General features: G+C 41.5%; 1 protein-coding gene and 1 long non-coding RNA gene across 2 annotated transcripts; both read left to right on the forward strand.

Annotated features, from left to right (window-relative positions):
• Window positions 1-2198: 2198 nt before the first annotated feature.
• On the forward strand, window positions 2199-4649 carry LOC123454865. The gene is made up of 3 exons (XR_006633528.1): window positions 2199-2214; window positions 2315-2551; window positions 4274-4649. It is a non-coding gene; the product is annotated as an uncharacterized LOC123454865 (long non-coding RNA).
• Window positions 4650-20503: 15854 nt separating this feature from the next.
• On the forward strand, window positions 20504-81086 carry Hapln1 (hyaluronan and proteoglycan link protein 1). The gene is made up of 5 exons (XM_004651639.2): window positions 20504-20627; window positions 55402-55525; window positions 69244-69615; window positions 74902-75204; window positions 77496-81086. The coding sequence occupies exons 2-5, from the start codon at window positions 55426-55428 to the stop codon at window positions 77783-77785; spliced, it is 1065 nt and encodes a 354-aa protein (XP_004651696.1). The 5' UTR covers window positions 20504-20627; window positions 55402-55425; the 3' UTR covers window positions 77786-81086.
• The last annotated feature ends 52678 nt before the right edge of the window (window positions 81087-133764 follow it).

The raw sequence follows: 133764 nt of genomic DNA on the forward strand, positions 1-133764 counted from the left end.
GCTCTATGAATGTTCTATTAACAAATTAGCAGCTATGGTCCTTTTGATTTCAGTAATTGCTGGTGGGTGAGTGAGAACTGCTGGTAAGAAGTGTGGTAGGATTTTGGAAGCTTCAGAGTGGAAGGGATGTAGGCTGAGTTTTGACAAAGACTAGTATCAACTCCAAAACTTTGGAGTTAGCACAAGTATGTGGGGAGGGAATTTAGTGGACTGTTAAGTTCCTCTGACTTTAACGGTCCTTGAAGCAATGGAAGGTTGTAGTTATGGAGAATAGAGAAGGAGGGACAAGGAGGAGATATTGAGGGGGAAAGGTTGGAAAGAGAAGGAATGTAGACCAGTTATGCACAGATCCCAGTGGTAGACTGTGTGGGTAAAAATATGGGACAAACCTAAAACCCGAGTAGACAATACAAAAACACCACCAAAATCAGCCATCACTAATTCTTTGTGTAAATGTGAATGGATGTGTGTGGGTGACAGAGTGTGAATGAGCGTGTGAGTGTGAATGTGCATTTAAGAGTGTGAATGTGAGTGTGTGAGTGTACGCATGTGACTGTGTGCATGAGTATGTGTGTGAGTGTGTGTGTTGGTGCACATGGATCATCACAATGTGTGAAGGTCTAAGGATAACCTTGGGGGCTTTTTGTCCTCTCTTTCACCTTGATTGAGACAGGATTCCCCTCTCCCTGTCTCTATCACTCGCTCACTTACCCTGTATATATGTATGTAATGTACTACAAGTGATACACTGAACGGCAGGCAGAAGAATTAGAATTCAGGGCTAGGAAAGCCCTTGAACACTGTAAGCAGAGATAAATGGTCCATTCCGGGGGAAGACAGGAATGCTGAGTAACTGGGCTGTAGAGGCCTGGCTATGATGTACTGTAACTCAAATTGCAATCTAAATAAACTCTTCCTCTTTAAACTGCTTCCTGTCCGATATTCAGGCACAGCAATAAGAAAGTAGCCAGTATAATGGTTCTGATGCAAGTGATGCTCAGCCTAGGTTTTTAAAGCATCACTATGCAGTGGTGTACAGATGACAGAGTATGGTGGGACAGTTTAATCACATTGCCAAAAATTATTTTAACCTGCTTACATTAAGGAACGCTATTTGTTCAAGTTCCCGAGGCCATGTTTGTATCACAGGATTGACTTATTCCAAGAGCCCTAACCAAATTAACTTATCCACTAATTTGTCTCATATTCTATCCTTGCAGTTTTCCTCCAGACTCCCAAGGAGTAGAAAAAAAAAAAAAAAAACCCTGTAACTTCCATCCTTTATTATGAGTATGTTAGTACCTCTTTAACAACTTTCAAGAGAAAGGCCAATCAGGCTAATTCCTTGCTTATTTGAGTTCTGACATGTACCTGAGACATTTTCCACTACCAGTACTAGACCAATATTCTTCAGAGTTTAGTTGAATAAGAATAAGAATTCTTCATCCCTTTAAACTGAAGGGTACTGTGTACTAGCCACCCCTGGAAATCCTCAAACTTTCTTTTTGCAACTGGTTTCCAGCATAAGTTCATATGGGATGTAATATTTATAACCGTTAAGTACTGTTTTTCTCTCTACACACACACATTTTCTCTGAACTTAGTGAACCTCTGTGTTTGTACTGTTGAGATCTCTTCTCAGAAGTTTGCACAGGAATAGACAGGCATAAATTACCTACTGCAGAAACAGAAAACAAACATGAAAGGTCTGTTTGTGTGTATGCGTGTGTGCACATGTGTGTAAGAGAGAGAAAAGGAGAGAGAACTTAAAAAATAATTATGCGAGAGGTCCTTTTTCACTGGCAGTCTAAAAATGACCAGCTGGAAGGAGAAATATAGAGAGCTATCATGTGGAAACGGGGAGTGCAGGAGCCTTGGGGAGCAAATTTTTCTAGAACAGTCACCTGGAATGATCTGCGCATTGTCCCTGTTCTTTGGTTTGTGCCTTTCTATTTAGTTATTGTGACACTGAGAATCATCTCCCTATGCGAGGCAAGTGCTTACAATGGAGCCTCAGGTCCTCAGCCCAGTTTCTCTGGCTACAGTCTACGCTGCTGACAGGCAGCCCAGAGCGAAGCTTAGCTCTTTCCAGCTATCTACTTCTCAGCCTACTACCTGCTGCCAAGAGAAGAACGAGTGTAGTACTGGCAGCATCAGGACGAGAGACTAAGATGGAGAGATGTGGAGCCTTTTTTCTGTTTTTAGTGAAAACAAGTAAGTCAAATAAATGTCCTTTACCTTCTCATCATCACTATAGAGTCAAATATAGGAGTTTTGTATCAATTCTAAAAAGTACCCCATCAATTCTCACTAGGAAAGTTACGGAAAGGAGCAGCTTTGGGAAAAACTATAGGAAGTTATAAGCTGAGAAGTAAGAGCCGCTACGCTGGACTTCAGAGCGCAATCGGCAGTCGGCGGAGCTGCCACGGGAAGGCTAGACCCGGCTCAAAGTTGCCCGTGTCTTGGTGTCCCTGTTCTTTGTGCAGCTAACTTGCTTTTGAAGACTCGATGCAAGAATCACCTTGGCTTGCTGTATGGGACTGGCCCAGAGGTAAGTTTCTGAAATGCTAATATTAATGTAAAACTTTTGTCTTGAAATGTTCTTTTCCCATGCCCATTTCTGTCTCTGAACTGCAAGATCACCATAGAGGAAACATATCACATGGGCCCTCCTACTGCATAGGGCCTTTATAAATATTTGTTTAGCCGTCTGTCCCTTAATAGCAGTTGCTTCTCTATTAAACACTTCCAAAGAGAAAAGGAAAGCTAGTGGTGCAGAAACTTCAGCAGCATACAGAGTCAGCACCCCACTTGGGAGAGTCAGTGAAGAGCCATGTTTTAATCAGGCAAGTAAAAACCTGGCATTTGGAAGTAGTAGTGCACACTGCTCTCTGTTAGCCTAAGCACCTATCCAGGTAGGTTCTGAAAATTAAGCTCCGTCAGCCCTATTCTTTTTTTACCATGTAGTATGTTTTAGTATATCATTTGGAAATATGAGGACAGGTACTAGCTAACCAGACTAAGGCAACATGAATATCTACAATGTTCATACAGAGCCTGGCAGTCATTTTTTTTTCTTAAATACACAAAAAGTCATCATTACAATTGGTAAGCTGGTGCTGCAATTATAGTAGCAACAATCTGCATACACAATGTTTAGCTTTCTAATTCAGAGGATAATATTAGTACATTAAATATTTTTTTAAAAAAAATGGTTTTCATTCTGTTCCACAAATGCATATTAAGAATTCCTGATGAGGGCTGGAGGGATGGCAAGTGGTTAGGGTGTCTGCCTGCAAAGCCAAAGGATTCTGGTTTGATTCCCCAGGACCCACGTTAGCCAGATGCACAAGGGGGCGCACGCGTCTGGAGTTTGTTTGCAGTGGCTGGAGGCCCTGGCGCGCCCATTCTCTCACTCCCTCTCACTCCCCCTCTTTCTCATTCAAATAAATAAATAAGTAAAAATAAAATTATTTTTAATAAATAATTCCTAATGATAGTGTACTCTGAAACCTCAAATTGGCCAGTCTATAAAGGCAGGTATGTGTAGAACTGAGGACTATTCTGACATTTTTATAGTGTGTTCGGTTTTTGCAAGGAGTAATTGACGTCAGAAGGTCATAAAGCGTAGAAGAGGTGAGGCGGCGGCAGAGGCCTCAGCAGTGCAGCTAGTGATGTGCTGCACACTTGCCTGGCATGTCTCCTCCGAGGTTATCTAAACACCGCTTTCACAACCCTGAGGAAAAGGACATTACAGTTTCATTTTATGGGTGAACTACAATAGGTTCAGTTTACATTAATTGAAATTCCTGTGTTCTTGGTCAATAGGCTAGCGCAATCATTACCTGAACTTAAATTTTCAAGCCTACATTTCCTTCTTTCTTCAAAAAATGAGTGAAGAAATAATGAAAATTTAGTATATGCATAAAAATGCAACTAAAGGAATGATTATCATAATCTTTCTCATAAAGAAAAAATAGAAAATTATATATAGCTCCTATAATGACTACATAGCAAAATAATAAAATTTATTTGCCTTCTTAAAAGTATGTACAGTGTTTATTTCTCAGCTTAGAAAGTAACAAGTTAGTTCACATATACATGCACGTATATATATATGTGTATTATATTTTATTTAATCTTAAATTATTTTAAAGGTTGTGGGAAAATTACATATAAACTTATTTTATTAATCTCTTTGAAATACTGCTGATTTTTATACTAAAATCTTTTTAAATGGAGTTTTCCTCTGGTGTTTGTTGTTCAATCCTAGGTTTTTTTTGTACTGGAGACCTTATCTTCAAGACTTTCATAAAGTATTGCTCATTATACAATGAATTAAGAGTCCAAAAGATGAAAAATAAATAAATAAACTGTAATCATAAGTAGGCCTAAACAGCATCAAGTAGAAATGAATATGGGACTTAATAAGGACACAGGACTTGAAGTCCCAAAAGGTTATACAGTCTGGAAGACAGAAGACTCTGAAGGTTGTTTAATTAAGAGGTGGAGGAACCAGAAATAACTCTGCTATTTCAGGGGCCAAATGTTTCTGCCTTGCACTAACATATGAAATGCCACGATTCACTGACTCTGCTGTGTGGTTTGGGCTACAGGGAAGAGGGGATCTTCAGAACACCAATGAGAGAGAGAAGATAAAGGAAAAAGTAAAGCAGGAAATAAGCACACAAATATATGCAAATAAAACCCTAGGGCTGGAGGAATGGCTTAGAGGTTAAGGCATTTGCTTGCAAAGCCAAAGGACCTTGGTTCGATTTCCCAGGACCCATGTTAGCCAGATGTACAAGGGGGCACAAGCGTCTGGAGTTTGTTTGCAGTGGCTGGAGGCCCTGGCATTCTCTCTCTCTTTAATAAAAAATAATAATAAAGTTTGAAAAACAAACACTATATCATTTGCAATTCAAGTATAGGTGAGAACAGCAGCAGCGTGGCTGAAGCTAAGCGTTACCAGCAATCTGTAGGGAGAGCTGAAAATGGAAAGGTAAATCGAGGTTAGATTACAGACAGCCTAGAAAACTAAGAAAAGTAGCCAGCCCTGGCAAATACGACCGATCACTGCTGATTTGTAAGCTACACTTGGGAAAGATTTAAATGGTGTAAAATGACCTGAAAGGACCAAAAAATGAGTGGAAAATCAGCCTCTCTTAACAGCCTATCACATTCCAGGAAGAGTACTCAGTGATTTCTCACTTAATATTTACAACAACCCCATGAAGCATATATGAAAACTTTCATTTATATATAGATGAGAAAATGTGGCCTCAGGTATTTTAAGTAATGAATATGTCTGCTCAAGGTAGGGAAGACTGAAGAACATTGAGAGAATTGAGGAGACAAGTTTTGGGAATGGTGGAATAAGGACTTCCAAAAATCTACCCTTCATAAAACTGGTGGAAACACTGTCAAAACCTTCATATTCCGGATCTGTCGGTGATCTGTAAGGCTTGTAAGAACTCAAGACGGGTATTAACAAAAACTGTCTCAAGCTTTGGTGAGAACAGGGAGCTTTTGTGGTGTTCCGGCTCATGCCATCCCCACCCGTTTTCCCACAGCTGCACAGTAGCCTTGAAACCCTGCAGAATTGCAGCCCCAGCACATGTAAGCCCAGCCCTGGGTCAGTCACAGGAGGAAGGGAATGGGCTTGGAGCTCCATAAAAGCCCATCCCTAGAGAAAGAACTCTTACTATTTTTCATGTCTGCTAGTTTCCTGGAAAATCTCCGTGCACAAGGCATGTCATTGTTTAATCTGACTCAGAACTCTCTTCCGTAGGAAAATCTCTATCCACAGAGCTTTCCTCAATGTAACAAGCCACCTCTGCTAACGGTTCAACTGCCTGAAGTAAAAATACCCACTGGAGAAAACGGTAAACAGACTAAGAAATTTAAAATGAGTATCTGGGGAATTGAGTATCCGTCAGTGACGTTGAAGTCCTGGGGATCTAGAAAGTTATGTGTGCATGCTGTGAGGAGTGCGTGTCCAGGAAAGGGGCAAAACTGTTCTGATCTCTCACATCTTACCACCTCGGCCACTCGCAGACATGAAGCAAAGTCTCAAGCAGAGCTGTGAACTCCCAAGAACTGAAGGTTGAGCCCAACACACAGAGAGAGCCCCAGCCGAGAACAGAAAAAGGGAGCCATTAAAAATAACTAAGGGCCTCTCTGTATTGTAGCTACTAAGCTAATTTGCCAGTGACTCCTGTTGTCGTGAAGGCAAATAACATACAAAAGTTCAAGAAAATACTTAGAAAGAAAAAGCGCCAAAGAGCAATGATAACGATCCTTGGAAGGTGTTCAAGAATCCCATTTCGAATGTTGCCATGTTAGACTATTTACAATGTACTTTTTTTAAACAAAATATGAAAGCAGAAAATAAGTCTGCCTATACACAAGGAAAGATAATCATCAGATACTGTCCGCAAGGACACATAGGTGTGAAGCTTACTAGACAAATACTTTAAAATAGTTACTGCACATATGCGTGAGATGCAGAATAGACTGTGGAGCTGAGAGAAAGGTTGAAAACAGTCTGATGAAATGAAAAAATCAGTGAAGCAATAGTAATTATGTAAAAGAACAGAATAAAAATTCTGGAGCTGAAAAATACAGCTAGGAAAACAAAAACTTACTAGGAGGGGTCAAAACTAGATGTGAGCTGGTAACAGGAAAAGGGTGAACTTGAACATGAATCAGCTGAAATTACCTAGTCTCAGAAAAAAAACTATTAAATAAAAATGAACACAGCCTAAGAAATGTGTTCTCTAGCATGAGAATATAATCATGATATGAATTCTAATACAAAAAGCACAAAAAGGAAATAAAGAAAAGGAAAAAGGTAGAAAAATATTTGAAGATATAATAACCCAAAACTTTATGAGCATATGTTAACCTGTATAATAAATCTGAAAAGAAACAGTAATCAGAACGTTCAGTGTGCTAAACAAACTCCATCAGGATAATCTTAAAAATGGCTACACATAATGCCAGTCAAAATCAGAGAAAAGAAAATATTAAAAGAATCAAGAGAAAAATTACTGATGAGCTATGCAAAATGTGATAAAAAATTAACAACAGACTACTCAACAGACATACAGCAATCAGATAAAAATGGGGAGACATAGTCAACATGCTGAAGAAAAAAAAAAATGTCAGTCTGGAATTTCATACCCTTACCAGTGATGGAGACATTCAAGGTACTCCTCAGGAAGCAAAAGTGAGAAAAATTACCAATTAAAACATCATCTTTTGAAGAGCAAAACAAAAAAACCTCAGGTTACAATAAAAGAATGTCATATAGTCTTGTGCCTCCTCAGGAACAGATATAACTGGGGAAGCAACTGCACTGTTACCTGCAGGACAGATGAAATTTCAGGCCGCACATGTCAGCGCCCGCCTTTAATCCCAGCCCTCGGGAGGCAGAGGTGAGAGACCGCTGTGAGTTCGAGGCCCTCCTGAGGCTACACAGTGAATTCCAGGTCAGCTGCGCTAGAGAGAGACACTACCTTGAAAACAAACAAGCAAACAAACATAAAGGAGAGATGAAATTTCACTGGGAGATGCTGAATAAGCTGACTGGGAACATAACTGAGTGGAAGGGGTGGTGTTCAGATCTGAATACTGTCACCGTCTTGCATGCATTGTTTGCTCTGGTTCCTCCTCCATCTGTACGCCTTCATTCAGGAGATGAAATATGTGGCTATTAAAACAATTGTATGTTGGTGGTCAACCAATATAATGCTTGAGTTATACAAGGTAAATGAGTTCTAGAGATCCAGAGTCCATAGTACCTAAAACTGAAAAGTTACATTATATACCTAACATTTGCTAAGAAGGGAGCTACTGGTAAAAATGTAAGAAATTCATAATGATTTCGGTTTTTGAATACTTATTAGGGTAATAACTCACCTGTTAATGTCCTTCCTTACTGATATCCTTCCTTCCTTTCTTCCTGCCTTCCTCCTTTTCTTCCTTCTTTCCTAATTTTGTCTTTCAGTTGCTTTAAATCATATCACCTAACACCAGAGAGGAACACAAAATGATATAGAAAATGTGAGCCCAACTTAAGAAAGTCAGCCATAAACAATGACAGCCATGACATCAGTGAAATCTGGGGCTACCTCTAGCCAGTGCCACTCTCCTTATCATCCTGGTGGTTTTATAAGCCAAGTCATCTCTGCTGATGAGGTCTTATTGTATTGATGGCTTTTGGGGAGATAAGGTGCATTTTCTGTAAACTCATGTGAGCCGCACACAACACTCATCAACCATTGGCCTTGCAGCCTGCTCATTGCACACTCAAAATACATCAGCAGTTTTCTGTTAGCTCTTTAGAGGACAGAGGTGCTTCTTTATTTTTTTAATCTTTCTTAAACTTTGCTCATATATTCCAATAAATAATATTACTCACCATCTTATCCTGTTACTCTGCTCAGTGAAGGACCTTCTGCTCCTTGCCTTAAACCTAGCATATTATTATAAAGAGTTTACAATGATTTATTTCTCAAAACTCTTAATTCCAGTCAAAAATCTCTGCCTACTCAAACAAAAACGATTGTACATTTTATGCCATTTACTAACCAAAAGCTTATCTTTCGTACAATTAACTTCCAATTATTAGTTCTGTGCCATAAAATGAGGCAGTAGATCATTTTGTTTTTGTAACTACCTGAGTAAATGAAGTAAAGTGAGCTTCCCAAAGATACTTTAACAACAGCAGAACAGCCCCCAAAACTCTGGCCACCTGGGAGAAGATCTCTGACAGTCTCTCAAATTATACCACTGATATTGCTTTCTACTCTGTTAACAGTTGGGTCATCTCTGCTCAAGCAAATCCAATACAATTTCATGGAAATATATTTGAAAGCACATTTATGAGGAGGGCTACATACATGAGACAGGAACAGACCCTTCTGTCAAGATCAATACCATTCAGACATCCAATTACAGACACCTAACCATTAAACTCAATTTTAGTAGTGGGATTCTGCCTCCTTCGTATTTTTCATCTGTAACTTTTAAAATAAAACTGCATATGTTAAAGTTTCCAAATATTTTCCCATTTATCCCATTCAAGGTACTGACAGCAGTGGAATAGACTGAGGTAGCCCCAGTGTAGTTTAGCATGTACAAAGATAGACCCCTAGCAAATAAAGCTAGTCTTTAGGTTAGCATGTGTAGGGCTTGTTTGATGAGAGCCACAGCTATGCTTCTTGATATGGAAAAAAATCTAAATGCCATCTTCCCCAAATCTATTGCAAGTTCCACATTTTGCCCATCATCTCTGAAACCTATCACAACACAAACAGGAGTGGAAGATCCTAATGAAGGGCCCTTGCTGATTCTTGCTTGTCTGTAAGTAAAATGTTTACAACTTGGAAGGCAGTAATCTTATATATGACAATCATTTAATGTAGTTGCATGCAAATTCATAGGTTTTTAAATCACAGAAAAACATGCAAACGTTTTTAGTGTCTAGACAGAACAAGAGCATAGGTTTGTTTGTCAGAGCTGTTCCTTTTGTTGGAATAAAAACAGAAGACATTACAACCATGTGCTGACAAACACTTCTTACTAGGAGAAAGTTAAATAATATCATTGTGGAAAAAATAAATAAGTTTATCTATCAAGATAATAAGGAAAATAATGTCTGGATCATTGTAATGCTATTGAATATCAAAGATTCATAAGCACAGACATCTTTTTGAAAGGGTATGCACTCTGTTGAGAAGGATATACTGAGATGGTGATGGAGAATGACTTACACATATGTGATAGAAAGCCACCCCTACACACTTGCACATACAACTACACACATGCACATATACAGACACAAATGCACATACACATATATAATCATATAAACACACACAGACATACATACGCTCACCTCTTATTTTAGTCACATTGTCTTCAACGTATAACAAAGAATAAATGAAGTTAAACCCCATAGCATGCTGATGAATAGTTTTTGAATACAGAAACTCTGCCTGATATGTATTAATTTTATTAATTTTATTAAAGGAAGGAGGAAGGGACAGAGGGGAAGAAGGAAGCAGAGGAAGACATGGAAGAAAGGAAGGGAAGGGAAAATGCACCCATACCCTAATCTAATTTGTATTCTTTGATAGCATCACCACATTTAGAATAATTATAGTCCTTAAAATTAAGTATTTTATTATTTAAGAGACTTCTCTTTTCTCTAAACCCTAAGGAAAAAAAGATCATTTTACAGTAGGAGCTTTGAAGAATTAGTGTGACAAAATATGCTTCAAGCTCAATTATTTTTTTTAAAAAGGTGGTAGAAATCAGTCACACTTACAGTTAATTTTTTAAAAGGTGATCACAATGTAGCATACAGATATGTAGCATACATATGTTACATTTAAATGAAAATAATGCTATGAGCCTAAAAAGTCACATTAAATGGTTCATGGATTTAATAGCAAAATTACAAAATAGAAAACAATATCTCTATGAGCCAAGATTAAAAATTTAATTATTGAATATCAGTAACAGTGAGGCAGCCTGACAATTTAATTATTGAATATCAGTAGTACTGAGGCAACCTGATGATCATGGAAAGAAATCTAAGTGGAAAGAAAGCTTTGCTTCATCTAATAGCTACACTATCTCCCCAGTACAGCAGTTATTTTATCTGGACATCTACTGATCCCCCATCTTCTGAAATAGCTACACGAAAGGAAATTTATTAAAACATATTTTGGTCTGAAGAGCTTATTTACAGTTTCCAAGACTCGTGCTTATTTGTGTTTTCCAAGTGGTTTCGAGGACTATGCATGTTGATTTGGGAAAGGACCTCATACAAGTTCACCAATACTTCTTAAATTATGTGGCAGCATTAAAAAATAAAAAGAGTATACATTTTGAGGAGTTTTTTAAAGAGGTATTCTAATGGAAGGAGAAAGCTTCTGTACATCAATTTAAAAACATTACTTAATATGATCTATTCCAATTACACTAGGTTTAGTAGTCACAAGAAAATTCACAAATTGATCATACTATAACAAAGTAGGTGGAAGTATATTTTGTGCTCTGCAAAAATATTAGCCTATTACTTTGAGTCCAGCTATATATACAACCATACATAATGACCTTAACTTTGGGATATAAATTCCATTTAGCATAGTGCTGTTTATACTTTGTATTATAGTACCTATGTTTTCATTTAATAGTTTAAGGGTTTCAGGTCTCATATAAAGGCATTTGATCCATTTTGTATTTTTAATGGGCTGAGAGATAGGGATCTCGTTCCTTTATTTTAAATGTTGACATTCATTTTGCTTATCATCACACCATTTGTGGAAAAGGCTGTCCTTTCTCCAATAAATATTTTTGGCATGATTGTCGAAATCAAAAAAAAAAAAAAAGATTCCTACCTAGTAATGTAGGTCATCAAATATATATGCATATGTTTTTTTGTTTTGTTTTGTTTCAAGGCAGGGTCTCACTCTAGCCCAGGCTGACCTGGAATTCACTCTGCATTCTCAGGGTAGCCTCGAACTCATGGTGATCCTCCTACCACTGCTTCCCTAGTGCTGGGATTACAGGCCTGCACCATCACGCCCAGCTTAAAAAATATATTTTAAGAATTGTTCAGCTGAAGATATGGCTTAGTGATTAAGGCTTTTGTCTGCAAAGTCAAAGGACCCAGGTTTGATTCCCCAGGACCCACATAAGCCACATGCACAAGGTGGCACATGTGTCTGGAGTTCATTTGCATTGGCTGGATGCCCTGGTGCAGCAATTCTCTCTCTCTCTCCTGCCTCTTTCCCCATGAAATAAATAAATAAAAATGAAATATATAAAAAGGATTGTCACAGTCTAGAAACAACTATATTCTATCACCTGATCCAAAAGTAGTTTCTCCTGCTTGTAGACAACACAATTAATTCAAAGAGTGAAGAATGCCACTCTGAGACCAAGCACTGGAAGGCAGTGTCGATTTTAACATCTAGGTCACAAAATCAAATGCACACTTTGGAATGTTTGAGCCCAACTCTCTAGAAAGGCATGTCAAAAAAAAAAAAAAGTTTTTGATGAAAAGAATGCTAAGTTCAGAACTGTGATGAAATGGAGGCTCATGAAAGGCATGTGTAAGTCAACCCCTGGGAGAAGGAGAGGGTTGGGGGTGTAAGGAGGACGCTACTTCAGGAGAGTTGGTCTCAAGGAAGAACAACATATTAAAAATGAAAAGGTGATAGATGTGAAAAACTTTAAATGAATCAAGTTGAATCCCAAGTTCAAACGTGTTAGTTTTTATAGAGATAAACCTAAAGTATCTAATTCAAAATTATTTTGCAATTTCTTCAAGATTATATACATACTCTGGGGTTTTAGCACAGCTCAATTGAACGAACTTTTCTCTATTCTAACAAGGTTAAGACACTGTGCGTGAGGTGTACTGGGATCTGTACAGGGAAATTCAAAAATGAATTCAACATGAACAAGCATTATGCTCTCGGAGAATGTTAAGCACGTTTGTAATTGATTACTTGAACTGTGGTAGGTTCTGCAAAAGAGCCACAAGGTAAGGAGCAGAGCAGAACAGTTAATCCAAGCTATGGTGTAGCAGAAGGGCCATGCCTACACAGACTGGGCTCTTCAGCATTTCCAGATGCCAGCTTGGAAATCAAAACTGACTGCACGACAAACCTTTAAGACAAGCATTAAGTTTAGAACATTTTAATTTTTTAACACTGGGGGAAAAATAGACATCAATTTAAGGGTTGTTGGAAGGGAACAAAGGGGAGCTTAGGGTCGAGAGTATCAATAGGGAGAGACGGCAGGCACAGCGACGCAGATTCTAGAGTTACTTGACGGTTCCTTCCATGCAAGCGTGAGCTGAGGGATGGTCTGATTTTGCACCATCAGACTTTTCATGCTCCCAGATAAAATTTGATTTAAGCCTAAAACAAATGCAATGGCAGGCATTTGCACCAGTAAGCTTTCCCAAGTTGGCATTTAGGTCAGTACTACCATAGTCACGGCATCTTCTGCAGGGAGGCTAGCAGTAATTAGGCACAAGGTCTTCATGTCACTTGCTCATACAGTTTAGCCCTTGGTGTCATAATTTAGCCATAGGTTAGAACAAGGTGATTTGTGGCTAGAGAAGAATCACAGATTTCCTATTTCCAGTAAAATTAATAGGCTGGCTTAGTCTGTGTGAGGAAGTAGGCTAGATAAATGCAGTATAAAACTGATTCCATTTGCACCATTCAGATCCTCCTTCCTTAATTCTTTGACTTTTTCAGTTCTTAAAATAAATTAAATTAAGCATTCTGGTGACCCTAATGGAAAAAATAAGAAAATCATTTGCATATGATATATGTGTATCTGAATATATATATTTGGAGGGAGAGAATTACCTTAGTTGTTCTTAAAGAACTAGCAAGTCTACTTAAGAGTTGCATGTGGAAGGAGAAGTAATTCTAAACTTTGAGAACTATTAGGAAATAATAGATTGTGTCTAGAAAGGTAAGCATAGAAGTGTGTAATTTTCAAAAGTGATCCAAATATGATAAAAGATATATTATTCTAGGTATTTATTCTAATATGTTCCTCTAGTCTATTAGCATATTGTTCCTAAGCTTGGCAATTTACTACTCTCACTCTTTATGATCATCTACATGGACTTCTGATACAGTTATTATACAATTATGTCTTTCATCTCAATGACAACAGTAGAATATTTTCCTTCTTCCAAATAACTAAAGTCCTACATTTCAGACTTTCCTTAGTAGTCTTGCCCTATGCCAGTTTTGATACATTAGCTAATTCACTCATTTTACCCAGAGAAAGACTAGATATAAATCACTTTAACACAATTAGACTTGACAACCTTTCCTCTGAAGGTTATTCAAAAAAAAAAAAAAAATGAGCAGGAATGAAATACAGAGAGCTTACAGCAAGCACTACATTTACTTACAAGTGATTTAAATTTTAAAAGGACTATACAAATGCAAGTGAGAAAATCAATATTTAAGGAACTAATCAAGTAATTTTAAGATAATAACAGTATCTTCTCACTAAACTCCTAGTTTCATAAAAGAGAAAAACATTTTATCTTGATTAATTACCATTTATACAGCCACTCATCCGCCAAACATGGAAGAGAAATATGTGTTGTTTCTTTTAATTATGAGATCAATAACAATGATAAAATTATTAATCAACCTTTGATGATTTATGATTTATGCCATTTGTTATTAGATGCAAAACACTCTGAAGTAGCTTGTTCAATAACTAGCTTTCCTCGTTTCCTGTTATTTTCTCTTTCAGATACAAAGAATCTTCAATAATATCAATAAACATTTTTGATAAGCTTCTAATCACAAGGCTGTGTCCTAGAAAATGGAGAGGCAATGATACAATATCTGCCCTCAGAGACATTATTGAACAACTGATTGCAGAAAATGAAAATGTAGATAGTATAAAAGTAGTGAATGTACGCTTCCGGCCACAATTTAGAATTGTGCAGGGGAAGGTTTCTTATATGAGGAGAAACAAAGCATGTCGAACAGCAGGGTGCATCTGAGTTCTAGTACAGAATGAGTAGAACATAGTTCACAGTGAGCTTCATGATAATTCAGTGGGAAAAAATGCAAGAACCAGCTGGGCATTCGGGACAGAAGAAACATGCTGAGATTACAAGCGATTACTGAAAAGGTGACGGATGGTTGTATGAAACCAAACCCCACCCAACAAACAAACATGCCTGCAAGAAGCCCCTTCTCGGGAGCAGAAGCTGTCTATCACTGCCTGACACTCATCGAGCCTCGCCATCTTCTGGGGTAGCTCCCCTCGTAACATTTGAACAATGTATGGCCGAATTATGTGAGTTTGCCCTTTTGAGGAGTCTGTGGGCAGTACACTTGCTAGTGTGCGTGCAAAACACAGGCCCTTGGAAAAGTCATCTCGTCCACTGCACTGAATGTAATGTAACCTTTTATCAAATGCTTTGTGGCCATTTGGAATATTGAATTTGTATTTTAATCATTGAGTTCAACAGGAATGTAGCCAGTGGGAAGGACTTAATTACAAACGATGTCTTTCTCATGGTTATGCCCGCAATCCCAAGAGGTGCTTTAATGAAGTTCTGGGCCCTCAGACAGAAAAGGTCAAATGGGTTTTCTCCCTCTGGTCTCCCAGAGTGCACATAGCTGCACCTTTACCTTAACAGATGTTCCACCAGGTATAATATTAGCCTGGGGCGAAAATTCCAGGAAACAAGAGTTCACAGGAAAGCCATTCTCTGGAATTCAGTGGCTAATAAGCAGCCTCTTTGGGAGTTTGAAGAGGGGATGAATTTAGATGTTCTCCATTTGAATCTGCATGCATATTTCATTAGGAGTATAAGTGCCAAGAGGAATACCATTCTGTTTGGAAATTTATTGTGCATTAAAAATTCATGATATTTTTGGGTTATTTTTTAGATGTTAAAAATGGTGTTGCTATGTTTATACTCTGCACATATTCAAATTTTAAAAGCAGTTGAAATTGCCTTTGTGGATACCTTTTTTAAAAAGGTTGAATTTTTCACTTTATCTGGTATGATCTAATTAGTCAAATTGTGTTACAATAAGTAAAAAACAAAAAGTTTCATTTAATAGCATCATATTGATCTAATTTTATTGGTTTTTCAAAGCTTGTATTTGCATGGGTACTGGTGTGCTATTTTATTTATTTTTAAATTTCCTAAGTGTGTACCCATGTGGGTTCACATGGTATGCAAGTCAGAGTGTGGTGGTTGTGTGCCACAGTGTACACCTGCACATCAGACACATTTTGGATTGGTTCTTACCCACCATTTCCCCTGGTTTTTTTTTTTTTTTTTTTTTTTTTTTGTGAGAGAGAGAGTGGGTGAGAGAATCGGCCTCAGCCACTACAATAGAACTCCATGTGCTGTGCCACATCATGCGCATGTGTGACCTTGCGCTTGCCATCTCTTTGCATGGCTGGCTTAGGTGGGATCTAGAGAGTGACAGAACATGAGTCCTTCGGCTTTCTGAGCCATCTCTCCAGTCCTCCACCTGATTGTTGAGGCAGAGTTTCTCTTGATCTCTCTCTGTCTCACTTGCTCTCTGTCTCTCATCATCCTGGTCCACGCTACTTAGAGCTTTCAGGAATTCTCCCATCCATGCCTACCATCTGGTGAGCAGAATGCTAGGATTACAAAAGCCAGCCATGGTTTCAGACCTTTGTTACATGGAGAGTGAGGGTCAAAGTCAGGTACTCAGGCTTACTAAGCCATCTCCCCAGCCCCCAGTTGCATTCTTTGTACCAAACAAGATTTTTTCAAAAGGTGCTCATTACTCATTTTTATATAGCACATACGTGCGCGTGCACGCGCGTGCACGTGTGTGTGTGTGTGTGTGTGTGTGTCCCCAGGGGTGATGATTGGCTCTAAATTTGTGTCTTTCTGAGAACTGGCCTAGGTTCTCAACTTTGATTTTTCTATGTCATTGTTGTTTGTTTTAGTTTCTTGAGAAAAGATCTCACCATGTAGCCCAGACTATCCTCAAACTCATAGCAATCCTTCTACCTCAACCTCCTCATGCTGTGATTACAAGCATATGTCACCATGCCCAGTTCATTCAGATCTATGGCATTAAGCAGGTAATTTAAGGTAGAATCTGACATGCAGCACTTCATAATCATCTTAAAATAAAATCCTAGGCTGCTTTGGAAACTTTAAAAGGGTGACTTATTTACCTTTGCCTAACTAACTAAAGCTAAAGAAACAGGGTTCAGTGTGCAACAAAAGACATAAGTTTTACATGAATTACAAATCTTAATAATTAGAAGAGATCTTCAAAGACAGACTACTCTTGACTTATATCATTTTATTTTTGTAAGTTATATTATTGTAAAATATTTAAAGTCCTGAAAATAACTTTGTGCTTATTTACTGATTTCAGTTTTTACTACACTTAATCTTAGCCAAAAGGCAGAGAAATGATAATAATTTGAATGTTATAACCATGGTTTATTTTAATGTCTATGACCTAATGCAAAATTCTAATAGCTAATTAAAACCATGTACATTCTAAATCATTTTGCTACACATTAAGTTGATACAAAAAGTCTTTTAAGAAGACAAAATTAATTCCAAAGCCAATTTTAAATAGCAAATCATGTGAAGCTCACAAAACAAATCATATGACCCTCAAAATGGGCGTAAATAAATATGACGTCAATCAAACGAAGTCCAGATAGCACTGTGAGATACGCCCTCTTGACAGGATAAATATTTGTGATTAAAAAGACTGGGAATTTTTTTAAGAAAAGTCTAGTAACTAGGCAACCGGGAAGGAGAGGCTGGAAATAAGAATTGGAAAGGTTGACAGGATGGCTTGTCATGAGCAAAAGAGGTAAAAAAAGCTCTTATTATTTCTGGAAGCCAATCTCAATTATTGGGGTCACACCTGAAATTAAAAAATAATATTCTAGTATAATTCACTGCAATGTGACAAATTTGCGCAAGTCTTATCTGATTAAGACTTTCTGAGTCGCGGGCATTAAATCCCTAATACTTCCCCAGAAGTGCGCAGGGCCGGCCGCAGGAGGGAGGAGGCCCCGGCGGGATCCCGCAGAGTTAATTTACTCCCCGGGCCGTGCTAAGAACACAAGATCAGTATTTACACCCACCTTCTGTTATTATTTTTTAAATATTTAATTTATTTATTTACTTGAGAAAGAAAGAGGCAGAAAGAGGGAGGGAGAATGTGCACACCAGGTCCTGTAGCCGCTACAAAGGAACTCCAGACGCCTGCGCCCTCTTGTGCATCTGTCTTACCTGAGTACTGGGGAATCGAGTGTGGGTCCTTAGGCTTGTTAGGCAAGTGTGTTCATCACCAAGCCATTTCTGCATCTTTGATTTTTGCATTTGTATGTGTATTATGACGTGAATGTGTGCATGTGCGGATGCGCGTGAGCACGAGTGTACGCGCGTGCGCGTGTCTGCCTGTCCTGTGGAGCAGGGGTTGAAGAAGTCAGCTGTCTTCCTTAATCTCTCGCCTCCTTATTTTTGGAGACGGGGCTCTCTCAATGAACCTGGAGCTCACAGGTTGGCTAGATTATCTTTCTTCTAAGCCCCCTGGGGATCCCCTGCCTCCTGCTCCCCAGCACCGATTGACCAAGTCACCACATTTGGGGGGGGGGTTACTTGGCTGCCTGAGATCCAAACCAAGCATGGCCCTCTCCCTCCCCCTCCCCCGCCCCAGATTTCTTCTGTCTTTATACGCTGTTGTTTTGTTTGCTTTTTGAGATAGGGTCTCCCACTAGCCCAGGCTGACCTGGAATTCACTATAGAGTCCCAGGCCGACCTCAAACTCCAGGCGATCCGCCGACCTCTGCCTCCCAAGTGGAGGTGGAGCCCCGGGAGTAAAGATGTGCGCCACCGTGCCCGGCTTTCTTTGCAAAATGCGACAGTCGCGCCACCAGCCCTACCGCACCACTGAGGATGCTTTACTGTAAATACCGTATACTTAAATCTTGTTTCTCCATGCTTAAATTACCTACGACTCTGAGCATGTTTCATGAAATTTTGTTATTATACTTTTCACAGCTCAAAAGCAGAGGTGTACTTTATTATTATTAGCAGTTAGTGTGGAGCCATACGTGACAGCTGTCTCAAGAACCAAATGAACACATTATGGAACCTTTAGCCTGTCCTCTGGGAGAAAAAAAACAAAACGAAGAAAAGCACTTTGCCCAGATTTAAGATCTCCCTCCCGGAAAGGGTTGCCTGGGTTAAGATTCCTTTGCAATCATTCCATGTGTAGGCGCATTCCTTGGGTAGGCTGTGCATGCTCGGTCTTTTAAAAAAGTAAGTGAATAAAATAAACAGAAATAAATACTTGGCAGCAGACACCTTCTAATTTACCAAAGACCCAATGAAAAGGTGGCGCCTGGAGCCAAGAACCCGCTAGATCTTCAAGATAGCCAGAGAAGACGCTGGCTCCTCTTTCCCGCCTCTCTCTGGAGTCCCGGCGGCTCCGGCTTTATCTTTAAGTAAGACAATAGCGCCGCTCTCAGCACAGCCAGACGCTCCGCTCCCGCAGCCCCGGCCGCCCCTGGCTTTCATCTGCCCACAGTCACCTGTCCCACCGGGGTCCATGGTCACCCCACCTCCACCCCACTAACTCATCTGACCCCAGATCGGCCCCCACTGGTGTCCCGGATGCAGGCCCCTAGTGCCCTGGCGCCCAGGGCGGCCCGGACAGCGGGAGCGGAGCGCCCGGAGCCTCCCCGCGCCCGCCCGCCGCGCGCTGCGCCCCAGCTCCCCGGAGGCCCAGGCACGCCTCCGCTCGGCCGTGGGCCCCTAGGGCTTGTTTGCTTGTCCCTGTCGCAGGCCAGACCCACTCCCTCCTCCCGCTGCTACAGGAGCCTTTTGCTTCCTGCGGTGTGCTTCTCTTTTTTTTTTCCGCCTTTCCTAAGCTCCTTCAAAGGTGGCTCTGTTATTGAAATATGAAGCCATTTCCTGTCCAAAACCCTTGGTTAGTCAAGGCGAGAATCAATGGACCTATATACTCTCCCTCGTGTTATAAATACATGTCTATTTGTTCAGGAGGCGTTTCCTGAGTGTCCCAGAATCTTCCCCAGTGGTTATTTTAGGGGTGAATGTGTGCGCGCGCGTGAGCTCGCGCCTGTGTGTGCGTACGTGCGCGCGCGCGCGCCCCTTGTGCCATCTGGTTCTAATCCTCAGTGTGGATGCAGAAGCCAACTCCACCCATCCAGTCTCTCCTTGCATTCCTCACTCTATAAATAAATCTGGGTTCTTTAGTCACTGTCATCTAGGGGTACAATAGCAGAGTGTAGTCCAATATTGATAGTGAATTCGCTGAAGAAATGAGGCTGGCAATGTGGGTCGAAGTTTAGGAAGCTTCCAGCTTAAGAAGTTTTCTTTGCAGTGACCATAATGGTCTGTTAAGGAAGGACCTTTCCAAATCCCCACCTTGGATTTTCCTTTTAAGTAGAGACTGAACAAAAGTGGGGTGGGGGGAGAGAGAAACAAGACAAGGTGACAATTGTGCTAGGGAGTCTGCCACACAGTCGTCCCATAGCCCCCTGGTTGCATCCCAGATGGACAGACCAGGGAACAAGAGGTGTGGTGTTGGGTGGGGGCTTGTGGCTGGGGCTACAGCTTTTCCTGAACCCCAGAGAGGGATCGTCCTGGCCTGAGCAGAGGGGAAGCTCGTCTAAGAGGCCGCTGTTCTACAGGGTCCTGCGCGGAGCTGCCCTCCCTCCTCCCTAAAGTTTGCATGAAGTGCGCGTTAGGCTGTAATTAGGGGATCTGGAGGGAGAACTTTCCTGGTGACGCTTGGCTTTTCTGCTGCTCCTGGTGACAAAGTGGCTCCTTCTTGCCAGGATCAGGACCTCTGCCATCCAGCGCCACAAAGAGACATTCTGCATTGGCGCGTGCCCGCGCGCGCGCACGGCCACACACACACACACACACACACACACACACACACACACACACACACAGTCAAACTTAAGGTGAGCAGAAGAGGCAGGAGCCTCACTTGATCTCCAGCTCTCAACAGTGGGAGGTGAAAGCAACTAGGACTTCAGGATTTCAAGACAAGGTAAAACTTCTGTAATATTTGTGTTCGCCTCTTTCAGACATATCTTGTCTTTGAGATGTGAAATTACTGTACATAGAATGTATGCACACATTAAGCAAGTGTTATGCATTTCTTCAGTGCTCTTTAACACCTTGACTTTTTAATGGTTCATACTGTCAGATAAAATGTCATTACAATAGACGGGTTCAGCCTAGAAGTGGAAAAAGAATTAACTCCAGTTTTTCCAGCTTTTGCTAGTGCTTCTGTAAATCAGAGGCACACGGTTCTGATGGTGACTTTCCCATCCGTATTTCAACAAGAATTTTTACAGCATCTGAGATGAGAAAATGATAGTATAAACTGAAGGAAGAGCTGTGGAACGGGAATGACCACCCCAGACCCCTGAGTTGTCTTGAGGTATGCCTTAAGAGGGTTATGTGAAAAAAGAAATTTACTTCAGTCATGGGTAATACCTGTAAGATTAATACGTGTTTGAGATGTGGACATTTTCGTCTCAGTTTCTCCAGGTAATTGCATTAACTAACTAATTCATTATATAAATGAAACACTTAACACATAGAACAAGGGTGATGGAAAATTTCAATTTGCTAAAGATGTTAAAAATCATCCTTGTTGGCGTTACTTTTGGAAGTTACTGAGGTGAGTTCTTTGTGTCGAAAATTCATCGCTGAAAGGAATCCTGAACTTTTCTTGCTGTTAGATTAAAGTTGTTTTCCTCCATTGGCTGTGACTGTAATGTTCTAAATGAGATGCTATATTATTTTAAAAATAAGTTGTTTTATTTTCATTTATCCCTGGAAAAATACACAAAGCTGCCAGTCCATTTGAGAAATTGAGAATGGAAAGAGTTTTTGTACATGTTCCAGTGTGACGTAATCAAACCAAACACGCTGGCTGGCTTCAAGAAAGCTAACGGTTCTTAAGAAATAAGCCTCTGAATTAGAGCCTCCGTGAATATATTTATCCATGACTGATATAGTTTCTGGTAACCATTTGCATTTGACTATTTTCATCTCCTAAATTTTTAGTAATTTTAAACATACTTAGAAGACTTCAATTTTTTAATCATACCATGTAATGAAAAATGTTGTTTCTCAAAAATATAACGTAATATTTCTCAGTGGATAAATTCTACATGGTATTTCTTAATCCTTATATTGTTTCTTTACTTCAGATCCATTTCTTTGAAAAAATAAATATTTTATTTTATTTATTAAAACAAGAAGTATGTCAAACGTCTTAAATATATTTTAGTCTTCAACTTTTTTAGTCTTTAGTTTTTGTTTGTTTGTTTGTTTGTTTTCTGAGGTAGGGCCTTTCTAGCCCACGCTGACCTGGAATTCACTATGCAGTCTCAGGTTGGCCTCAGAATTAGTGTTCCTCCTACCTCTGCCTCCACAGTCCTGGGATTAAAGGAGGATGCCACCACATCAGGCTCTATCTTAATTTTTTTTACATATCTATTTTAAATTTTAATTGTTTCAGCTAAGGAATGAATTGATGTTTTTTCCCCCCCTGTTTGATGACCTCTTTAATAGGTTAGACATTACTTATACATAGGAAAAACAGATGAGAAGTAATTTTGCAAGAGCTAATTAAAGGAAAAAACTAACCACCATAAAAGACCACTGGTCCATGGGAGGAATGTGCCCAGAGGCCAGGATTCCAAGCAGGAGTGCCCAGTGGGTCTGAGCTTTCCATGAGAAACCAGCAAGGGTGGTGGTGGGGGGGACATCATGTTCTTATAAAGTGAGCCATTTATTTCCAACAAGGCTCTGTCTCTCAGACGAATGACCCACGGTATTTTAGAGGCACTGAAGACACTTACAGAGAGAAGAATCAATTCATTATGTCCCCAGTGGTTTCAGTTGGTTTTCCTTCCTTTGGGAGCGAGTAACACATCCAGGATAAATACATTCAGAGCACGCAGAAAAATGCCTCACCAGTAGATGGTCTTCTGAACAGTCCAGTCTTTGAGGATCTTGGGTGTGGAACTGCGGTGTTTTCTGAGCCGTTAAAGAAGTCTTTTGAATCACAAGGTATCACTACACTCCATCTTTGTAAAGATGAACAAGAGTCATATTCACAATTTTCATTTCCTTTCACCCCATACATAATTTTTCCAGATTACATCTTTAACATTAATGGCATCCCACCAATTAAAATTCCAACAAAATTCAAGGAAAATTTGAAAACAACTTTTACATTACAGCCTTCAGTTGCTTGTAATTAATTTCCCACATCCCGCTGCCATCACTAGTAACCACAGTCTGGGTCATCAAAGCATACTTACCCTGTAGTTTAAAAAGTAACACAACGTTGGGGGAAGTAAGGTGCAAAGCAGACGTGATATACTTGAGATTTTAATCAATAGTGTTTAAGGAGGATTAGAGGAAACAGCTGGTTAAACAAATATTAGGTGCAGAGAGATCGCGACGATACAAATTAATAATGCAAGTCTTTATTTACAAGGTAAATGTGAGGGTTTGTGGCTATTCCAAGAGTGAACTATGGTCCCAGTTCGCCACCTAGTGGATGAATCAAAGAAGGCCTTCTTTCCAGCCTGTAAAACTTTGAGGACTCATTTACTAGGTTGATGCTTTGAACCTAATTAAATGCCAGAGACTGGAGTAGATGCTATGAATAGAAAATAAAGTAAGTGGCTAATTCAGAATTTTTGAAAAAAAAATGCCTCACTAAACATTTTATTGAATCCCTGTAGATGCATTTAAAATTGCTTTGCTGTTTATTAATATGCCATCAACTTTCTGCTTCCTTTGGGGTGATAATTTAATTACCCAACTTAACCTCCTGTATAGGATTTACTAATTTTTTACAGAGTTGTTACTGTTCAGTTAAGAGAAAGGTGGAAACAACTATCTTCAATTACTGTTTTTCAAACAGAAATAAATTTCTATAGAATTTATTGTTACTGCATTTATCTGGGTAAATAATTGTTAGCTTAAATGGCTAGCAAGCAGATTCTAGTATATTTTATATAAGCTTATTTTTAATAAATGGAAAGGGGTAGGAGAGAACACTTTCTTGTAGTAAGTTATGTCTTGTAAATGCTGCACTTGAACAATAATTAACATGTGCTTATCAAACATCCCTCTGGATCACATGCAATTTTAAAACAAGAACTTTGCTTCCAAGAAATTGATATGATAGAAAAATTCCTAGACCTGTGGCATGGAGAATCACTAAAAATGCACTAAGATCTCATCGGTGAATACTTTAAGTATTACACTGTTTTGGAAATGTTTAAGAAATATAAGAATTATCACTTTAATTGGCTCTTTGTAAGATATATGAGTTAATAGCAATAGTGTTGTGCGGGTCCACATTTGATCGAGAGAAGGTGTGAAATTCAGATGGGAACTTGAAATGCCTCAGTAGCAAAGAAGCGCTGCGTTTGCCTCGTGCTGTTGGAGAGAAAGGCCATTCGTCAGTGTGCGTGCGTGTGGGGTCTCAGGTCTGCACATGAGAGAAGGAGCTCCAGTCTCCAAGTCTACCTTCATGACCCACAGTCAGAGCCTGTGTTGATCAGAGGTGATAACTGGAGCCTGCATCGGCGCTCATGTGAGACAAAGCATATCAGAATAGGTGGTTATCCCCCAGAAAAGAAAAAAAAAGAAAGCTTTGATTAATGTCCCCTGGCCATCTATGTGATTCAGAAGAGGTCACAAACTCATTCCCGTGTGATAACTGGTGAAAGATTGCCTAATAGTTGCAGGTCGTAAGAGTAGAAGCGGGTTGGAAACTTATCAAAGCTGCAGTGAGTTCCGATGGCTCAATAACGCTACTCATGAGAGAACCAGGAAAGTTCTCCGAAATGGCCGGAGACAAGCGGGTCTTTGATTACGCTGTCATAATTCTATGGTTTGGCTTTACCCACTGATTGAGACATGAAAAGACATTATGGGCATTAAAACTCATAACTGTGTTTCTTTGAGAAAGCCAGGATTTGTTTGAAATACCAAGCATTGATCGGCTATTTTAAAAACTGGGTTTTTGTTTTAATGTGTTTGTGTGTGGTACTGGGGGCCTTGCACATGCTCGATATTGTGCCGTAATTAGTGCAAGGCCTGGGCAAGCGGAGACAGATGGGCGCACATCCTGAATCACTAACACTACTTGCCAAGTGGGTGGAATTTGCCTTCCTAGTCTCCTGGGCATCCTTCCTCTGCACTTACCCAAACTTTCCAGCCCACTGTAACCCTGTAATCTTGCTCTCAACTCTTGCCTCCCAGAGGATCTGATGTGTCTCGGCTTTATTGATTTATTGACTACACCTAAGTGTGAATGAGTTTTACTCATGTGTTTACATTCCAAGCCTTTTACCTCTTAAAGTAAATGTTTTGTTTTCTGGCAAAAAGAATTTGAAACATCTGGAGACCTTCCCATCCTTACACCAAAGGGTGTCATTAAGCCTAATTTTGTCCTCAATCCTGTTGTCCCCATTCCACATCTGAGGACAGCAGTTGGATTCCATGGGGTCTGTCAGCCCCCGGATCCTTTTGGTAGAGCCTAACCATCCTCCCTTCCACGTCCTGCGCTGCTCTGACTGGACAAGTCTTTCCCCTCTCCCCCGTGGCTCAGCCGGAGCCCTGCATGTCTGACCGTTTGTGCCAGCTTCCTCTCGTGTGTTACCTGTCTGCCCTTTACCACCGAGCTTCTGTCGAGGCCACGCGCAAGCACCGCGCCCGGAGATGCTTCTGGGCTTCTCACTAGGCTGTCGGCCCACCCCAAAGATTCAGGTCTGGGGAGAGGGCACTGCCAGGATCCAGACTTGGCCCAGGACCCTCAGTCAGGAGGCTGGAAGAAGATATGGATGGGCATAAGGGAAGTGCAGGAATCAGCCACAGTGTGGACATTTCGGGTTAATGCCAACAGCTTGTAAACATAAATATTCAGGTATTTAAGTATCACTGAACTTTGAGAAATGTTGGCATGGATGCTAATTATAGAATTTTGAAATATTATTAACCTTGCACAGAAAGAAGAAAACCAGTATATTTCTACTCTGGCTTTATAACAATAACACTAATCTGAGTCATTTGCTTAAACCCTTTCTAGTTTTTCATTTGATCTATAACAATAATGGTTACATGTTTATTGTATTTCAATTACTTTTTTTTTTTTTTTGTCCATCGTATTAGATCGAGTCACCATAGCTGGGTGCTTCTTAAGCTATGGTTCTGGTCCAATTCAGAAAGGGGGTGCTCACCGCTAGTTGAGCTGCCAGGTCTGGCCCTTGGATTCTGTTTTAGAGACAGTGTTTCCTTCCCTTTCTTTCCACAGTCTAGATGGAAGCGATCAGGAGCCCGCTCACCCGCAGGGCTATGGAGACCTGCCACTCAGCAGATGACCTAAGTGCATGCGGCTAGTATGGGGCTCAGCTTGGGGTTTTTAGGGTCTTTGGGCTTTTTATCCCTACTGTGATGCCAACGTCCCATCCACTTCCTGACACTGCTTCCTTCCAGGCCTTCTTCCCACTCAACCATGTTAAACCTGTAAACTCTTCAGGTTTAAATGTTCACAACTGCATTGCATTTAAAATGTAAGTAGACTCAATTGATAATTTCAACAGATCTCCAAATTTGAGAAGAGTGGGAGGCAGGGAGAGGTGGGGCAGGAGGTAGCTCATGAGCTGGGCCCTGGGTTTTAGGCCCCCCACAGGGGAAGGAGGAGGAGTGGGGGAACCTGGCTGCAGGGAGGGGGAGCTCAGAGGGTTTGCCAGGGGCTGGGCTAGTGACCACACGTGCAGAGGGCGGGGTTCAGCTGACTGAGGCTGAAATACCGGAAGACTGGTTCTAGGAGAAAGGGGACTGTGACTTACCACGGCCATGGGGCGGCCGATGGAGTGAGGGATCTGAAGCACACAGGGGAACTCGAGGCTATAAATGGAGACTTCGAACTACCATGATTAAGAAGGTCATGAAAATCAGTCATGCGGAGAAGGGGAGGGGAGGGGATCATAGCAGGAAGATGGAGGAAGAGAGCAGTTGGCCCAAATCTGGACCCCAGGGGGGACTTGGCAACAAGGAGTGTCACCATTGTGAATGTATGCATCATTGTTATCTCGCTTTATCAACTGTAAAAGCTCACCGAACTGGATAACGGTCATGTGTAATCAACCTTTGCCTCACTCCGGACAACTCAGTCCTCTGCATATAGAAACGCCAAGCATGTTTGCTGAATTAAATGAAATTAAAATGGCATTTGAGAGCCTTCATGCTGTAATGACAGATTTTCATAATGATAACTCACAGTAAGACCCCAGAATGTCCGTGTTGCAGTTATTTATTCATTTTTTTCAACAGTAGTTAAGTTTAAATATATGTTATTGCATGGTGTTGTTTAAAACTCAGTAACTAATGTGGGGTGCAGATGGTAATTCACTGGAGTATTTGATTAACCGTGGCCTAAGTGTTTACTTTACCATGTGAATGTTCCGCCCACAGCAGGCAGGCTAGTTTAGGCCCACTGACATTTCTTTGATCCTTGAGACTTCTAAAGTTTAGGTCAGATTGGTAGTCCATAATTCCACATTTCTCTTGTCTTTTCAAAACTTGTATTTTTTTTTTTGCTAGATCTCTCACGCCCCTCCAAAGAATTACCACATAAAATACAATGTGTGATTGAATAATTTTAATATAACTTTGTTTCCACAGTGCATAAGACATACTTATACTAAGAAAACCTTTTTTTCTTTTTTAATCTGAGGTTCAAATTTAACTGTTTTTTTTTTTTTTTCCATTTGTTTTTCTGGCTAAATCTGACAGCCCTACCACCCATTGAAGTTATTAAAACCAGAGCATACTTAAAAAGAATTTTGTTATTTGTTCTAAAGAACAATGTTTGAAATTTTTATATTTATTATATATTTTTATTTATCCAGGCAGTCAAACAAAGAGCTTTTTTTTTTTTTTTTGGTTTTTCGAGGTAGGGTCTTACTCTAGCCCAGGCTTACTTGGAATTCACTATGGAGCCTCAGGGTGGCCTTGAACTCACGGCAAACTCCTACCTCTGCCTCCCCAGTGCTGGGATATTAAAGGCATGTGCCACCACACCCGGCTCTTTTTTTTTTTTTTTTAAACAAAGAGCTTTTTAAACAAGTGTTTTTACCACTGAATTATAGCACCATGCCTAAAAACTTGATTTTTATTAATGAGATAAATATATTGAAAGATAGCCAGGTGTGATAGCCCATTCTTATAATCTAAGAATTTAGAAAGTTGTGGCAACAGAATAGTGTGTTCAAAGCTATACGCCTCTGTCTCAGAGATAATACAAATAAGTTTATCTATATGAAATGTACTAATTAAGGTGCAAATTTATCGATCATTTTTAGCTATGACATATGCTTACATGCTCATACCTAGTCAAGGAATTCTATAAGTTCGTAATGCTCACTTCCTATTTTTCAAGTCAGCAGTGATCTAGGACAAAATAATTATCTAAATGAATAGCACAAATTCATAAAAATATACTAGGTATAAAAGGTCCAACTGTCAAATATTTGAAGTACAGACTATCTGAAAGAGAAGGGTCTCATGTTAATCATATTATATTGTAGTCTTGCTGCCATCTTGTGACACCTTTTGGTATTACCCAGCATAACATTAACAAATCAAACCCCATGCATCTGGAGTTCCTTTGCAGTGGCTAGAGGCCCTGGTGAGCCCATTCTCGTTCTCTCTCTCCCTCCCTCGGTCCTTCCCTCTTTCTTCTGTCAAATAAATAGAATTACAATATAAATACAAATATTTATATATAATATATATTTATATTTAATATATATATATTATTTATTTATTTGAGAGAGAGGCAAATAGAAAGAGAAAGAATGAATGTGCCAGGTTTATCAGCCACTGCAAACTCCAGACACACGCGACAGCTTGAGCATCCGGTTTACATAGAGAATTGAACTTTGGTTTGCAGCAAGTACCTTAACCACTAAGCAATCTCTTCAGACTACAAATCAACCCTTTGAAAGTATTAAAACTGAGCTGGGCGTGGTTTTACACGGCTTTAGTCACAGCACAGTGGAGGTAGAGGCAGGAGTTCAAGGCCACTACGATACAACATGGTGAATTCCAGGTTAGACTGGGCTAGAGCAAGACCCTAACTCAAAAAAGAAATAATTATGTTTTGTTTACCTACAAATTTCATTTACCATAGTACTAAGGAAGTACTTAGTATGTAATGCAAATATTTTCTGTCTTTGTGTAGAAATTAGTATAACATTTTTGAGATAGTCATTAAATGATGTCATTTAGTACTATATCAACTTGTGTTTAGTGGATGAATCTGGTTCTATCCACATGCATGTGCAGTTTATTTGACCTAGCAACCTGAATTTATCATAACATAACACTTCTAAAATTTAACGAGTGCGTTTCCTTTGACCAAATCTGGTACATGTCATCTCTATACTAAGATAAGGACACCGTTGAGAGTGAACTAGGTATTTCCTATTATTGCATCAAAAGAAGTACAAACAAAATTTCAAGAAAACTCCAGTTATATGTAAGCTAAAACCTGTCATAATCTCAACCCATTAAACTGAAAAATATAGGGTTCTCAACTCCTGGCCTGGGATCTGTATCTCTGGTTTCCTCTACTCCTCCAGTTCATCCTCTCCCTTTCCCTCTCACCTCCTCTCGCGGTCGGTCAGTCTGCTCACCAACACCCTCAAGACCCTTGCCTTGCCATCGGTAAAGGGATTGGTCAGTTTCCAAGGACAGCGGCAAAAGAGACATGCTGGTGATGCTGTCCCCTCTTCAGCTCCCCAATAAATGCACTCTTCTATTCATCCGCTAGCAGAAAGCCCACCTTTCATCCCATGCCCTTTCACTGAATTCCTGTAAGCCTTACCCTCTGACAATACGTCAGACATCCAGATTCAGCCTTATTCACTGATGGTGCAGATAGCATAACGTTGATAAAAGTAAATGGGAAAAAATCATTTTGTGCTTAGCGTTCTCTGATGTCTTTCCATTGTCATGAAAATTAAGTGTAAATCACTTAGCATAGCTTGCGAGTGTTCAGTGACTTTGTAGGTTACCTGTGTAGCTCCATCTAACCCTCCCTGCCAGCTGGCAAGATTAACTGCTCCCAAAGTCGAGCTAATGAAACAGAAAATAGAAATAGATCTATAGAAGACCTAAATGTTAGAAATGTCAGATAGTGTTATCTGGTACTGTATTTAAGAAATTAGGTATACAGCTACACGTTGACTGAGTACCAGCAATCCCACTAAAGGTGTCCCCAGAGGACTGGGGCAGGGAAGGGCGACAGGATGGGACCAACGCATGATGTATCCATACAAAATTTCTACTTAATAAAATATTAGGTATGAATATAACATTTTGACAAAGAATTTTACATTATGAAATGATTCTAATGAAAAGCACAGAATAAAAGGTGATAACTAAACTTGAGAATTCAACACATAACACATTGAGGAGATGACTGGTAAACTGGAAAAATAAGTCTGGAAAATAAAAAGCTAAATTGAAACCTGAGGAAAAAGAAAATCATGAAAAATACTGGAAACTGTGGAAGGTGTCAAAAGACATGCAGTATGTAGACATCCATATATTCACACCATCAAAGGGGAAAAAATCACAAATGAGGCAGAAACAACTTTTTAAGAAACGGTGGGTCATAAGCTGCCCAATGTGTCTAAGATTGAGCACTACAGTATCCAAGTGAGGTCAGCGCCAACAGAAAGTCTGACTCAAGCATGGCATAGCAGTCCACTGACAGAAGAAAGGACGGCCGCTCCGACTGCGCGGTCCCCCAAACCGGACAGGCCAGCGGGCGGCAAATCCTGGAGCATTGCTTTCCTTTACATCTTAGCCAGTGCTGGAGATCAGCGTGTTGGTTGGATCGTGTCCAACCTGGCCCTTACCTGCTCAGGCTGCTTTCTGTGACGTAGAAAAGTCCTCAAGGGCTGGAGAGATGGCTTAGCTGTCAAGACACTTGCCTGCAAGGCCAAAGGACCCAGGTTTGACTCCTGAGGACTCATGTAATTCAGATGTACAAGGTGATATATATGTCTGGAGTTCTTTTGCAGTGGCTAGAAGCATAGCATGCCCATTCTGTCTTTATCTGCCTCTCTCAAATAAATGAATGAATGAATGAATAAATAAATAAATAAGAGTCCTCAAGCCTGAAGCTAGCAGTGTTTCATGCCCAGAAAACGCTGGACAGGGACAGGCCCTGAAGTCTGCTTACAGCCACTGTGTGGTCCTGCGGCTGGGTTCGCTTATGACCCTCTGCTTTCCATGGCTCTTCTCAGGCAGGTCAGATTTACACAGCAAGCGCTTTTACCCACTGAGCCGTCACACAAGCCCGATATACTTTTTTTTTTTTATCAATGTCTACCATTATTTTAATTTTAAAAAGTGGAAGTACATAAAGTCATTAAGAAGTTCATTCCTTAGCGGGGTGTGGCGGTACACGCCTTTAATCCCAGCACTCGGGAGGCAGAGGTAGGAGGATTGCCATGAGTTCGAGGCCACCCTGAGACTCCATAGTGAATTCCAGGTCAGCCTGGACCGAATGAGACACTACATGAAAAACCAAAAAAAAGAAGTTTAGTCCTTAAATAGCCCATTTAGCAACATTATATCTATTGTTTAAGTGACTGAAAGGTAAATTTTGATAATTAGAAACAAATTAATCACAAAGGCTCTAAGAGTTAAACTATCTGGGAAATCCATCTTCTCTCTGAGAGAGTCGTGTAGCTTTGCTCTTCTTCTTCTTCTTCTTCTTCTTTGTGTGTGTGTGTGTGTGTGTGTGTTTTTTTTTTTTTTTTTTTTTTTTTTTTGGCTATTTGGTTTTTCGAGGTAGGGTCTCACTCTAGCCCAGGCTGACCTGGAATTCACTATGGAGTTTCAGGGTGGCCTGGAACTCACAGCGATCCTCCCACCCTGCCTCCCGAGTGCTGGGATTAAAGGCGCAGCCTAGCTTTTCTCTTCTTACTGCGTTCGCTCAGGCCTCTCCCACCGAGACCCTTACCGTTACCCTTACCGCTGTGTTCCTAGCGCCTGACACAGGGCTCCTGCTCAGATGACTGCTATAAAGATCTTTTCAGGCGCCTTAGTTAATATTGTTAGGTCCCTGTTGACACTTTACTGGCCCTGTGATTATTTCTCACAGTTTTCGATATGTTGGGCTGTAATTAATAATACAGATGTCCTTCTTTGCTGATTTATAAAATCCACAGTTGGTAATTTTACTGGTCCTTATGTCCTTCACAGTACTGAGCTGAAGGATAAGATTTGGATTACAGAAAGCAAAGAACATGGGCGGGAGAGAGTGAGGGAATTTGTCTGCAAGGCATAACAACCCGGGTTGATTACCCAGCACCCAGGTAAAGCCAGATGCACGGAGTGGCGCATGCATCTGGAGCTCAGTTACAGTGGAAGGAGGCCCTCCTGGTGCATCCATAGTCATTCTCTCTCCCTCCCTCCCTCCCTCCCTCTCTCTCTCTCTCTCTCTCTGCAAGTAAATAATAAAAATATTAAAAGGAAAAGAGATCCAAGGCCCTAATCTGCGCCAGCATTTCTCCACTCTAGGAGTGCCTGTGGCAGATGTGCAGATGTTTTCTGGTGTGCTTCCGCCCTACAGTGGCTCAGGGCCATTCAAGTCACTTTGAGATGACCTAACAGGAAGTTATTCTTCACACTGTGCAAAATTAGCTTCCCTAACTTCCGTCTGTGTGTGTCCCTAGGAGGCTATGTAGAATAAGCTTAATAACTTCTTCATAACTTGGCAATTATGTCTTAATAAAATGTGTTGGTTCTTTTGTGAAATTTTGTTATTAGGGTCACATTGTTCCAAACCATGCAGATCATTTTGCTTCATCTAACTTTCAAGCCACATTAGCATTACTCTTAGCAATAGTTTAAATGTCAAGGAGCAGATGTTGAGCCTTGAAACAATAAAAAGATAATTATCATTTATATTTACAGCATTTGAAAGCACATTACTTGACTAAAGATTCCAGAAATCAAGAAGATGATGTTGTTCCTGGGAAGGGCAACTTGCATTAAGTTAGGAGTTTCTGAAGAAATGAGAAGTGTCACAGCATGCTTGAATACCCTTATATTGAAAGCAGAAGCATCGGTCACCTGCATGCTTTTGTTTCTCTGCTTCATTGGACAGGGTTACTGTTTCAAACTAATCACCAGAGAATAGAATGTGAAGAACGCTGCTTTATCATTCACTGTCTCTGTCCTTGTGCTGAGAGTGCAGAGCAAAATCTGAAACGCAATGAAATGAATGCTGGGGTGGTACTACATAAACTGCCCCATCCAAGAGCAAAATGGTTTGAAGAGTTTACTATCCCTACATGAAAGAACATGCCAGTTTGCTTTACTTTGCGTAAGTTCGAATGTGATCTTAATTTGCATTAATACATATGACTTGAGAAATATGCATGTGGTCTTCTCTCCCTTCTTCCTCCTGTACCAGGAAGCCAGTGTCTTTGCTGCAGTTGAGACCTGGACAGTCAGTTAGTCTTTCATGCTAATATTCCAGTTTCCGGTGAGGGACTCTGCTTTGGAACTGCAGCTGCCACTGCGAGCTGCTAAGTAGAGAGAAGACCCTTGAGGTGAGAGGCCGGCAATCTTGCAAAGCTAGGACTTCCACATTTTTAGAATTTCTGTGCAGTCAGCGTAGCAGTAGAAACAGTTTTGAACATAGTGTATGTTTTCGCTTACCAGCAGTTCCAGCACCTTGCAATATTACTACCGAAGCATAGTTTACGCCATGTCATCATTATCAACATTTACCCGGTGGTCAATTGATTTTACTATCCCACACTATGGGGCATGGATAAGTCAATATTAATTACACTAGAAACCACTTCGCTAATTGGAACTTTATTATATGAAGGTATAGTAATTAGATCATCTTCCTGAACCTTTGTATTTTTTGATCCCCTGTCCCTTCCCCTTATACTTTGAGGACCTTCCCCTATTTTCTTTTCTCCTTCCTTCTCTTCTGCATGTCACAATGTTGATGGCCTCAGAACTGGGCTGGTCGTGTGGGGGTACTGCTGGCCACTGAAAGGTCAGGCATGCACCATTCAGTGTCAACCGTTCATGTGGGGAGGGCAGCACTGCAAAGTACATGTACACACCTTGTGACTCTTGCGTTCTCTCCACTCCTGCGTCCGAGGGCATGGTGGAAACCCCGTCAGTGCTGGCTCTCAGCCCGCCTCAGGCTCCACTTTCATGCATGTTGAATGCATCCGTGTCTACCACCATCTCCATCAAGACCGTCCCTGCTGAGCAGTGAGAAGGTTGCCTGACCCCTGATGTGTATTACTGAGGTGACTTGCCCAGTGGAAAGCCTGCCAGCCTATGTTTGATTCCCCATTACTGATGTAAAGTCAGACATAAAACTTGGCACAAGTGTCTGAAGTTTGTTTCCAGGGGCAAGAGGCCCTGGCACACCCATACATACACACACACACATACAGTGCAAATAAATGCAAAACTTATTGAAAAAAAAGAAATTTACAAACAATAGTGTATTTCTACAAAAATGTGTGTCAATACTTTGTTAGAAATGCAATGATTCTACAGATCAATCTAGAAAGAACTGTTGTTAATGTTATTGACTATTATATTCCATTAGCTCATCACGACTTGTGATTTCCTTAAGTCCTTTTATTTCAAGAGGTGTTTTAGAATTTTCACAATAAGATTTTATATATCTATTGTCTCATTTTTCTTACATATGTCAATGGCTGTGATAGATGATGTCTTTGACTTTCAATTTGATATTATTCATTGTGCCTGCAGAAATGGAATTGGCATTTGCCTACAAGTCTTGTGTTCAGTGACGAGCCTGACTTGCTCATGTTACAGAAGCTGCCTCCTGGTTTCCACATGATTCTCCACATGCACAGTCATGTAGAACTTTCAGTTTTTGTCTTTCAGTGATTTAAAAGTCATGCTCTATTTTTTCTCTAACTTTAAGAAATATTTTATTTATTTGCAAGCAGAGGGAGACAGACAGACAAAGAAAGTGGGTGTGCCAGGCCTCCAGACACTGCAAAGGAACTCCAGATGCATGTGCTTCTTTGTTCATCTGGCTTTACATGGGTACTGCGGAATTGAACCTGGGCCATCAGGCTTTCCAAGCAACCTGCTGAGTCAGCTATCCAGACCCACTTTTTCCCATCTTCCTTATCTCTAGTGAGAAATATGCCCTTGTCTTTGTTCTTTGATGAAGAATGTGTTGGTGCTGAGGAGAAAGCTTGATGGCTAAAGGCAGTTGCTTGCAAAGCCTACAGGACCTGGTTCAAATCCCTAGAGCCTAGATAAAGCGATGCATGAAGTGATGCATGCAACTGCAGTTCATTTGCAGGGGCAAGAGACCCTGATGCACTCTTTCTCTCTCTCTTTTCTTTAAAAAAAAATACACAAAATATTTTAAAATAATGTGTTTTCTTTAATCTTTGTTTCATATTTTCTGTTCAATGTTGGTTTGAACCATTTGATTGTTGCATATCTTGGTTTAATTTTCTTTGGGTCTCGGCACTTAGGATTTCTAAGGCTCTTAGATTCATGCTAACAGTCTTCCTCAAACCCGACACTTTTTATTCATTTCTCCTTCAAAAAATGTTTTTCTCTCTCCTCCTCATTTTCCTTTGGGACACGAATTACATATCCTTTGGCCACTTAAGGAATCTCACACGTAAGTGATGCTCTTGCCTTTTATTTTTCTCTTTGTTTCATTTGGATAATTTCAGTTGTAACACTTTCCAACTCACTAATCTTTTATTCTGAATTGTTTAGCCTGCCCTTAATCTCACTCAGTAAATGCTTCATCTCAGATGTAATTTTCGTCTATAAATATTTTATGTGAGTCTTTTGTAAATGTCTTTACTATGCTTCTATTTAAAATATTCAGCAATTCTCCCAGGTTTTTGAACATTTATAATATAGATATAATAACCTTTTAATGGTCTTATCTTCTATTTCTGTCATCTCTATCATTTTTATAACACTGCATTGATTAAATTTCTCTTCAGGATTTTTTTGCATATTTTTAAGCATATTTTACACACATACACACAAAAATAGTGATAATTAAAACATATTACACTTTAATAATATAAACTGGATATTAAAAGACTGTACTTGACATCTGATTATATTAATACACCTATTTATGTAGTTTTCAATTTCATTATTAACATTCAAATTTGCCCAGACACACAAGAGAGCTTTGAGAAACCCACCTCAGGGCCTAGGTGGTGGACTTCTGGGAGCCGTGGCTGCAGGGGCAGCCAGGTTAGCCTGTCCAGTTCAGGCATCAGGTGTCTATAGTCATGATCTCTTCCCAAGAGTGTTACTTCTGTAGGAATGGAGTGGAAGAACTCCCCACGGGGCAGACATACAGAACAGCCATCTGGCATTTCTGACCTTTGGTAAATTTTTTCCCCTACAGGCCCAGTGACAATTCCTGCACTCAGACAAGAGAAAGCTATTTGCTCTGAGGTCCATCATCCCTAAGCGGCCTAGCCAACTTCTGTCTCCTATAACTTGGACAAGACATTGCTGACTGTCTAAAATGTTCACTATGTCAGGGAAGCCTATAAGTCAAAGGCCTTATTACAGAAGCAAGAAAAGATCGAGAGTGGAGCCACATACGAGTTTGCTTTTGGTAGGGAAACGTTAGAAGGAGCCAACACATGGCCCAGCAGGCCTGGAGAGGGTCTGGAAGGGCAGATGCACCATAGCTAGATGCCTCATGTGCCAGTGATCAAAGGAGAGGAATGGAAAGTGGATGGGCAGAAAGGAATAGGTAGACATAACGCCAAGTCACCTCATCCCACTTGGTCCATTTTATGACACAGAAATACTTTCCTGTGGTATGTTTGTACCGTAAGAAAACCAAGGGAGCAAGAAGAGCCTTTTGGAGCAGAAGTAACTTGGAATGGTCTGCATAAATGCTTATCTGAATTTCAAATATTCTAACAACAGAGAAAAATTTGAGTCAACTAATCTGCTTTATGTTTTCTCTCTTCCTCTATTTCTTTCTATTTACACTGATTAAGAAAACACATATGACCAAACATTAAAATTAATACACATAACTGGAAACACAACAAAACATGGTAGAGATTCAAAGATTAATCATAAAGTGGGAAGTCCCCCTGGTGAAGTAATTCCACTCTGGTGGCAAAGCTGAGTGCCTAATGATATTACTCTGACACCAAGTACAACCCTCTGAGGTTTAAAGAGGTCACTCCTGGTTTTGATTTTACAGTGCTAATAGATGAGCAGTACTGTACACTGCGTCTCAGACATTTGCTCCTGCAGTATTGGATGAGGGGTCTGGAGAGATGGCTTGGCAGTGAAAGCATTTGCCTGCAAAGCCTTAGGACCCAGGACCCATGTAAGCCAGATGCACGAGGGGGCACGAGTGTCTGGAGTTCTTTGCAGTGGCTGCAGGCCCTGGCCCACCCATTCTCTCTTTATCTGCCCCCTGAAATTAGATAAATAAATAATTTTAAAAAATATTGTTGGATGAATGCCTTGAATGTGGCATGAATGAGCGGCCGTTAGTGTGGTTATGCGCTCAGCTGAACGGAACCTGATGCTCTTGCTAAGAGGACTATTTTGGAAAGACCTTCCCACACTGTGACTAAAATATGCAAATTGGGGTCAAGAGCTTCCTAAGCGAGGGCCAAGTTGTTCTGCGCTGCCCGAAAAACAGGTGCTTTCTCAGAGCCCTCACCGCACATGGAGAGGGGAATTTACATTTTGTGCACATTGCAAAATCGATTGAGACCAGCCCACATGGAAGCTAATGAGTCAGATGGGATCATTCTTTCCCCCTTTCCTCTTTTTTTTTTTCCTTTGTAACCACCAGATGCTCTTTTATGTTGCTGCGCACATTTTATTGTTCCTAGGTTCATTTCCTCTTGTTTTGCATTCCTGAAAACCTACCACCTTGACATTCAAGCAGACATCTTTGCCTATTAATTTAATTTTCTTGTTATTGTTATTTGTTTTTAGCAATAACAATTTTACAGAATGAAATTCTTCCCTTGAACTTCTGAAATGAAAACACACACACACACACACACACACATACGCGCGCGCGCGCGCGCGCACTTTCAAATGTGAAGGAAATAAACCTGATCCTGTCTTGAAGCCCCTAAAATCAAGACGCCCTGGTATGCTTTCTGTTCCCCGCCTCCCACTGCCCACTGGGCTACTCTTGTCCCTGGGCTCAACGTTGCTTTCACAGATTTTTGCTGAGCTCCCTGGCTTCCTCTCTACAAAACTGTGTGCAAAGGTGGGCTGGGAAGCAAGGGGCAGAGTGTGAAAAGAGGAGTTGTTTGATTGATTTGGCGCATCACAACTATTTTGTTAGTCCACATCAACATAAAGAAGAGGCGGCTTGGTGAACTTAGTCCCTTTCTAGAATTTACTACTTGAAATCAAGTGATATTGTTTCTATTATTATACCTAGAATGAAAATGCATAGATTTCACTATTTTGTCTTTCTGAGCAATTGAGGGAGGATTCTTCTTTTTTTTTACTTTTGGGAATATGTATGCTGTGGTATGAGGTAGGGGTGTGTGTGTGTGTTATGCATGTGTATGTATTGGTGTACAGCCTGTGGGCTTGCCTGCAATGTCCTGGGTGAATGTTGAGTGTCCACCTGCATCACTTGACCTCTTTGTTTTTCCTTATGACAGACTCTCACTCTCTCTCTCTCTTGTTGTTGCCCAACTTGGTTTTATTTATTTATTGATTTATTGACAAATTTCATAGTTATATACAATAACCCACAGTAATTCCCTCCTTCCCCTCACTTTCCCCTTTGCAACTCCACTCTCCATAATACCCCTCTCCCACACACAGTCTATCTTTTATTTTGATGCCATCATCTTTTCCTCCTATTATGATGGTCTTGTGTAGGTAGTGTCAGGCACTGTGAGGTCATGGATATCCAGGTCATTTTGTGTCTGGAGGAGCACGTTGTAAGGAGTCCTACCCTTCCTTCGGCTCTTACATTCTTTCCACCACCTCTTCCGCAATGGACCCTGAGCCTTGGAAGGTGTGATAGAGATGTCCCAGTGCTGAGCACTCCTCTGTCACTTCTCAGCACCATGATGCCTTCTGAGTCATCCCAAGTTCTCTGCCATCTGAAAAGAGAAGCTTTTCTAACCAAAAGTGAGAGTACCATTAATATATGGGTATGAACATTAAGAGAAGTGCTCACTGGGCAGTTTGGTGGGCAAAGTATATACATTTAGCCAGATGTCAGCAGACATTACATCCCTAATGGCTCATGACTACAGAATTTCTCTTGATACCTGAGCTTGTCATTCATGGGGCCCAGTAACTCTTTGGCTCCATTCTGTTCAGCATAGACCCGGGCTTACAGGGATGAGAGACCCCACCCCGTTGTCTATGTGGGTTTGGGAGGTTCTATCTCAGTGGCCTCTGGACCTCAGGCCCTCGTACCACCTTTACAGCCTATGACTGAGGCAAGAAAGGATTTGGCCTGTTCAGAAAATTTCGGCAGAGGAGATCATATTTGGCAGGCTGGTCTTATAACCACCTTTCCTAACTTTGTCACACTTGCCATATGTGCCTTTATTCAATCTGTCAATTTTTTTTTTCCTTTTTAATAGCAGGCAGACAATTATGCAAAGAGTAGATCAAAGGGCACAGTTTTTTTTTTAAGTAAATTTTCATTTAGCAAAAAGAGATGAGATAGGTAATGCTATCTCAAGTCTTGACTTTTTTTTTCTTTTTGGTTGCATTTTTTCAGCCCTAATTTTTGTTTAACTCAGTCATTGGTAGTGATACTACAATTTCAAACAGTCCCCAGTGTACATGGGTAAGGAAATAAAATTTAAAAATTCACACATTGTTTCTTTATGGCCCGGGCTGTGAATTTTCTATCACGTGAGAAAGCTATGCCAACCAAGTGGATTGGGAATTGGCAAAGGAGTGGACAGTCCTTGTAAATGCTTGCAAGGTCAAATGATTGAATTTTTATATAAGTGGAGAGTAAGAACTTGTGTGAAGGGACTTGAGGATACCTTAGTGGTTAAAGTCACTTGTTTACAAAGCCAATCATCATGGGTTCTATTCCCCAGCAACCACATAAAGCCAGATGGACAAAGTGACATATGCAATTTATCTGCAGCAGCCAGAGGCCCTGGCATGCCATTCTTTCTGTCTCTCTCACCCACATGATAAATAAATTTAAAATACTTAAACAAAAACAAGAGCTTAGAAAAGGAGGAGAAAATTATGGTATAAAGAGAAAAGAGACTAGTTGGGAAAGGGGAAGGATTTTGTGGAAAGGAGACTAGTTGGAAAGAGAAAGGGATTCAATTTAGGGTGGACTTGGGAAGGTAGAAGGGGGAGTGGTGAGAGGGTATAATGATCGTGACATATTGTCTGCATGTTTGGAAGTTGTCAAGAAAAAAAGTTAAAAGAAAGTAACTTGTACAGCAATACTTGCTGGAAATTATTACCATCACATGCTCAAGGCAGAATTTACACCTTTCTGTCAAAGTAGATTACTATTTCGTTAAGCAGCAAACTTTGGAAATTTTGGTCATGGCAAATTTTGACATCTATAAAACAAGGGTTGATCAAGCCAGTCAACACGGATGTGGTAAATCACTGCAGTGAATGCCTCCGTTAACCCCAGCTGATGGTAGCTCAGCCTTACATCCAGCTCCATGTAGAGTCACCACAATCTCCTCTATTACTTCATTTGGTAAAATCTTACAAGACGACAAGAATATGAAAACTAGTAAAATGTGGTCTCTGTTCTCAGGAAGTTCAAGCTTTCCATGTGTTAGCATTGAGTCCAACATTATTAGATATTTCATTCATAATTTCAAAAATAGCTGGGCAAGTTAGCTCACACCTATAGTCTCAGCACTTGAAAGCACTTGAAAGTTCAAGATCAGCCTGAGCTACAGAGTTGAGTTCTAGGCTGAGTGAGTAAGACTATGTCTCAAAACAAACAAATAAAATGCTTGAATAGAGGCTAAAGAGATGGCTTAGTGGTTAAGATACTTGCCTGTGAAGCCAAAGGACCTAGGTTCAATTCCCCAGTACCCATGCAAGCCAGATGCACAAGGGGGAGCGTGTGTCTGGAGTTTACTTACAGTGGCATGTTCATTCTCTCTCTGTCTCCTCTCTCTCTCTCTTTCCTTGCAAATAAATAAATTTTAAAAATTTAAAAATCATTTGAATAATATGATTGTTTTCTACATTTCTATGAAATGTTATGTCTTGTTTATTGAGCAAGTTGTGCATAAGTTTGTTCATAAATACATATGCATAATGCATATTCATACATGGGTACACTAATATATATATAGATGATAGATAGAGAAAGAGAGATAGAAAGAAAGAATTGTTGAAAGTATACATTCTGCAAAACCAGCAGAGCAAGCCAAGGCTCACAGAGCTCCTACTGGGTGCCTAAAGATAGATACAGTGATGAACACATTGTCCACCCTGTAGACAGTGATCTGGATTCCAATTTCCCATAAAATATAGCTGGAATGACTTCAAAATATGTAGCTTGATGGTTTCTTGATATAATCCCATATGAAAACTCTCATTAAATATTATGTGTTTCTGGATTGTATTGACCATTGAATTAATAAAATAGCTGTGTTAATCTGACTTTACAGAGGAGTAATCCCACAACTAAAATTTAACTCATTACATTTTTAAATCTTTCTTTTACCTCAATAAAACTATTTGAATTCTTTTAAATGTATGGACATGCCCCATTCTTAATACACAACATGTCATCATATGATAAAGAATAAATATCCTGGGCTGGTAGGATGGCTTAGTCATTAAGGCATTTGCCTGCAAGGGCAAAGGACCCAGATTTGATTCCCCAGGACCCATGTTAGCCAAATACACAATGGGGCACACGTGTTTGCAGTGGCTGGAGGCCCTGGAGTGCCCATTCTCTCACTCTCTATCCCTCTCCTTCTTTCTCTGTCAAATAAATGAATAAATATAAAATATTTTATTAAATTTTTTGTTTATTTTTATTTATTTATTTGAAAGTGAAACACAGAGAAAGAAAGAGGCAGAGGGAGAGAGAATGGGCGCACCAGGGCCTCCAGCCACTACAAATGAACTCCAGACGAATGCACCCCCTTGTGCTTGTGGCTAACGTGGGTCCTGGGGAATCGAGCCTGGGACCAGAGTACTTAGGCTTCACAGGCAAGCACTTAACCACTAAACCATCTCTCTATCCCTAAAATACTTTTTCAAAAGAGAGAGAGAATTAAAAATCTTGCCAGGTATGGTGGTGTACACCTTTAATCCCAGTACACGGGAGGCAGAGGTAGGAGGATAAGCCATGAATTTGAGGCCACCCTGAGACTACATAATGAATTCCAGGTCAGCCTGGGCTACAGTGAGACCCTACCTCAGAAAACAACAACAACAACAACAACAATCGTCTTGCACTAGGTTTAAACACAAATTTTCAGAGTCTTTTCATGAGCCCTGCAATGATCAAGCAAGTATCAGGTAATGGTGGCAGCATTGTTTAAAAATACCTTGCTGAATGCAATGTCCAGGTCTTCCTGCCCTTCTCCTCAGTGCCTGTCTAGCCCCACAGCTAGCCTATCCATCATGATCACTCCATGCCCCACTCAGGTGACCTACCTGAACTCATGCAAGCCAACTGTCATAGTCAGCTCCATGTTGCTATGTGAACTTCCAAACAGACACATTTTGTGGGAGAAATGGGATTTATTTCAGCTTCCAGATCCAAGGGAAGTTCCATAATGGCCGAAGAGGCTGGAGCCCTTCCACAAATGCAAGCAGAGAAAGACCATCACCAACCAGCACCACACACAAGCACACGGACAGCAACACAGCAGTGACCCAGTAAAGGATCAAACTGTTCTGCATACCTTTGGCTATAAACCAGATCTGTCCCCAGGAACATCACCTCCTCCAGCCAGGCAGCTGGAGGCAAGCTTTAATAAAGCACTGAGTCTATTGGTGGATATACACTTAAACAACCACAACAGCTCATTGTGGAATGCTCAGGGTTATCCGTCTCATTGCCCTCTTCTCGATTTCCTTCTTAACTCCCAGACCCATCCTCGCGGTCACCTACATGAAACCACAAAGGGGGATTGCTGTGAATTCCAGACCAGCCTGGGCTAGAGCAGGATCCCACCTCAACGTCCTCACCCTCTGCCAGCCAAAGAAAACACCATTAAGTGAAATGGATCTTAAAATATCATTTTGCTAGCTTTAGTACAAACATTTTAAAAAATTTTAGTCTGTGGGATGAAAAGATGGCTTAGCAGTTAAGGCACTTGCCTGCAAAGTCTAAGAACCCACGTTTGATCTCTCTCCAGATCCCATGTAAGCCAGATGCACAAAGATGAGGCAACCACAAAGCCACACATGCCCACTCGGTGGCACAAGGCTCTGGAGTTCGATTGCAGTGGCTGAGGCCCTGCAATATTCAGTAATTTGTGCACAAGTGTGCCATACTCAACCCATTTTTATACAAACTTACATTTGAACAATCTTCTCAAATTTTTCATATACTTACATTATACTAATTTACCTGTTTTCAAAGTCATACAAAAGAACAAGTTGCCTAATTTTACTTGCTTTCCTTTCTTTAATAGTTTAGTAACAATTTAAAAAAAAAAATTAAGCTTAGTGTCTTCAGAATTTTTACACACAAAAAAAAGTTTACTAAGCACTGTTGTCTAAAAGAAACCTTCCGGTAGCTTTGAAATGCCTCAAAGTTCCAGGTCAATTGTGTCAACTAGAGAATAATTCATGCCGACCTACATGAAATTCTTAACTTAGTACCAAAACTCTTGTCAGTGTTCAAAAATCATTTCTGATACTGATAATGATTCATTATATTTTATACATTAAAATGCTTTAAAGTCGAATTTATATTTTCTAGTACAGAGCCTTGTTATTGATACAATTGGGATTTTTTAATTAAATTATTATACTTACTGAGGGAAGTACAGAGCCAAGGAAAGGCACCCATGTGGCCACAGATCCCATATGGAGGGCCCATAAAAACCTTGGAGTAAAGAAAGTTCAAGGAGCTCTTGCCATTTGGGGAGCTGGAAGGGATAAAGAGCCCATGTGGAGGGGCCCCTCCGTGGGCTCAACCCAGCGGATCATGGGCCAAACCAGCTCCAGCCTTGCAGAGACAAAAGCTCACCCACAGCTAGACGTTCCCAGGTGGTCAGAGCACCTGCCCTCCCCTGGTAGAGTTATTATAACAACCTTGCTCAGGGGAACCCGAGGGGCAGCTGCTTGGTTAGGGCTGGGGCTGCCTCAGGGGTTCTCCCAGGACTGCGCAGACTCGGCCATGCTGCTGGTTTGGGCCTCTGCGGACACTTGGTTGTCAATTGAGTTTTCTTTTTATGAATGAAATCCCCTGCGTGATGCTTGCCCTGTGTGAGTGTGTCTAACCAGCATGCTGTTTTGAGATTATGATTAGTTACTCTAGCGAAATTTTTCTCAACACATTGCTTGCTAACATATATATAGGGGGGGCGGGGGGGGGGTCTTAAACAAGTTTCTTGTCTTACGCGTTGCTCTGGAGGCTAAATGCATGAAATCTAAGGGCTTCCAGTGTTGATACCAAGGGCTGGGTCTGTCCCAGGCTCTTTACTGGACCTGTGGCTGGCCATTTTCTCCCCACCTCTCTTCCCTTTATGAATTATAATCTCTGTCCAAACCCTCCTTTTGGAGAAAGATAGCAGCCATACTCGTCTATGGGTGCGCCCCAATAATGCACCCTGAGGCACTGCACTTAGGAGTTTAACATTAAGCAAACAAACAAATTATAAAAGAAAAAGCTACAACAAACTTCAACCCAATCAGCACTTAAATTATGGTCAAATGAAAGTGAAAAATAACCCTTCAGTATAACATGAGTGAAGGCTTAAGGTGTATGCTACAATGTCTTTCTTATGTTTTTCTCCCTTTTTTATTTTATACATATCTATATACAAGAGGCTCCTGGTCCCATTACCCTGAGGGTCCTTCTCAGGGGGGTTATGGTATTCACTGGGGTCATGAAGTGTGTGTTTCTGTAGATGCATGTTCATGTGTGTGAATATGGGTGTGCACTAGGGTCATGAAGTGTGTGTTTGTGTAGATGTGTGTTTGTGTGCGTGAATATGGGTGTTCACTGGGGTCATGGAGTGTGTGTTTGTGTGGATGCGTGTTTGTGTGCGTGAATATGGGTGTTCACTGGGGTCATGGAGTGTGTGTTTTTGTGGATGCATGTTTGTGTGTGTGAATATGGGTGTTCACTGGGGTCATGGAGTGTGTGTTTGTGTGGATGCGTGTTCGTGTGTGTGAATATGGGTGTTCACTGGGGTCATGGAGTGTGTGTTTGTGTGGATGCGTGTTCGTGTGCGTGAATATGGGTGTTCACTGGGGTCATGGAGTGTGTGTTTGTGTGGATGCGTGTTCGTGTGCGTGAATATGGGTGTTCACTGGGGTCATGGAGTGTGTGTTTGTGTGGATGCGTGTTCGGTGTTTGTGTGCGTGAATATGGGTGTTCACTGGGGTCATGGAGTGTGTGTTTGTGTGGATGCGTGTTTGTGTGCGTGAATATGGGTGTTCACTGGGGTCATGGAGTGTGTGTTTTTGTGGATGCATGTTTGTGTGTGTGAATATGGGTGTTCACTGGGGTCATGGAGTGTGTGTTTGTGTGGATGCGTGTTCGTGTGTGTGAATATGGGTGTTCACTGGGGTCATGGAGTGTGTGTTTGTGTGGATGCGTGTTCGTGTGCGTGAATATGGGTGTTCACTGGGGTCATGGAGTGTGTGTTTGTGTGGATGCGTGTTCGTGTGCGTGAATATGGGTGTTCACTGGGGTCATGGAGTGTGTGTTTGTGTGGATGCGTGTTCGTGTGCGTGAATATGGGTGTTCACTGGGGTCATGGAGTGTGTGTTTGTGTGGATGCGTGTTCGTGTGTGTGAATATGGGTGTTCACTGGGGTCATGGAGTGTGTGTTTGTGTGGATGCGTGTTCGTGTGTGTGAATATGGGTGTTCACTGGGGTCATGGAGTGTGTGTTTGTGTGGATGCGTGTTCGTGTGTGTGAATATGGGTGTTCACTGGGGTCATGGAGTGTGTGTTTGTGTGGATGCGTGTTCGTGTGTGTGAATATGGGTGTGCACGTGTCGAGGCCAAACTGATAACAGCTGGGAGCAGGGGGGCGTTTTGACAGGCAGTCGGATTCCAAGATGGCTGCAAGCCCCAGCCTCTTCCTTCTTCCCGCTTCCTCCCAATTGCCCTGCGCTTAGTCCCCACTGCGCAGGCCCGTCCCCAGTGAGGCCGCCTTCTCCTGGGCCCAACAACAAGCTCAGATCCTTCATATACACTGGTACTTGGGATGCAGACTCAATCGAATTGAGATTCGTAGTTGTATATATAAGAACCCTATTGGAGCCTCAGCATGAAATTGTTCCCAGATTTCTCTTTCTTCCCAGATCTGCCTGCGAGAAGGGGAGGAGGTCCTCCTGGCTTGAGCCAGATTAGGGGACCCGAGTCTTCATCTTCTACCTTGTTTGGACCAATTACTTACTATTCACCATTGCATTCACCAGGGCAGCAGGAGGGCAAGTTTCTGGAGGGCCTCCTGTGTGCACCTCCCTTTGTACTAGGTTGCTGGAATTATAGACACTTGCAGCACACAATCCGAATTTTCATGGGTTCTCAGGGTCCAACTCAGGTACTCCTATTTATACAGCAAGAACTTTTAGCTACTGAGTCATTTCCCCAGCCTTTTGGGCCTCTGATTTTTAGGTGTTTTTTTTTTTTTTTTTTTTTTTTGATTGATTGATTAACGTTTTCTTGAGGTGGGATTGATTATTCTAGGGTATAAGCAAAGAAAATCTTAATAAAATTTTAATTTTAGTCAATATTTCCCCTGATACGGTGTTAGTCTCATAATTGATGAGCACAAAAGTCCCCAAATATCATAGCAGTAGCATGGTATTCAATATATCAAACTTCAAAGAAATTATGAGCTAGCCTGAGGAATGGTAGCATTGATATTTTATATTCTGAAAGATTGAAAGATTTAGTAATCTTTCACAAATCCTTTATAAGCTAATTTGTTGTGGGGTTTTTTTTGGATTTTTTTGTTGTTGTTGTTTATTTTTATTTTTTTCGAGGTAGGGTCTCTTTCCAGCTCTGGCTGACTTGGAATTCACTATGTAGTCTTAGGTTGGCCTTGAATTCTTGGAAATCTTCCTTCCTCCACCAACCAAGTATTGAGATTAGAGGTGTGCACCACCTCACCTAGCTTAACTTGACTTTTAGTTGTGTTCTTTGCATTTAATAATAGAATATGAAGTTTTCTTTTGCACCCTATGAAAACTGCATCTGTAATGGCATTACACTGACATTGTATAGTTTTTAATATTATAAGGTAAAATTGGGATTACTGGAGCCAAATAAGTACAGTAAACTTCCCACAAATAAAGAGGAAAAACATAATGTTTATTTCCATATAATATCACAATCATTATAAAAATGCATTGCTTCATGGCCATTAATAACCATGTGGTTGATATAGCTGAAATACCTGAGAATTTTCCCGAGTTAATGAGAAAATCTGCAGGTGATGTGGAGACAAAGCTCACGGAAGCAGGTGGAGGCCACTGTAGTAATGTCTACTTACATTCTAGCTCATTGAGATCATAACTTTCCTTATTATCTTACTTTTTTTTGTAACAAATTGTGATTTACCCACATGAACTAGACCTATCATACTGAACCTATCAAGAATCCTGCTTCGTACTTGTATGAAGCATAGGGGAAAATACTTCACGAAGGACCCATTTGAGGAGTTGGTGGTTCTCTGCACACATGCTATCCACCCATGTGACTGACATAAGGCATGACGACATTCAAAAGTCATTTGAACACACAATGACAATAACGTCCCATTTTATTTTAGTTCCAACTCATTTTTTTCCCTTCCTGCCACAACACCTGGTTTTAGCAACAACCTGTCCACTGGTATTATTCCATATGAAAAGATTCCTGGTTGCAGAGGTCGGACTACGAAACTGGAAAAACATGATTACTGTCCGCTCCTTTCACAGACAGGAAATGAGTGAAATGGATGCAATGTAAACTGGCTTCATTGTATCTGTAAGTCAGACATCTGACTTCACGATCACAGAATACATTTGATTAAAGAATAAAATTTGAATTGAAGGTATTACATTGCAAACAAATGTTGAACATCATTTTAGAAATCATTTTAGTAAATTACAAGTTTTCATGTAGCCTAAACCCTGATTATTAGAAATCATTCTATGTGAGCATTATTGATTTAGTCATTCATCAATTTCAGGATTTTAGTCACTCAGAGGTGACAAAAGTGGACTCTGTGTTTATTAGTACCTGCATACACACTCTCCCCACATACCTTAGCTACTCAGTAACAAGCTGTATGTATGTGCCCTAAAAACACCCAACACGGCTGGTGCTTTTATTAAGCTGCACCATTTGCACTTATCTTAGAAAAGTCAATACAAAGCCGGGCAGGGTGGCACACACCTTTAATCCCAGCACTTGGGAGGCAGAGGTAGGAGGATCTTCATGAGTTCGAGGCCACCCTGAGAATACAAAGTGAATTCCAGGTCAGCCTGGACTAGAATTAAACCCTACTTTAAAAAGAAGAAAGAAAGAAAGAAAGAAAGGAAGGAAGGAAGGAAGGAAGGAAGGAAGGAAGGAAGGAAGGAAGGAAGGAAGGAAGGAAGGGAGAAAGAAGGAAAGAAAGAAGGAGAGAAAGAAGGAAAGGAGGAGAGAAAGGAGAGAGAGAGAGAGAAAGAGAGAAAGAAAGAAAAGAAAGAAAGAAAGAAAGAAAATAGGAAAGTCAATACAGACACATAAGTTACTGCAGAACTTATCCAAAATAGTAGATTTTGAAGAGTTTTCTTTTTGCAAAGTATAAGCTCTAGCTCAGAGCTCACCTAAAGCAGGTTCAGACAGACCAATGAAGAGCCGGACTCAGCACTTTGAAGAAAGGAAAGTTGCTGAGGCAGAAATTCTGTCCATCAAAGAAGCAGCCAAAAAAGATAAGTAAATTGTATTGCTCCATAAACAAATATGGATACCAAGCCAGATCTGTAAATTTGTATTTTGAGATGGTTAGTCCCAAAATGCAATTTAAGAAAAATGAAGAATCTAACACATCAAGTATAAAGATAAATAACAATAATGTTGATGACTAGTGTTAGATTTTGACATTTGACGTATGCTATTTCAGCTGACTGCAAAGAAAACTTGACCCTGACGTGTTGAACGACTTCTTCCAAGGTCACATGGCTAGAAAGTGGCAGAAAAGGGCATGAAAATAAATTTTACTTTTACTTAAGTCATTACACATGCACTATATATCCACATATCCTCAAAATATCTCAGGCTACATGTTACTATTTCCACCATGTAGTTATAAAAAGTTATTTTTACTTTGTGAATTGATTTAGATAACAAATGGTCCGATGGCCATGCCAACTACCATGATAATAGGCTGCAGGGGAAAGAGAAGAAATGGCATAAGAAATGATTGATAAAATTTTCAGGTGATAAATATAGAAGTGAATGCATAAAACATAAAAGAAAAACCCAAGAAAATGGAGAAAGATGGAAACTTTAAGGCAAAAACACCTAGAATAGGCTGACTTGACAACATATAAGAGGAAAACAAAAATATTCATAACTTCAAAATAAAACTTTCAGGAGTCATGCGAATCTTGACCTCCACTTCCTCTATTTGATTTGCATGATTGCAATATCTGAAATTGCAAATTGTAGAAGAAATCATAATTAAATTTTGGAAGCACTGTTTATTAAGTGATATCTAAGTACTTTCAATAGAAGTTGCAAAACCTAGTCACCAGGAAGCTCACTATTAACTTACAATGTGCCATATATTGCTCAAATATGTTGTCATGCGTTGTTCAGACAAAATCATGGGAAATCTGCAGATGACCTTCTCTTCTCTATTTCTGCCACTAGGTCCTTTTTCTATACACTATTTTGGGTGTCTCTGATTTTTCTTCCCTGTGCTCTCTCCTCTGTTGATATCACTGTAATCTCCTTCCTACTTTCCATTCTTCCTTTCCTCTTCCCCTCTGCCACTGAGCCCATCAGGGCTTTGTGCTGTTCTGAGGAGGACCAGAGGACCTACATGTGCAGGCTATGGCATCATCAGGGGCGCTGCAGGTGCCACAAGTCCAGAGCCAGCATTAAGATTCTGAGAGCGCCACAAGAAAGTGAAAATTCTCTCGAATTGACAGAAAATAAATCAAGGAAATTGGCTTTTTTTTTTTGATGCCAAATTAATTTTTTGATAACCATTTTTTGGAAATGATTCTACATACAGTTGTGCCTTACATTTCTATTAATGTGGTAAACACTGAGTTTGTTTGAAGGCTGGGGTGAGGACACAGTGGATTAGAGCACTTCCTTGCTGCATAAGCATGAGGGACTGAGAGCCGAATTCTCCAGCACCAATCTAAAGGGATTTCCTGAAAAGAATTAAGTAGGTGAAACTCCTGGGTCAGCACCTAGCACATGCCTGTTCAGGAAACTGTTCTCAAGGCTCAGAGAGTGGCATGCAGATCTTCTACTAGGTCTTACTACCCTGTTACCTCATGCAATGCTTTAAAACCAGGTGTATAAGGAATAGGAGTAAACTATTAGGATCGGATTAATCGTATTGGTAAATCTTTATATCAGGCTACTAGCGTTTTTCTTGGAGAAGGGTGTCCTGTTTCTAAGCTGTGTCTATTTTCCCCAACATGCAAACCCTGAACTCTCATGCTGGACATTTCTGGGCATGGACATTGCAGCCTCGCCTTGTTTTGAAGATGGCTGCATCGCCACAGCAGCAGGGCTTGGAAGGGTAAAAGAAGAGACGAATAATGTGTTCACTCAGGTGTGCCCTATTTGTGGGGCACAGCTCTGAATTTAGAGACTGACATCTGGAACCTTCCTACACAGCACTGGGCAAATTGCTTCTAGGAGCAGAGCCTGGGAGGTGACAGAGCTGTCTCCTGGAACCCCCACCCCAGGACTGGGCTCGTTGCTCCGAGGAGCAGCAGCCCGGGGCAAAGGGACGCTGCGGACAAGCTTGAGATGCACTGCGCTCGCGCCGCGGCCGCCTGGCTTCCTGGGCGCGCTGGCACTCGTGCGGGCTTTGACTGAGCAGACAAAAAGCTGGTGACATGGGGACAAGTAGTACATGGCATGAGGGAAGGGTAAGGAGCTGCCAACTCTGCACAATCCTTCATCAGGGAATTTAGGGGTGCGACTTGCTGGACTCGGCTGATCCAGAACACACATGTATTCGGATCAGGATCACAAGAGCAATGTGTTAGCCAGCCGGTTGCTTTCAACAGACCTGTGAGCCCACATTTACTGACCTCATTGTCTTCAATGCTATGATAAGCACTTCTTATGTACGTATGTTTTTTATACTTCATTTTTATTAATTTATTTGAGAGAGACAGAGAGAAATATTGGGTGTGTTAAGGCCTCCAGCCACTACAAATGAACTCCATTGTTCATCTTGTGCATCTGGCTTACATGGGTCCTGGGAAATCGAACCTGGGTCCTTTGGCTTTGCAGGCAAGCACCTTAATCACTAAGCCATCTCTCCACCCCTGTATATATGTATTTTTAGTCCAGAGTCCAACCAGGCTTCTGAGGAAAGGCCCATACAGCATATCTTGAGATCAGTCAGTATCTCTAAATATTGCTTGTCAGTATTGGTCATCTGTGCTCTTCAAGCCAAAGGTACAGGAAGACAGAGGAGGCCCGCTCACTCTACTTTAAGCAGGTAGATTGCACAGTTGTAAGTTTAACTTTAAAGCAAGTTACTAGTAAGGAATTTAGCATCGCAATAATATCACTAAAGGTACTTGTAAAGTCCATAAGCAATAGTCTTAGTTCTGGGCTGGAGATATGGATTAGCAGTTAAGTGCTTGCCTGTGAAGCTTAAGGACCCAAGTTTGATTCCCCAGATCCTACATGAGCCAGATGCACATGGTGGTGCATGCATCTGGAGTTCGTTTGCAGTGGCTAAAGGTTCTGGTGGGCCTGTTCTCTCTATCTCTCTTTCTTTTTTTTCATAATAAATAAATGACTAAATAAATATATTTATTTATTTATTTATTTGAGAGCGACAGACACAGAGAGAAAGACAGATAGAGAGAGAGAGAGAGAATGGGCGCGCCAGGGCTTCCAGCCTCTGCAAACGAACTCCAGACGCGTGCGCCCCCTTGTGCATCTGGCTAACGTGGGACCTGGGGAACCGAGCCTCGAATCGGGGTCCTTAGGCTTCACAGGCAAGTGCTTAACCGCTAAGCCATCTCTCCAGCCCCTAAATAAATATTTTAAGAAAATAAATATTTGCAATTCTTTCCCATACTTCATTCCCATAGCCTGTTCTTATAGTTTATCGCCACACAAGTGAGCCCTGGATGCTAATTCATGGGCAGGTAATAACAGCTCCTTGTATAAAATTATTCCTTCCTCATTTCCTAAACTTTATTCCTATAAGACTTGACATGCCTAGGTCTTCAGAGAAGACATTACTACTGATCAAGACTCAGATTCATTCACTCTCATGACCTCCTGTGTCGGAGCTCTGCTTGTCTGTTGAGGAGATCCTTACCTCAAAGCGTACCTTTTCTTGGACAGAGCCTTCTTCTGTCTTTAGTTTTCTTTGAGACACCTCAGAATCATATCACTAACTTTAGCTCTTGTGCTTTTGAAAATATGAGAATGATTGTGCTGCCAGGATAGGAAAGATAATTTCCATTTTCTACTGTCTGAATTGTATTAATGCCAGTACAGGATACTCAGAAGTGTCCATTTATGTATGTCAGAAATTACTGAAGATGATCAGTGATCTATTAACAATTATATTGTTGGAACTATAAATGAGTCAAGAGTCAAAGGTGAGAAAAGTGACTCTACACTGACTTCTTATATGTCTTGAAAAGAATCCTATTTACACATAGCAGTACTAAGTGGGTTGGGTTTTGTTTTTTGTTTTTTTTTAATTTTGAGGTAAGGTCTCTCACTCTAGCCCAGGCTGACCTGGAATTCACTATGTAGTCTCAGGGCGGCCTCGAACTCATGGTGATCCTCCTACCTCTGCCTTCCGAGTGCTGGGATTAAAGGCGTGCGCTACCACGCCAGGCTAGAACTTAGTGTTTTAAGAACAGACTAGTTTCCAACCCAGATTTTAAATATGCATATGTGTGTTTGTGTATGTATTGAAGTGATTCTACCATAAAAACACAAATACAACTCAAAGGATGTACTGATTTTGCCTGGTGGCAATGACACTGACTGGATTTGTGACCATGAGCATAAGAGTCATTTGTGTCAGTAAAAGAGGAAGCTGTGCCCCACAGTGGTGCCATGAAGATGGCATGAAGGAGACAGAAAAGTCACGGCATATGACTTGGCAAACCGTTGACAAGCAATTAAAGAAACTGCTATTATTACTGTTGCTATCTACCACAAACACCCACTCAGCATTTGCATTTTGGACTGGGTTTTGAATAGTTAATATGTTAACTCAGTGGAATGCTCCTTTGGTGATATACATTCGGGTGCTGAACTTCGGAATTTGGATATATGGGCAATTTCAGGTAAAATGATGGAAAATGAAGGTAATTGCAATGGTAAGTCATACAACTTAGATATGTGTATGTTTATAGCACCCCACATATTACAGCATCCATGACCACACTAATGCCAATTTTTCACTATTTGTTCACTTTACTTAATCGGGACACTTACTGAATGAACATATTGCACGTTCATCATGCTGGTCTAGCACATTCTCTTCCTTTGGTCATCTTGGCCACTTCTAGAGAACGTCTCCTCTTAGTTCTTGAAGTGGCACCCTTCTTCCATACCCTTCTCCTTTTCACAACACTCCCTTCTCTATCTCCTCAGGCAAGCAGCTTGTGCAGCATACCTTGGAAAGCGTCTGGCCACTGTTTCATATTTGCTTATGTAATGATTTCAGTAACACTCCAGATTCCAAAAAGCCACCTTTATTAAATCCATTCACCTAAAACAAAATCCTGGGCTGGAAATAATAATGTTTGTTATCAGTCAGGGGCAAAGTCAACACAAGCCAAAAACTTCATTTTATAAATATGCTCAGAGGAATGATCCAATGTCTTTCTGGAGATAAACTGATTGATGGGGTATAATTTTGACAAGAACACACGTGGTTACCTGGACAAATGAGTTGTGTGATTGGCATATGCACCATCTTTCTGAAGCATAAGGAAGAGAAGAAATTGCAGAGACTAGGAAAGATGGGAGCCAAAGCATCACAGCAATGCAGTTGCAGAGGGGAGGTGCAGAGAGGTGTGTCCTCAGTTCTGGGGGAGACCTGGGCAAGTCCTGAGAGTCGAGAAGAGCATTATGCAGTGGAGTACGGCTCACCCCCAGGGACCTCCAGGAATGGACAGAAATCCCTTAATCAGTATTCTAGGGAGTCAGCCTTTCCTAGAAAAAAAAAAAAAAAAAAAAAAAGGAATTAGTGTGAGAAGCCAGCACTGTCCAATTTCTGTTTTAAAAATAGCCGGTATTGTCTCAGCTGCTGAGCGCAGGGTAGCAGGAGACCGCCCGGTGGCCTCTGCCTCCGCCTGCACAGTGCTGCAGACAAGGCCGGGGCTCCCTGGCAAGTGCGGCCAAGGCTTGCCTTGCTTGAAATCACTTAGCGGTGCCTCCCATGACAAGTTTCCAGGGGAGAAGAGGCTCTGTCCCCTTCTACCAAGTAGGTCTTGGATCACGGAGAAGCGAAGGAGGGTTCTGCCTCTCACAGGACTGGAGCTGTGCCCTGCTGGGTGTTTCCGCTCTCCGTTTGCCCAGCTGCCCCGCGGGGCTGGCACGGGTGGTCCCTGCACTCACGGCTCTGCTGGCCGCAGAGACCCTACCTGGCACTCTAAATTGGTGCGTCAGCATTTCAGATGGCAGTGAGTGAAGAAAAGTCAATCCCAGTGGCTGCAGCGGCAGCATGCATAACTCTAACCCAGTTTGTGTAGAATTTTCAGCTGTTCACCACAGACCCAAGCAGTGTTTAAGATGGTAAGTGAATCTGTAACAAGTACGTTCCTGCTGCTTAATCATGTTTCCTCTCTTTTCTATTCAGTGCAGGCTAACCTGGTTAGAGAGCCGTGTGTAAAATGAATGGTGATGTCAGGTTTTAGGAAAATACCTTTTATCTCTTCTGATTTAAGATTCAGCTCCTAATTAGGCCAGGAAATAAGTATCCATAAATAGATGAATCAAATTGCAGTTTAATTAATGTATACACCAGATTCAAAGGGTTAACATTTAAGTATCTACTTGCCTACTTAATACAACTCTTTGCAATTTACTGTAACTATTTATGTTGCAAGCATACAGTCTTAAATTTCCAAATTTCAAATTGTGCAAAGACAGAGTTAAAGACTGTTTGGACTCTGGTTTCCTAAGAGGAATTGAAATTGTTCAGAGCTGCCAGAGTCGGCTCTCAAAGACGGCTACAGTAACTTTCTGAGCAGATTGGGTTAAATGTCCCCGATGATAAGGCGGTAGTAAGTTGTGCAGTGCAACGCTCCAAAGAGCTCCACAGCTCACCAGCTCCTTCGTATGTGATGCTCTCACAGTGGGGAAGACTCTGGGCTACAAGGATGAAGAGTCTCGTTCTTCTGGTGCTGTTTTCCATCTGTTGGGCCGATCACCGTTCAGACAACTATACCCTGGATCATGACAGAGTCATTCACATTCAAGGTAAGGAAGCACAAGTGTTCAAAGAAGAGTCCAATTAATTTCAAGTCACTGACAGTGGAGATGCTAGCTCAGCGTTTCTTAATTTTGGCTCGGCTGCATTAACTTTTTCCTTTCCCTTTCTTCCGATAATGAGTGTGCTCTCTCGCTTTTTGATACTATCAGATTACAGGAGTTAAGACTTGGGAGTCATTAAAGTTGCATCTTCAGAATGCCCAATTGCAGTGTGTCAAGCAGAACAGAGGACATGTGTTCATTCAGATGCAAGGTGGGGGACGGACGATATGAATTAAAACTTACAGTGCAAGGTCATGCTGTGACAAGAATTGCTCAATCATTAACATAGGCAATGTAAATAAAGGGAAGATCAAACAAATGGTCCAGGAAAACAAAATAGCTTACCCTAGTATAATTTCCTGTGATAAAGCTTTAGTCACCAAAGACCAAAATCTTGGTCCCGCGTGTTTCTGCTGAGCTCTGCTGTACCCTAGCCTGACAGCTGAGGTAAGATCCGAGGCTGCAGTGCATTGCAGCTCTGGCCTGGCCTGACTCTGATGGGGGACACCCCGTGTTAAGAAAGCTGAGAGACTTACGCAATCAGGGACACGGTTCCAGAGGCACTTGTGCCTTTCCTGCTCTTGCATACTAAATAATTGTAATAAGAATTACAGAATTGTGATCGTCTATGATGATATTAATTTGAGATCCAACTCAGTTTGGGAACCACAGACATTGCAAGTTTGTTAAAAGACATCAAACATCAAGTTATGCTGTCAAGGTCAAAAGTGTATTCTTGGAAAACTGCACTCTGTTGGAAACTACAACATGCAAAGGTCAAATGATAATGTGAATTGAGTGGAAATATTTTTTTTTCTGTACAGATTTTGTCACTCAAAATACAATTCTAACTCAGTGTTTAAGTATTTTAGGCATGTCTTTCATTGGCATTTGCTCCTATCAGCATTATTTTTTTACTGTTGAACTGTGAAAAGAAATTATATAATCATAAATTTTATTCTGCAGGCTGCTGACTCAGTTGTTTCCTTAATGCATATTGTAAGAGCCAAAGTTATTTCTGAAAGACTGTAGAATATTTTTACATACAGATTACTAATAAGGGATAGTGTCCTTTTAGCTTTTAATCACAGGGTTCAATTCAGCAAAAATGTTAATACCTAACTATTAATAAAAGCAGTTTTAAATACAATGGAAAATAATTATCTCTACATAATTGGACTTTCAATCAGAAGCTAACCCAAATTATCTTATCAACTATTCAAACCACCCTACGTGGCACCAAGCCTATGAAAATATAATTTTAAAAAGCATTTGTATAAGATGAGATAAAGGTATTTTAAGAAGAAAAATTGTTGACCCAACTTTCATATCCCCATCTATTTTGCTCAAATTTAATACAAAGGGATTTTCTGACCCAAGATATCAGTGTTGTCCTGATGGTTTCTGTACACTATCCAAGTTTTTTCAATGTCTTGACAGTAGGCCTCATTTTAATTGTAAATTCATATTCTTAGAAAGTATATGCTTGCCTGGAAGAGTTGCTCAAGGCTTTTCAGTGGCACAACTACCACACCTATATTTTCTTGTGGAAATCAATACCAGCAAACCAAAGATATTTATAAACTAGATTATATACGTCCCCACTGATGTTGGCATTACCACAGGGGTCTCTCAGGGATGTTCTTTGAAGCAATGTCCAGGTTTTATGCCAGACAAAGAAGTGCACAAGCTATAGAGAGCAGTAATGAAAGTATAGGTTTATTAGAGGTTAAAAAAAAAAAAAAAGGCAAGCTCAGGCACCCTCTACAGAAGAGAGTGAGGGCCTGTGGGTCCATTCCGTGTGTTTTTATTACATAAGTGATGGGGGTTTCCTTTAAGTGTGTCCCTTCCTTGTTCTTGGTGATTGATTTTCTTTGTTGGTTGGAGACGGTTTGGACAAACCTTTGGGCAGTCCAAGAGATGGTTTTTACTCTGTTCCTTGGTCCTGTCATTGCCCTTATGACTCACAGTCTCCCCTGTCTGATCCTGGCTCCCTGCCTCACTGAGACTGGATGGAAGGGGTGGCTCTGGTCTGCACACCGGAGATCTTTGGTAACAACAGGTGACAACAGAGATACAGATGACACATATTCACCATCCTGATCACTTATATGTGGAATTCTCCTTCACTCTCTATATTTTTAATTTAAATTAAAGCCAGGCATGATAGCAGATGCCTATAATCCTAGCAGTCAGGGCTGAGTCAGGAAGGTCATGAGTTCAAAGCCAGCTTGGAATAGGCAGCCCTTGTTTCCAAAAAGTAAAAGAAAAAAAAATTTTCTTGAAATTAACATTGGTTGGAAAAGTTTAAAATTAGACATTTGTTATTTATTTATTCTCTTTATATTATTTACTCATATTGCCATTCTTCCATTCTTTGCTGAATAGAGAAATATCCAAGGGCCTGTTACTTTTCTCTCTGTGCCCCACTGGCAGCCTTAATGTACCTCGTACCCGTGGCCCTTTAGAAGGAGGTGTGTGTTTGCAGGGGCCCAGTCCCCTTCACTCCTCAGTCCTCCTAAGTGTGCCTTCATTGCCCAACGCTTGCCCAGTCAAATTATTTGTGTCTGACATACCTTTTCTTCCAACACTAAGCTAATCATCTGACCCACTATAGGATGATGATTTACAATTGTTAATCAAGATATCAAGAGTCCCCTTTATATTCTTATCTTTAATTTTTATCAAGGAGTGATTTTTTGTATTACCTAGCTAGCTGTCTTTCATACTAACTGAAGATGTTAGTCTTTTCAGTGCATGGAATCAACCGTGTGCTTACTGGAAACAACATGTTTCTTGAGCTTACATTTCATCCCAGAGTAGAAATAGTTTGGGCTGGAGAGATGGCTTAGCGGTTAAGCGCTTGCCTGTGAAGCCTAAGGACCCCGGTTCAAGGCTCGATTCCCCAGGACCCACATTAGCCAGATGCACAAGGGGGTGCACACATCTGGAGTTCATTTGCAGTGGCTGGAAACCCTGCATGCCCATTCTCTCCCTGTCTCTTGCTCTCCCTCTCTCTTTCTGTCACTCTCAAATAAATAAATAAAAATGAACAAAAAAGAAAAGAAATAGTTTGGGTGGGAACAAGTACATTTGAGCTCTAGCCCATTACCAACTGTATGATGGGAGATCTTCCAACAATTAAGGAATATGGGTATAAGCTCAGGTAATAAAGAAAAGAGCACTTGCTAATGTTTTTCTATAATATTTGAAACAATCATCTATTATATATATAAAAAAAAAACCCTGGAAAGTGTATTTACCTTAAGAAGGTCTTACAATATTTTTGAAATGTTTCAATTTTACTTTCTTCTGTGTCCTTTAATCTCTCTATAACTATGATACTCTGAAATAATATGTCAGCCTAAAATATAAAAATAATTAAATACTAAATCTTACCTTTTAAATTCAAAAATATCCAAAGACCTGTTATTTTTCACCCTATTAGCAATAAGGACAGAATCACTAATAACACAGAGAAATTTAAGTCCTGAAGAGAATTAACTAGAGCAGAGACATCTTCAGTCAACAAAACTACTGGAATCTCTTGCTATAGGATCATCTGTATGAGACTTAATGGCAGAACGTAACCCACCACATTTCCACTTACCTCAGTTACGTACGGATTTGGTTAACTTTGCTGAAGCTGGTAGAAGTTAGCAGCTGCCCTGGTTGCTAGAGGGTAAAACTGAGACTCACACTTAGGTGGTTTGTCTCCCTTGAACCCCGCACCCACTCAGGAGTCAGACGGACCACATGAAGACCTTTATAGAGGTGAGGGGGAGGTACTTTTCCAGTGAAGTGGTAAAAGCTGCCCACATGTTAATCCATTGAATAATGTCTCCAGTGTTTGGGACTGTGTTCCAAAAGAAACAAACCACTATATAAAGAGGTTTAGTTTGGAATTTTAATAGAAACTGTTTCCATTGGCTACCATGGTGATTTTTAATAGTAATAAAAGATCAAGACGGGTGTAGCAACTCTGAACACACATCCCACACAAAGACTCTCTGAAACCAGCAAGGAAAACATGGATCGAGAAGACAGAAGTCATATGATAGAGATATGGAGAGGAGGAAGAGAGAGAAAGGGAGTAAAAGTGAAAGGGAGAAGAGTATTGGGACTTTCACGTAGGCTTCTGGGGTAGCTGTCCACATGCACAGTCCCTTTAAGAACCACTGCCTTAGAAGGTTGTGGAACCTCTACAAGATAGACCCTTGATAAATGAAACATGCCACTAGGGAGCGGGCCTTCGTAACCAGCCCCACATGCTAGTTTCTCTTTCTCCTTCCTCCCTGCTGATGTAACAATGTGACGCTGGCTTCCTGTTTCCACTGTGATGGACTCTACCCTATTTTGTAAGCAAAAGAAACTCCTTCCATACCTAAAAAAAAAAAAAAAAAAAAAAAAATCACTGCCTTAGAAGAATCCTCAAGGAGCTGAGGGCATGTTGGATATTTCTAGGAATCTTCTCCTGAGAGAGGATGTAGAAGAACAAATTTAGATTGTGTTCCTGGCCCACTTTGGATGATTTGTGCATGTGTGTTAGCAGGAATAATGCCCACTGGGCACTCACTGCTGGCCATGCCCTAGTAAAGGTCTCCATGGCTAGTATTCCATTTAACCATCACAGGAACCCTAGAAGGAAGATGCCTTACTCTCTTTTACTGATGAAAACTGAGGCACGGTGGGTTAGATGCCATTGTATAAGCATACACCATGTGTTTAAATGACACTCTTGAACTGAAGTGGTAATTATTGTGAAAATGGGAAAAGCTGCAAAGAACTCCATCAGCAGAAGAGAGTGAAGTCATTCAACTCACTTCACATCTTCCTGGTACTAAAATATGAAGAAATAGGAAGAAAATGTTTATCTCAGAGTTGTGACTTTGAAACTCTCATCTAGTTATCCTGTGAGTTCCTTCAGGCTCTTGATGCCTAGTTTAAATAGAAAGGTCATTTTTTTTTTTTTATAACAGTACTATATAGCAAAGATTTGTTTAAGATCTCCGTCAAAAAAATCCCACTGCTCACCTTTAATCCCAGCACTGGGAGGCAGAGACGGGAGGTTTGCCGTGAGTTCAAGGCCACCCTGAGACTACATAGTGAGTGCTAGGCCAGCCTGGGCTAGAGTGAGATCCTACCTCGAAAAACCAAAAGAAAAAAAAAAAATCCCACTGCTCTTGAAACAGTAGTTTTAATATTGCATGAATACACCTTCAGATGGTCAAATAGAGACGGTGTGTCTTACTGAGAAACATGGCTAAGACAGTAACCGCACATGTTCAGGATGAGCCTAACACAGTCCTACATCCTGGGCAATTTGACATTGCAATCGTCTTAGCCAGAAGGCAAGGGAGGACAAGGGGTGAGGAGCAGTGCAGGTGCTCCAGGGCACCTCGCTCCCGCAAAGGCAAGTCTCAAACAAGAGAACACAAGCCCCTGAGGCTGCAGCCACACAGCTCTGGGCAATCTGATAGACTGACAGGAATGAGTAAGGAGGCACATACCGTGTGGTGGTTAAAGGGAGGCAGACCCTGGTAGAGGGAAAGCTAAGATGGACCAGGAGAACATGACCTTGAAGCTTGTGTGATCAAACGCAGGCTTGCAGAAGGAGAAACACCACCAATCGCTTTTCTACATCAAATAGCGGTCTTCACTTACCGTACTTTCTGCATTGACATGCATTCTCTTTTATAATTCAGCATCAGACAGCAATTTGTGTTCCTGAAAGGAATGAGGAAACTGAGATAAAACTTTCACTTTGTAACATCTTGCTTAAAGGTCAGAAGTAAATAGAATTCTTTACTTACATAATAATGTACCATGCTCATAGGCGTCACTCCTTGTGTATCTTTCCAGAGATACCACTAGCAAGGATATTATTTGATTTCTTATTTGTTAATTAATTTTCTAATTTTTTTATTTATTTCAATACCATTGTATTTTCTTTGCATATACATAATGCATAAAGATGTTTAAATCTTTCAAATAGCTTTATTTATTTAATTGAGGGATAGAAAAATTAGTGAGCACGGGCATGCCAGGACCTCCTGCCACTGCAAAGGTATTCCAGATGCATGTGCCCCTTTGTGCAACTGGCTTTTCATAGATACTAGAGAATTGAACCCAGCCCATAAGGCTTTGTATGAAAATACACTTAAGTGTCTCTCCAACTCCTTAAAATTTTTGTAAATGTTTTGTTTTTATTTATTTGAGGGAGAGAAAGAGGCAGAGAGAGGGGAAGACGGAGAAAGAGAGAGAACGGACATGCTGGTTCCTCCCGTCATTGCATGTACCATCTTGTCCATCTGGCTTATGTGGATATTGGGGAATCGAACCTGGGTCCTTTGGTTTTGCCAGCAAGTGTCTTAACCACTAAGCCATCTCTCCAGGCTGTTTTTTTCTTTTATTTCCAATGGGCAACCATTTTCAGTAAACAGTCTCTTCTCTCACATATTCCTCTATCCTGGCTTTCACCTCACTTTCCCACAGAATACCAAAGGTATGGTTTCTTGAGAAAGTTTTCAGGTATAGTTTACCCATGAACAATATAAAGTTGTGAATTTACACAAATGTTAAGAAGTATAAATACACCTACATATCTGCAGGACAAAGTCAGGTGAAAACAAAAACGGACAAAGTCAGAAAGATTTTCAAGGCAAGTCGGTGAAGTCACAGGACAGGAGTGAGGCTGCCGCTCTGTCACGCGTGGCTCTGCCCTACCTGAGAGGACAGAATCCTTTGCACCGAGACGAGACGCACTGTGGCAGCTGGCGTCATTGCCCCGCTATGTGCTGGGGTCTGCCCGGCTTGAGGTGAGGGTCAGAAACTTTTCACTGAAGACTTACTATGGAAGCAAGCAACGGCTTTGTTTCAGATAAATTAAAAGTAACCCACGTCCATTCTCTGGGTCCCACCTAAACCAGATGCAAATGGTGGCGCTCGTGTCTGGAGTTCATTTGCAATAGCTAGAGGCTCTAGAGTGCCTGTTCCCCCCTCCGCCCCTCTCTGTCTCTCTGCCTGCCTTCTCATAAATAAACGAAAATGAAAAAGTAACCCGCACTCTGAACATACCTCAAAGGCAGTAGGCTGCGGGAGAAGACAGCAGCAAGGAAGGACAGATGTCTGGGGCATCCAGACAGCTGCGTTCATGAGAACTGTGGACAAAGATGGCCATCTACCCGCAGGTGAGCAGTCTCAGAATCATTAGACCCATTCAAGTCTAAAGGAAACAAAATAATCGTAAAGAGTTAAGGGTTAAAAGTCCCTCTCTAATTTTTTTTCTTAAATTGTGTACTTTACACAAATGGAATATGTAACGTACAATGAAAGGCATACTGTCTAAATTACGTGTTATGCTTAAGTACTGTTTAACACGCACACAAATGCTGATGTACGACATAGTCATTTGAAAGCCGTTGCATGCTGTGAAACAAGTGCGGGCAGAGGAGTCTCCTGCCTCAGCACAATCAGGCACTGAGGCCGGAGGAACGATGGACACAGGACAGAGCACTGGCTGTTTTCAACAGGGTGTGGTAGCCTAGCGGTCAGGAAACATGCTCGAGCTTGCCCTCCCTCAGGATTACCAACCTGAGGGAAAAGAGCAGCTTCCAACGTGCCAGTCCTACACAGCTCAGCCTACGAGGCGAGAACAGCCTCACCACACTCAGGAAGTATTTCTAAAGTCTGCTGCTTCTTTTTTTTTTTTTTTTTTTTAGAATGACTCATTATGGGCTGTCAATTGAATGAGTGCCTAGGAGTCTGGAATATAAGAGAGAAATTAGCTTCTATTTGAGGAAATAGAAAGCTTGTGGAGTCATACTGTCAGACAATATGAAAAGTAGCTAATGTCACTGGATTGAACATTTAAACGTGATTTGAATGTTTCAAGATATGTATGTATATATGTGTGCATATGTGCATGTGTGTATGCACAACAAAAATGATGGCAGAGATTTTACACATATATACACACAAGTGTATTCATATACACATACATATGTATATATGCACACATACATATGTTACATATGCATACATATAGACATATACATGTGTACACATACATACACACATACGTATACACACACACATATAAGCAAAGGCCAGTAAACAAGCTCTGGTGTCATATTCCTCAGACATATTTTCCAGTATTTTTGAGGGGGTACAGTGTCTCAGGGGCCTGCAGATCAACGCGCAAACCCCAGCGACCCTCTCTGTCTATCTCCACCCACCCAGCACTGGGACAACACTCGTGCATCACCCACACCAGGCCTTATTCATCTTATTTTTATAATTTCTGTTGTTGTTGTTGGGTTTTCTTTTAATTTTTATTATTTATTTATTTGATACAGAAAGAGAGAGAGAATGGGTGCACCAGGGCCTCCAGCCACTGCAAATGAACTCCAGATGCATGCGCCCCCTTGTGCATCTGGCTAACATGGGTCCTGGGCAATCAAGCCTGGGTCCTTTGGCTTTGCAGGCAAGTGCCTTAACCACTAAGCCATCCCTCCAGCCCTTATTTTTTTAACATGAGTACAAGGGATCAGTTACTGGCTAGCATCTATCTCCCTAGTCCCAGAAAGATGTATCTTTAATGTCTTTATCTAGCCAAATAATTTAGCTAAATAAACTGCCCACTTCTGTTTAATTGGCTGAGGAAATAAAACAAAAAATGCTAGAGCGTACTTCTGTACAGCGGGAAAAACCAAACCAAGAATTTTTTGTCTTACACAACCCAAACTTATTCCTAAGGGACGTAGGTGAAATCACAGAATATTCTGTCCCTTTGTCACACCTGGACATCTCTGGGTAGGAAGTACCTTAAAGGAAAAGGAAAGACAGCACCCTGCAGCAGAAGTCCGCACAATGGGGAGTCAGATAGCACATTTCTAATACTTTGTTCTGGGGCTGTTTTTGTCTTGTTGCTTAAAAGAGTTCATCTAAATTACAAAGCAAATGCAAAGACTGGCTGCTCAGTCATGCCATTTGGTGAAACAGAATGAGGGCCTCTCCGCTCACAGCAGAATCTGTGAAATAATCACTCGGTCCCAGCGGTCCAGTGAGCCCGCCAGCCAGTGTCCGCTCCGGTCCCTGCTGCTTCCCAGGAGCGAGCGCTGGGCTTTGAAGGGCAGCAAGGCTTTTAAGTCACCCACTGGCACTCACTAGTAGAGGCAAGGAAATTTACTCTAACAAATTACACTTTTTAAAATAATGTTGAAATCCGTACTGAGATCTTTGATTTTTCCCAATTAGCTCTATGTTTTGAATAAACAGTCTCATTTAGAGTCACGGTCACCGAGGTCCTGAGCAGTATATTTTAGTGCCTGTCTGCCTTTCCATTGAAGGATAAAGAGAAAATGAACACAGACAAGTAGCCTTGTTTTAATTACTCCTTAACTTATTAAGTAAAGAAAGAAGGAACACCTGGATGATCAAAATTTATTTTTTTATATTTCTTTTTCTCTCTCTCTCTCTCTCTCTCTTTCTCCCTCTCTCTCTCTCTCTCTCTCTCTCTCTCTCTCTCTCTCTCTCTCTCTCTCTCTCTCTGTCTCTCTCTTTCTTTTGGTTTTCCAAGGTAGAGTCTCACTCTAGGCCAGACTGACCTGGAATTCACTATGTAGTCTCAGGGTGGCCTTGAACTCACAGCGATCCTCCTACCTCTGCCTGCCTCCCCAGTGCTGTGATTAAAGGTGTGTGTCACCATGCCTGGCTTATATTTATCATTTTCACTGCTATGGCACTGTCCTGTTGATCAAAAAGGTTTTATTTAGGCATGAATTTCAAACTGAACTGAGTGTTAAAATCCCTGGGTGGCCAGGGTTTACTACTCTAAACCACAGGGTAGAATGTGGGTCGGGCCCTTTCTTCAGTGGCTGCGGCCGTCACCTCCTTTTCGCTGCTCTCCTGGCTGATCCCAGGGGAGGAAACCCAAGAGGAAGGCTGGGCTGGTCCTCCTGAGGCAGATCTGGTAGTGGTAGAGCCGAGCTCTGGTCACATTCCTCCATATCCCCTGCTCTGCAATGGGTCGCAAGGAACATTCCACCCTAAATTGCATGTCATGGTCTAGCCATAATACTGGGGTTGCTGTAAAGAAAAAAAAAAAAATCAGAAGCCTGTAGTTCTCAAGTATGACTGAACAAGTTACATTTAACCACAAAAGCAAAATCTAGATGTCTTGGTCCTTTACACAGGCATTTTGATCTTGGTTCTAGCTCTACAATGTAGAAAACACCCAGATATTGCTTTCATTCCAGAAGAACTTAGAACCTCATGGAATCACACACATTTTTGAGTCTCCTTTATGATGCAGGTGGCATTTGAGATATTTATCTTTCATTCCACATAGTTCAAAATTGTTATGAGGGCTGCAGAGATGGCTTAGCGGTTAAGCACTTGCCTGTGAAGCTGAAGGACCCCAGTTCGAGGCTCGGTTCCCCAGGTCCCACGTTAGCCAGATGCACAAGGGGGCGCACGCATCTGGAGTTCATTTGCAGAGGCTGGAAGCCCTGGCGCGCCCATTCTCTATCTCTCCCTCTGTTTTTCTCTCTGTGTCTGTCGCTCTCAAATAAATAAAAATTTTTTAAAAAGTGTTATGAGTAGGTGAAATTATGAAAGGTCCAAAAATGCCAAACCTGGAATGGGAAGATGAGTCCGTGGTTGGAGCTGCTTGCCTGTAAGGCCTGCTGACAGGGATGTCATCCCTGTGCCCAAGTGAAGCCAGGCCAGAGCGCAGAATGAATCTGCAGTCTGCAGCAGCAAGAGGGGAGAGTGTGGCCATGCTCTTCTTTGTCTCTGCCTCTCTCTCTCAAATAAATAAGTAAATATTTTTTTTAAATGCGAGACTGGCATTTGGTGTTGGGCAGCACTTTATCTGAGACATACTGAGTGAAAGCCACCAGAGGAAACGCAGCAGTAAGTGGCCCTGTCAGAAACCAGCCCCTAGTCTAGGTGCTTGGTGTGCATTAGGTCTGCCATGTGGTAGGTTTTTATGCGACACTCACCGATAAGGACATCTGGGCTTCCAGGTTGTGCAGTTTTCTGAAACCAAAGAGCTAATCCGTTGACCAAGAGAGGTTACTCGGAGGCCTATATCACATGAAAGTCTTTTTCCGACGATGAGACTATCCTGTTTCTAAGTGCAACTGGGCGCTAGTTGTGACTTTCAGTGGAATAACTTGGAGGAATCATGCCGCTGAGACCTCTTCCAGTAAGGTGGCATATATAAACTCACATCTCAGCATGACGGACGGACAAACCCAGTATGCTCCTCAGACGCTCAGATGGAAGTGCTCCTGCCAGGGACGCCAGCGAGCAAGGCCAGGCGCAGCCCCTCTCTGCGCCCTGAAAGAAGGGAGCTGTTAGACAGAACGTGCATGAGGGCGCTGAGGATAGTGTGTGCGAATCATATGTTGGGTAAAGTCGGAGAAAGATTTTATCTCGCTTCTCTTGAGACCCTTGTCCCAAATAAGGAGATAATGAATGGGATAGAACAGAAATGCTTAATGAGCTGGATTGGTGATTTGTTTTAACTAAATACCAAATGAAGTCATTATTCTCTCCTCTCATTAGCTATTGAAAATGGAAGCATTAAAGGCTTTGTTACCCTTTCAACGTTTGAAGACTGGGGCTCGCTCATAAATGAGCGCTATGCTCATTTTTAAACATCAGTTCTGGTGGCAATTTCATAAAAATAGAATTGAAGTATCTGAATTTGGACACTTTTATTTTAAACCGGAATCCTGTGCATATATCAGTTAATCAAGGTCTGAGGAGGTCTGCTTTGAGGCACAGCTTTGCTGCCCCTGGTAAAACGGTTTGCCCACGTGCAATGCTCTTGTCCAACAATTGCTTGGCACTTCAGGTCCGAAGACTGCAAGGCCCATGAAGCTGAAGTAAAGCAGCTTTTGTGGTTAAAAAACCATGTGAAGGCTAGAGAGATAGCTGAGCAGTTAAGGCGCTTGCCTGCAAAGCCTAAGTACCCTGGTTCAATTCTCCAGCTCCCACGTAAGCCAGATGCACATGGTGGTGCATGTATCTGGAGTTTATTCGTAGTGGCTAGAGGCCCTGGCGACAATTCTCTCTCTCTCCCTCTCCCTCCCTCCCTCCCTCTCTCTTCTTCTCTCTGTCTCTAATAAATAAATAAAATAAAATCCTTAAGGCTAGGTATGGTGGTGTACACCTTTAATCCCAACACTTGGGAGACAGAGGTAGGAGGATCACCCAGAGTTTGAGTCTACCCTGAGACTTCATAGTGAATTCCATGTCAGCCTGGGCTAGAGTGAGACTCGGAAAAACCAAAATTATTTATTTATTTAATAAATAAATAAATAAATAAATAAATAAATAAATAAATAAATAAATGAAATCCTTAAAACCAAAACGTGAGAAAGAGGTGTATTTGTTCCAGAGCTCCTTGGATGCTTTTTTCCTTTTTCTTTCACATCTCACACATCCTCAAGAGACCCTGTCAAGGTCAGCAGCACAGCCAGTGCTAACCAGAGGCACTCCAGAGAAAGCCCGGAGCCAAGATCTGCTCATAACAACGGGCTTTCTGGAAGGGACCGCCCTGCTGACTTGGCAAACCTGGACTTCTTGAAGCTGTTCGGAAAGGGAAAAGTCCTTGTGGGATGGAGGCAAGAAACCAGAAATGGGAAGGACAAAATGTGGAAGTGATCGCTGGAAAGCATCATGAGAGATAAATGATGAATGTTTTAAGTGGAATAAAGGCAATTATTTGGCTTATCAGATTAGTGTCACTTGGGTTGGGATATATGCTAAGCATTCAAACTTTGAAGACTATGTGCAGCTTGTCAGCAACATTCACTAAAATCCCAGTGCCTAGCCTTTGTGTGAAAACAAAATATACAAATGTTGCATGAAATGCTCCAGAGTAGTAAACCACAGGTATGTATTTGGGGAAATAAGTGGAAAAAAAAAATCAAGTTCCTTGACCATAATAATATTATGAAAGTGAATCATGTTTCTTTATTCTTCTTCCATAAATATGTTTGAGACTTATTGTATTAGAAAACTAAGCTGGGTTCATTTTACCTTGGACTTTAGGGGGCTTTTATCTATGCAATAGTTATTTTCTTATTTATATTGATGCATACACTATGATATACTCTTGACCTTGTTTCTCTTTTTCTGATATTTAAATGAAATCAAGAAAATATGTAAAATTTATTATGAAATCACTGGAATTTCTTGAATGCAATATTTCTTTTTTGAGAGAGAGAAAATGAAAGAGAGTGAAGGAGAGAGAGAGAGGCAGAGGAGAGAGAGATTTGTTGTGCCAGGACCTCAGCCACTACAATAGAACTCCCGACTCTTGTGCCACCCAGTGGGCATGTGTGACCTTGTGCTTGCCTCACCTTTGTGCATCTAGCTAATGTGGGATCTAGAGAGTAGAACATGGGTCCTTAGCTGCTAAGCCATCTCTCCACCCTCAATGCAGTAATTTTTATTGTCTGTACTGGATATCATTCTCCTTTTAGTGATTTAGAAGGCATGCTGACCTTTCCTTCTAGCTACTAGAGATATCTTACTATACTGTTTAAGAGAGTGAACAGAGATTGTAATCACCAAAGTTATTCTTTGTCAAAAGGTTTGAGACCATGTTAATGACCACTGACCCTTTTCTCTATTGTTCATTGTAGCAGAGAATGGTCCCCGTCTACTTGTGGAAGCAGAGCAAGCCAAGGTGTTCTCCCACAGAGGTGGCAATGTGACACTACCATGTAAATTTTATCGAGACCCAACAGCATTTGGCTCAGGAATTCACAAAATCCGAATTAAATGGACCAAGCTAACTTCAGATTACCTCAAGGAGGTGGATGTTTTTGTTTCCATGGGATACCATAAGAAAACTTATGGAGGCTACCAGGGTAGAGTGTTTCTGAAGGGAGGCAGTGACAATGATGCCTCTCTGGTAATCACAGACCTCACCTTAGAGGATTATGGGAGATACAAGTGTGAGGTGATTGAAGGATTAGAAGATGATACAGCTGTGGTAGCTTTAGAATTACAAGGTATGTATCTATGTTACCCTTCGAAGTGATAATTAATCATTACTCTTTTATTCATAAGAAATAATGTATGATGGTAATGATATAATAATGTGAGAAACAAAGTCTACGTCCCACATGGTTTTATTCTCTTGTATTTTGAAATCTTCATATGATTTCAGCTTTCATATTCAAAATGTACACACATTGACTTATGTGCAAAATTGAATCTAATTTGCAGCTAGGAGAAATATGGAATGGAATTGAATTTTCAGAAATTGCCTAATGCTATTTAAAATTTAAATCCCATTTTACAACTGTTGAGAAATTCAAATTAGATTCTTTTTTAATAATCTTTTTAAGATTTTTCTCAGTTTCAAAAGAAGAGTAAATTTTATTAGGAACTTCTAAAGTGAAATACATGCAATTGTATCTTATAAAGCAAATACAATATTTAATTAAAAAAAAAAAGTAACCTCTGGATTTGTTTAAATACCCTTGAAAACAAGTAGTTCTTTTAATGGCCCAGAGTTTTCTAAGCATTGAGTAACAGATAATGAAGGCATTGGGAGGGAGAGTTTTCCTGAATATGTAACCCACTCGGTGCAATCGCAAACCGACAAAGCCATAGAAGGAAAACAACCCGAGCCGTCTTTGACCCCGCAGTTCCCAGGCATCACTCTGGGAAAGTTCTCTCCTGAGGCCATGTGTGTCACAAGCCATCTTACTTTTTGTTCATTTCAACAGTTTTCTATATTGACAGGTGATGCTGGCTACACAGATGGAAGAGCTTTTATTTTTATTTTTATTTTTATTTTTATTTTTAAAGCTCCAGATGTGCTAGACTTCCTGTGTCATCCTAAGACAGAGTTTGCAAAGAGCATTGAAGATTTGCATTCCTAAATCATATAAAATTCTATCACACTGCGGGCAACTTGTGATCTTTGTGTTTGTGATAAGCCGCACGGCGTTGTTAAGTACAATCTTGTGCGGCTCCCGCTGTCTCTCCAGCTCAGCTCTTGATTCCCAGTGGCATGCTGCCTTGTGCATGCAGTGTTTATTGACACATACTAACATCAGCAATGTTCAGGGTGAATAAAGTCACTTGCTAAAGATACTAAGAACTAATTTCCTTTATTTAAATATATTGAGAACTGATGTCCTTTATCAAAGGGGCAGTGATAGGCTAGTACATAGTGAATACTACATATATCTTTTGTCAGATGTAGTCAGCCAGAGCTTTCAAATTTTGTGTGTACAACTTAATATGCCTTGATTTTCTGTCTCAGATTGCATAATTTTTTTTTTCTTGGGCATTGGATCAATGAAATTTTATTCTTACGGATTTTATGCTATTCTTATGACTATCTTTCAAATCTTGTGATTTTGTTTTAAATTGTAAGTCCAAATTCCCATAAAATATAATTTTTTTTGCTAGAATAAGGACTTCTTATTACTACCAGTGAACTGCATTGCTGGAACTAGTAACAAGAAACAACCATTCATTGTAGCCAGCTCCACATTGTTGGGACAAACATACAACCAGACACAGCTTATGGGAGGAACAGGGTTTATTTGAAGATTACAAAGTCCAGGCAAACAACATCAGTGGTAGAAGAAGGTGGTTCACTTTCAGAAATCCAAGCAACACGACATATCAAACAGCCAGCACTACCAACACCAGCAGACACTTACCTTGAGAGCTCACACTGCTTTCTCCACACTTTTGGGCTGGAATTTAGATCCACCCCCAAACACACCTTAGGGCTGGACTCCAATATCCACCCCCAATAACATCTCTTCTCCAGTAGGTCTCCACCCACTGGGGACTCGATTTTCAAACCTGAGTCTGTGGGAGCACATATTCAAATTACTACAGCATTATATGAACATCACAAGGATATTGACAGTAGATATTTTATAGTTTTGGTTACAAAGTTCACTGCAGCCATTAATAAATATGTAATAATACTAAAACCAAGAGATTTGTTATTCTAGTCTTCCAGTGTTCATGAAAATGGAGCCCAATACATAAAAGTACAGTCTGAGAACTTTCAGAAACAGAAAATTTCAGCTATGTGCACAGTACTGATAGGCCCTGTGAGAGACACTAATGAAAGTGAATTCTTTATACCACTGCTATTTTTCTCTGCCTTTTTATTGCCAAAGCTATTTACTTTGTGTGGTTATTAAAACTAACTTTTATGTGTTACCGGGGTATGAAAATCCTTTATGTGTCTAACAACTTGTTTGCCAATAAATAGGATGATTTGGGCTTTGTAATTATAAATCTGAATATGTCCCCAAGATATATTTCAAATGCCTAATCACTTCAGATCATATGATAGTTTTCACATGTGATATATCAAGCTTACCAATCCTATGGATCTCCTTTGTAGTGACACATTCTTTTCCCTTAAGGAAAATGAAAGAGCTTTTGATTTTATCTTGATGATAAATGTATAAGTAGAGAGGATGCATGAATGTTATTATTTCAAAAATAATCATAAGTCTCTTGATTATCCATAGAAGTATGACTTTTCTTATTTTTATAATGTTTCATCAGAACAGCTCCTTGAATCATAATTCAGCTGAAAGAATTAACGAGGATTTTTCCATAGGGCCAAGCATTCTGCATTTGGATGTTGAAATCTTAACTAGAGGGAATGGAGAAGTAAATAAATAGACTATTAACAAACATTTTGCTCCAGGCATGCTCCTACTTGAGAAACATCTGATTTTTCAAGTGTGTGTATAGATTTTGGTTGAGTAAAGTACAGTAGTTGAACTTGTTATGCCTGGATATGTTTTTTCTAGAACCATCAAGCATTAAGTACAATGCATTATGTCTTTTGAGTTGACAATTTATTCTTATGAGAGAAAAATGTGAAAATGTTAACAAAAGGCTCCACTTTCACTTTATGAAAAGATTGCACAGTGCCACATTAAAATCTAATGCAACTCAAATTAAAATATATTACACTGGATTTTGAGCTAAATCATTCTTCAGAAATATACAATAGCTAATCAAGGACAAATTACTAATGAAAAAAATGTCCCTATTGCCCATGAGAGTCCACCACAATACACCATAGTGAAATTATATCTGCAAAGCTTTCTGGGTCTTTAATTTTATTACAAATGAAAGTACCCCTTATTTTCCATTGCTACCATCATGAATCATCTGGGAAAGGAAAGATGACCCAAATAATGCTTTTCAGATTAAGATAGTTTGAGGTTTTTGTTTTTTTTTTTTTCCTCACTTAGCCTCTATCAGCCAAGAGAAAACTCATGGATAAAAGTAATGGTTTCCTTTTTATGGACAGTTCTGGGGCTGAGAGAGAGACATGTCAGATGGCAACAGGGAATGTGCATGCTGGACTCCTAGCTGGTGCCTGGGCAGAGCTGCTTAGAACCTCTCTGGTCTCTTCTTCTCCCTGGCCACAGCAGCAGTCAGTGGAACCAAGAGTTTTTTTCCTTATTCCGCTGGCTCTAAGTCAGCCGATAGATCCCTGTGCCAAGAACCAGAGAAGACAAGATGAGAGCAGGAAGCTTTCTTGGACCCCTGCCTCTAGCAGTGTGCCAGCTGGAATGTCCTAGAAGTATAAACGTGTCCTGCAGAGACCTTCAGTGGACAAGACTTGACTTCCCTTAGTAGAGACTTCCAGGATGACTTATAAAAGAGCATATTAGAGTTGAGGAAATGGCGCAGCAGTTCAGGGCACTTGTTTACAAAGCCTGTGGGCCTAGGCATGATGGCCCAGCACCCATGAAAAGATGGGCACAAAAGAGAGCACATTTCCCGTGTACATTGTGCTCACTCTGAATTATGTTTGATTAACTAGGAGGGGGGTACTTTTATATGTCTTCCTTAATAGCCAATAGATGATAAAACCTTGCTTTTATAGCATGATAACCCTAACCCTTTAAGAAATGTGTACGATCAGAGAGATAGTTCAGCTACCGCCTTTAATTATTTGGCCAAAAAAAAAAAAAAAAACAATGCTTTGGGAAGCCTCTTTACCCTCCCAGGCATGGTCAGCAGCCAATTCCTGCTCTCGTCATTTGATGATGGGTTTTGTTCCCTGAAATGTTTATTTCTTCATCATTAACCCATCAGTTAACTAATGTCTATTTTGTTTGGGGCAACTTTAGGGAAGGTTTTTGTTTTTTTTTTTCCTTTTGGTCTTTTTGGCCTACTTTTATTTAAATTTTTTTTTTTTTAATCTCAGATTTAGTTTGCAATATGCTATATCAATAGGGAAGCCTAACAGAGATAGTTTTAAATGAAAGCCTTTATCCTGGGGCCAAAACCAATAAAGTTAATGAACATATTAAAAGTTGCAACATGGAGCTGGAGGGATGGTTCGGCAGTGAAGACGCTTGCCTACAAAGGCTAGGGGTGGGAGTCAGGCCCCCAGCACCTTCGTAAAGCCAGATGGCAAAGAGGCACATGCATTTGGAGTTTATTTGCAGTGGCTGGTAGACCTGGTATGTCTGTTCTTTCTCCGTCTCTGTTCTATCTCTCTCTGCTTGCAAATAAATAAATAAAAAGATTTTTTTTTTTAAGTTGAAACACATAGCCAAGCCATGATGATTTTTGAAGAGGTCTACCTCACTGTACAGAATTGTTGTATTTATATATGAAATAAGATAAATGAGGTTTTGTTAAATATGTGAATTCACCTCAGAGTTTCTCCAGTAATCACCCTATAGGAGACATTTACACATGCACAAACATGCAAAAACGTAGTTTTGCATGCACATCTGAATCATTTAACCTGCCTCTTTACACTTTCCATAGACTAGGTAAGACTAATCCCTAATACTGTAACAATAATTTCCAATGAAAGCATTATGGATATTGAAAAACACCTCTGTCCAAGCACCTTCTCCCCGACCATTCTTGGTCCTCAGGGCTGCTTTCCGTACTTGGAAAGAGCTCAACAGACCCCCATGCTGTGGAGGGCAGCCCCCAGCACAAGGTAAGTCTACAGGGGCAGCTTTTAGAAACCTGAACTGTGGACAAATTAACTTCAGAAAGGGGAAGTTTTGAGTTGAATTCCTATCAACCGAGACAAATCACTGAAGTTGGCAAAGTGAGTAGCTAATTGTGAGATGCTCAGGCCTGAGGGGCTGTATAAGAAGAAAGGAAGCTAGAAGAACTGCTTCCAAGTTTGCCACAACCTCCCTCAGCTACTGGAGCCTTTTCCTCCGTTTTCCTGTCCATCCATCGCTAGCCTGGTGATACTTGCTCGGCGCCCTCTCTTCTTAGGTGGCTCACGGCGCCTCTCCTTCTACCTCGGGCAGGTGTGGTATTCCCGTACTTTCCAAGACTGGGGCGCTATAATCTTAATTTCCACGAGGCACAGCAGGCTTGTTTGGAGCAGGACGCGGTCATTGCCTCCTTCGACCAGCTGTACGAGGCCTGGCGGTCCGGCCTGGACTGGTGCAACGCGGGCTGGCTGAGCGACGGCTCGGTGCAGTACCCCATCACCAAGCCCCGGGAGCCCTGCGGGGGGCAGAACACCGTGCCTGGCGTCAGGAACTATGGGTTTTGGGATAAAGATAAAAGCAGATACGATGTCTTCTGTTTTACATCCAACTACAATGGTAAGATATTAACCCTACCGCTTTCTTTCATGTCCAGAGAATGAGCTGTACTATCACACACACACACACACACACACACACACACACACACACACACACACACACAAATGAGCTTTAAAGGATTATTATTGTTTGAAAATACATAAAACGTTTTTGAATGGCATAGATTCATAAATATCCTTATAAATCAGACAAAGGGGCTAATTTCTGGTGCTCCTAGGTTTTAGTGTGTTTAATTTTTATTATGAAACAGTTAAAGGTGTCCCATAGGGACAATTTCACAGGCAATAATTCCACTGTGGGCCTGCCATCCCTGCCCTCTCTCCCCTCCTTCCCTCCTCCTTCCTTCCTCCCCAGCGTGTTTCTGTTTGATAGTGAGACTCGGACTCAGGAAACAGCAGCACAAAGATCACACAGCAGGAGCAGCAACGCATCTAACGCTGATGGGCGACTGAGAACCCTTAAACCAAACACGGGCCCTTCTAAGTATGGCACGTGAACAAAGGTTCAGTCTCATGCCCGTGAAGTCAGCCCTGGCCCTGGCTTCATATCACATGTCTTTGGTAACATAACGGCGAAAGCACTGGATAAAAAGCAGCTGATAGGAGGCCCACAGTCTTGGAGGGAAGCGCCGTGCCAGCGGGGAAACCCGCGGCCTGGGCGCAGAGGCCGGGCATCCCTGCTTCCGCAGCAGGTGGAGACACCCGAGAGAGGGCAGGGCTCCTGGCGAGGAGCTTGTGGCTAGTCCACCCGTAGGTTCGTCCCCAGCGGCACACCAACCCCAGCAAGCTTCCACCTCCCAAACTGGCACCACCTGGGGACCAGACATTTAAAACACATGAGTTTATGGAGGACACCAGATTCAAACCACCACACATATTGTGGGGAAGACAAAAGGAGTGAAGGGTCAAGAGTCAAGAGCAGACCGTAAGTTTTGGCTTTGCCAGCCGCAGGCCTCAGCATTGCTCTGGGACCAGCGACATGCGCAACTATAGATGGCTGTGGCCCCAGAAAGCATCTTTGTCGGAAGAGCGCAGAGGCCACATCCAACTAACGCGCTGAACTTTGCTGACCTCTGTAGAGATGGCAGAACTAAGCCTCAGGCTAATGCTCCAGTGGCTTCTACCCTTATTCCAAATCACATCTCAGACTAGAAAGAACAGGCAAGTATTCATTTATAATTCAGTTTAATGAAGGCTAAGGGAACGTCACAGTGTAGTGTGAACTCACTTAAGAGAATAGGGCTCCATTCTACTTGACACTAAGATGACTGAGAAAATGTTCAGTGTGAATCACTTCACCCAGTTGATGACATATTGATACATTTGATGTATGTTGAATATACGCTGATGCTGCCTCAGTAATTAACACTTTAGTCGGTGGGAAATGAAATGGCAAGGAGTCAGGACTCCAAAGATTACAGTTGAAAAAATCAGCAAACTGACCTGCTAGTGAAGGAACCCAGAGCGAGTTTACGTTTTGAGTACACATTATTGATGGCAAGTGACTGCCTGTACTTCGTGCATATTTATACTGTAGTCACTGAGAACAATGTGTTATTGATACCTGTAATGAAAAGGACTTGAGGGCTTTTGAGATTTTTAGATGGACTTTTATGTCAGGAATGTTTTTTGATCTTTTCACATTCAAATTCTGCCTCTCTAGATAGAAACTTGTGACGGGATTTAGTCTCGTACAGCTAGAATTGAAACAGCCTTTCCTTTGCCATGGAATTCCGTCCTCTATAGAGCCACATAAGGGCTCTTCGGTCACTAATTCGCCCACTTTTCTTTTTTTTTTAATTTTTTTAAATTTATTTATTTATTTATTTATTTATTTATTTATTTATTTATTTATTTGAGAGCGACAGACACAGAGAGACGGACAGATAGAGGGGGAGAGAGAGAATGGGCGCGCCAGGGCTTCCAGCCTCTGCAAACGAACTCCAGACGCGTGCGCCCCCTTGTGCATCTGGCTAACGCGGGACCTGGGGAACCGAGCCTCGAACCGGGGTCCTTAGGCTTCACAGGCAAGCGCTTAACCGCTAAGCCATCTCTCCAGCCCGCACTTTTCTTTTTTTTTTTAAAATCTATAAAAGCGCGTGTTTGGACGCGTATTAAGAGGCAAAGGGGCAAATGACTTCATTTTTCTAGAGTGACCTGGAGAAAGGACACATTTCATTGACAATCCTCTGTTCCCAAAATTTCAGACGTGTCTCTCTGTCCCCGGTGATGCCCGGGCCTCTGCCCTGCGGGGAGCGCACTCACGGGTTCTCTGTCTGCCCCGCGCAGGTCGCTTTTACTATCTCATCCACCCCGCCAAGCTGACCTACGACGAGGCGGTGCAAGCCTGCCTCAACGACGGTGCTCAGATTGCCAGAGTGGGCCAGATGTTCGCCGCCTGGAAGCTGCTGGGCTACGACCGCTGCGACGCGGGCTGGCTGGCCGACGGCAGCGTGCGCTACCCGATCGCCAGGCCCCGGCCGCGCTGCAGCCCCACCGAGGCCGCCGTGCGCTTCGCCGGCTTCCCGGACCGCAAGCACAGGCTGTACGGCGTCTACTGCTTCCGCGCCTACAACTGAGGGCGCGGCCCCGGAGCCCGTGTCCAGCCGAGGGGGGCGTCCATGCGAAACGGGGGTGCTGTTCAGTATGAACTCATGCAAGTTACCAAAACTGTGATAACCCTTTTTTTTTTTTTTTTTAAACTTACTGTAAAGTCATTTTCATAAAGACCAATTCATTAGTTTGGGTGTTTTTGTAAAGCTATCATTCAATATATATTATAAATTAATATAAGTTTAAGGGATGCTAATGAAGAGGCTTTAGAGCCAAACTGTCTTAAAGCTACATCATCTCAACAAACTATCCATGTCCACGCACTCAGCATGCTCTAGGTTGAAAAGTGCTACAGTTGGATTAAGGAAAGGAAAGCTACTCAGAAGAGAAGCTCCCACAAGCACAAGTTTCACACATTTCTACAATTTTGAAATGGACTTAGCAAGCACATTGGAGCAACAGCTTTCAAATACAGGCTTCTTAAGATGAACTGAGATTCCATGCACAAAACTCAGTTTCATCAGGGAACAAATGACATTTTTCTAAAAGGTAACATTTCAAGTCTCCATAGACAGAATATTTTACTCTTTAACAATCTTGACTTTTTGACCAAAATCAGAAATTATGTGGGTTGAAATGCATAAGCACAGTTAAATCTTAACAAACCCATTTATATGAATTATAAGACTTAAATAAACAGACAGTTAAACCTTCTTAATGAACCCATTTGTATGAAGCATAACACTTAAATAAACAGATAATATTTAATCATTGAGAGACTTCTGCCTTCTAATCAGAATTACATTTCTGAGAATTGTTTTATCTTTTGAGTAGCTTTACTGAGTTATATTTAAGTTATAAGGGCCCTTTGCTAAGCAGCATTTAGGATTTACTCAGGGCAGTTATATAGATCAACTGCTGGACAGACAATGTGTAAAACTTAGCAGCTTTTTTATGTTATCTTATGAAATATTATTGTCCTATAAATCATTTTAATCTATTTAACATTGCTTTCTTATTTACATTACAAAAAAAAAACAAAAGGAATGTATAATTATATACTTACCAAAAACCCAAGACCCAATTGTGAAAAGCATTTTCTTATTTGTAGAAATCCCAAATAAGACCTCCATTTTGAGGATGAAGTTTAAAATGTAGTTGTAAACCTTCTCCCAAGCAGAAAACATGGTTGCGGTCACTTTCTATGCTGGTTTTCTTTAAGTATAAATGAGATGCTAAAGCTGTCACCCAAGAGTTTACATGAAAATATGCAGGACTTTAAACAAAAGTTAGGCCCAGTCTAAACAAAAAGTTTGCCATATTAGCAAATCTAATCCTAAATAAAGCTGTTTGCCTACATTTTTTTTTTTTTTTTTTTTTTTTTTTACTGTTGAGACCCCACTGGGACCAATATTTGTACTCAAATTATATTTCTTGATTTCCCATTGCTTCTCAATGAGTTCTAATAAATGGGACTTAGTATAATAGTCCAAGTTTGACATAGGTGGTATGCATTCATAAATGTTTTCATGTAGACTTTTCTCCCATGAACATGAGTAAATAAACCTATTTCCTGAATTGATTGTGGTTGCATTTAAAGCTCTATAATATTTCTAATAAATCTACTCTATAAATATAAAGTTATGTGTGTGGAAGGAATAGAGCAATTGGAAGTCCATGAAATCATACTATATTCATATATTATCTATCTTAAATATTGTAAATAAAAGTCAGTACTTTCTTTCATGAAAAGCTTATCTGGAAACTTCCAGATACTTTGATATTAAAAGATGACAATGTATGCATGCACATTTTAAGTTAGGCTGATATGCAAGTCATACAAAAGAAGTCCAAAGAGATTGTGAGGCTTAATATAGACACTGCTGGTATAAACAGAACTCTCAATTCTAAGTTAAAGATACCTGAGTGACTAGAATACAAGTATGTTATTTAAATAGAAGACTGCCTCCAAATTGCAGCTCTAACACTTTAAAGGTCTGGGTTAGCTCATTGGAGAAGACCATACTTGAATAATTATTACATGTCTTACAGAAACCCTGTCTGAAATGCAAATGGGAAAAATTATTAAAAGCAGGTATATTATTTTTGTTATTATCATAGAACTTACCTTTATAGTGGTAAGCGTAATAATATTTCTTAACTTTTGAATACTTAGTATAGGAATCGGTGCTGATCAAAACTCCCGGAGCGACTGTTAGCTGATTCAGATATATGCCAATTGTACAGCGCTTACTCAGTCTTTAAAAATTCATCTTCGGATGAACACTGTTGAGCAGAATTTTTAACTCCTGACTTCACACAACAAACCCAAATCCTCATGCCTTTTGAACTCCTAGTTGAAGAAGGAGTCTTTTTAATGTTATTTTGGTGTTCTTCCACCAAATATCTATTTTTCCTACTGCATTGACCAACAAGTTCATTAAATATATCCACAAAAGTTAACCTAGTACAATTCTATTATAAACTTGAAACTAGTTCATTCAGAAATTGCTTTGTAGACTCTAAGATTCCCATAATAGCAAAGCAATGAGTTAAAAAGATTGAAGTACAAAATATTGCTTGTATCATTTTGTCTTGTAATCAATTCATACAAGGAATAAGGAATATATATGCAAATTTCACTTGACTCCTACATTTGAAAATCCAAGCTAAAAGAAGTAACTCAATATGAAAGTACATGAATGAAAATAAGCTGTCACAGTTAACACTGGAAGGCATCTTTGAATGACTGCTGCCATATTTGATCACAGTAACTTTTAGTCAAATAGAGTATTTGTAAATTCAAACTTTCTTTCATAGAACGGGGGCCGGTACCTGTAAAAATGTTTTTTTGTGCATTAATATAGTTGCTTCTTATTTTGGCAATTCATAGACTCTTAGAAGATTTCAATTTGGTTGCTGGCAGCCACATTGAGTTTCTTGTTTTCAGTACTCCAAAGAAAATGGTGGTGTTCTGGAGTAGCTGACCACTAAAGAAAGGAAGGTTAAAGGGAAATGATTATCATTTCTTAGTGTGGAATGTGCTGAGAAAGATCAGTTGACAACTGACATGTTTTTGTGTTCCTTTAACAAGTTAACTATCATAGCTCATTACTGCCAAAACAGCATGGTGTACAACAAAAGATATGAATCATAGGAAAGTATTAGGCCACCCGATTAAAAGTCAATAGTTAAATGCATTTAATCACTACTAAGTACAAATTTGAGGAGAAGAACCAATCTGTATTTAAAAGGAAATGTTTCATTTCTTGTACCATACAATGAACTGGTAAAAAAAATCATTAAAAGTCAATTTGGTTTACTGCAGCATCTTTTGATTCTTCTGACTTATAGAATCAGCCATTTTTTCGTGTGTGAAGCTCTTTACAAGTATCATTTCAAAAAAAAAATCAGCCCATCATCATTTGGATATATTTAAATTCAAACATAAGCATATAGCCATTTCCATTTCCTAGTATCTTAGTAAATTTTTCTTCTCTTCTCTTCTCTTTTCTTATTTTTGTTTTTTGAAGTATGGTTTTGCTTTAGTCCAGGCTGACCTGTAACTCACTATATAGTCTCATGCTGGCCTGGAACTCACAGCAGTCCTCCTACCTCTGCCTCTTGAGTGCTGAAATTAAGGGCATGTGCCACTATGCTCAGCCTTAGTAAAATTAAAAATAATTAAATGAGAGCACATCTATGGTATTGCTCAATCAGTAATAGTACTAGCCCATCATCTATTGCCTTTTATTTTTCAATTTATACAATGCAAATGTAACTTACGTTACTCACTATTTGGACAATCAGAGAAATTTGTGGTATTGATTCAAGTAATGTAGCTTTGACACTTCATGAAATTAATTATTAATACTGAATTTAAAGTGTTGTGTTTTTATAATAAGGTCCTTTTCTCTGGAACTTTGCACCACAAAAGCAAAAAATATATCTATATGTTAACTTTTCCACCCATACCTTAAATTTTCAAAACAAGATAATTTCTGGATCTTTCTGATATATACAAAGGGATCCTGGTATACAGAAATAGGTTCTAGTATATAGAAACTGATTCTGGCATAAGGAAATACATCCTGGTATGGAGGAGTGGGTTTGGAAAAGTGGGTTCTGTCTGGTATACAGAAATAAGAAATGGGTCCTGGTATGTTGAAACAAGCCCTAGCATACAGAAATAAGTATGTGGAAATGAATGCTATATACTAGTGTGCAATGGTCGGTTACTGGAGTCATGTCAAAGGAAAACACATCTAAATGAGAGGGAGTTATGACCTTTGAACAAAAAGGCATCCTTCTAAACTTTTCCCAGACTTCAGTGAATTCAATGAATAGCCTTGCAGCAGGAAGAACCCAAAAGTGATATGAAATAGATCTCATGTGTGTGTGGGGTGTGTGTGTGTGTGTGTGTGTGTGTGTGTGTGTGTGCGTGTGTGTGTGTGTGCGTCCTGTGCATACGGAGGTCAGAGGTTGATGCCAGTGGCTCTCCCTCCTATATGGAGGCAGCGTCTCACTTGAATTGGCCTGAGCACTGAGACCACAAGCTGCTGCGGCCTCGGAGCAAGTCCGTGGGTTCAGGGGTCCAAACTGAGGGCCTCAGTCTGGTGAGACAAGCACTTTATTCACTGAGCCATATCCACAGCCTCCCGGTCTCCTTTCACTGTGGAAATTCTCACAAAGTAGAGGGTGTCATCTTCACCTTACCAGCACTTTTGGTGCATATTTTAGTCTTATAACCTGAGTGGTCAGTTGAAGACTCAGAAATTTACAATCCTCACATAATCATAGGTTACATTGCAAATGTGAAGGCCTTAGTTGGTTCCCTAGACCACAGCTTAACACTAAGACTATCTGAATAGAATAGACACTGTTTGATGTCCAGATGTACAAAGACAGCAATAAAAAGAAAGGATTATTTGAGAGCAGTTGAAATAGAGTAAATTAAATAATAGTAGCATACATATACTTAGGTTTTTTTAAGGTAGAAAATTTTGTTTCCCTTCCCCCATTGCCTCCCCTCCCCCCTCTTGTGCCCTCCCCTCAATTTAGCCTCCTCTCCCTTTTTTTTTCTTTGTTGTTTATTTGTTTTTTGTTTTTGGAGGTAGGGTCTCACTCTGGTCCAGGGTGACATGGAGTTTTGGGTGGCCTTGAACTCACGGTGATCTTCCTACCTCTCCAGTGCTGGGATTAAAGGCGTGCACCACCACGCCCGGTTTGCCTCATCTCTACTTTTATGCAATTTCTATTGGGGAAGGCAGTGAACTAAAGCAGAAGCTGATACGAGGGTGTCTTTCACTGGCCAGGTCCTTGGGCCTCCATCTGAGGTTTTGAAGGGCTCTGTAGCCATTGCTTCTCCAGAGCTGTTAAATTCAAAAGCTTTATAGCAGACAGACTGAATCTTAAAAAGAACATTCACAGCACAGGGTTGCTTTTGTTTTGTTTTGTTTTTGTTTATTTTGGGGTTTTTTTTGTTTTGTTTTGTTTTTCACTAAGAAGCACACCTCAAAGCTCAGTTTTAGCCATTTGTATTTTTTATTTTTTTTATTATTTGTATCTCTTTTAAAAAAACAGTAAATTGTTATCTCTATAACCACAAACAATCTGAACTACACTAGGCTAGCCCAGGGTATCTGCAATGATTTGTAAAATCAAGTCACTTTCTTTCCTTCAGTTAACCTCTTCTAATTTCCTGCCCACTTCCGAGGTTCACGTCTCCTGCTTCAGCTAAAACAGCCTCGCATTCTCCTTGACCTGATAACAAAACCATTGGATCACAGGGTTCTAAAAGTATTATAACCTGATGGTTTGCTTTTTGCCTTTTATAAATAAGGGGCCTAGCAGTTATCTCTTAATCCTCCTTAAAATATATTTATGTTGGGTTTTTTGCATTAAAAAAAAATCTTCCCTTGGATTTTGATCAATGGAAATTACCCTGCCAAAACTCGTACATGTAGAGAATAAGGGGAAATGGAGTTTTACTTTGAGATAGCAAGAGCGAGCTGCTTAGACGAGGCTGAGAGACCTGCGTGAGAGGCTACAAGCTGGGCTGCAGTAACACTCCTGGGCCGGGCTGGTAAATAAGCAGTTTTACAGGTAATGATTCCAGTAAGTGCAGGGAGACATCAATGCTGTTCTTTGTCATTCTATCTGTACCTGAGTCTGCCAAATTGAGCACCCTTACCCATACGAAGATGCTTGCTTCTGTGACAAGAGCCAAATTTCAAGAAACTAAAACGTGAGATCTGCTCTTCTCAAAGTATACTTTTCAAACCTCATTCTTGGGCTCAGAGGCCAGCGGTTGAGCGCTAGCCTAGTATCTTTGAAGCCCTAAGGTGAATTCCCAGCAAGATCAGGTCTCACTAAGTAGCCCAATATTAGGCTGGTACAGTAATCCTCCTGTCTCAATTTTATGAGTGCTGGGATTACACATTAACCTGAAAGCATGCATGCTGTAATTTACTCCTCATATGGAAGATATAAGATGTTTATAATTAAGGGTTATCTAGCTCCAACACGGGTTCTGGAAAAAAGATTGAACATTTCTTGGCTTCATTTTCTCCATTTTAAAATAGCAATATGTATATTAATGATATCATTAATGTCTTCTCATAGAATTATAAAATGTGAATAAGTTAATATATATGATAATCACTGGCACAATATACTACTTTGTGCTGAGTAGTCTACATGCACAGTATTTTTAGTCCACTAAAATTTTACATTTAGAACACCTAGCATCATAGAGTCAAAGCCTTCTTTAAAATGAGGTATGAAATTCTAGAGAGATTCATCATTTACAAAAGACTGCATAGCTTGTTGTCAGTGGCAAAATAAAGTAAAAGTTCAGTGAGTCACCTTCTTAACCTTTGTGCCTAAGCCACATCAGGTAAAGCCAAAACTGAAAATAAAAGGATCTGTTTTCTCATCTGAACTAAGGTGATCATCACAAATTTCTTATTCCTAATACCTAATGAAGATATCATATATTATCAGTCATCATTACCTTATAACGTACATATCGCTGGCACTGATACTATATAAATCTCTAGTATATGCTTGTTAAAATTTTTATATATAAATAGGTTTGCTCAATAAACTAAAACTTTCCCAAAGCATACCCTATCTAAAATCATTTTAATAATCCTCTACCATCATCTCAAAGGCTGGACAGGACTAGAGATTAAGTTTGACAATAAAAAATTGTCTTATCAGAACTAATAAATACAGTAAAAATACTAGATAAGCATGAAAGAAAAATGACAATCACACATAATCCAAATCTGAAGAAAAAAATATTTCCTATTCTGTATCACAGCATGTCATTATAAATGTGGATTTAGGATAACTTTTTTGTGAATATGAAGTTTATTTTATTAGATCATTTTGGTAAAGCCGCAGGTGATGAATCAGCTCTCCGATGTTGTTGGGGCTGATCTGACTCCGAGCCCGCAGCGGACAGCCCTGTAACAGCGCATTAACCGCGGCTTCGGGCCGGGTTTTGGCCAGGTGAGTCAACAGCTGCTCAGGGACAGGGCCGCCCGACTTCCCAGATCCCTGTACCTGCAGACGCCCCGCAGCCAGGACCGTAGGCTTGTCACAGCCTCAGGGCAGATCAAGAGCAGAGCAGAGGCCAGGAATCCATCCCGGTGTAGGAATGGGCTCCAGAGCTCAGTCTTTGCACCAGGAGGACGAGTCATGAACACCGATGCCGGGATTATTCACAGGGTCCCCGGGAGAAGGCGACTTCCGCGCACGGAGGAGGGCTGGCTCCCCAGCCGGTGACCAAACGGATGTGTCAGAAGTGGGAATAACTTTTTTTTTTTTTTTCGAAGTAGGGTCTCACTCTAGCAAAGGCTGACCTGGAATTCACTATGGAGTCTCAGGGTGGGCTTGAACTCACGGTGATCCTCCTACCTCTGCCTCCCGAGTGCTGGGATTAAAGGCGAGTGTCACCATGCCCAACTGAGGAATAACTTTTAATTTAAAAAAAAAAATGATCATACAAGAGTTTTAACTACTTGATAAGTTAATTATTTTCACAAAGTATAAAATTTATGAACCACTATAAAGACCTGAGGCGATGCTCCTATTTGCCATGTGACATTGGAGACAGCCACAACTACCGTGATCCGGGTGGGAAATGGATGAACAGGTATTAACCATTCACCACACTGGAATATTGGGCTATCCCCTTAAGAGGAAACATAAGAACTTGCTGATCCATCTCCTAGAGTCCTTAATTCTGTGGCTGTCCAAGAGAGCACAGCTCACAGGCAGGGAGGTCGTCTCAGGGCGCTGTATGCTTCCACCTTATGCTAGGTTTAGACTGCACAGAGGAAAAAGATGCGGCCAAAGATCTCACAGGAAAAGAAACAAAGAAGTTCTATTTTCTCTCTCCTACTGACAAGAACAATTGTGAAGAAAGAGATATTATATTGTAGACGTAGATTTTAAAAATAAATATTGACTAGGAAGGTATACTAATCATAGAAAAGCATATAGCTGTCACCAAAAAGATGGAAAATCATTGAGGTATGGAACACCCATTGACAAGAGTCCACACAAATGGTCAGAGCGGAAGTTCAGGTGTTGGGATCTGGAAGGTTTGGTGAGAACATCGTGTTCATGCTGTGCTTTGGAACACATGAGCAGGACTTCAGTATAGTTGTGCCTAGAGAGGCTATCTATCACCTCTTTGGAAAACCAAGAAGAGAGGCCTCAGAGACCATTGGTCAGCAGAAATGCCCTGATCGTATTGGCTAAGGCATTACTTCACAGGTCTCTTCTGATCTGTACTATGAATCCACTCTGATCTTTCTAGGAAAAATTCAAGGCTAGGCAAAACAGTGAAAATATAATTAAAGCTTATTCCTTTACATACATAAAACATATAATTTAAAATATTATGTAATATAATATAATTAAAATATGGTTAAAGTTTATTCATTTACATATATAAAAGGTATAATTAAAATATATTAAAGCTTATGCATTTACAGCTTTAAAGAGATTTAAACTTTTAATAGACTTTTATATAAGTAGTCTGAAATTAATAAGAAAATAGTGTTCATCACAGGGTGCATAGGGCATTCTCTCCTAATGCAAACAATAAGAAAGATTGATAAATATGTGCATTTTATTTATGATAATGTGCAATCACTGAAGCAATGTGCCTAGAAGAAAAAGCATCAATATGTTTATGGGATTATCTGTTCCATTCCACTTCTAAAGTTTCCACAGAAAAGATGTGGTATGCACTTATTATTAAGCAAATGAATGTTCCACAGTATTTAATACATTCTTATTAGAGCCTAAAAATTGTCAAAATTTGGGGGAAAATATTTCAAATGTGACTCTATGAACCCTCCTGTGAACTAAAGTTCCCAGAAAAGCGCTACATCTATCTGCTGCATCTACTTTGAGCCAGGCTGGATGGCCTGATAGGTTTTCCGTGACCACAGAGAGCTGGAAGGTTGCGAGGTGAGGCAGAACTACCTCGGGCCACCTTTACCCCTCAGTAGCCATTTATCGCCGTCCTCTGTGTCTAACCTAACATCCATATGCCTCTCAGTTGATCAGATGCAACCTTTCTGGAATGCACTAACAGACCAGCAGCTCCCTCAAACCCGAAGGCCGAGACTGTGCTCAAATAGCACCCAAAGCCTATGGCAGAGGCTCTCCGCTTCGCCATGACCGGCGTACTTGACCGCCAGCCAATGCTGCTGAAAAGCACCTTGACTGATAGCTTTTTTTGTTCTGTAACTATAAAACCTTTATGTCATTGTTAACGTTTTGTGTGGACACATCCCTACTATGCCATTGGCTGTTCCAGTTCTGCATTATTAAGCCATACTGGAGGTTTGTGAGGATCTGAGGGACCCATTTATAAAACTTCTCAAGAAGTGTCATGGGGCTGCGAACCTGGTTCATCGGTAAAAGGAATTTGCTTACAACGTCTGTCAGCCTGGGCTTAATTCCTCGCTACCCTCAGAAGGCCAGGCGCGCAAAGTGACACACGTGGCTAGTTTGTTTGCAGCAGCTGGAGGCCCTGCCGTACTCATGTGCGCTCTCTCTCTCCCTCTCTCTCTCTCTCTCTCTCTCTCTCTCTCTCTCCCCCTCTCTCTGTTTAATAAATGCCATATTCATCATCAGTAACCAACCATTGTTACCACTACCCTTACCTTCATGTTTGTTTTCTTTGTAACCACTGTGTATCACACATGAGTTGTGCACATAACTGAAGCCTGGCAGGTTGTGATGGCCCCACAGTCTACTACAAACCATGTGTTCAACAATGCAAGTCACTGTCCCTTAAATATGATCAGTATAATGTACCAATCAACTTGAGATCTGAGCACTTCTTGTAAACTCATTAAAACTTGAGGCACTGTTAAATTTATGCTCTTACTAAGCAAAATTTTTCCCTCCCTAAAAAAGTATTTTTCAAGAGATTGCCATTCTTTACAAATGCACATCTCTATAAACACTTATTAAATGATAAACTATGCCACACATGTTCCTTTGGAAACTATCTGCACTGGGAACGCTACTCGAAGTTTCTTAAAATACATGCTTGGAACAAAAAAGAACTTCTTTCTCCTGGCTTAGCAAATGTTCCTGCAGCACATGACACTTTTTCAATTGATCAAATAATATCTTTCTAGGATTCAAAATTAGAGTCATTATCTTAAAATTTCTCAGTGTCAAATATATATGGGAGACGCTTGGTAAACTGTGGGGTAAATGATAATTCTATAACATGCCATGGGGTGTGCACTGGTTCCAACTCCCCTCCCTTGCTGAAAGCAAATGCAGCTTCATAACTAAGGGAGCAGGGACTTACTCATGATTTTCACAAACTCTAGGTTGGGTGTTTGCCAGACTGTTGTAAGTTGAAGGTCAGCCGTGTTTTGGCATAAGATCCAGTCATCTGTGATCCAGTACATGATGGGAATATAGCAAGAGTTTTGACTTGCAATACTGTCCACCACTCTTTCTTTTTCCCTTTATTTTTTTATTTGCATGTGGGGTGTGTGTGTGTGTGTATGTGTGTGCAAGTAGCTTGTGTCTCTGTAAAGAAACTCCAGATGCATGCTCCACTTTGTGTCTGGTTTTATGTGTGCACCGTGGAATCAATCCCAGGCTGATAAGCTTTGAAAGCGAGCATCTTGAAACGTTAAGCCATCTTCCCCAGTCCACAGTCCACCCCTCGCACAGCTCTAGCTACAGGTGTTCTTACGTTCCACATTCTGAAGATACTCAGTGAGGCTATAGCGCGGTAGCTAAAAAGTTGCTTCTGATGAGATAGCGAAAAGAACTCTACCAATGGAAATGAGCCGTGTTGCTTTCAATTCTGTGTACCTTGAGCTTCTTTTACATAAGAGCTTAGCTGATTACATTTTTTCCCTACTGTGAAATTCAGATCAGAACACTTTCCAGGTACGTTTAATGTTGAGGAGAGTTCTTAGTCAATTATTAGCAAGTATTTGCATCCTTTCAGTCGTTCCTGGAGAAAGGAAGTAACCATGGAACCTAAGGTTCTCAAAGGCAGCGTTCCTCAGTCCCTGCCGTGCCATGTTCTTTGCACAGGCGGAGTTACCTTCTATGTCCCAATGTAAAAGTCATTCAAGTTCACTTCCAAATATGCTTAGGATCCCTGGGGAGTTTGTGACAGAACCAGATGGCAGGCAAATATGTAGAGTTCTACCTAATCTAGCTTTCTGTCTTAAAATAATTGTTACTCCTTGTAGCAGACAGCTTCAGGTTCACTGAGATGAAGTTTCAGACCAGGCACAGTTATGGAGGAAGGGATTTATTGAAGCTTACAGATCCGGGGAAAGTTCCATAAATGGCAGAAGAAGCTGGCCTGCCTTCACAGGTCCAAGCAGAGAGAGAGAAGTACAAGCCAAAAAGCCAAAAGCCACAGCACACTTCAGGAACTCCAGCTAGGCACACTTTGCATATCTTTAGATTGAAATCTGAAACCCACCACCACACCTTAAGATCCACCCAGTGATACTGCCTCCAGCCAGGTGGCTACAGATGCAAACCACAAACAACTGAATATATTGGGGCCATCTATTCTATTCAAACCACCACACTCCTGTTCACATTGCCTCCACTAGCATGCAAACTGTGTAAGGAGAGGGGTTATTGACATTTGTGTTTTATTGAGTGATTTGGTGTGGTCAATTTTGGTAAAGATGGGAAGGAATTGGGGTTCACAAGGGAAAGTTCTCAGTTTGTCAGTGATGGCCAGCATGCTTAAAAAAATAAATAAAAAAGGTTATGTAGTGCAGATGCATGTAACTTCTCACAGTGGAACTTGTGATAATTCCAGAATTTTATAAGCAAACAAACAACAGCCTTAACTGGCATGCTTCCTGATTGGTCTAGTCAGGTACTGCATTGGCTCTCAGTATATTTTCTGCCACTTCACATACAACAAATAACATAGAGGTTCCTGACATGATGCAGTAATATTTTAAAGTATAACTTTGTTTTTCCAACCAAACACAGAATTTATCTACTCATACTCTGAGGGTTTCTTCTCTCCCCCAGGCAGTCCAGGGCAGAAAAAAAAAAAAAAAAAAACCAGGCACTATTAATGAGGATGTAGTGAGAATAGACTGCTAGTGGAAGTGCAAATTAGTTCTTCCATTGTGCAAATCAGTATAGAATTTCCTTAAAAATCTGAAGCTGTAAGTACCATGTGACCCATGTGCATTGTTGTGAATATAACCAAAGTAATCAAACTGCCATGAGGGAACTGTGGCTCTGCCTGATCTGATGTGGCTTCTTTGTGTCTCTTTCTGTCCTAGGGCTGCTTGTACCAGTAAAGGCCTCTAGTATCTTGCCTTAACATGCGAGCTGCTAGGAGAGCTGAATCTATATTGCAGTCCCTGCATAAGTCTGGGTGATCTCTTAGAGCAAACATGCCTCCACATAAGGCACATCAGTCCATTTACCTGTCTTGGTGCAGATGTCATTGTAATAAATGTAAAATCATATTAACATTAATACCCGCCTCTGAAGCCATTTGTCTCCATCCTCTAGTTTATATTTGGGCAAGGTTTGAGTGCAGAATATCAAGTACTTCTTTTATAAGGCCTTTCAATCAAAGACATTCCAGTGTATTCAGTCAGGTTCGCATTGCTGGCAGAAATCACCCAACCAAGAGCAGCTTGTTGGAAAAAAAAAAAAAAAAAAAGGTTTAGTTTGGCTTACAGGCTCAAGGGAAAGCTCCATGGTGGCAGGGGAAAACGATGGCATGAACAGAGGGTGGATGTCACACCCTGGCCAACATAAGCTGGACCATAGCAACAGGACAGTGTGCCAAACACTGGCAAGGGGAAACTGGCTATAACACTCATAAGCCCATCCCCACAATACACTCCCTCTAGGAGGCGTTAATTCCCAAATCTCCATCAGCTGGGAACCTAGCAGTCAGAACACCTAAGTTTATGGGGGACACCTGAATCAAACCACACCTTAAGATCTACGCACAGTGGGTAAGGATACCGTCCAGGGGAGCTGTTATTGAAGACATATGACTACCTATCTCTAAGACAAAAATGTTACACTGGAACATCTTCCATATCGCTGTTGTCTTTTGCTCTGGAGAATCCTCTAGAATCACTTTAATTTTCCTTGTGTGTGTCCACAAGGCAAACCAGACCTTCAAGTTCGTCCCTTTACCAGTGTGGTGTGCAGTGTGCTGTCCTTGTTCTTAACTGGCCATGACGAGGCAGAGTCTGTGGAGCTGAGCTGCTCTTTCCCATTGTGTCTCTGTAATAGCGCTCTGTGATTAACCTCTTTCTGTGGTGATCTTTGTCTACATAGAAAACCATCGACAAATTGTCTGGAGTAGCTATTAATTCTTAACTGTCAGGGAAGTCCAGTAATTTTTAATGTCTACAGGAACAACAAAAGTTTCAGCACCCTCATGGGTTGAGCCTCTAAAGATTATTCTAGAGTTTTCTTTATTGTTATTCTGGATCCACAATCTCCAGTCTATGCTATATTCCTTAGTCTATACAGGAGGCAAGCAGGATACCACTCAGGGTGAATTCCTCATTTAAGTCTGTCAGGCTGCTTGGAGTACGAAAGCCATGCTGTAATTCTACTCCATCCAACATTGAGAATATAAAACCAACTACAGGTAAAGTATCTTACTTTATACCTAAATCAAAATCAATTCAAAAAGCAGGTAGATGTGGTCACTAGCCAGTGTCTCTAGCCATTGGACCATCTTTTCATTTTGGCATGCTTCCTCTCTATCTGCTGTCTACCAGCAGGACTGCGGCCACACATTGCCATCTACCTTAATGAGGGTCATTGCAGTCCTTTCTCACACTTGCTTCATGAAGCTGAATTCTTAACCTATTAGCTTTCCCTGAGCACCAACCAGGCACCATTGTAACAAACTCAAAGCAGCCATCATCACACTCATCTAAAGATCCTAGTTGTTTCGGTGTCGTGTGTGTGTGTGTGTGTGTGTGTGTGTGTGTGTGTGTGTAACAAGCCTAGTCGACATTCCACAGCGTAAAAGCATATCTAGTTTCCCACACAATTTATCTACCATTAACCAGGTTTAAAAGTGCCTACTTCTCAAGCAGAAGGAATTATAGAGATAAAAATAGGAAGAAGGCCAGAAATCAGGAAGAGATTAAAGATTGGTCTGTGGTACTGATCCTACTTAAGGTTCCTATGAAAACAAACCAAAACATGACATGGCATTTTTGCAGTGTCCTTGAGAGTGATGACTAGCTGAATGTCAGCTGTTAGGTGGGCTGTGACCTTGTAACTAAGGCGCCTGGTCACCATCTCACACAGCTCCCACTGATTTCTTATCTTATGAATTCACTGAATAAATTGAGGATAAAGTATAGATTTTGTAAGAAGTTTATTAGATATTGATAAATGGGAAAGACTCCTGACTTTATTGGCAAGAGCCATTCTCCAGGGAGGAGGAGGAGGACTCAGCAGGTGACCTTGGTTAGGGTTTTTATGGAAACTGGCACAGGTTTCTACATGCCAAGGATGGATATTCACAGGGTACTACATGACAAAGACAATATTTCACTGCCTGTATGAGAGAAAGCCTGGGAGTCTGTAAAAATGGGTCATTATTCCCAGAAATCTTAGGTTAGGATCAGAGTTTCTGTCATCTGGGAAGGGTGTAAACTTGTTCCAGAAAACTTTCCTGGAGGGTGTATCTTCCCAGGGAGGAAACAGTTAAGGAGAAAAATCCAGGTTCTCCTTGCAATCCTGGTTTTAGTGAAAAAAATATTCACTCTGGGGTTCTGTTAACCTGACTGCCTCACATATGCATATACGCCCACACACTGTACATCTACACATACACGTTACACAGTCTACACATACATTATACATATGCATATTCAAGGGTGTGGGTACGAATATATGCGTGTGTACATATGTATGTGGCTGTGTAGGTGTGCACATGACATGAGCGTAGTAGTAACAGCATTTGAGAAAGGGAAGGGGAGTAGAGGAGCTTATGGAGAAATGAGGGAATGACTGGAGTGAATATTGTTAGAGCGCATGGAATCCACAAAGGAAAATGTCCCTGTAAAACCCATCACTAGGTGCAAAGAACATATGTAAATAAAAAGTGAACAGAATGTGACCTTGAGGGAATAATCAAGCCATATCTATTTCAAGTGACCAAGCGCCCCTAAGTTTCTAGGAAAGGGAGTGATCTCAACTTTAATTTTCTCTTCTAAGAAAGACAAAAATAAGGAAAATTCAGTTTCTCCCCGTAAGCTCCTGGCATCTAGCAACATAACAGCCGCAGGAGCTCCTCTAGAGGAAGGAGTTCTGGAAGACTCCAGCTCCCTACAGGCTCAAGGGCATTGCTTGCTTTGCATTCATGGGTGGGGGCGGTGGGGTTCCGAATGGACTCCTTTCATCCTTAAGGTGCATCCGTGTTTTCTCTCGCTCCTGGCATGTAGAATCCCAGAGGTAGATTCACACCCAGTAAGTCCTTATTTCCAGTCAAAGACCCTCCCTACCCAAAGTCTATACCAGTAAGGAAGACCTTTCCTTCTCCAGGTGGGTTTCCAGTAGTCACAGTCAGCCTCGCCATGCTGGGACGCACTTCCAGGCCAGGTGCAGCTATGGGAGGAAGCGACCTGCTGAAACTTCCATAGAGAGGGGAAGTTCCATAATGGGGGAAGAGGCTGACTGCCCTTCACAGGTCCTGTTAGAGAGAAATTTCAAGAGCAGCCATGCCAGCACAAGCAAGCACACTTCAGGAGCCCAGAGAATGTGCAGCACTTTACAGTCTTTGCCTGGAAATTCCCCACCCGTCCCCCAACCTGAGAGCAGGACCCCAGGAGCCACCGGCCGTGATACCCCCTCAAACCATGCAGCTGGAGCTGCAAAACTGAATCTATTGGGGGACATACATTCAAACCATCACACCAGCATTACTCACGATATTTCACCTGAAATCGGTCTCAGTGTTTCTTTATTGAAAGTGGAAAGAAACTTCCTTTATCATTTAAGATAATACACACACACACACACACACACACACACACACACACACACCCCACAGGCATGCAGTTTGCCCTGAATTCACAAATCATTCAACTGGGAAATCCATCCAACTCCAGTCGCTCATCCTATACCCCGCCACTCTTGCTTTCAGCTCAGGCCCAAGAATTACCCAGTGCTCTTTCTCAACAGTAGTCCCTATAAAAAGCTGCAAGGTACTTTGTCCCGATAAAAACTTTCAAGGTCTTTGTTTCTTTTTAAAAAAAAAGAAAGAGAGAGAGAAAGAGGCAGACAGAGAGAGGGCTGAAATACCAGAACCTCCAGCCACTGCAAAGGAGCTCCAGACATATGTGTCACCTTATGCATTTGGCTGAACATGAGGACTGGGAAATCAAACCTAGGTCCTTTGCTATGGAATTGCATCCATTTGTTGTTACCATTATTTCTTTATGAAACAAGGGGCTTTAACTTATTATCTGAGATTGAGGAGCAAGGTGATTTCAGAACTATCTATGACATAGAGGAGTGAATGGGAAAAAGAGGTCAGTGGCCTGGAGAGAAGAAATGAGAGATTAAATCTCTCTCCATTACTTGAATTCAAGTTTAGAAGAGTGTTGTGATCCTCTCATTTCTTTTTTTAAAGAAGATAGCATAGGAGTCAACAAACAAAGTTTTAATGTGGAAGGAGCAAAAAAAAACTAAATGAGAAACTGAAAGATGTTAAAGTTACATGAGCAGAATATTAGGAGAAAGCACTATTTAAGGGAAATATGTCATGATTATAGCTAGAAATGAAAATATGTGATGTCTGCAGACAAGGGCACCCTTGTGATGACTATGATGCATGGATGCTGGTCGCTGTGATTCAGCAAGCCACAAGGTTTCTTCTTCGTCTAATCTTGTTTGTCAGACATGCAATTCTTCCTAGAGCTTTCGAGGGAATTCTGTTGGTTTTCACTATCTAGAAAACCAGAGGACATTATCAAACACTGAACTCAGGACTTCCCTCGCATTCCATTGTTTCTCTTAATCCTCACAAGTGCTGTGCAGAGGGGCAGTCATGCTACAAGAAACCAGCGTGGCTGGAAAAATGTGTGTAGTGTGTCTTCATTCTCTCCCCAGAGTCACAACCAGAGCACCAATGGTTTGGCACATTAAGCCCTATCTGTAAGGGAAATTAAATAGTATGTAATAATCCAGAAACCTCCTTCTCAAGTTCTTGGTGGGACCTCCAGATACACAGCAGGGATTTTGGAGTTCAATAAAAGTACTTAAACTCCAAACAGGTCTTTCTTTTTTTTTAAACCAAAGGATTCAGATAAAACAAGACTGAGAAGGATAATCTGGTAAACTACTACATCTTTATTCAGGAATAACAAGGAGAAGCAGGCGAGGGGGAGGATCCACCCACCAAGGAAGGTAAAAGTGGACAGACTCATGTAGTCCAGGAGCCCATATGGGAACTCATGGATCTGGGGGAAAAAATGTGAAAAGGGATTTTTCTTTAAAAAAAAAAAATCTCTCAAAGAAATTCAAAAGAAATCTTCAGATGTGGAGATATGAACAGCTAGAAAGCAAGAAAGGGAATTCATGTCCTTGTGGCCCCCAGTATTTATGAGGGTCTGGGGTCTGTCTCTTGGAAGAGGTTGCCATACCTGTTTAAGGTGTGAGAACCAATTGGTCTGGGATCAGAGAAGGCGTCCACCCACACATACCTGGGTTCAATGGACCCTCCAGAGAGATCTAAATGAAGGAAAAGAGAGGCATTGAATTCCAGTTCTGCTACTACAGAAGACAGGACAGCTGTGTGATGTCAGGTTTCTCTTGTGTGAGCCTTTCCTATCTAACTGCCAAAGCATCCACCAACGCTACCTGACTGGGCCCTCTCAGAGACTGTTATCATCTTTTTCAGGTTAAAAAAATATGTGTGTTAAGGAAAGTGCTACCTTCTTCAATGTCAAACAGTTATTAAATGAAAAGAGAAAAGGCTTTGCGATTCATCCAAACTCCGGCACTGCAAAAAGTGAAATATCTTTATTTAGGGTCTAAGAATTTTTAGTTGAGGAAACAGACTCAGATAGCTATCAATCAGCAACGAATGCAAGGGGAGGTATAGCTTGTGTTAAACAAGTGGCACTGATCTATTGTTAGGCAGAAATTTATATATATTTGAGAGAGAGAGAGACAGACCGAGAGAAAGAGACAGAGCCTCCTGCCACTGCAAACAAACTCCGGATGCATGCTCCACTTTGTGCATCTGGCTTTCTGTGGATACTGGAGAATCGAACTCATGTTTTTGAGCTTTACAGATAAGCGCCCTTAACTGGTAGGTCATCTTTCCAGCCCAGTAGAAGTTTCTACATGGGGAAAAGTATTCTTGCACAGGAGCAGGTGTTATGTGACAAAAGGTTTGTGAATGATAAAGAAAAGGACAGCAAAAAATCCCTAGAATGAGTTGAATGGCCCCTCCATCTGCATTTTGGGGCTCCTGAGTGCAGTGTAATGAGTTGTCTAAATGTCTACAGGCATAAGGTAACCAGAGCCCACTTTCCAGAGCAGCAGCTGCAACTGTGCAGAAATCCTCTTCCTTCCTGGCATCTCAACTTCATTTCGACAGCCTCTCTCATTGTTATTTTTAGCTGTTAATTAAATTGTTAATAAGCCTCATTCTCACTAACTCTTTTTCCTTATCCCTCGCAAACCTAAAAGGGATTTTTCAGACCATCACTTTTAACTGAAACATGAAGTCTGTCCTATGAAATGATTTTGTTAATCCCCAACCAAAGAAATCACAGGTTGCCGGCTAAAGACAATTTCAAAGTAACTTAGATTCACTTGAGTAATCCTTCTTATAAATCATAGTTCTCCTCCACCCATTTCTTCCCGATCTCTAGCTACTCCAATCTCGCTCACATTTGTCCATCCTAAAAACGTCATTTCTGAGGATGTTCTGATCTTCTCCTCTAGCCCTTTGTCTAATAACAGGAACATAGCTCAGTCAGCTGAGAAGGGTTGATTCTTGGGCCTAAGTCTGTTTGTATGGGGTGCCTCTGGCAAGATTATTATTATTATTATTATTATTATTATTATTGCAAATTTCAGTAGGAGCCTTCCCCAAGGACATAGTTTTAGTCATCCTTTCCATCCTGGCATAGAGAGGGAGACACTATTATGAATACATATCTCATGTGTGCATGGAAATGTCTCTTATAAAGAGATTATTCAGAGCTTCTCAAGTGCGTAGAGCCAACCCACACGACCAGCTCAATACATGCTTCATGCCAAAGAGGCATATGTAAGGCTGCACATTCTACCTGCTTGAAGTCCTATTTTAGAGTGGCTTGCCCTAACATCAAAACTAGAAAAAAAAAATGAGGGCTGGAGAGATGACTTAGTGGTTAAGCATTTGCCTTTGAAGCCTAAGGGCAGCGATTTTTTTTTTTTTTAAGACTAGAAAAAACAAAAACTAGAATTTATTTTTGTTTTGGTTGTTCAAAGTATGGTCTCTCCAGCTCAGGGGGACCTGGAATTCACTATGGAGTCTCAGGGTGGCCTTGAACTCACAGCAATCCTCCTACCGCTGCATCCCGAGTGCTGGGATTCAAGGTGGTGCACCACCATGCCCGGCTTAGAAATTTACTTTAATAAATTTATAGAAGTGAAAAGATACTAAGATTGTGGGGGTAATTGGTTTACGCTTTCAGGCTGGAAGCTTTTCTCATTCCTGTCCTACCCCCCGGCTCTCACATGGGAGTGAAGAACTAAACTGCTATCCTTCAGTTGTTCAGTCCAATGTTGCTGATGTCTACCGTGAGCTAGCAACCATAACGGGGATGACACAATCATTCCTGAATGGCACATGAAGAGCTCATAGTGTGAGAAAAGTACTACTGTGTACGTCATGACACACTGGAGTGGAAAGGAGCGTGTGTTAGCACGGACTGTGGGGTGGGAAGGTGGCAGCCCTTCTCATGGCGGAATTGTGTAGAATTGTGGGTGCATAGCTACAGCTTTAAAAAGCCTACTTTTAATCAGCTTTATAATATTTTTAAAATTTTGTACAGTGCATCCTTTTACCTTGTGCCCCTAGGGCTTGCAATTTAACTAGTTAGATCATAGCAGACCTAAAGGCGAATGATGATGGACCTGTTCCTCCCAACTCATATCTTAGAAAAACTTTTCTTAACAGCCAAGCTGCTGGAAAGATCGTAAGATTATTATACAGCCAGAGGCATCTGGGTACCAAACAGAGACATGCTATCGCCCCCTCCCCTGAGAATTAGAACAAATGGTCCTGCCCATCACCTGGGATGAACAGTGGCCCTTGGAAGAGCTGTCTGTTATAGACACTTTAAGAAATAGAACAAACCTTCCTAAAAACTGTAGGTTGGCACAATGGTCCCTTTTCCAGTTGCTTACTGTCATCCTTGAAGGTGCCCCACTTGACCTTAGAGTAAACTGTCCGTTTTCCACAGTGTGATCTGTGTGTGTGTGTGTGTGTGTGTGTGTGTCTGTGCACACACGCTCACGCCTTCTTTTACTAGAGACCACAGGACCAAACTGCCATGGAGAGACCAGAACCAGTTCCTGGGAACTCTTCTTCACGTCCTTATCCCTCATCCATCCTTTGCTGTGACACTGATCTGAAGGACAAGTCAAATGAAGAAGGAAATTGACCTTTTCTGAGGAAACTGTAGGAAATAAAAGAAAAAAAAAGAAAACCATCAGGACAAGTGACTGTTAAACTGGACTTTGAAAAGAACTAAGAACATATGCAGTTTTCTGTGATTAGAATATTACAAAATATTAATTACAAACTGAGACGTAAAACATTATAGCATAACACGATTTATCCATTTATAATCAGAATTTCCTGCAGTTATATCAACTAAGAAGCATAGTTGTGTTTTTTTATTCTATTCTATTCATTCATTCATTCATCTGGCATGTTCAGTTAGGGTCTTACTATGTAGTCCAGACTGTCCTTAAACTCACGATCATCTTGCCCTAGCATACTTAATGGTGAAATTATGGACATGGGCCGTCATGCCCAGGAAAGCACCACTGCTATGGTTTCAGTGAAGACGGTTGTTTCTCGCTCTTGGAAATGCCCAATTTTGTGTCATAAAGGAGATAGCACTGTCTTCCCACGAACACCAGGGTTTGTCGAGCTCTAGGGAAGTCAGTCCTGAGGGCCAATAGTGCTTACGGTGGGGGGCCTGTGGCAGGCAGACAGGAAATAGGTTCAGCAGGGGGGAGTAGAAATGTGATTTAGTTGTTATGAAAAGCCTATTTTAGACCATTTAGACCACTTTCAAAAAAAAAAAAAATACCTTAGTCTGAGTACTTAGCAACCCCTCAGCTTCACAGGTCTGGGTACAAAGAAATATCAGAGCACAGTGCCAGGAAGCTTGGTACCTGGCATGTTTTCCCTACTTCGTGGATAACAGTACCCCTATAGTCTCACATGGAAAAGGGTGAACAATTCCTGTAGGGTCTTCTTTGTAAGAATACTTTTTTTTTTAAATATTTTTTAACTTTATTTTTGAGAAAGAGACAGAGAGAAAAAGAGAGAGAGAGATAAGGGGGAGGATGGGCATGCCAGGGCTTTCAGCCACCGCAAACCAACTCCAGACACATGCGCCCCCTTGTGCGACATCGCACACTTTGAGTCACCTTGCATCTGGCTACTTGGAACCTGGAACTTTGAACATGAGCTCTTAGGCTTTGCAGGCAAGTGTATGAACTGCTAAGCCATCTCTCCAGCCCAAGAGTCCTAATTTTTACTCATTGATTGGCTCTAAGAGTCTAATCAAGCCCTAAAGTCCCCGCCTCTTAATGCTAACATTGGAGGTTACACTGCAATATGAATTTCAGGGAGGGAGGTCACATGTGGTGACAAACTGAGAACAAACCATAGGAATGAACTGGGGCAATGAACTGTGAGAATAAACTATTGTAAAGAACTGGGAATATTTCTTATGGATCTTACAAATACCTGTTTGATATTATTTCTGTGAAATGCTAATTTCCCTTCTAGTAACTTGTTTAAAATTTATCTTACAACTCTGTAATCCACCTGCTTACAGTAATGTGACTAGCTTTCCTCTGTCTTGCTGTACCTTTGGCCTGAACAGCACAGATGATTAATACTGAGCGGCAATGTTTAGCGATGCTGACTGACTTTAAGATATGCTCTCTGCTCCTTTCCCAGCTTCCTGGTTGCAATCTCCACTCAACAAACGCATGCATATGAAGTACTGATTATAACACTGAAGACAGTGAGATCAGTTAACTATGTGCCCACACATTTGCTGAAGGAAGGCTTAATGTGATTTCTCTTGTGATCAGAATGACGTGCGTTCTGGATCAGCAGAGCCCAACAGATCACACCCTTAAATGCCTTCTCGTAGCAAATGTTTAAGGATTATCCAAAGTCAAAAGGTTCCTTCCGTTTGTTCATGCAATGCACTGCTTGTCCGCGTATTACTAGCCTTATGTCTGTTTGCTAAGCACCAGTGAGCACCTGTGCACAGAGGAAGCCACGGCCACGGAGACAGCAGACCAGCAGTGACAGAGTCACAGCAGGTTTACTAATGGCTCAAACTCAACTGCCCTTCCCTTTTCTGTTCTTTTCAGGCTACTGCTCGAGGCAGCTAGCCCGCTCCAGGGGCGGGCTACCGGGAGTCAGCTCTCTCACCTCCCAGGCTCTGCTCCTACAAGCAGCTTGTCCACTTCTGGATAGGAAAGTTCCAGAGGTTAACCTTCTCTAAACCCAGGGCTGGGCTCTCACAAAGGGCAGTTACAAACACTCAGAACATAACATTCTATCTCATCTCTTCTCCAAACTCTTGACTTTCACAAATAAAAATACACGCCCTTTCCTTCAGCAGCCCTGTAAGCGGTGGCAAGGGCAGCTCCGCGGCGCCACCTGGAGTCTGAGGAGACAATGCTTTGGAGACTTTCCTGCAGGTAAGGCCAGGTCCTTGACTTGTCTCAGAAAAGAGTGTCAGGACAAGCCAGCATGAAGCAGAGTTTAAGTTTAGTAAGAGGAGATTTTTAGTATATATTTAAGCACAAGTTAAGGGAAAGAGGTGTTCCGGGAAAGACTAAGGCACACGTGAGGGAATGCATGAGGGCTTCTGACAGAGGAGTCACCCTTCACTGTCTTTATGATAGTCATGTATTGGGATTTTGTGAGTTCTGAAGTTATCTTTAAAGATTTGCTAAGAAATTACTTGATATTCCAGCATGGCCATACTTGACGTCATATAATATGACCTTAAGACTGGCTCGTTGTCATTTTAACATATTTTAACAATCACTGCACATGCTGTTAACTGTGCTAGAATTCTCAGGTAAGAGTTTTCATCAACTCCAGATGAAGGGATGTTTGTTTTTGTCTTTATATCTCCATAATTTCCCCTAACTTTCTATTCCATTTCAGTTCCAAAATCTTAAGTCATTCTAGTATCAGTGCAAAAGTTTCAAGTTCAGAGTTTTATCTGTTATCTATTCCAGATGTGAGCAAGACTCAAGATAATCCTGAGGTAAATTCCTCTGCAGCTATGACCAGGTGAAATCAAGTTTTGAGTTTCCACAACAGAAGTGTAGGAAGGAAACAGAACAGACATCTCCAAGTCAAAAGTGGGAAACTGGAAAGCGGAACGAGGTGACAGATTCCAAATAACTCCAGAACTCAACCAGTTATTACATATTAATGCTAGAGACTAAGCTTTGTTCTCAATGTTGCACCTCTTAGACACAATAGGGCAAAAGTTGGGACTTTATGCCCCTTTGCAGAGGGCAACTCAAGCACAATTTTCGTGGGTTGGATTATGTGCCTATGACGTTGGCACATTCGAGTGCACTCTGGGAGCGGTACCAGCCTCGGGTCTTGAGGGTGACCCTGAGCCAGCTATACGAGGCACAGTGCTTGTTTGGGACTTCAGAGAATGGCGTTCACTTCCACAGCTCTACGCTGCCCCATGCTGACACTCACCATGGCATCCTTTTAAACCTAGGTGGGGTGACCATGCCCCACATTGTGTGCTGCCCGCTTAGCTCTGGAGCTGGCATTTCCCGACTCAGCCAGGGTCCTCATCTGTGTCTTAGGGCTGCCTGAGCCACGCCTGGGGCTACTTTGTGCCGTATGTGAGATGATGGAGGGATGTGAGAGGAGTGAGGTCATCGTAATAGAGATAACTTCGTAGCCTGGGCTTCCCCTGACGTGAGCAGGGCACGTCCTCTTTTCCTAACAAAGCACTTGGCACCTGGAACCCCAGCTGGACAAGCTGTGCGTCTACCACCCTCCAAAGTATGAAAGGAGTCTCGTCTCCCCGAGGAGCCCTGCAAGAATTCCCCTGCTGCGTTACTTGCCAAACATGTCCCAGAGCATATGTAGGAATAGGAGGCATGGGGTCAGCTCAGCCCCAAACAGTTTGGAGTTCAGACCTCGCCCTCTGCTTGAACTCTTGGGGGAATATCCCATATTTACTGAGAGAGACATCAAAGATGGGGATAGTGTGTTGTCAAGGGAAGAAACACATGGGGGAGGAAAACAATCTCGCATCCCGAGGGTCTGGTTTGTGCTGATAAAGTCAGGAAACTACCAATGACACTGATAAGAGCAAGCCCAAGTCACCCATGCTGACCATATGTGTGTTCCTAAAGATATCTTGTTGAAGACAGTAAATAAATATTGTGTAGATTTAGAACCAAAATAATCTATAACCTTAAATTCTTAGCATTCTTTTTTCCTGGACCTAAACAACACCCCTCTTAAAACCACCTTACAACTTTACTTACTGAAAAAAAATTCTATAACTTCTACCCTTGATACAAATTAAACCCTTTGGACAATATCAGAGAGCAGGGAAGCAGGGTTTCTAAGCAACCCTTAGAGATGTAACTTGAGAACCACAAACCCCTACGTACCCCTAAAACAAAGACAGGTAACTGCCATTCCCCCTTCAAGATCCCATGTGCACACGAGAGTGTGCCCTGGAGCTACTTTTTAATAAGGTCACTTTTTTTCCTTATTCAGACTTCACACTTTTTTTCTTCACACTTCCTGGATTTCTTTTCTGTGTCAGAGCGGCGGAATCCCCATTGTTGCCTGGGTGGCTCGAGCTACTGAGAGAGGGCAGACTGGAGTTGAGTGTGAATCTGTGATCCTGCCATTGGCATTTTCTAACTTGTGCCTATGCATGCTGAGACACGAAATTGATGAAAGTCAGATGTATCATAGGAAAGGACCTGCACAGGATACAAAGGCTAATGAAAGCCTGTCAGAGCAGACAGACTGCCCATATTGCAACCCTTACGAACGGGTCCTCCTCCTGAACCAGAGAAGAGGAACCCTCCAACAGCAACTGCTGCTCTTGACCACTGTAGCTCCCGGAGCCCACGGCCCCCTTGCACTAAATGAAACTTCTGCTGCTTTTTTCTCTGTGTGCACTCCTTAAATTCTTTGAACATGATGCCAAGAACCTGGAAACAGCCTACAGAGCATACTGGTCACAGGAGGAAAAGAGATTTAAAGCAGCACATGGCCAAAAGCACCAAAGCCAGTCAGGTGCCCAGGGCCCCATTTTAAACATTACGCTCTTTCATAGATCTCAATGGGAATAGCATGACGTAGCTCTGAAAGGCTTTCCGGGTCATTACCCCCCTGTCTATGTCTTCATGTGACGGCTTTTACTGATGATCAGTGTGACAGGATCTAGAATTACTCATGAGGGATTACATAGATTAGGTTAATTAAGGTGGGAAGACACAGTTGACTTGAGGATGGTACCGTCCCGCAGGCTGGTGTCCAGGACTGTATAGAAAGGAGAACCCGTCAAGGGGCTGGCGCACGGCGTAACAGCAGCCATCACTTTCTGCATCCTGACTAGGGGCTGACTGAGGCCAGCTTTGCTTTAAGCTCCCGTCGCCCTGCCTTCCCTGCCCCGGGGCGCCATGGCCTCCAGCTGTAGGTAGGGGGTTCTCCTTGCTGTTTTATTTCTCTGCACATAGAATATTAAATAGGCTAAATTCCGCTGAGGGACTTCTGCACAACAGATTGCATAAAGCAATTCAGAAGACCAAAGTACAATATATGCCAACAATTTTCTGACAAAAAGCAGTACTTTGGGAAAATGATCTCCCTAGGGACAGTTTTGATATGCATTACCAAATTTTCTAAATTATGTTTACTTTTATCTTCAGTTTACCTGGAGGATGTCACTCGACTCTCTGTGGTGGCCTCAATGACCATGGCTAAACGGCAGTGTGGGGAGGACAATGACTCTTCCCAGGCGATGTCTTTGGTCTCCAGGTGTTGACATTCAGAATTCAGACATCGAAGCTCACACACTGTGAACTTTAAAGGGGACCATAGATTTTGTTTTTGTTCCAAAAGTGTATCAGTACACCAAAGTAAAGCTTTTAACCTCTAATTCTTCCAATAAGAATATTGCAATAAAGACTTCTATGTATTAGTATTATTTTATGAAATGGAGGGTATTTAAATGTTAACATAAAGCAGAAATTATCTTCAAAGGCCAGTTCTTCAGAGTAACTTTAGCTACAGATCACATATCGTCACATATCCCTGCTTCTGTTGTTTCTATAGATCAAGTTCCTTAGGATTCGTCCACTAATTCCTCTAGAAATATGGGAACTAGTGCTGTTGTTTTCTATTAATCCCCAAAGGACCAAATGAAGAACCATACATGTAATAGCCATGAGGACTTTTTTTTTAGCAATCTGCTGTTATTGGTGCCATTCTCATAGGCTTGGTACAAGGGTCACAAGTCAAAACACTACGTATAAACCTTCATTTCCCCTTACCCGGCATTTCTAGCATCCAGCACGGCCTATTCTCAATTTCTATCTCAGAGACCTTATGTAAGCAAGGAGCGAGAAGTTACTTATCTGCCCCAAGCCTGCTACAAGGAAGCACTACCAGCCAAAGAAAGATGAATTACAGCATCTCCCTAGCTCTTCTTGCCCAGCAAATCCCAGAGAGCAGAGCAGAACATGTCCCCGTTTGTGACACCTAGTGGCTCAGCAGCTGCATGGCAAGCTTTTATTCGGAGAAGGGAAGTCCAGCAAGTTCAACAGCGGCTCTGCCCAGCTTTCATCAAGTTCCAAAAACACACCAGAGCACACCTCATTCTCCAGAGATCGCCTGCATTCCAGCCAGAGAGCTGGGCAGATTAAAATCAAAGGTGCATTTGTCTGACCACAGAGCACTCACCTGGATACAGGAAAGCACTGAACGTACAGCTCAGCTTGAAGTGACACTGAGCGGGAAGAACTAACTGAAAACAAGCCCCCATCACCAGGCTGTTCTTTCCTCGCAAAAAGAGGAAGATTATGGGGCAGGCTGCCTCTGTAGTGGCACCTTGCATAGCAGTGAGAGATCATGTACAGAGAGAATTTTCTTCAGACCAAATAGCTGATAGCTTTATGGATGCAGGTTTTTTTCTGGGAAAGAGCCTGGAAATCAATGCAGTCTTAAATCATTCATGCAACAATGTTGACTTTGCTAGGTGTCATTCTCTTTATGCTTAAAAACTCCAGCTTTACATAATTCATCTCATTAAATTCAATCCTCAATACAATTGTAGCTAAGGATCCTAATTTATCTCTTTTGATAAGTGAAAGTGCAAAATCTCCGGGAATGTGTGTGTGTGTGTGTGTGTGTGTGTGTGTGTGTGTGTGTGTATTAATATATGTAGCTGCCATAGTTTTACATCTGAAAAAAAATCTCACTGTGCCATTTGAGTTGATTTTGTTTCATATCAATAAGATTTGCATACTAGTTTTTTTATGAACTTTGCTTATCCATGAGTACTCTCCTCTTTCCTCACCATTTTCCTGTAAAGTACATGTTCTGGGTTCATTGCTTCAGAGGAGAGATGTAACAAGTCTTGAAATTGAAAAGACTATCGAATACTGGGAGTTTTGTATTTCAAAAGTATAAGTTAAGCAATTTCAGGAGGAACTAGTCAGCAAAGTGCTTGCCATGCAAGCATGAGGAGCTGAGTTTGGATCCCCAGCACCCACGTAAAGAGCTGAGTAAGCTGTACATGCCTGTAATCCAAGTTCTGGAAAGGTAGAGACAGGAGGGTGCCTGGAACTTTCTGGCCAGCTGGTCAACCTCAATCAGTGAGCTGTGAGATACTTTCAAAACAAATAAGATAGTGATTGGAGAAGACAGCCAACATAGAACTCTGGCCTCCACACTCATAAACAAACATGTGCTGTGAACTCCATCAAACAAGTGCATATACACATGAACAGAAAGAAAGAGAGAGAGAGAGAGAAAGGAAGGAAGAAAGAGAAAGTAACTTAGAGGATTCAGGGCTAAGATTAAGACTATAGGGAAAATGCTAAGACATAAAAATTAGGGAAAGAACTATTACTTTTTTATGATTTTAGAGATACAGAAGAGAGAACAGACATAGCGGACTCTTATTTTAAAAAAAAAAAAAAAGACACCTTGAATCCTTCTTCCTGGGAAAAACTATCACGACAAAGAATAACTCACTGAGATGTTGGTGACATCTGAGTTCAAACTATAAACTGCTTTCTGAGAATCCTGTAGTGAGGTGTGAAGCTTCTGGAGCCATCAGATCAATCAAGGTTATGTGGACAAGAAAAAAAGAATGTCCCCAGACAATCGAGTTAGATACAGATAACACTCGGTAGCTTAGAAAGAGTTTTGTTAGGAAGTAAGGAGGTAGCATGAGCCTAAACTGAATGCAATGTCCACCTTTCTGAAAGAGGAGAAAGATGAAACAAACCGCAAGTTGAATTAAAGAAAAATAAAGTTATCATTAATGGCTATTATCATATACTAGTGTACTAAGGCTGTCATAATACATAAGTATAAATTGGATATCTTGGGCAAAATTTTATTTTCTCATGAACTAAGTGCTAAGAAGGTGGCATCACGACTATGGTCTTTTTGAAGATTGTAGAGGAATTTTTTTTTTTCTCTTCCTAGCTTTTGGTGATTTCCCTCATTTCTGAGTGCCCCTTGGCTTAAAAGTTGCATGTTGCATAGCTACTTCCTCCAAACTGGAACATTTCCTTCTGGAGGAGAAGGGAGGGTCATAAGACCCTGAGAACTGGAGAGTCAATAAAACATACCGCCTAGGAAGAAATGAAACTTCACAGGTTCAGGAAAGTCTTGAAAGTGACATAACCTCTCACAAAAGTTATGTATGTGATAATGCTTTCTGAGGAGAGGACTCTGACTGGCTGATGCCTGCAAGGTGGTGATGTGGCTGTCTTTGAGTTGTTCATATTGCTATATGTAGCCCTTAACTCACATTCCTGTAAGTGGCCTCACTAAACTCACTGGTTCACTAAACTAAACTTGGGTAGAATCACTTCTTTGCTCTGTCATTGATGCCCTGCCTGGGGTGAGTAGATGTTTATTCAGTTCTTCCTAGGAATTCATACAATACTACCGCTCCAAGCTGTTTCCATCCTCACATAATCTTCTATCTGGTTTGCTTTTGATCTTCTCATAAGGATTCTGGTCACTGGATTTAGAGTACAGGGTGACCTTATTCTAACTGAATTATATCTGGAAAGTTCTAATTCCAAATAAGGCCATCTTTGCATGCATTGGGGCTTAGAAAGTGGACATAATTTTTAGAGAAGCAATTTAACTTACTATACAGCTGAACCTGTGTCCATAACTGCTATACACATGAGTTTTGTGTGAAAGAGTTCAGGACTCCATGCGGGATTAATGGGCCTCGTTCATTATCACAGGTAGTGATGTGGAGAAGACTGGCTCAGGGAAGATGGTAACTGAGTGCTGGGCCTTAAGCAAGGCAATTAACCTCAAAGTCCTAATCAATATGACATGTAGAAAACTATCACTGACCTTTACTAAAACTAAATCTTGATGATTTTACTGAGTGAATGGAGGAAAGGATGAATCTCCACTAATCCCACATCAAAAACAGCATGATTTAAGAGATAGCGTAAAATTCGTCTCATTACGCCAGTCTGTTCTCCTTCCTCCATGGCCCGCTCTCCTTGACACGAGAGTCAAAACTAACCCAGTGACCGGGACGAAGCTCTGTTGAAGAGCGCTTGCTTAGCACAAAGCCCTGTTCAACTTCCAAGCCTTAAATGAGAAGAAAGCAACCCTACCAGGTGACAAATGGACAGGTGTGTTGTCTTCCGGAGGTAAATGTTGCAAGAATGACCTGGATTCTAAGTGCTGGGGAGATAGCTCTGCTATGAAAGAACTTGTTTTGCAAGCATGGAGAGCTGAGTTCCATCCCCAGAACCCACGGTTTACAAAACCCTGAATCAGGCAGTGCACGTTTATGAACCCGGGGTTGGGAAGGCAGATGTCGAAGGACCCCTGGGGCTTACTGACCAGTCAGTCTAGCCTTTTGAGTGAGTTCCAGGACAGTGCAAGTCCATGTCTCAAAAAAATGTGAATGGCACCTGAAGAATTACACCTGAGCTTGTCCTCTGGCCTTTTCACAGGCACACACACTTACACATGCACATATACACACGCCTACACACACTCAAACATCCACAGGTACACATACATACACACAATGAGTAACTTGAATTCTGGATAAGGAGCTATTATAGTGATAATATTTAATCATGAAACATTAAAACCATGGGCAGATTTGCTTCATTTGTAGCAGGGAGAGGGGACAGACTTTATGATTTCCAAGGAAAACTGAAACATGATTCATAATAAACAAGTGATATTGGGTTTACGAACTGCATTATTTGTTAGAATTGCACATGCCTTCTAGGGAAAAATTTTTTAAAATGCTATAGGTCAGCTAAAATATAAGGAAGCAATGTCAACCCAAGCCCTCACTAGTCATCTCCAAAGAGAAATGGTGATCTGCTGCATGGGCTTGGCTGCCTGCCCCAAAGTGAGCAGAGACTTTCCCCTCTGATAAGGGACATTCTCAAGGACTTCAGTTATAGTCAGACATGAAATTGTTCTTCAGAATCAGCAGCTCGGCCAAAATCTGGGCAGCTTTTTATACTTAAAAGCTCTACTATGCAGTCATTCAAAGTAACAGAGCCAGGAGGGATAAGGAAATGCAACTGCAATTACGGAGGTGGAGAAGTTCTACAGCTTTTCACCTGTGCGCCATAGACGTGAGACAGCCCAGATCGTGAGGCAGCAGTACACAGCACAAGGCAGCTTCAAGTCCAGCCATCAGGCAGTGGGAGATCACGAGTCTTCATTCCCCCTTTCCTTCTGCTTAGACTCTCAGTGTGTTCAGTGAGGCCGTATCATGTGGAGAAAGCTATCTATTTGACTCAGTCCAAAAATTCTGAATTATTTGCTGAGGTGTGCCACTGATGGGTAGTGAAACCATGTTTAACCACATGTTTCGATTCATGGTTTCAGAATTTCTGTTCCTTATAGAACTAATGAGTTGGAAACATAATCTTCAACACATCAGTGTTGGGAGATGGAACCTTTTTTTCATTATTTTACTAATTGTTATGACCAAATACCCAACAGGCAGCCACTTAAAAGAAGGAAGGGTTTGCTTTTGCTTAGAGTCAAAGATTACAGTCCATCACAGTGAAGAAGATGTTGTGACCCGAACTTGAAGTAGCTTATCACATTCAGTCCACAGTGAGGAAGGACAGAGTCATGAACATTACTGACCAGTTCATTTTCTGCCCACAGTTACAGTGGGTCTTTCTACCTCAACTGACCTAACCATAGACACATTAGCCTAACTCATAGGCATGCCCAGAGGTTACTTTCCTAGGTGATTCTGGGTACTATTGAGTTGACAACCAATATAAACCATCACAAATCAACCTCTTGTCAACTTGACACCCAAACACACCCCTTTTAAGTCTTAACTGTCTAGCTCTTGTCCTTAAAGGTTCGTGGTCTTCTCACAATAATAAAACACATTGTCTCCAAATTCAAAAGTCCCTACAGATTTCAACAATTCCAAAACTGCTTCATATGTAAGTCACTTGAGATTTATCCCAACTAGTTTTGTGTGTGGATATGTGTGTGTGCGCATGGGATATGTACTATGCAGTATGTAAGCACACATACGTGTACAGGTTCATGTGCTGTGCATGTTCGTGAGGAAACCAGAGAACTTCTGCAGCCCTTCTCTGTTACTTATCCGTGTAATTCCTTGAAATATATCTTTATCTTTTTATTTTAGGTGAGGAAGCCTAGAGCTTCTCTGGCCTCTTCGAACCTGCAGATCTGCGTGACCATGCGCAGACTCTGACTTGGGTTCCGAGAAGCTGAGCTCAGACTGTCTTCAGCCTCCCTCCCCGTTCATGCTCAAGTGACAGCGTGCTTACTGCTGAGTGATCTCCCCAGCCCTGGGATTCAGCCAAGCACTTAAATGTGAGCTCTTATAACAGCAAAAAGCAAGTTACATACTCCCAACATCCACTGGTGCATAACAAACATCCAAAACACCAAAGGGAAGAAGAGGGCCATAACAAGGAACGACTGGACCAAAGCGAGACCAAAATCCAGCAGTTCAAACTCCAAGTCTTGTAGCTCCTGTCTAACTGGGGATCCGGGACTCATGATGAGATCATCTGAACCCCGAAGGGCTGAGGTAGTGTTATTCCTCCATCTATGCTCCCTAAATTATCCATGACCCTTCTCTTTGGCTACTTATACCTTAAACTTATGAGTTTCCTCAGTAGATGTCCTGTGGTTCTTATATCTGAGGCATTCTGGGATCCAACGCAACTTGGAGCTCAGCTTCCTGCCTTCCATGCAGTCACCTCTCAGGGCCACCTAGCAAGGACATTGATACTGATTCTGTCACATTATAGTTGGCCTGAGGACTTAGATAGATACAAAAACTGTGGACTTGACACAGGCCAGAGCACCTAAAGAGATCAGCAACCCACAGAAAAGGGCTATCCTGAAGTTGGCAGTCTTATCAGCAGCTGACCACCGATTTCACCAGCAAGCCAGATGTTAGACTTCAGGCTCCGTGAAAGTGAAAAGATGTCAGTAAACATGACAAAATTTTAGCTGAAAATTTATACAGGGTATGCACAAAGACAAAGGGCTGTGTGATAAGGTCAAATACAGTGAAAAACGTTTACAGTCTAACAAAGCTTATATTGATATCACAACAAGATGCATCTCTTTAAAAAGGAAATCAGCCTACCCTCTCCAGGGCCCTTCTTTCAGACACTGAAACCTAACCTTAAAAAATTCTTGTTCCCGCCAGGCATGGTGGCACACGCCTTTAATCCCAGCACTCGAGAGGCAGAGGTAGGAGGATCTCCGTGAGTTTGACGCAGCCCTGAGACTACATAGTGAATTCCAGGTCAGCCTGGACTAGAGTGAGATTCTACCTCAAAAAACAAAAACAACAAAATAATGTTTTTTGTTCTGACCAGTAACTCCCAATACCAGAAATCAGTGCTGCTCACACTGAGCAGTTGATCTCAGAAACCTATGAGTTCCCCTAAACAAGACAGGCTTCTGTCAAAGTACTTGATCACCTGCCTGAGGTCTAAGGTAAAACCCTGATGCTGAAGATACAAAACACGGAGATACCCAGCTGGAATTTGGAAGAGAGCCCGACCCCACACAGCCCATCTAGTGTGGGGGAAAGTGGGCAACAGTGTGTGAGCAAGCTCCTCAGAAGCAACCAGCCTGACAAGAAGCACACACCAGGGCAATGGTGGTCCACGGCCTTGGTTGGTAACCAGTGGCTTTCTGATTGGCTAAGAGATCCACTCAGTGGGAAGTAACTCATATCTGGATCTGGAAACCAGGTCTGAATCCTATGGAGACAGAGATTATGCACGCCAATGTTAAGGTTCCACTAGTCTGGCTGAAAGAGGGGTAGCATCCATGGAAACCTCCCTAAATTAATAGCTCTCATCCAATTTAGCCCATGCTGACTCCACTCTCTGTTGGAGAATCTGTTTTTCTTTTTCAGAAGGTAGCAAAATCAGAGGAGATATATCACCCCTCACATCTCAGTCAAGGCCCAGGCCAGAAACTGGGGAGAAGAGCAAGAGTGTTGCTTCCATGGTAAACCTGACAAGCAGCACCAGGGTGAAGGAGACAGGCACTGAGGATACTCAGCACCCACCAAAGCAGAGATCCAGAGGCCCCTAAGCGCTCATCACTGAAGTGGACTTACAACACACCCACCATGGCTCAGGGAGTTTTGCAGAGGAGGGCTCATGGTGAACACGTGGAGGTCAGAAGTGTCTGTGCTCCACCTTCTTCAGGACAGCGTTTCTTGCCATTGCAAATAAGTGAGGAATTGATTCTCCTGGGCTCACCTTCCATCGTCATAAGTGCCTTAGAATCACAGCCATATGTGCCAGTTTGTGCCATGCATTATGTGGGTGCTTGAGCATTGAGCCCAGATCATCAGGCTTGGCAAACAAGTACCTTTAACCACTAAGCAATCTCTCCAGCCCACCAGTGAAGTCTTCTTAGTGACTCCTTAGCCAAAACACTTCAAAAAGCTTTTAAGACAAGTTAGTGCCCAAAGCCAAACATTCTATCAGGCCATAAAGTTTAACATGGGAAAGTGGAGCAATAACTTTCAATGTTCTATTTACATCTGAATTCAAAGTTTAGCTAAAATGAAATCACTAGTTGATATGCCCCATCTGTGTTGGAGCTGATTGTTCAGTCCACATTAACTCCAGTGTCCTTCTGGTACACCACATGATTCATGCTTTATTGCTATAAATATTATCAAGTACATTAAGAATATTCATACACAACGTCTTGGCTTCAGATCAGGCTTGAGTGCAGAATTGGCAGCACTCATCAAACAATTACCAATAGAAAAGTCTTTTATTAAGGTTCATTGTGTGTTTTTCTTTCATTATACAAAGGATTGTGTGACAAAGAATTTTATATGCTATAATAAAATCATCCATTTTCAGCATTTTAACTGATGGAGAACATTGTTTTGTTCAGAATGAAAATACAAAGTACGTGTTAATATATGCATTTATATCAAATTATCCACTTCTCAGTTTGTAGAAAGGCAATGGTGAGATATTTAAGTTGAAATGTTCTGCCCAGAATTCATTGTAATAGGAGCCTGATTTTCTACAGAAAATGTTTCTTATTGTTTTGAACTATATTCCAATTTCCCAATACAGATCTACTGAACAGTGCCATACCAATTCAGTTTTAGTATTCAAATGCATTCCAAAGGGGAAGAGAGATCCTGAATTTTACAATAGACATATGTGCTAACCATTAGAAATAGTCAATTTTGGCAGATATCCCCTTTTGTGGCATTCAAATTTAAGATGGCATACCTGAAAAATAATAAAAGAAATACATAAGTAGGAACTGACTCTTCGGGTCTGATGTTGGACTTGAGTCTCACAGAGGTATCTACTATGAGAACTTGCAGGTTCTACCAGTAACCAATTGTCTTAAACCAATAAAAATGACCAAAAAATTGAGCTCCAGGCAAACAAAGGCCCTTCTAGATTGGTCTTAATATATTTTCAGCATCATGTCTGGTTTTTCAAAATAGTAGCACCTTGACTTAAGCATTAAGGACTGAAGAAGTGAGACATAATAATGACTTACCTTTATGAGAAATCCTGCATTTGTTAGAAGTATATCCAACCATTTGTATTTCTAACAATTATGTAGATGTGGCAGACTAGCTCTCACAAGGGTGGAGTAATGGAGATGATGTGTACATTGCTGTCTTAAGAAACTAGACTGAAATGGGAAAAAATGTGTAAAGCAACAGTTCTCAGGTGGTAGACAACAGCAGCACTGGACAGAAACCTGGAAGGACGAGGGAACTCCCGGCGCTTGTGTAGCTGAAATGTGGAAACCTCTAAGTAAGTCATTGGCTCTTCTTTCATTTTCCATAACATTTAAAAAACATCCATTTATTCAAGAAATATTCCTACAGTCCAGAGTTCTAGCATGCTACAGTTGAAAGTACTTAGAGATAAAAAAGAAATGAACAAGAAATAAGTAATGAGAAAATGTACAATAATTTCAGTTGATAAAGAATGTATAATGTTAGGAGCCAGAGGGATTGTTAAGTGGATAAGGAGCTTTTCTACAAAGCCTATTGACCTGGTACAATTCCCCAGTACCCATATAAAGCCATATGCACAAACTGTGAATGCATCTAGAGTTTGTTTGTGGTACCTAGAGGCCTTGGCCTGCCCATATTCTTTCTTTCTCTTTTTTTCTGTCTCCATCTCTCTTCTCTCTGTATATTTGCAATTATATTAATAAACTATCATAACAGAATATACAATGTTAAAAAAACAAGGGTATTTGGTTCATAGAACTGATGACAACGTAGAAGCCTGTGTAAGTGATGATCACAAAAGCCATTTTTAAGAGTCATTTGAACAGAATTCTTATAAATCAAGAATGGAACCAGGGCTGGAGAGATGGGTTAGCGGTTAAATGCTTGCCTGTGAAGCCTAAGGACCCCGGTTTGAGGCTCGATTCTCCAGGACCCACATTAGCCAGATGTACATGGGGGTGCAAGTGTCTGGAGTTCGTTTGCAGTGGCTGGAGGCCCTGGCGCGCCCATTCTCTCTCTCTCTCTCTCTCTCTCTCTCTCTCTCTCTCTCTCCATATATATATATATGTATGTATAGCTCTCACTAGTCTTTGGCTAAAAGAGGGGCTGCATACATCGAATTCTCCTTAAAATAATAACACTTATCCCATTTAAACTATGATGACTTCACTGTCTGTTTTCAAAAGGTAGTGAAACCCGAGGAGATAAACAACCCCTCACACTTCAGCCAACTCACAGCTGAAGCCACAGAGGAATTGGGAGACGAGCAAGAGCGCAGCTTCCATGGTGAGCCTGACAACCAGCACCAGGGTGAAGAAGACAGACCCTGAGGACACTCAACACCTACCAAGCAGAGATCCAGAGGCTCCTAAGAGCTCATCACAGAAGCAGACTTACAACACACCCACCACGGCTCAGGGAAATTTGCAGAAGAGAGGACAGAAAGAAAGTAAGAGCCACAGTATCAGACATCATGCCCAGAGGCATTGCCTGTCCCCCAAAACTGACTGCTGCTCCCACAACACACAACTCCCAATCCCATGGGGAAGACCTGAAACCACACTAAGGGTGTCCTCAGTGGAATGGGGGCAGGGAGGAGGGAAAAGAGGGCACCAACACAGGATGCATCCATAGGAAATATGTTGTTAATATAAATAAATAAATAAGTTTTTTAAAAGAATGGAAAGCTAGAGCAAGGACATTCTAGATTCCAGGCATTAAAAAGGCATACATTTCTAGACTATGAGATGGGACTGCGATGCAGACAGAAAAGCACAGTGAATGATGGGAACCAGGCAGTAAATGAGTCAGGCAAGAGTCTGATCACCCAGAGCTTTAAAGGTCATGGGAAAAGTATTTTTATTGTATGGATTGCATTTAAAAATAATTCATATGACTGCTGTGGGAAGAATTGATTGTATTGGGTAAAGAACGAGTACATGAAAACCAAGAAGACAGGGAAATAACGATGGTGGTGTGGACAATGGTGATAGCTCGACATACGGTGAGGTGAGTAGATTCAGGGCACACACCTAAATTTATACTAAAATAAATACTCTTGCTGTATTTATATGTTTGTGTCATCTGAAAACCTATATTTACATCCTATCAATGGTGATGGCACTAGGAAGTGAGGCCATAGAGTGGGGATTAGTTCTGAGGGGATAATTTGACAAGAATAAAACCTTGGGCTGGAGAGAGGGCTTAGTGGTTAAGGCACTTGCCTGCAAAGCCTAAGGACCTATATTTGATTCCCCAGAACCCATGTAAGCCAGAGTCACATGGTGGCACATGCATCTGGAGTTTGTTTTCAGTGGCTAGAAGCCCTGGTGTACCCATTCTCTTTCTCTCTCTCTAATAAAGCTTAAAAAATTGAAACCTTGTTATAAAGTAAATAAATAAATAAAATTATGTGAATATAAAAAAGGAATGGTATTAATGTCCTTATGAAGTAAAACCCAGATAGATTGTTCTTTCTACCATATAAGGGCACCATGTGATGGTGACCTTTATGAGCTGGAAAACAGATCCTCAACAGGTACAAAGATAACCTTATCTTGGACTGCTTATTTCCACCACTATGGGAAATAAATTCACATTATTTATAAGCCACCGAGTTTATGATATTTGTCTTGTAGCACCTAAAATGTATCAACACAACATTATGGATGCTGTTGTAAGAGCACAGTGTGTGATGACTTACTTGAAACTACAGTGAAACCAGGTAGACACTGATCATGCCCATGACAGAAATGAGGAGGAGCCAGTGTAAACAGTCTGAACTTGTCACAAGAAGATGACTTGGCCCATGGTTCCAGGCAGGGCGTTGTAAGCCTTCAGAGGACTTTTCCTTTGGTTTTACTAATGTTCTTTTCATTTGTGTTACTCACTTGGGATTTTCTACCAGGTTTTCTCTTCACCACCAAATCGTGACAGCTTACTGGCTCCTTTTACTCCTTTATACTTTGTCCCAGCTTAACTGTCACCTCATTAGAGTGACTTTTATGCACAATCTAAAATAAATACTTGCTCCCTCTCAGCTACGATTACTCCTTCACATAATAATAACTCCCTGTGCCTTCACATTCATTTTGCTCAACTGCTAATACTATACCTTTTTAACATAATAGGGACGACGTTTCATTATTGTATTACACAATAACTAGCATGGTGTCTAAGACAGTGATGCTAATTAGTGCAGATTTATGGAATTTAAAGACTAGGAAATCACGGGGCTGGAGAGATGGCTTAGCGGTTATGGCACTTGCCTATAAAGCCAAAGGACCTCACTTTAATTCCCCAGGACCCACGTAAGCCAGATGTACAATGTGGCGCATGCATCTGGAGTTTGTTTGCAGTGTGGCTGTTTCTCTTCCTCTGCCTCGCTCACACTCTCAAATAAATAAATAAATAAAACTAAATTTTTTTTTTAAAAAAAAAAAAGAATAGGAAATCAAAACCTAGCAGTTAGAGCCGGGCGTGGTGGCGCACGCCTTTAATCCCAGCACTCGGGAGGCAGAGGTAGGAGGATCGCCGTGAGTTCGAGGCCACCCTGAGACTACATAGTGAATTCCAGGTCAGCCTGAGCCAGAGTGAGACCCTACCTCAAAAAACAAAAAACAACAACAACAAAAAAAAAAACCCTAGCAGTTAGAACAAACAGGCTGTGAGAAATAGGGAGAGGTATTTTGTTAAGACACAGTTCTATTACATTAAGTCTCCGTTGCTCATATTTTGGAAAGAATTGTGTAAAGAGACAGTCCATGCAGTCATTCGACAGATATTATTGGCTGCAAACTCATGGTCAGATGTTTTTCTTACCACTGAGAATGGTGGAATAAACAAGTCAAAAATACCTGCCCACGTGGAGCCTACAGTCTAATCGGACCGGTGGCGGTACACAGCATCAGTAAGCTTAGGAAATGTCAAACGACAAAATAAACCAAACAAGGAGGGCAACAGTGTCAAAAAGGGTATTCGAGTTTTTGAAAGGTCTCTAGGACAATCTTCGGTGCTTGAGTAACAGCCTAAGGGCGGAGGGAGGCCCAGGCAAGCAGCGACCCCGACCGCGAGGGGTCCAGGCGGGCTGCAACCAGGGCTGGGGGCTGTGTCCTGAGCGGGGCTGCCAAGCTCACGAGCACCCAGACGATAAGGCCGGAGCAGAGGAAGCAAGCAGAGCAGCAGCAACAGCCTGCGGTCCCAAGGAGCCAGGGCCTACATTGCAGCACTGTGGCCTCTGCTGCAAGTTTTAAGTGATTTGCTTTAGAAACACTGAGTGCGAACGGACTCAGCCAGAGGTCGCCAGACAGACAGCTATTGCTTTAGACACCTACCCGACAGCAGTGTCTTGGGCCGGTGCGGTGGGGTGGCTCCTAAGGTAGAGAAGGCAGGGGGAGGGAAAGCTCGCGGCATGATCGGGGGGAGCCTGCATGTGTCAGTTCTGAGACGTTGGCACTCGTGGGGAGCAGGTAAGAGACCAGCCTTCAGTAGGGAGCTCCATGCTGAGTCATGAACCGGGAAATGACATGCTCCGCTGCAGGACTGGATCACGTTCACGAGGAGAAGTGAAAACAGGAAAGGCATGCAGGAATTAGCCAGGGAGGCATCCAAGAAGTAGAAAATCCGGGAGAAAGTGATTTGCAAAAGTCAAAGGGAGGACGTCTAAGCAGGAGACCAACTGCAGGAGCAGCTGAGCCCAGTGCTCCTAGCATAGGGCACGGCGCGTCTTCATCAGCCGGACAACCTCAGAAATCCCCACTCAAGGGATGCACTAGAAAGGACTCTGGCGGTTTTCTTTCAAGAGTCAACAGAAAGGACGTGGCGCCAGGAAAACGTACAGGCGGCCTAGACTGCACAAGTTCTCACACAGCTTTAAAAGTTTATGTTCGCCACAGGAGGGTGTACCTGAGAGACTGTCTCTGGTGGAAAACACCGAGTGTGGAGGTGTGCTTCCAGCATCCCCAGCTGAGCGCTAATGACCGGGAACCGCTGCTGGCCCGCCCCGCGGACAGGTGGCTGACAGGCTGCTCCTTGTGTAGAAACGTGGCCCATGGACGCTGGAAAGGCGCACGCTACCGAATCCAGGAACCACTTCTGAAAAAGACAGAGGAACGGGTGCCAGCAGCCAGTGGGCAGGCATACCTTTAGACAGCTGCACAGTTCCCATCCCGCTGCAGGACGCACCACCATAAGGGTTAGAACTGCAAGACTCCACACTTCAGAGGGACACCTTCACAATCAAAAGCCAGGGAGGGAATTTAATATGTATATTTATATACAGAGATATAGAAAGTCTTTGGATGTTTACATAATTTGTTGTTATAATGTAATCTGTTTTAATTCTCTATATAGTATATGTTTATTGCAGTATGTATATAGAAACTATTGAAATGTATCTAAGGTTCTAATGAGACATTTTTCCACTTTCAGAAAAGGGATCAAATCTTATAAAACAATAATACCATGTTTGAATCTAAAATCCAATTTTATAACCTTTCAAGAGTCATCATTTCCACTGAGGCTTGTGTTACCAACCTGAGAATATTAATTCAATGAAGTATATTAAATATTAATACAAGTGTGAGACAGATCATTTTCTTCCTCTCGTGGATTTAAAACTTTCATTAAGTTTTTCATCCTGAGTACATGAGGCTAATGTACATAGACCAAATAAAATTAGGGATATTAGTATGTCATAATACAAAATGACAAAAAATAATTTTTACAGCCAGGTTGAAATGAGCTTTTTCTGTGCCCTTATTAATTATGAAATTTCAAGCTTAATATGAACCACCAACTCCTGGAACTGACTTTAATCAGCTTCATTTGTGTTTTAAATAATTACTGTGTAATAATGTATTATGCATTGCAAAGATATTCATGGAGAACCCAGGTTCCAATGACCTGTCACTTCAAATTACAGGCTCCCAGTAATTCGCTTCTGCCGCATAGCCCATGATGGAACTGACTCAAGGGATAGATTTCAAAATTATTCAGTGTGTGCCTTTTACTATTTCAAAATTATCCAGTGTGTGCCTTTTACTATATCTCTCCACAGGCATTAAAATGTTCCTGTTTAGCCTTTCTTTTTTACTTATTTGCAAGGAGAAAGAGAGAGAATGGGCGTGTCGGGGCCTCCAACCACTGCAACAAGCTTCAGGCATGTGTGGCACTTTGTGCATCTGGATACGTGGGTCCTGGGGAATTGAACCTGGATCATTAGGCTTTATAGGCAAGCACCTTAACAGCTGGGCCATCCTCCTGCTCTCCCCTCCTCTCCCCCCTGGACCTTTCTGAGTCTCACTCCTGTGTAGTGAGAGAGAATGGGGCTTACCTATTCAGGTGAAGACAATTTCATCAGTGATCTGCCTTAAAGCACCTTGAATCCAGACAAGTAGCACATCTAAAAGCAGGGGCTACTATTGTAGTTATGTGTAAGATAAAGCCTAACATCGTCACGTGCCTGTCGGTCTTACGCCGATGATTCTCAAACCTGTTTTCCACTGGAGTCACTAAGGAGCTACAGTTCAGATTCGGCCAGAGGTGAGGGTGGGTTATTGAGGCAGGGTAGTGCCCAGCAGGAAACTAATTTTTTTTCAGGTATGTCCATATTCGGGATCACCGCTTTACAGGATCATGCCCAGATCTATCACCTATTAATGTATCAGAACTGCAAAGTATCAGATTGCACTGAATCAGAACTTTGCACCCAGAAAAATTTACTAAATGCCCAGGGGAATTTTGCTATTCTCTGAAGTGTGAGAAATTGTGCTCCAAGCATTCAAGATTATTATTTTCCCTGCCATCAGCATGAGTATCACCTGAGAGCTTGTTAAACCCGGTGAACCTGAGGCGCCACCCCTGCTCCGTGCAATGAGAGTGTGCATTTTGACAGGGCCCCCAGGGTGTGGGTGAGCACACTGGAGAAGCTCCCCTCTACGAGCGGGCTCGTCACGCCGGCTGGGAACGGGAGCACTCAGGAGAGCTGCGAGCCCGCGTGGGCCTGGCGCACTACGACGGCTACGGCTCCTCCTTTCAGCAAGAGAGCACTGCTTTCATGGCTTTGCCTCCGAGGAGCAGGGCGCTGAGACAGCCGCCCGCCTCCCCCAGAACATCTCACAGCAGCCCTTGCTCTCAAAACGGCCGCTGGTTCTTGCTGGGAATCTAAGCATTTCCATAAATACTCTGCTAAGTTCCTTCACCCATTACAGGTCTTTAGCCTGCCAATTCCCCTTTTCCATCTCCCACTATCGATGAGTCACATGTTGCCCCTTTTCTCTTCCCCAGTAATTGAGAAAAGATAAACCTTTATTTTACAGCTGAACCAAATTCTCCCAAAATAAAGGAATTCATGAACAACAACAACAACAGCAAAAACCATCCTAAGAAATGTCTCCTCACGGTTTACTAGATAATACCAAATCCTGATGCTCTATGTAAGGACAGTGCCTTCCGGAAGCTGTGTCTCAGGAAGCCCCTGATTGCTTAGATGGAGATGCTGGGGCCTAATTAGGAATTTTCTGATTTTAGTCAGGTCTGCTTTCAAGCACATCCCTAGTGTCTTTGGTGTCTGGGTCTGACGGTGACAATTGTGCCTCTGATGCTTTGAACCAACTCAAGGCCTTTCAGATATAGGCAGGATGAACAAGGGCAGGGAGGGGGAGGGGTTACCCCGAGAACTTTCACAGTACAGTCTCAACTCACATGAGAGAACAGGGGGTGATGGCACCAACACATGGTGTGTCCACACCAAATTTCTTAGCAAAATATCGTGTATTTTGAAAAAGAACAATTGGTTGGGTTCACGCAAGTATATTGTAAATCTACTTACAAGATGGCAGGTGATATAACTTTGAAGAACAAATGGACAACTAATTTTTAAATATTTATTTGAGGCAGGGAGAGACAGAGATTGTGTATACCAGGGAGTCTTGCCTTTGTGAAGAAACTCCAGAACTCCAGATTATGCAGCCATTTCTACACCTGGCTTTTTACCTGGGTGCTGGAGAATCAAAGCCAGGCCAGCAGGCTTTGCACTCAAGTGCCTTTAACCACTAAGCCATCTCACTAGCCCGAGGAAAAAAGAAATTCCTTTGAAGTCCTTATTTGAGCGGCAGCGATGGGTCACTGGGTCGAGTGCTGGCTGCACAAGCGCGTCCACAGCGGTCACTGTAGCGGTCACCATACTCCGAGTGTGGCTACGGCAAGAAGGGAAGCAGAGACAAGAGCACGTCCCAGAAGCTCATGGGCCAGACAACCTGGTCAACACGATCATGAACGTGAGTGACAATGAGAGACCCTGCCTCAACTGAGGTGGGAGGTCAGGACCAGCACTGAAAGTCAGCACTGGTTTCCACCATACACGCTGTGGCAGTCCAGTTCGCACTGCTGGCAGAAATCACCCAACCAAGAGCAGCTTCTGGGAAAAAGAGATTTATTTTGGCTTACAGGCTCGAGGGGAAGCTCCACGATGGCAGGGGAAAACGATGGCATGAGCAGAGGGTGGACATCACCCCCTGGCCAACAGAAGGTGGACCACAGCAACAGGAGGGTGTGCCAAACACTGGAATGGGGAAACTGGCTATAAAGTCCATAAGCTCTCCCCAACAATACACTCTCTCCAGGAGGCATTAATTCCCAAATATCCATCAGCTGAGAACCTAGCATTCAGAACACCTAAGTTTATGGGGGACACCTGAATCAAACCACCACACACGCCATGGCATCTCCACTCCCCGCAACACACACACCATACGCCAGGCCAAAAATGAGAAAGCCTTATTTAGCGTATATTCTTATAAAATACTTGTTGCTTGAATGCAAATGTTCCTTCCTACCCTCTATCTCTAACTTAAACTTACACGAGGTTTCTAGTTTCCAAGAGAGCTTGCTTTACTTTGAAATGTCAGTAGCCCAGAGCCAAGTTCAGTGGGTCAGGAAAAGCACTGAAGGTTGTTGAGTCATGTATGGGTACATGGAAAATTTCATGAGAAATTACTGCAAATCAGACTGTTGTCTTATTGTACTAAGACTAACGTAATAAATCATAAATGAGTGTAAGAAGCAATAGACTGGAGAGACGAGCAAGCTTGAATAATTCTCGAGAGTTGGTCCTTGTTCAAGTGACATTTGCATGTGGACAAAAGGTCCAACTGCACAAAGCAGTAAATTAATGTTATTACATTTCACAGCTAAATCCAAAGCTTTCAGAGGATTATGAAAACTTAGCACATTGCCATATATTTTTTCTGGCATATCATCTTTGAAAGTAAAACTTGGATTATTTCATGACATCTCTGTTTAGTTCAAAAACTCAAGGCTGGCAAGATGGCTTAGTGATTAAGCGCTTGCCTGTTATGCCTAAGGACTCTGGTTTGAAGCTCAATTCCCCAGGACCCACGATAGCCAGATGCACAAGGGGGCGCTCGCATCTGAAGTTTGTTTGCAGTGGCTGGAGGCCCCGCATGCCCATTCTCTCTCTCTCTCTCTCTCTCTCTCTCTCTCTCTCTCTCTCTCTCTCAAACAAATAAATAAAAAATAAACAAACAAAAAAACCTCAAGGCTGGAGACATAGTTTAGTCATTAAGGAGCTTGCCTTCAAAGCCAAAGGACTCAGTACCCTCATAAGCCAGATGCACAAGGTGACACATGTTCCTGGAGCTCATTTGCAGTGGCTAGAGGCTCTGGCTCATTTGTTTTATCTTCTCTCTTTCTCTCTCTCCCTCTCCCTCTTTATCTCTCTCAAATAAATAAAAATAAAAATTTAAAAAAATTCACATCTTCATAGTATTTTAAATATTGTTATAATATGTGAAGCAAGCATATCACATGGTGTAAATTGGTCATGTAAACATTTCTTGATGTCTAGGACTGAGTTTTTGTAGTGTTAACAACATATTTTATATGGCTATCTCATGTGTTGGCACCCTCTTTTCCCTTGTCCCTGCTCCCATTCCGATGGGGATGCTCCTCAGTGGGGTTGCAGGTATTCCCCATGGGGTTGTAGGTTATGCATTGTGAGGGCAGCAGTCAATTACTTGGGGGGAGAGAATGCCTCTGGGCATGATGTCTCAACCTGTGGCTCTTACCACCTTTCCACACCCTCTTCTGCAAAATTCCCTGAGCCATGGTGGGAGAGTTTTAAGTCTACTTCAGTGATGAGCTCTTAGGAGCCTCTGGATCTCTGCTTTGGTAGGTGTTGAGTGTCCTCAGGGTCTGTCTCCTTCACCCTGGTGCTGATTGAGTTTCCTTGGCCACAAACAACTCCCAGTTTGATTCTGTGGACAAATATTTCCTTTAATAAACTAGGTAATTTTGAAAGGCACAGTGTTCTGACATTCAGCATGGATTGACGGACACCCCCTGAGGCTTACACAATGTAACTAACTGTTCCTCTGTTTTTCTAAACATCCATCTACATGATACTACAGACATCCCAGTAGTCTACGTAATTATTACTTGCTAAACCATTCAGTCTCCTATGTAGATGGCAAAACTATAATGGACGTCTGGAGTCCAGACTAGTATCAGAGAACTAACATAAAATTATGCGGGTGGGCACGTGTATGTGTGGATGTGTGTGCTTGCCTTTGTATGTGGAGGTCGGAGGCTGATGTTAGGTGACTTTCACAGTTGCTCTCCACGTCCTTTTTTTTTTTTTTTTTTTTTTAATAGAGGGTCTCATGCCAAACCTGGAGCAAACCATGTCAGCCAGATAGCTGTGCAGGAAGGCTAAGGGTCCTCCTGCTCCACCTCACCTTAGCTGTGATTACATTTTCACGTGGGTTCTGAGGATCCGAACTTGGGTCTTCCTGCTTGTGCAGAAATCACGAACCCACTGAGCCATCTTGCAAACCCAAGATTGTTTTCCCTTTCCCCCCACTTGGCTTCTGATGCTGCTGGTTAACAGAACTTGTCACATTTTATCTCTGTCAAGTTGACAGGATGTGGAAATGATCATGGAAACAAATGTCCCTAACGGACATTCTATGTTAGGCTACCAGAGGCAGGAGGACGTGCCCTAAGTGTGAGGGGCACTATTTCGTGGGTGGTGGTCCTGAACCGCACAGAGGGGAGGGAGCTGGCTGCGTCCCAGCCTTCGCTGGGCTCTACTTCCTCACTGCGGACACAACGAGGCCGTCTGCCTCAAGCGCCTGCCCCCCATGAGGAGCTGTAACCTTAAATCTTAAGTCAAAAAACCTCTCCTTCAGCTGCTCTTGTGGCCAACAGTGAGAAAGGAAACCAATACAGAACTACCACTAATACAGTATGTCTTGATAGCAGGTGTCTCAAAAGGGCATGGGGTGTCTCCCCCAGCCTCAGTGCAATGTTCAATGTCTCATTGGCTTTTGTTTCCCTGCTAACTGAGCTTTAATAACCAGATAAATTAATGAGTCCTGGAGTGGCTTTCCATTGTACATCTTAGGTCTACTTCTCCAACACTAAGAAACAGAACGCTCAACAAGATCCTTGCAAGCCTCTGTTTCCTCATTGGTAAGTAGGACAACGTGGCTGATGCAGATATTAAGAGAGGTGATTTAGTCATCGACGAAAGACTTCCTGGGTGCCCGCTACTTGACGGGCACAGCTGAGGGCACACATGGGGGCGTACGACCCAGAGCGGCCACTGTACCCGCGAAGCCCATGTTCTGCTGAGAAGCAGCCAACTGCCACCCGCTCAGGACAGAGACCCGCACCCAACAAAGACGTCCTTGCACCCACACTCATTAAGCAGACCCTAGAGCCATGAGGGATAACAGAAGCCATCAGACGCAAACCCTCTCTTGAATATTTCAGCCCCTGTTCGTGTTTTTCTGCATATTTCTCTACAAGTTCACAATAAACAGATGCTACATAGGTGATGAATTAACAATAACTAAAGAGCCATGACGTGATTCAACACATATCAAAAAGTGTTTTATGGTGTCGACCAGAGAGACTTATGAATTAGGTGATGACTCTGTAAACATGAACTGTCCATGCCGACTTCAGTCTAGATCGTTTTTTGTTCCTCCAGCTTCCCAGTGCGGCCTACTCATTCTTCCTCATTGCAGCGTCTCCTCCCCAGCCTGGCGCCTAGCTCGTACTTCCATTTTGGGGATGGATGGGTAAGTTTCTGTGGTGTAACCCCATTTTTATTAAGTAATTCTACATTTGTTTCAACCTCCTGTACTGAGACACTCCCAAGTGCCTTCCTGGCATACTGCCCATTGATCACAAGGTCTCAGGGTTTCTTGATGCTCTGTCTATGCTTTCTTTGTTTCAGCCTCAGCGCTCTGCAGTGTGACTATGCCTCTCACACTCTCTGTTAAACATTGTACCGAGTAATTTGATTCTCCTTTTACAACCAAAGTACTGCTAGATCCTAATGTCTGCCTTTTAATAACATATCTTTGTATCCGCCTAAACTAGCAGCTTCCCAAATCCCAGCAAGTATTCCTGCTTCTTTTTTTTTTTAAGGATTTGTTCTTGCCAAAATATTTCTTTTAAAAAAAATGGTACTATTTCATTCCTGTCACTTGTTTCTGGAATAGGTTTGCTAATTTCTTCCTGTTTATTTTGCTGAATTGTATTCTTTTCTGTTTTCGATGTTTTCTTTTTTCTTTTTTTTTTTTTTGCTTATTTTTATTTATTTGAGAGTGACAGAGAGGAGGAGGAGGAAGAGAAATAGAGAATGGGCGCCCAGGACTTCCAGCCACTGCAAACAAATTCTAGACGCATGCGCCCCCTTGTGCATCTGGCTAACGTGGGTCCTGGGGAATTGAGCCTCGAACTGGGGTCCTTAGGCTTCACAGGCAAGCGCTTAACCGCTAAGCCATCTCTCCAGCCCTGATGTTTATTTTAAAATACTTAGCTTACCATCTTGACATATCATTATAGAAAATGAAAATATCTTGCCAATTTACATTATACTTCAAGCAGATGTTAAAAGTCAAAGTATTTCTAGATATTAAATAATGGAGACATTATTTATTGGAAATATCCCCACATTCAGTATTAAGAAATGATGCTTCCCTTCAGTGCTCTAATATTGTTCTTAAGACCACATGTTGCTTGACAAAAAACGTGCAAAAATTCTATTAGACTCATTTTCACAAATATCCTTGTCCATTCCATTAAGGGCCACTGCTCCTTGTCATACATCTGGAGGGTACACCACTGGCCATGACCCACCTTCTGGTATCCAGAGGATTTCTCTACACCACCTTCCATGGCCTTGCTGAGACTGCTGATGGCCTGTTTTAATGAAGGCCCAGTCCATATCTTAATTCTGAGGAATACTTAATATTGAATAAAACTATCCTGGTCACCAGAGGCAGGATGAAGGATTGTCATACAACCAAACAATACACAAAACTATACAACTAATCAGATTCCTTCCAAATTTCCTAGGGTTCTCCATTGGTCTCTTCTAGAAGTTTCTCATTAGAAGCTTCAGTCTGATATTACATTTCCATTACCGTCTTCCCTCTTCAATGCGGGAAGGTCTTTAACCAAAAAAATTCTACTTCTTGGTACCAATGTCCTACAAAGAAAAGCAGAATATGCACTAGCACAAGAGTTTAACCCACAGTTAATCTAAAATCTCGCACATTTTGGATGAGAACAGAACATCTAGCCAAGTATGCTGGTGTGCACTGGGAGTCCTAGTACTTGAGAGGAGTGGTGGTGTGACTCGGGCGTCCCCTGAATCAGTAAACTCAGGTGTTCTGAATGCCAGGTCCCCAGCTGATGGAGATTTGGGAATTAATGCCTCCTGGAGGCGGTGTATGGTTGGGGGCGGGCTTATGGGTGTTCTAGCCAATGTTACCATGCCAGTGTTGCTACTATCCACCTTATATTGGTCAGAGGGTGATGTCCACCTTCTGCTCATGCCCTCGTTTTCCCCTGCCATCATGGAGCTTCCCCTTGAGTCTATAAGCCAAACTAAACCCTTTTCTCCACAAGCTTAGCTGGGTGATTTCTGCCAGCAACGCGAACCTGACTGCAACAGGAAGCTGGGATAAAAATACTGAGACTGGGAGAAGCCTGCATCGCACAGTGAGACCCGGCGTCAAAAACAATGAGAGTAAAAGGCAGAAGGAAAAGAACAAGATCTACTTTTACATATAGAACAGCTCAGATTCTCGTATGGATTGAAGCAGGCACCACGAAAAGGTTCCTCAGGTCCCAAAAGCCTTTTCCAAAATCTATAAGAAAATAATCTCTGAAAGACAAAAATATGCCTCTAAGCAGACACTGCATCTGCTAAGCTTAAGGTAGCAACTGCCCTTGTGTCTTGTCCTACTCTGATAAATAAGCATAAGGCGGAAAACTATTGGGACTAAGTTACAGATAAATATGTCATAGGCAAATATAGTCCCTATTTGCTTTGTTTCTAGTTACAAATTTACCATTGAAGCCTAACCGTGACGAATACCTCAGGCTGAGGCGCATCACATTTTGCTTGGGACTGGTTAGGCAGAGAACACAGTCATGACCACCAGGCAGATTGTGGCCATGATCATGCACAGCTGAGGTAGAAAAATGGCTAGCCCACGCAAAATCATAACGACAGTGTTCAGTGGTCTGAAGGGAAAAAAAAACAAACAAACAGTAGTATCACTTCCTTAAAACACACAGTAAGCTGCCAAGGAAGAAGTACACGAGCATCAGTGAGTAGTTTTCCAATGCATGCAGTGTTTCTACCCTACAATTGATGCGAGCTAGGTCAGTGACGTGCTTATGAAGCAACGAATCTAAGAGCACTTGCTCAGTCAGGAATCCAGTAGGAAAAAGATAAACAATCAAACTGGATAAGCCAAAGATAAATAAAGTGGCTTTCTATTAAAAAAAAAAAAAAAAGAGTAGCTTAAGAAAATCTCAATTTACAGCGCAGCCTCCCTGGGCCGATGACACGGAAGCCCCTTACCCCTCCCACCACGAAGGTCACGGCAGCGAGCAGCGCGGAGGAGCAGGAGGTAGGCGCAGTGTGCTTCCCGGCTGCAACCGACTACAGGCACCAGAGCAGCTCCTCAAAACCCCACGGAGTCACAGCCAGGAAGTCACGCTCACTAGCAACACTATGTTCTGTCGCCCGGACTCTCTGCGGCGGTCTCCGAGCTCTACCCAGCAGAATCAGCCAATGCCGTCAGTCCTTTGGAGACACAGAGGAGTCGAGCATCTGGAAGGACACAACTACGTCCCACTGAGTCAAGTAGCATTGCTGGGACTCCGAACTCCTTATCTGCCTCTTCAATGACTGTAAGTGGCAAAGCTGACTTTTGATCTGAGACTGGGTAAGAATGTGAAATTACCTATTAAAACTATTGTCTATACTTTCTATATATAACTTTCCTATATCTAAATTACCTATTAATAAACAAATAGTTGTTCTACTTAAGATTTCTAAATCAGGACTTCCGGTTAAGATGGCGGCGTAGGTACCACGCCAAAACAGCCTGGGGGGGGGAAGACCAAAAAAAACTCAGCAAAATACACACTTTTACTAAAAAGTGAGGTGTATAGGAAGTTGAGGCGGCAGCGGAGAAGTGGAAGAGTTATAGAGCATCCAGAGCCTGCACAGGCGGGAACAGCGGCTCCGGGCCGCTCGGCTACCCGCCGCAACCGCGGAGCGGCAGAAAACCGCCGGACTCTCGGCTCGAGCCGCAGGACAAGCCAGGTGCGGGATTTTCCCCTCACACCGCGCTCTCCGCAACTCGGGAAACGTGAGGGGAGAGCGGCAGCGAGCAACGGAGGGAGGAGCAGACCGCGAGGTAAAAGCACACGTGGAGAAACGATACAACCAGAGCAGCCGCGGCTCCCTCCCCTCCCCCGCCGCCTGAACCCAGCTCCAGCGAACACAGCAGCGGCCCGGGACCCGGCCACGCCAACTTGGGCTGACGGCGGGACCCAAGCAGGAGCAGAATTCGGCAGCAACTTCAGCGGCTCCAGCACCGGTACCAGTGGCCCCAGCAGCAGCGGACCCAGGAGCGGCAGCGGTGACAGATCCCGCAGCAGCGGCTTCGGGGTGAGCAGCAGCGGTGGACACGGCAACGGCAGCTTCAGCAGCGGTGGGGGCTCCGGGGGTGGCATCTACAACAGCTGCAGAGGCGGCGGCAGCGGCTCAGTTTGCCCCGTAGGAAAAGCAAGTGCCCAGCTCCAGAAATCAGAACAGGAGCCCGACGACCCAGGCAGCAACTTGACTGAGACCACAATCACCCAAGGTAACTGGGATTGCACCAGGGAAGGGTCTCACTTGGTCACAAGCTGACTTGGATACCTCAACAGACCAGAAATCTAAACCTCTTTGTTGATAGAGGATCTGGTCATTATAATAACTACTCTTGCATACATACTCGGGGCTGTTTTTGATGGAATGGGTACAGTGTTTAGCTAAATTTTAGAATCTACCAGTATATTATTCCACTCAGCCTGCTTGAATACTCCTATAGCAGGGAAACTCAACCCCTAAGAACATCTTTGTAGATACTCTGAAAGTCTTAAGAGCCACACCTAATACCTTAAGGTCCTACCCTGAAAATATATTACACCAAATCAATTGATACAGCTAAGAATACACAGCTAGCTAGAAAATCCAAGCATTAACTTAATCCAAGATGCAAAAATATATACATTATAACACAAGAAACACTAAAAAGCAAGACGATATAAATCCACCTAAAAGTATTAATGCATCAGAAATGTCCTCCAGTGAGAAAGAGTTAGAGGAAATGCCTGAGAAAGAGTTCAAAAGAATAATTATAAATATGTTCAAAGAGGTCAAAGAACACATGAAAACAATCAAAGAAGAAATCAAAGAGGAAATCAAAGAGGAAATCAAAGGAATCAAAGAAGAGGCAGGACACCAATTTAATGAAATAAAGAAGGCAATACAAGACATAAATAGAGAAATAGAAATAATAAAGAAAAACCAGTCAGAATTACTAGCAATGAAGAACACAGTTAATGAAATAAAAAACTCTGTAGAAAATCTCACCAGTAGGATGGATGAGGGAGAGGACAGAATATCTAAGCTAGAAGATCAGGTGGCAGACCTAATGCAGTCCAACAAAGAGAAAGACAAACTTATAGAAAAGTATGAGTGGGAATTTCAAGATATTCGGGACACTATGAAAAGATCCAATATAAGAATTCAGGGCATAGTAGAAGGAGAAGAATTCCACTCCAGAGGCATAGTAGGCATCTTCAACAAAATCATAGAGGAAAATTTTCCCCAAATTGGGAAAGAGGTGCCAATACAGATACAGGAAGCCTTTAGAACCCCAGCCAGACAAAACCCAGAAAGAAACTCTCCTCGCCACATTATACTCAAACTTCCAAACACACAAACCAAAGAAAAAATATTGAAAGCAGTTAGAGAGAAAAATCAAGTTACCTACAAAAGCAAGCCCATCAGGATTACAGCAGATTATTCAACACAAACTTTTAAAGCCAGAAGGGCCTGGAGTGATATATTCCAAGTTCTGAAAGATAACAACTGTCAACCAAGGTTACTTTATCCTGCAAAGTTATCCATCCAAATAGATGGAGAAATAAAGACATTCCATGACAAAAGCAGGTTAAAGGAATATCTGAAGACAAAACCAGCTCTACAGAAAATACTTGATAGAATCCTCCATGCTGAACAAAAGGAAAAGCACACATATAAGGAACCTAGAAAAAACCAGCCATACTCAAATACCAGTTAACAGAAGAGAGCACAGGTAGAACAAGTAACACACACACACACACACACAAATGGCAAACATAAATACACACCTTTCAATAATATCTCTTAATATCAACGGTCTCAATACCCCAACGAAAAGACATAGATTTGCAGACTGGGTTAAAAAGCAGGATCCTACAATTTGTTGTCTTCAAGAAACTCACCTTTCTACAAAGGATAGACATTATCTTAGGGTGAAAGGTTGGAAGACGGTGTTTCAAGCAAATGGGCCTAGAAAACAAGCAGGGGTTGCTATCCTAATATCAGACAGGGTGGACTTTAGTCTGAAGTTAGTCAAAAAAGATAAGGAAGGTCACTTTATATTGATTAAGGGCACACTCCAACAGGAGGACATTACAATCCTAAACATATATGCACCTAACATGGGGGCTCCCAAATTCGTCAAACAAACACTATTAGAACTAAGGCCACAGATAACACCAAACACGGTGGTGGTGGGTGACTTTAACACCCCACTCTCATCAATTGACAGGTCATCCAGGGAAAGAATAAACAGAGAGGCATCTGGACTAAATGAGGTCATAGAAGATATGGACCTAACAGATATATACAGGACATTTCATCCAAAGGCTGCAGAATATACATTCTTTTCAGCAGCACATGGAACATTCTCTAAAATAGACCATATATTAGGACACAAAGCAAATCTTAACAAATTCAGGAAAATTGAAATAATTCCTTGCATTCTATCTGAACACAATGGAATTAAACTACAAATCAGTAGCAAGAAAGGCTATAGAGCATACACAAAATCATGGAAGCTAAACAATACACTACTAAATGATGAGTGGGTCAATGAAGAAATCAAAAAGGAAATCAAAAAATTTATAGAGTCAAATGATAATGAGAACACAACATACCAAAATCTCTGGGACACAATGAAGGCAGTTCTAAGAGGTAAATTTATAGCCTTAAGTGCCTATATTAAGAAATTAGAAAGGTCGCAAGTAAACGACCTAATGCTTCGCCTTAAAGCCTTGGAAAAAGAAGAACAAGGCAAACCAAAAAGTAGTAGACGGGAAGAAATAATAAAGATTAGGGCAGAAATTAATGAAATGGAAACAAAAAGAACAATCCAAAGAATTAATGAAACAAAGAGTTGGTTCTTTGAAAGGATAAACAAGATTGATAAACCCTTAGCAAATCTGACCAAAAGAAAGAGAGAAGAGACACAAATTAATAAAATCAGAGATGAACAAGGTAACATCACAACAGATTCCAGAGAAATTCAAAAAATTATAGGGACATACTATAAAAGCATATACTCCACAAAGTATGAAAATCTGAAAGAAATGGATGATTTCCTTGATCTATATGACCTACCTAAATTAAATCAAAATGAGATTAATCACTTAAATAGACCTATAACAAACATGGAGATCCGAGCAGTTATCAATAATCTCCCAACTAAAAAAAGCCCAGGCCCGGATGGATTCACTGCTGAATTTTACCAGACTTTTAAGGAAGAGCTAACACCATTGCTTCTTAAGCTTTTCCAGGAAATAGAAAAAGAAGGAACCATACCAAACTCCTTCTATGAGGCCAGCATCACCCTGATACCAAAACCAGGCAAAGATAGAACAAAAAAAGAAAATTACAGACCAATCTCCCTCATGAACATAGATGCAAAAATTCTCAACAAAATATTGGCAAACAGAATACAAGAGTATATCAAAAAGATCATTCACCCTGACCAAGTAGGCTTTATCCCAGAGATGCAGGGATGGTTCAACATACGCAAATCTATAAATGTAATACATTACATAAATGGGTTGAAGGACAAAAACCACATGATCATCTCATTAGATGCAGAGAAAGCATTTGACAAAATCCAACATCCCTTCATGATAAAAGTCCTACAGAGACTGGGAATAGAAGGAACATATCTCAATATAATAAAGGCTATTTATGACAAGCCTACAGCCAACATATTACTAAATGGGGAAAAACTGGAAGCTTTTCCACTAAAATCAGGAACAAGACAAGGATGTCCACTGTCTCCACTTCTATTTAATATAGTTTTGGAAGTCTTAGCCATAGCAATAAGGCAAGAGACACACATAAAAGGGATACAAATTGGAAAGGAAGAAATCAAGTTATCACTATTTGCAGATGACATGATTCTATACATAAAGGACCCTAAAGACTCTACTAGCAAGCTGTTAGAGCTAAT

The sequence above is a fragment of the Jaculus jaculus genome, chromosome 14 (assembly GCF_020740685.1).
Source record: "Jaculus jaculus isolate mJacJac1 chromosome 14, mJacJac1.mat.Y.cur, whole genome shotgun sequence".
NCBI classification, from domain to species: domain Eukaryota; kingdom Metazoa; phylum Chordata; class Mammalia; order Rodentia; family Dipodidae; genus Jaculus; species Jaculus jaculus.

Excerpts from the sequence above, each read along its gene's own strand:
- Hapln1 (XM_004651639.2), top strand. The coding sequence starts at position 55,426 with ATGAAGAGTCTCGTTCTTCTGGTGCTGTTTTCCATCTGTTGGGCCGAT. Across the intron at positions 55,526-69,243 it reads CAGAGTCATTCACATTCAAG|CAGAGAATGGTCCCCGTCTA; the intron begins GTAAGGAAGCAC and ends TGTTCATTGTAG. Across the intron at positions 69,616-74,901 it reads GGTAGCTTTAGAATTACAAG|GTGTGGTATTCCCGTACTTT; the intron begins GTATGTATCTAT and ends TACCTCGGGCAG.